Genomic DNA, 142,766 nt, shown 5'->3' with positions numbered 1-142,766 from the left:
ACAAAGGCTCTCGAGTCGAATCCATTGGTTGTTGGTTCTCCATCTCTTTAGCATCACAACTATAAAGAAGCTACAAACAAGGATTGAAAATAGAATGTTATCTTGCCTAGCTTATTTTTTTTATAAGGAAGTTTTTTATCTTGATTTTGATAGATGTCGTCGATGAAAACCCTCTACCGCCATTGCTGCATTTGCAAGATTTTTTACTGGCTCTCATATGCATTCATTAATATCATATCGATTATTGTATTGTGGTTTGGCTACTATATGAAAATAATATAATTATGTACTTAATATATAATTTACTAAGTAACATGGTGAGAGCCATATTAATAGATTTTAGTTGGTTGTAGAATATAATTTCATTATTACCTCAAAAAGGGGTTGTTTAAAAAGATTACTATAGAATTTATATAACTTTAATTTCTTTTGATAGTAGTTTTTAAGATCGGTTTTGATTGATAGTAACTTCTAAATATTTAGAGTCACCTTTATTAGACATTGGTGACCTTTAAAAACTTATTTTGATTCTCTTGTTTGGTATTTAGAAGATAAATTATATAAATCCTATAAAAAAAGGGTTGAAGAAGGGTTTTAATAGCAGAGAGAATTTAGGGCATCTATATGATGAATGGAGATGGATGATAAAAATATCCATTCCTATTGATCAAAATCATGACCAATAGGCTTTGAAGAGGCTGTCCGAGGCCATATTAGAGATTAGGATTGGTTTTTTGGATACATTTGAGTTTTGAAGACTAGGATCAGCAAGTTTAGATTTTTGGCTTTGGTTTTAGTACAAATTTTGTATGATTTGGAGTCTATATGAAGGAGATATAGGCGCTCAAAGTTAAAGTATTGATTTAGAAGCTACTATCACTATTTTTGATATAATGCACACGTACCAAGAGAAATTGAAAATTGATGATTGCGACTAGAGAGAGCACTTTTGCAGCTATACTTTTTGTATACTGCTTGTTGAATTTCAAGTAAAAATGAAGGAGTTATTGGATATTGAAGTTAGCACATGCAATCTAAGGGTCATAAGTGACCCGATTTACTAGCGGTTGTGTCTTGAGCTATATCTTGAGCAATTTGACAACGATTTGGCTCAAAATTTCAAAGAATGTGTAACTTCATGTTAATAAACTTTGTACATAAGTTTGATGACATTTGAATATTGTGTTCTTGAGATATTAAGAAAATAGTGTTTGTAAATTAGGGTTTAGAGAGACTGCTAGGATTTCTTAGATGCCAAAAGATCGGGAGTGAATTTGTATTTGGTTTTTTTTTGTGATAAAATTAGGGTGAATTCTACCTATCCTATAAATTTGAGATAAATTAAATAGTTAGATCAAGAGATTTGAATTTCTAAAGTTCAAGACAAGAAAACCTTTCCCGGGAAAAACATGTTTTGAAGGAATTTTGTTATATTTTGAATTTTATGCAAATTAAAGGAGTTTTGGAAGTTAAGATAAGATTCATATAAAGGTTTAAACTAAACTCTCTACAACTAGATATCCAATATATTCCCAAATAGCAAATTATGTGATACGACACTGTGCCATTGGACAAGATATTTCAATTTATTTTGACGCCACCTTGAATCTCAGACTACTTTTATTTCGAACTCTTCATTATTGTCTATTTTTATAGGAGGAGGTGGAGTTTGTCTTCTTCTTGGTATGTCTATTGTCTTGAATGGTTCAAGAAGAGACACATCGAATACTGGATGGATTTTCATTGACTTCAGTAGATGTAAACGATATGCAACTGGATTGATTTGTATAAAAATAGAAAATGGTCTAAGTTTGATAGTCCAACTTGTCACAAAGATGAGTGGTCTTGATATTGTGACAAAATAACCATAGCTTGTCATCCATGTGGAATGATGGTTGTTCCTTTGAATAGACATCCGCATTGAATTTTTGTTGTTCTTGAGCTTCTTTTAACTCTGCCTTCATCGTTGCATGTAGCTATTACAAATGAATTGTCAAATCTTTTGCAGCAGGATTATCAACTTTTAAAAAATCAAAAGTATCAAGTTATGGATGATAACCATAATTGGCAAAGAAAGATGTTTGTTTTGTAGAAGAATGTACTGTGTTATTCTAAGCAAACTCTGCCAATGGCAAAAGAGTTGTCCAATCATCTTGTTGGTAGTTAATGATACATCTTAAATAGTGCTCCAAAACTTAATTAACACGCTCCGTTTATCCACCAGTTTGAGGATAGAATGCCGAAGATAGTTTTATATCCACTTTTAGAATTTTGAAAAGAATCTGCCAAAATCTTGATACAAATTGAGTTTCTTTATCTGATATAATATCCTTGGATAATCCATGATAGCGATAGATATTGTCAAGAAAGAGCTTAGCTGTTTCTTCACTCGTGATGGATTTTGTACATAGTACAAAATATGCCATTTTGGTAAAATGATCTATTATCACGAATATAGAGTCATAAGAACCTCAAATTGAAAGATCGATGATGAAATCCATAGAAACAAAAGACCATGGTTGTTCTGGAATGGGTAACGACTAAAAAAATCCATAAGGTCAATGACGAGGAGTTTTTTATTTTGAACAAACATCACAAGATTGTATAAAATCTTTAATTGCTTTCTACATTTGTAGCCACCAAAAGTACTTGGATATTAGTTCCAAAGTTTTATTGTATCTAAAATGTCCTGCTACTGAAAAGTCATGACAAGCTTGAAGAACATATAATCAAGCTTCACCTTCTGGAACATATAGGCGTCCTTCAAAATATAGTAGATTCTTTATGAATTCAAACTTGGAAGTATCATGATATTTTGAAGGATTTCCCTTAATATCACAAATAAAAGGATCAGAAGACTTACTTGACTAAACTTGTTTAATGAAAGTTGAATCAATAATTAGTTTTGATTTCATTGCTCGAAGATGAAGATGCTTTAGCTTCAAGAGAATTATCTGTTGTTGATCGAAAGCATCATCTCCTTCCTTAGGTGCAAGGTAAGATTATCTAGAGAGTGCAAATGATAAACCTTGTTATTTTTTTGGTTGATAAGTGATCTTGAATTTGAATCTTGACAAAGACATACTCTAACGGGCTTGGCAATAATTCAAAATACGTGCTAACATAAAATATTCAAGTTTCTTGTGATCTGTATATATGGTGTCGTGTTGTAACACGACTATATGGTAAAAATATAAATAAAAAAGATTTTATTAATATTTAGTCATCTTGGTTGATAAGAACTTAAGATAATTTAAGAAGGCTTTATAAAAGCTTTTAGAGTATTTTCTTGTCTTGATAACTAGTAGATAAAAGCTTGTCATTAAATTTTCTTTCTAGATTGTACAAACTATTTTATCACTTTAGAAAGGCCATAAATTAGTAAAAAAAAGGTAGATGAAATAAAAAAAAATGATATGGTAGATAATAAGGTGAAGTTGAGGATAGAGAAGTACTGAAAAACCTCCAGGATAAGTAGGATTGATATCCGAGAGACAACCGTTTGTGGATCGGGGTCGAAACCAGACCTCTAGCCACTAATACGGCTGCTTAGGGCAAAATAGGGGGACATTTGGAGATCAAGATTTGGGATCGGAGAGCTAGCTTCAAGCTCCTTTCAAATGTATAGGACTAAGTTTGATAAGGTTTGGGAGGACTTTGCAATCATTGTTCAAAGTTAGTATTTTTATTGGTGATTTGGATTTTTTGCAATAAAGTTAGGGTTAGTATTCTTGACTGTTTTATAAAATTGAAGAAACATCTGCAATTGAAAATTTAGAAGTCTCTAGATAGTTGAGTATGCCAAGTGAATACAAAATTTTGTATTAATCTAATGATACAGATAGAGGATATTTGATCATTAGTATAAAGAGGTATCAGAAGTTGGTAGATTGAGGTTGTTTAGGATTTTTGCAATATCTAGAGATCTACTAGCTGAAATAAGGTGAATTTTAGTATGGTAAGTTGAGGACTTAAAGGCAAAGTTGCACACAAAGTTTGAATGAGAATTAATAGTTGGAAAAGAAGAAATTGCAATTCAAAGCTTGTCATCACCTTTCTAGGCTGTTGTCAAGGGACATTAGTGTGGATTTATGACGTTTTCTTGCAATTTGTAAGTTTAATTGGATTGAAACTTCTTAAGAATTTAGAAGACTTGTAAAGACACTAGCAGTAGAAGTTTTACAACAATCGGACAATCAGATTGAGAATTACAACTTGTCGAAGTTCGTTGTCTAAGATTAGGGTTTAAAAATTAAAAAATGAAAAATAAAAAATTAAAAATAAAAAATTAAAAAAATAATAATAATACTAATAAAAAATAAAATAAAAGTAACAAAGTAAGAAAAGAACTTATACTTATAATAGCTTAAAGTTATTAAAATTAGTGTTTCTAAGCACTTTGTATTGGAATTAAGCTTTTACATTGAAATCCAAAATAGCTTGTATTTAGATGGTTGAAACTACTAGACTACTTGGATACTTGCAAAACATTGTTTTATCTTCCACAGCCAGATGCTCGGTGCATTTTCAAGTAAGATAGCACGTAAGATGATAATGATGATTGGGCTAGAAGCACCTTCTAATTAATGGTACCATTCTTAAAATGATTCCACGATTGCAAGTAGTTCTTTGTCATGGATCTCGTAGTTGATCTTTTCACTGAAAATTTTCTAGAATGAAAAGCTATTAGGTGAATTTTATCATCTGTTTCCATTTGTGACAATACGACACCCAAAGCAAAGTCTGATGTGTCTGTTTCTATAAAAAATGGCTTAGAAAAATCAATACAATACAAGATTGGTGGAGAAACAAAGGCTGTCTTTAAAGCTTCAAATGCTACTTCCGCTTCTTAATTCCATTGAAGTTTGTCTTTACAAGTCAAACGTGTAAGTGGAGCTGTAATTTGAAAGAAGTCTTTGATGAAGATCAGATAGTAGTTGGCAAATCCCAAAAAGCATTAGACATCTCGTACCATTTTTGGGATCTTCCAATCCATAATAATTTGAACTTTCTTAGGATCCATCATAAATCCATTATTTGAAATGATATATCCTAAGAAGTCGACTTGAGTAGTGTGAAATATATACTTTTCTATCTTAGCATAGAGTCCCGCATCTCTTAGTTTTTTTAACACACGAGGAACATGAAGTTCATGTTCTTCTGAGTTCTTAAAATAGATTAAAATATTATTTAGGTAATAGACAACAAAATCATCTAAAAATTCCCGAAAGACATTATTCATTAGTTGTTGAAATGCTACTGGAGCATTTGTAAGTCCAAAAGGCATGACATTATATTTGAAATGCCCATACATTATTTGAAATGCAGTCTTCCATTCATCTCATTTTTTGATGCAAACCAAATTGTATGTTCTCCATAGATCTATTTTTGTATAGATCTTAGCTTGATTCAACTGATCAAGAAGTCTAAATATCAAAGATAGTGAATATCTGTTTTTGATAGTGATTTTTTTGAGTTCTCAATAATCAATACACATCCTCAATGATCCATCTTTTTTCTTCACAAATAAAATTGGAGCTCCTACTAGAGATTTAGAATGGCATATGAAGTTCTTGGCGAGATTTTCTTTAATATATTCCTTGAATTTAGCTAACTCATTTTGTCATAAATTGTAGATTGGTCCAAATCATAGTTGTGCTCATTCTTGGAAGTTAATTCAGTAGCCATAGGAACAATGTTCCAAAAAAGTATCCATATTTTTCTTCTCAAATATATCTTGAAAATCTTGATATTGGCTTTGAATGCCACTTGAAGTCTTTCCACTAGTAGAAACAAGTGTGGCATAAATGACACAAGGTGATCCTTCTTTTACAATATGCAAAAAAGCTCTTATACCTACAAATACAGGTTTAAATGTACTAGACTTATGACTTTCTACTTGATTAACTAAGTTCTTAGTTATACTTTCAAAAAAGTCAAGACTACGAGAAGTCCAATCTATTTTAGGCTTATATTTTTCTAACCATGATAAACTTAAAATGATTGAATTAGAGGGAGATCTAATGATATTAAATATTACAAAGCTACTATGATCATTAGTTGCTATTTTTATAGGAAGGATTTCATGAATAACATCTTTTGAAAACAACAGACAACCATCTATGACTTTTACATGAACAGGTTTAGTTTTCTTCACTAATAGTATGTTATGTCTTTTAGCAAATTCTTCATCTAAGAAACATGCTGAGGCTCCTCAATCTAACAAAGCAGAGGTTTTGTGATATTTAGGTCCTAGAATAACATTTAATGTAAAACATGGAGAAGGTTTTGACGAGAATACGACCTTCATTAGGCGTTGTACAAGGTTCCAGCAGCACGGTCCTTATTGTAGTTGGACAAATTCGTTTTCTGACATATTATCTCCTTTGATCGCCGTACTCCTCATTTTATAGTTGCATCGCTTCTTTGGACAATGTTGAACAATGTGCTTAGATTCTACACAATATAAGTACAATCCTTCTTGACAACAACGAATCTTTTCTTGCTCAGTAAGAAGTTTGAAACGTATGGCATCAATTTGCATATCCTCTACTTCCGAATGTATGTGTTGAAGAGGTGTTGGTGTTGCCATTGAATTATAGTAACGTTGAAGTCTACTTGTATGGTTCTCAAATCAAAATTCAAAAAGATGTTTATCGCATTTTACAACAAAGTCAATTGCTTGACTCAATGTTTGAGGATCAAGTAAGTTGATCATTAATTTTTTTACCTCATATTGTAATCCATAGAAAAATTAGCTAATAAGTACAGAATCATTCCACTTAATATTAGTTACAAGTTGTCAAAACTATGAAGCATACAACATTACTAATCGATTGCCTCATTACAAAATACGGATCTTATTGGTTGCAACACAAATTGCATCATGTTTTCCATACAAGGATTGAAACTCCACCAAAAAAGCCTTTAGATTATTTAATATTGAATCTCGTCATTCAAGAAAAGATGAAAATTATGATAATGCTAAACTTGAAAGAAGCATACCAATGAATATAACTTGCGATCCTGTACTTGGATAGCTTTGGAGTTGAAATTCAATCACAAGTTGTACTTGATTGATAAATCCTCTAAACTTTGATTTGATATCATCAAACTTCTCAAGTAGGACAATTCTAGGTTCTCTAATATTAGAAGGACATTCCATCATAGGAAAAAGAATATGATTTAGTGCAGATGTTGAAGTAGCTCCAATCATTTCTATATCTTTACTTTCTACTAATCATATTGCTCCTTGTCATGATAAATTGAGTTGATGCATCACAAGCATTAACTCCCTCAATTGCTCTTACATTTGTGCCATTGTACTCTTCATTTCAGCAAGTTCTGCCATGATAACACTTAGAAAAAAAAGATCTCTAATATTGCTTAAGACAAATAGAAGAGAAAACTTGAGAACAAAGAAAATACTAAGAACAATATTAGTTTAGAAGAGGGTAATCCACAACTTCTAATATACTTATGTCTTATCAAAAGAAAGGGGTAATCTATTCTTAATCAAGATTAGATAAAGCTCTGATATTGTAAGTGTACTCTTATCAATCTATCAAGGACAAGAACTTGATAAAGACAAATAAACAAGTGAGACTTCTCTCAAAGAAAGATGAAAAAATAGAAATAACTCAATATGTATATTAAGAAAGAAATTGAAATGGCTATTGCCAAAAGACAAGAAAAGTAGAGACCCTTGAAACTAGACTAGAAGCAAGAAAAGAGTTGAGAAGAGTGAAGAAGGCTTCACTCTTGTCTCTATATATATTATCTAACTAGGGGCTATGTGGCGATGTTCTATACGACCTCTAATATGTGTTGACTTTGTAAGTCACATGCCTTGACTTACAAGGCAAGTTTTTCTATGTATGGACCACATAGTTAACTTGGTCTTCAAGCTAACAACATGTGTGGCACATGGCCAACTTGTTGACCACGTTTCTAATCCAAAAAATCAATTAAAGACACCTATAAAGTCAAAGCTATGTCTATGAAGCTTCTAAGAAGCTATTATAACAAATATTATAGAATTAACTTACTTTTACTTACTTTTATTTATTTCTACCTATTTATACATATAAATACTGGCTTACATGTATATATCCGTGATACTAATATTTACTCTGATATCAATGAAATAAGACTAGTTTATCTCAAAAACTCAATATCCTTCAAATTTATAGCAATATAAAACCTCATCACAAAGTTGGACAAAACAGATTAGAACAAAATTGAACAGAATTAAACAGAACTAATCAAAATAGGATACAAAAGACAAAACTAACTAAAAAAAAATAAAACAAGAAAAAATTAAATAAAAGGATGCAAAACAAAATTTTACTAAGAAAAAGGGTCCAAAACCATACCTGACAAGATGAAATGGACATACATAAGTATTTTAATAAATATCTTTATGATTAGATAGATAAAAGAAGATAAAAATTGATTGATTTCATAAGACCTTTTAGAGAAGCTTTCTAGAAGCTTTGTAGATACTACTTGACTTCACTTGTATTTGAAGTTGATTGGTAGGTTAGAAACTTGGTTAACAAGTTAATCACTTGATTGTACTTTATAAAACAAGCTAATTATGTGGCATACATATAGTAAACTTACCTTACAAGTTAAGATATGTGTCTTATAAAGTCAACATGCTTTTTAGGTCCTATAGGACATTGCCACATAACTCCTAGTTAAGAATATATATGGAAGCAAGAATGAATCCTTCTTCATTTTTGTCAACACCTTTTTAATTCTTAGTCTTGTTTCAAGACTTTCTAGTATTTTTTTTTTTTTTTTGCAATATCCATTCTAGTTCGATATTATATCATCTTTGAATTACTTTTTAGTTTTTTTCAATGATACAAGGATGTATTGAAGATTTTTTTTCTTTGAGATTCATATCCTTGACAATTTGAAAAAAAAACTAAGATATTGTTTTTATCTTGTTTTAGAAGTGAGTGGATTACTCTACTCTTATTGTTATGTTTTGAAGGTTGCAGACTACTCACCTTTAAACTAAAAATCTTATATCTTAACTATGATCTTTTCCTTAAAGAAAGTAGATTATCTCTCTTTATAAAAAATTTTTATTAGAAGTTGTCAATTATTCTGCTCTAATTTTATTTTTTAAATTTGTTTGAATTATCTATGGAAGGAAAAATTAGTGATACTATTCTCAATAGAAGTTAGAATAGATTTGGAACTATTGAAGATCTCCATGAGTTTGTCAACATCCTAAGAGTAGAAATCTCACGTATTTTTAATGTGAATCATGGAAGTACTATGCCTTTGCTTATGGAAGAAGTTCAGAATCTGCAATATGAAGTTTTGCAATTGAAAGAAGCAAGTAAATCAACCTCACAACCAAATCCAAGGAGTTTTGCTTCTGTAAGTATGATAAGGACAAGGATTAGTATGCCTCAAAAGTTTAATGGAATAAGATCAAAATTTTAAAGATTTTTGCAATAAATCAAGCTCTATTTAAAATTGTATCTTTTCCAATATTCCAATAGATTAACTCAAGTGAGATTCATAGGTGCATTTCTATCAACAAGTACTCTTTCTTAGTTTGCATCTTTAATGGAAAAAGATTTATAATTCTTTTATGATTTGAATTCATTCATAAAAGTATTTATGACCGTATTTGGAAAAAGTGATCTAAAAAGAGTAGTAAAGATCAAACTCTTATTTTTACAATAAAGATCATGTTCAGCTACCATATATACTACAGAATTCCAAAACCTCAGTTGCGACGTGGACTAAAATGACAAAGCTCTTATCAATCAATTTTGATATGGATTGAAGAATAATTTCAAAGACTTGTAACTAACAATATCAAAGATAGAATTTTTGGAACAATTTATTACTAAAGTCATTGGATATGACAATCAATTATTTGAAAGACCTCAAGAACAAAGATATGGTTGGAGAGGAACAAATCAAATAATGATGGTAGCTCCTAAGCTTTCAAAAATTTATTTATCAAGGCTAGAACCAATGCAAATTGATATAATATGTTTTAAATCGTTCACAGAGTAGGAAAAGAGTCAACAACATCAAAATGGCTTATATTGTGGAGAAGCTAAATAAATTACTCAATATTATCTAAAAAAATAATAGAATTAAAAAATAAAAAAGCACGATTGCCAAAAAAGATAATGTTTTGGAAAATAAGTTGCTCCGGCTATAATAAAGACTGTGTAGCTAGAATCATGTACAATATCTAATAAAGGTCCTATTCATTTCTTTGATCTTTTATCTTATTTTATAATAGAAGTCTATTTAAGACCAAAAAATCACAAAATCTTAGCTTTATTGGATTCAAGAGCCTCAGCCTATTTTATAGATGAATATTTTATTAAAAAAATAAGATATATCATACTTAAGAAAATCAAACCTATGCATGTAGAAGTAATAGATGGACGTTTATTATCTTTTGAGGATATTACAAATAAAACTATTACTGTAGAAGTAGTAACTAGTGGTCACAATAGTTTAATAATATTTAATGTGATAAAATCTCCTTCTAATCAAATCATTTTAAGATCATTGTAATTATAAAGATATAATCCTCTGATAGAGTGGATTTCTTTCAATCTTGATTTTTTCCATAGTTTAGCCTAAGGTCTTGTTAGGCAAGTAGAAACCCATAAGTCTAGTACATCCAAACCCTTATTTGTAGGTGCAAGAATTTTTATGCATGCCGCAAATGAAGGGCCATCTTTCATTATATATGCCATGTCCATTGCTGGTAGTGAGAAGATATCAAGTGGTATTCCTAGCCAATAATAAGATTTATAGGACGTCTTTTAAAAAATATAGATATTCTTTTGGATCATCGTCCTTGTGATTCTTCCATTGATCTTCAAGAAGAAACTCAACTACCATTTGGACCAATCTATAATCTATTATAAAATAAATTGGTTGCATTCAAAGAATACATAGATGAAAACTTAGCTAAGAACTTTATATGCCATTTTAAATCTCTACTCAGTGCTCCTATCTTATTTGTCAAGAAAAAAAACAAATCTCTATAGATGTATGTGGATTATCAAAGACTTAATAAGATCACCATTAAGAATAGGTATCCTCTAACTTTGATTTTAGGACTTCTTGATCAATAAAATCAAGCAAAGATCTATACAAAAATAGATCTACAAAGACCATATAACCTAGTCCACAGCAAAGAAGGAGATGAATAGAAGACATTTTGAAGTACATTATTTCCAATGAAGGCCTTATGATAGATCCAAAGAAGATTCAAACTATCATAAATGGAAAGTTCTCAAGAACAATAAGAGATATGCAATGCTTTTTTGGCTTTTTCAATTATTATCAAATCTTTATAAAGAAATTTTCTCAAGTAATACCTCTACTTACACATTTGACTTGTAAAGTCAAACTTTTGTAGAAAAAAAAAAAGATGACGCATCATTTGTTGCTTTGAAGAAAGAATTTATTTTTGCACCAACTTTATATCATGTCGACTTTTCTAAGGCGTTCTTTCTGGAAATATATGCATCAAACTTTGTCTTAAGTATAATATTGTCATAAATGGGAACAAATGATAAATTTCATCTAGTAGCTTTTTATTCCAAGAAATTTTCAGTAATTGAAATTAACTATAATATCCACAACAAAGAACTTCTTGCAATTGTGGATTCATTTCAAGAATGGCAATATTATCTAAAAGGCGCTTCAAGTCGAGTCACAATATATAAAAATCACAAGAACCTTGAATATTTCATATTGACATATATTTTGAATCATTGCCAAATTGTCACGGACATACATATAATTACCTATATGAATAGATAAAAGTATATAAAAGTAGGTTAATTGTGTAATATCTTCTAGAGAAGCTTCTTAAAAGCTTCATAGATGCTGCTTTGACTTTATAGGAGTCTATAGTTGACTTTTAGGTTAGAAACTTGGTCAACAAGTTAGCCATGTGCCACGCATGTTGGAAGCTTAAAGAACAAGCTAACTACATGGTCCATCCATAGAAAACTTGCCTTGCAAGCAAAGGCATGTGGCCTAGAAAGTCAACATATATTGGAGGTCTTATAGAACATCGCCACGTGGCTTCTAGTTAGATAGTATATATAGAGGCAAGAGTGAAGCCCTCTTCACTCTTGTCAACTCCTTTCTTGCTTCTAGTCTAGTTTCAAGGGTCTCTAGTTTTCTTGTATTTTGGCAATAGCCATTCCAGTTTCTTTCTTAATATACATATTTCTATTTTGTCCTATTTCTTTTTGAGAAAAGTCTCACTTACTCTTTAGCTTTCATCGAGTTCTTGTCCCTGACAGATTGACAAGAGTACACTTACAATATCAGAGCTTTGTCTTTTCTTGATTAAGAGTGGATTACCCCTTTTTCTTGATAAGACATAAGCGCATTAGAAGTTGCGGATTACCCTCTTTTAAACTGATATTGTTCTTAGTATTTTCTTTGTTATCAATTCCTCTCTTCTATTTGTTTTGAGCGTTGTTAGACATCTTCTCTTTTCTAAGTGCTACTATGGCAGAGCTTGTTGAAATGAAGAGTGCAATGGCACAGATGCAAGAACAATTGAGGGAGTTAATGCTTGCGATGCATCAACTCAATTTACCACCACAAGGAGCAACAAGAATGGTAGGAAGTGAAGATATAGAGATGATTGGGGCTGCTTCAACATCTGCACCAAACCATGTCCCTTCTCCCAGAATGGAACACCCTTCGAGTGTTAGAGAACCGAGAGTTGCCTTGCCCGAGAAGTTTGATGGTACCAGATCCAAGTTTCGAGGATTCATCAATCAGGTCCAACTAGTGATTGAACTTCAACCCTAGAGCTATCCAACTCCAGGGTCACAAGTAAGATTCATTGGTACACTTCTTTCAGGTTCAGCATTGTCATGGTTTTCATCTTTTCTTGAACGACGAGATCCAATATTGGATAATTTGGAGGCTTTTTTGGCGGAGTTTCGATCCATGTTTGGAGAACATGATGCAATTCGTGTTGCAACCAACAAGATCCGTATTTTGCGACAAGGCAATCGATCAGTAATATTATATGCTTCGCAATTTCGACAACTTGCAACTGATATCAAGTGGGATGATGCCGCACTTGTGAGTCAATTTCTCTACGGATTACAATATGAGGTAAAGAAATTGATGCTTAATTTACCTGATCCTCAAACATTGAGTCAAGCAATTGACTTTGCTGTGAAGTGCGACAATCGACTTTTTGAATTTCGATCCGAGAGTCGCACAAGTGGGCCTCAACGTTACTACAATTCAATGGCAACACCGACGTCTCCTCAACACATACCTTCGGAAGTAGAGGATATGCAAATTGATGCTGTACGTTTCAAACCTCTTACTGAGCAAGAAAAGTCTCGTCGTCGACAAGAAGGATTGTGCTTATATTGTGGAGAACCTAAGCACACTGCTCAACATTATCCAAAGAAGCGACGTAACTACAAAATGAGGAGTACGACTGTCAAAGAAGACAGTATGTCGGAAAACGAGTACGTCCAGCTACAATAGGGACCGTGCGACTGGAATCTTGTACAACTTCTAATAAAGGTCCTATCTTCTCCTCAGAACCATCTCCTTGTTTTATAATAGATGTGCGTTTAGGACCTAATAATTACAAAGCCTCTGCCTTGGTAGATTCAGGAGCCTCATCTTGTTTTTTAGATGAAGAATTTGCTAGATGTCATAGAATATCATTAATACAAAAAACTAAACCTGTACACGTAGAAGTCATAGATGGTCGTCTGTTGTCTTCTGGAGATGTAACTCACGAAACACTTCTTGTAGATGTAGTAATAAATGGTCATAGTAGTTGCGTAATTTTTAATATAATTAGATCTCCCTCTAATCCAGTAATTTTAGGCTTATCATGGTTAGAAAAGTATAATCCTCGAATAGATTGGATTTCTCGTAAACTTGATTTTCCTCAGAGCATTAGTAACAGTTCTATTAACCAAGTAAAAAACCATGAGTCTAGTATAGTAAAACTCGCACCTATAGGTGCAAAAGCATTTATACACGCAGCAAAAGAAGGATCAACTTTTGCTATTTATGCTGCACCTATTTCTGAAAGCGTAAAGACTTCAAGTGGCATTCCAAGTCAATATCAGGATTATCAAGACGTTTTTGAGAAAAAGAATGCAGATATTCTTCCTGAGCATCGCCCATACGATTGTTCAATCGATCTCAAGGAAGGAACTCAGCCACCATTTGGACCAATTTACAGTTTATCGCAAGATGAGTTGGCTGAACTCAAGACATATATTGACGAGAATTTAGCGAAGAATTTCATACGCCATTCAAAATCTCCAGCAGGAGCTCCAATTTTATTCGTAAAGAAAAAAGATGGATCTTTACGAATGTGTGTTGACTATCGAGGACTCAACAAGATCACAATCAAGAACAGGTATCCATTACCTTTGATATCAGGACTCCTTGACCAGTTAAATCAAGCTAAGATCTATACAAAAATAGATCTAAGAGGAGCATATAATCTAGTACGGATCAAAGAAGGAGATGAATGGAAGACTGCGTTTCGAACCAGGTACGGGCATTTTGAATATAATGTCATGCCTTTTGGACTCACGAATGCACCAGCTGCTTTTCAACATCTCATGAATGATGTATTTCGTGAATTCTTAGACAATTTTGTCGTCTGCTACCTAGACGATATCCTGATTTATTCTAAGAATGTTGAAGAACATGAAATACATGTTCGTCAAGTATTACAAAAACTCAGAGATGCAGGATTGTATGCCAAGATGGAAAAGTGTGTATTTCACACTACTCAAGTTGACTTTTTAGGATACATCATTTCAAATGATGGTCTTATGATGGATTCTAAGAAAGTCCAAACAATCATGGATTGGAAGATTCCAAAGACTGTGAGAGATGTCCAATGTTTCTTGGGATTTGCCAATTACTATCGGATCTTCATCAAAGACTTCTCACGAGTTGCAGCTCCACTTACACGCTTGACTAGTAAAGATAAATTCCAATGGAATCAAGAAGCGGAAGCAGCATTTGAAGCCTTGAAGACATCGTTTGTCTCTGCACCAGTCTTATATCGTGTTGATTTTTCCAAGGCATTTTTTATGGAAACAGACGCATCGGATTTTGCCTTGGGTGCAGTTTTATCACAAATGGGAACAGATGATAAACTTCATCCGATAGCTTTTCATTCAAGAAAATTCTCAACAGCCGAGATCAATTATGAGATCCACGATAAAGAACTTCTTGCAATCGTGGATTCCTTTCAAGAATGGCGTCATTATCTAGAAGGTGCTTCTAGTCCAGTCACTGTGTATACACATCACAAGAACCTCGAGTATTTCATGTCAACACGCGTGTTGAATCGTCGTCAAGCTCGTTGGAGTATGTCTTTGTCAAGATTCGACTTCATTATCACTTATCGGCCAGGAAAACAACAAGGTTTGTCCGATGCCCTGTCTAGACGTTCTTATTTTGCACCAAAAGAAGGAGATGCAGCTTTTGAGCAACAAAGAACGGTCCTCTTGAAACCGGAGCAATTTCATCTCCGAGCAGTGAAATCAACATTGACTATTGATTCAACTTTTCTCAAGCAAATCCAGTCCAGTATGTCCTCAGACCCTCTTGTTCATGATATCGAGAATAATTCTTCCAAGTCTCATGATTCTTCTAAGTTCGAGTTCAAGAATAATCTATTACATTTTGAAGGACGCCTATATGTTCCAGAAGGAAAAGCACGTTTGCGTGTTCTTCAAGCACGTCATGACTTTCCAGCAGCAGGGCACTTTGGATATAATAAGACTCTGGAACTCATATCAAGAGATTTTTGGTGGCCACAAATGTGGAAGTCAGTCAAAGACTTTGTACAATCATGTGATATTTGTTCAAGATCAAAAACTCCTCGACATCGACCTTACGGACTTCTTCAGCCATTACCTATACCAGAACAACCATGGTCTTCTGTTTCTATGGATTTCATCACAGATCTTCCAAACTCAAGATCTTATGATTCTATATTTGTGATAGTAGATCGTTTCACCAAGATGGCACATTTTATGCCATGTACAAAATCTATCACAGGTGAAGAAACAGCTAAGCTTTTCATTGATAATATCTATCGCTATCATGGATTACCTAAAGATATCATATCGGATAGGGGAACTCAATTTGTGTCGAGATTCTGGAGGACTCTTTTCAAGATTTTAAAAGTGGACATAAAGCTATCTTCAGCTTTCCATCCTCAAACTGATGGACAAACAGAGCGCGTAAACCAAGTCTTGGAACAGTATTTAAGGTGTACCATCAACTACCAACAAGATGATTGGACAAACCTTCTGCCATTGGCAGAGTTTGCTTATAATAATATGGTACATTCCTCCACGCAACAAACACCTTTCTTTGCCAATTATGGCTATCATCCACGACTTGATACTTTTGATTTTTCAAAAGTTGATAATCCTGCAGCAGAAGATATGGCAAATCGGTTGTCAGAGTTACATGCAATAATGAAGGCGCAGTTGAAGAAAGCTCAAGAACGACAAAAGATAAATGCAGATGTATATCGTAAAGAGCAACCACAAATCAACGTGGGTGATAAGGTATGGCTACTTCGTCGCAATATCAAGACCACTCGACCTTGTGACAAATTGGACTATCGTAGGCTTGGCCCCTTTTCTGTTTCTGAACAGATCAACCTAGTTGCATATCGGTTACAGCTACCGGAGTCAATGAAGATCCATCCTGTATTCCACGTGTCTCTTCTTGAACCATATAAGACAGTGGATATACAAGGAAGAAGACAAATGCCACCGCCTCCTATAGAAATAGATAATAATGAAGAATTTGAGGTGGAAGAGATATTAGACTCAAGGCGGCGCCGAAATAAGCTGGAATATCTTGTTCATTGGTGCGGATATGATATTAGTGAGCGCACATGGGAGCCATCCAGGAATCTAGCAAATGCATCAGCTAAAGTCAAAGTTTTTCATCAACGACATCCATCAAAACCAAGATGAAAACCTCTCTTATAAAAGAGACAAGATTGAGGCAAGATAACATTCAATTTCCTATCCTTGTTTGTAACTTCTTTGCATTTTGTGACGCTAATTAGATGGAGAGCCAACAACCAGCGGATTCAACTCAAGAACCTTCGTTTGCTGACTTACCGGATGAGACATTGCGATTGTCACAACCTTCAAGACGACGCAACCGAAATGAAGACCCTCAAGAACGACATGTTCTTCCTCGAATAGATGGTGAGATACAACGCGTTTGATATCACGACCTTGGAAGAGATTCTCGATGTTTGGTGATATTATTGGAGATAGGAACGACTCCTGATGGTGTTTCAAATGTATTATTTGAAGGAAGTTATGAAGGCCTCAACAGTGATCAAATAACAGGGTGGTCTTCTCGCCCTGGAATGGGACACAATCGATGGCTAAGAGGACCCATCAACTATCTTCGAAGAGAACAAAGATCAGAGTATGTAGCAAATACAATTCGCCGCATATTAGATTTTCTCAATATATAATCACCGCTCCTCGTGGAACTCGTCCCTAGAAGGGGGGGTAATATCACAGACATACATATAATTACCTATATGAATAGATAAAAGTATGTAAAAGTAGGTTAATTGTGTAATATCTTCTAGAGAAGCTTCTTAAAAGCTTCATAGATGCTGCTTTGACTTTATAGGAGTCTATAGTTGACTTTTAGGTTAGAAACTTGGTCAACAAGTTAGCCATGTGCCACGCATGTTGGAAGCTTAAAGAACAAGCTAACTACGTGGTCCATCCATAGAAAACTTGCCTTGCAAGCAAAGGCATGTGGCCTAGAAAGTCAACATATATTGGAGGTCTTATAGAACATCGCCACGTGGCTTCTAGTTAGATAGTATATATAGAGGCAAGAGTGAAGCCCTCTTCACTCTTGTCAACTCCTTTCTTGCTTCTAGTCTAGTTTCAAGGGTCTCTAGTTTTCTTGTATTTTGGCAATAGCCATTCCAGTTTCTTTTTTAATATACATATTTCTATTTTGTCCTATTTCTTTTTGAGAAAAGTCTCACTTACTCTTTAGCTTTCATCGAGTTCTTGTCCCTGACACAAATCCATTAGAGCATGTCATTATTAAGATTTGATTTCAATATTATACATCAACCTAAAAAATAACAAAGTTTATCAAATATTCTTTCTAGATGCTTTTATCTTACATTAAAAGAAGAAGACAAATATTTTGAATAAGAAAGAACAAACATCTTGAAGTGAAAGCATTTTAATTTTTAAGCAATAAAATCAACATTGATTGTTGATTCAATCTTTTTCAAAAAAATTCAATCAAGTATATCTTTTGATCTTCTTATTTATGAAATTAAGAATCTTTCTTCTAAGTCTCATGATATTTGAAAGTTCAAATTCAAGAACAATCTATTTTACTTTGAAGGACACTTATATGTTCTAGAAGGAGAAGAACATTTACATGTTCTTCAAGCACATCACGACTTTTCAGCAGCACGACATTTTAAATACAACAAAACTTTAGAGCTTATATCCAAAAAAAATTAGTAGTCACAAATGTAGAAAGAAATAAAAGACTTTGTCCAGTTATATGATGTTTATTCAAAATCAAAAACTCTCTGTTATCGACCATATGGACTTTGCCAACTATTGCCTATACCTGAATAACCATCATCTTCTATTTCTATGGATTTTATTATAGATCTTCCAAATTCAAATTTATATGATTTTATATTTATAATTTTAGATTGCTTCACCAATATGCATATTTTGTACTATGTAAAAAATCCATTTTAGGTAAAGAAATAGCTAAGCTTTTTATTAATAATATCTATTGCTATCATAGATTGTCAAAGGATATTATATCACATAGGGGAACTCAATTCATATCAAGATTTTGGAAAATCCTATTCAAGATTCTAAAGATAGATATAAAGCTTTTTTTGGCTTTTTATCCTCAAATTGATGAACAAATAGAATAGGTGAATCAAGTTTTAGAATACTATTTGAGGTATACTATCAATTATTATCAAGATGATTAGACAACTCTTTTGCTACTAGTAGGATTTTCATATAATAATTTGATACATTCTTATACTCAAAAAATATCTTTCTTTGCCAATTATGATTATCATCCATGACTTGATACTTTTGACTTTTCAAAAGTTGTTAATCCTATAGCAAAAGATTTAGCAAATCATTTGTCAAAGCCACATGTAAGAATAAAGATACAATTAAAGGAAGCTTAAGAACCACAAAAAACCAATGCAAATGTCTATTACGAGGAACAAATACAATTCAATATAGGTGACAAGAAATAATTACTTTGTCACAATATCAAGACTACTTGTCCTTCTAATAAGTTGGACTATCGTAGGTTGGGACTTTTTCCTATTTGTGAATAAATCAATCTTGTTGCTTATTGATTAAATCTATTGGAGTCTATGAAGATCCATTGTATATTTTACGTGTCTCTTCTTGAGTTGTATAAGACAATGAATATTTCAAGAAGAAGACAAATACCACTTCCTCCTATAGAAGTAGATATTAATCAAGAGTTTGATGTGGAAGAAGTCTTAGATTGAAGATAGTACCGAAATAGGTTGAAATATCTTGTTCATTGATGTAGATATGATATTAGTAAATGTACATGGGAGTTAGCAAAGAATCTTGTAAATGCAATAAAGGGAATTAAAGCCTTTTGTCAATGACATCCATCAAAATTAAGATAAAGAATAGTAAATCTTTGATATAAAAGAAACAAGATCAAAAGAAGATAACATTCTACCTTCTATCTTTCTTAGTAGCTTCTGTATAATTAAGAAGATGGAAAATCAACAATCAGCAAATTCAACTCAAGAGCTTTCATTTACAGGTTTATCAAATGAGACATTGTAATTGTCACAATCTTCAAGGCAATAAAATCGAGATGAAGATCTTCAAGAACAACATGTCCTTCCTCAAATAGATGATGAGATACAACATTGTTATATAGCGTGATTTGTAATCTAATAATAAATTAGATATTTAGCTCTAGAGAATTTAGTTTTGGCTAATATATGATGTCTTATCTCCCAAAATCTCTTTATTTTGAACAAAAGCTCAAATTATAACAAAATCGTTCAAAACATTTTCTTCCCACAAAAGATATTTTTACTTTGAACTTTGGAAGTTTGTAATTTTTGATCCAACTGTTCAGTTTTTTTCAAATTTTTATATAACATAGATTCTATCTTTAAGTTTTATCACAAAAAAATAAACCATAAATCTATTACTAATCTTCTGGCATCTTAGAAATCCTAATAGGTGCTTCAAACCCTAATCTATAAGCATCCAAAAATTATTTTTCTTATATCTAAAAAATCCAAAATTTAAATGCTACAAAATTTGTGCATAAAGTTTAATAATATGATTACACACAATCTAGAAAATTTTAAGCCAAAATCCTGTCAAATTGCTCAAGATATAGCTCAAAACACAACCACTAGTAAATTGGATTACTTACTATTATTAGATTTAAAGTACTAACTTCAACTTCTAATATCTCCTTCATTTCAACTTAGAATCTATCAAATAATATGCTAAAAATGTAGTTGATAAAGTGGTCTCTCAAAATCTAGTCGTTGATTCTTTATTACTTTATGTATGCATGCGTTATGTCCAAAAGAGTGACAATAGGTAAAAAATCAACACCTTAACTTTAAGAGTTCATATCTCTTTTATATAAACTCCAAATCATACAAAATTTGCACCAAAATCATAGCCAAAAACTTAAACTTGTTGATCCTAATCTTCAAAGCTTGAATAGCTTTGAAAGAGTAACCCTAATTCCTAGTAAGGCCTCAAATAGCTTCCTTGAAGCCCATTGGGCATGATTTTTGGCTAATAGGAATTGAGATTTTTATCATCTATCTCTATTCATCCATATAGATGCATTATTTTATTTTTATTTATTTTTGCTACCAAGATCCTTCTCCAATCTTTTTTTTTTATAAGATTTACATAATATATGCTGTAAACATCAAATAATAGAACCAAAATAAAACTTCAAGGACCACCAATGTCTAAGAAGGGTGACTCTAAATGTTTAAAAGTTACTACTTATAAGATCAACTTCAAAAGTGATTATCAAAAGAAAATAAAGTTATATAAATTCTAATAGAAGCCTTTTTAAACAACCTCTTTTTGGAGTAGTAATCTATCCACATCCTATAACCAATAAAAATCTACTAACATGGCTTTCACCATGTTGCCTAGTATATTGCATATTAAATGTATAAACACATTATTTTCACATGGTGGCTAAACCACAATATGACAACATATTTAATATCATGACCTTGGAAGAGACTCTAAATGATTGGTGATTTTATTAAAGGTAGGAACAATTTTTGACAATATTCTAAATGTTTTATTTGAAGGAAGTTATGAAGGCTTCAAGCACAATTAAATAAAAAAGTGGTCTAATTGCCTTGGTATGAGATACTATCAATAGTTGAGAGGGCCTATCAACCATCTTCAAAAAGAATAAAGATTGGAGTATGTGGCAAACACAATTTGCCGCATCTTGGATTTCTTCAACATATGAAGATTGGTCTTTGTGGAACTTGTTCCTAAAAAGATGGAATAATGATACCGACATTCATAGATATTTTAGTAAATACCTATATGATTAGGTAGGAATAGGCAAAAGTAGATAAAAGTAGGTTAATTTCATAAGACCTTTTAGAAAAGCTTTCTAGAAGCTCTATAGATGTTGATTGACTTTACATGTATTTGAAATTGATTAGTAGGTTAGAAACTTGGTCAACAAATTAACCACGTGTTGGTAGCTTGCAAAACAAGCTAATTTTGTGGCATACATATAGAAAACTTGTCTTGCAAGTTAAGATATGTGTCTTGCAAAGTCAACATGCTTTATAGGTCCTATAGGACATTGCGATATAACTCTTAGTTAAGAGTATATAAGGAGGCAAGAATGAAGCCTTCTTCACTCTTCTAAACACCTTTTTAGTCCTTAGACTTGTTTTAAGACTTTTTAGTCTTCTCATTTTTGGCAATAGCCATTCTAATTCAATATTATCTCATCTTTGACTGACTTTCTAGTTCTTTTCAATGATACAAGAGTGTACTGAGGATTTTCTTTCTTTGAGATTCATGTCTTTAATACAAGATGCTCCAAAAGGCCCTAGCTAGTTGTAATTATGCTTTGTTCTACTACTATGGATTTTCTAGAATATTCCTAGATGGTGGATTCCACTTAGATAACTGCCTTAAATTCCTTTTAGAAGGTTTTATGGTAGGTCCTACCTACATAACCACTCTAAGTCTTTTTTAGAATATTCTTTGGTGGATCTTATCTAGTTCACTAACCTAACTTTAATCCTAAAAACTTCAATGGTTTTAACAATCTATCCCTATGTATCAATAATACAAATATCTTATTTATATCCTATTACAATACCAAGCAAAAGCACTTTCTGGATTGACATCAACCACCACCACCACCAGTTGTATTTGATGATCAACAAGAGTATGAAGTGGATAGCATTTTCGAGCATCGCTATTTTTGCCGTGACAATAGACGTCCATAACTTTACTACAAAGTTCTTTAGAAAAGTTATCCCATCCACGATGCAACGTGGGACCTTGTACAAAACCTCACCCATTGCCAAAAGACAATTTTGAGATACCATTGAAAACAAAACAATGACAGTCTGCATTAATGGATGGGAATTAACTGTAATATGATATAAATAAGATATTTGTATTATTGACACATAAGAATAGATAGTTAGAACCATGTTTAAGAAGTTATGGAAGTTTTTAGAATTGAGGTTAGGTTTGTAGATTAGGTAGGATCTATTGTGAAAAAATTTAGAAAGAATTAGATAATTGTCTTAGATGGACATTGAGAATTAAAATTGGATTTGAAAACAGGGAGGTACAATGATGGTGGGTTGATTTAGTAAAAATATAGGTTGATTTAACAGTCTCCTATATATATATATATATATACATATACACAAGTATATTAAAAATAAAATAAAAATAAATAAATAAACAACCAGTATTGTGTGTGTGTATATATATATATATATATATATATTTATAAATAAATAAAGATCTGTGTGTGAATATATATTTACACATATACACAAAGGAATAGAATACTGTGTTTTAGTGTGTGTTGCACACAGATCCCCAGTTTGCTAAGGTGTTGTCGTAGCAGTCACTAGGCCATACTGCCAAATCCATGACTGACGTTAACAGATTTCTGAATCTGAACAGGAACATGGCTCATGTTCATGAAAGGAAAGCTGGAATTGGAAACTGGCTTCACTAAAGGGGGGGGGGGGGGGGGGATGAGGAAGGACGCCGAAGTGGGTGTTCCGGGACATGATTGCATGGAGTCCGAGGGGAGCTTGGCGGAAAGAATAATGTGGGCAGTCGGGGACCACACTGCTGCTCCCGCTTTGTTGGCGCCTCCCTGAATGGAGCTGCTTCTCATGAGCAACGAGGGATCACCAAGTGGACGGCGGTTTTTTGTTCAGTGTGCATGGAAGCGAAGAAGATGGTCGGGATGGACCTCCAGCAGCCGTAAAGCTGCTTCAGATACGTCATGTGCATTATGACGTGGAGGAAAACAGTGGTTCGATTGTTGAGGGAGTGGTCCCAAAATTCAGACCTAATTTATATGTTGAGTTGAGGCATGTGTGTGAGTTCTGTAATTTCTGTATATTGTATGATCCAGCGTTCATAACGATGTGTATCGTCTTCATGACGGGGATGGTCTCTTCTGCTGCACAGTGTCCTCAGGTTTGGCAGAAAAGGAATAAATAATAAGAAAATAATACCTTGTCGCTGTTCTCACAGTTATAGTGAGAATCCTGCAGTTGTGTGTATTGAGTGTCAACTGCGAGAAGGGTTGCGAGGGGTTTGAAACCATGGCAGAAGTTGGTGGAAACGTGAAACTATGGAGCATCATAGCTATGGTGATGTGGTTGGGAGGATTCCACATCAATTTCATTGTGGGCATACTCTGCCTTGTTCATTTGCCTAGCCCTTGGGCGATCACGTAAGTCTAGAGCACGGCATCCCATATCTTGCCTGTACGAACCCTGTTCGTAAATAGAGATTCTATAAGAGTGATTGAATGTTCAGACGCTACGAACAAGAAGCCATGTTTGTGAGTTTTCTTTTTGTGTAATACGTGTTCGCAGAATACTGGCGATCTGGGTCACGCTCATGTTCCTTCCCGCTGAGTATGATACACCCATGGGATCCAAAGTGGCCAGGTACATACAAACAAACTCTGGTCGATTCTTAATTGGCCTTGTGGGATACCACTCTCACCACCGACGTAATATTATTTGGCAGTTGAGGTTGTCAGAAAGAAAGACTGGGTTGTTCATCGCCCTCACTGCAGCATGCTTGTTGACTTTGCCCAGCTTCGATTGCATGAGAAGGGGCAAATTGTCTTTTTTTTGCTTCCAATTGTTGTAATTAAGGTGGTTTTCGTGTTTGGTTCAGATTCATCGTCACGCATGCAAAAAACTATTTCCCAATCAAGGTGATTTTTGAGGATGAAAGTGCCTTTGATCCTAACCAGTCATATGGTGAGCTTGCTCGTTACACTAGCCAATTTTTACAGCACCTGGGTTGGGTAATTTTTGACAACGTATTGTTCCTTGCCAGCGTTGTAACAACTCTGGTGGTATGAACCCGTCGACGGTTGTGTGGGTTTCTTTACTTGTAATGTCATCGCTCGTGTGGTGTTAACCATAACGATATTTATCGAAAAAGCTTGTGGTTCTGCTGGTTTGGTAGCTCATCCAACCATACTGGCTCCGCATTATTTTTGATGACTTGTAAATCATACACAGTGATTGCGGCAGAGCCACATTCAGTGTTACCAATTGGAATTGTCGTCTTGACTCCTCAAAGCGGGATTCTCCCGGTCAACAACTTGCGCGCCCTGGCAAGTAGTGCAGTAAGTAACTTGCAGTCTGGAATTCTTCATTACTGGAATGGACCTGAATATCTTAAGCGCAACAATTAATTGTGTGAGGATACCAGCATGAATGAAGTTGCTGACCAGTGAAGTATCGATATAAAAATTATTTTCCAAATCCAGATTTTCTAGCCCTATTTGAAAGCCCTACTTGTGAGAAAAGTATGTCAAAACGCAACTGTGCGATGATAGGTTTTCTGGTCACCGGTGGTGCGCCACATCTGGACTTGGCTGGGGGTTGCACCAGTCTCAAGGAAGTCCTTCACTGCTTTTCTTCAGAAAGGAATAAGCTGCATCGTGGTACCAGGAGGTGTGCAGGAGTGTTTGTTCATGGAGGATCATCGTGAGGTGAGCGATTCGATTTACTGAACTTCGATCATTTCTCTTTCCTGCATTTTGGAACTACAGGTATGGATTCACAGGCCACTGTTGCCTTCATTGCTGTCACAAACTGATTGTCCAGCTCATCGTTCTTGTTGACTGATTCTATAGACTGGCACCTGTACAATGAGTTCGTGTAATTCGTACTCATCAAGGGAATGAGTATTTGCAGGTAGTATTCTTGAAACAGAGATATGGCTTTGTCAGGATTGCCATGGAAGCCGGGTCGCCTCTAGTTCCAACCTTCTGCTTTGGTCAGGTTTGTACCTGTTTTCTGAAGTTGTTTGTTTTTTTTAATTCATCAAAGCCTTTTCTTGCTGGTTAATTTTTGTCATTGGAATATGCTTCTTTCTTAATTTGCTCGCTAGAAGCTGGGGTGTTGCAATTTGCATTTTTTGTGTTCAGCATTAGAGGTAGGTGTCTTGTCTAATGTTTTCCAAACTTCAGAAGCCCATGTGTTTTTAGTTTACTGAACTTGGAGGGCTTTTCACGCTCATTTTGCTTCAGAGAAACGCTTACAAATGGTGGAAGCCCACTGGCAAATGGTACAATCAACTTTCTCGAGCTATTGGCTTTACGCCCCTTGTGTTTTGGGGTAGATATGGGTATGGCTTCACACCCCTCTTGTCGCATTATTATTATTATTATTATTATTTATATTGATTTTTTGTTGAATGTTTGGTTAATTTGGTTTTTTCTTTTTTTTATTCGTTTTGGGTGAAATTTATTTGCCACTCTGTTGTGTCCATGTAGCTCCTATGTTATACCTCATAATTTTCTGAAATTCCTGTAAACTTTGGACTTTGGTGTAGGGGACCAGTTCCATACCGAACACCCATGTATTATGTAGTAGGCAAGCCAATTCCAGTCCCAAAAACGACCAACCCTTCACAAGAAGAGGTAAAAGTCTGAACTTCAGTATTCAAGCATTGGCGGTGGGCTCGTGTTAAGCACGATTGTGTAATTTCTTACAAGTTTCAGGTGTATGTTCACTCCAACAAAGTGTTGCTAATTTAAATACGTGTGTATGTATATATATATATATATATATATATATATACCTATATATAAATAAATAGTTGAATGAATTCAAGCCTAATAATTTGTATTGATGCCCCAGGTGAGTGTGATTCTTGGACAATTCATTGAAGCTTTAGAGGCTCTATTCGAAAAGCACAAAGGCTCTCTAGAATTTGAGGACGACACCTTGCTGGTTTATTAACAGATTTGTAAGGAAGACAGCTTTGAAAGCCTAACGGCAAAAGCTTGGATGATTTTTTTAGAATCCGAAGGTGGCACAGACAAATGTATAGGTGGCGAATTTAGAAGTTCAGCGCGAGCTGGGCAATATTCGCTAGTCTGTTGTCAAAGATCAGTTTTCGTAGAGAAAATGGATATTATATGTGAGCACTGATACTATATACATAAGATCGTCATTGGCACTACATTTTGTGTCAAAGCAGATGTGCAAACCTTATGAAGCCTACTCACATGATGATCGAATTCTTGCCCCAGAAAGAGATCACGAACTTGGAGGAATCTACTTAATATTGAGGATGAGGTAGGTGGGTTGTGAAACATGTTCGGAATTCGAAGACAATTTCAAGTAAATGAACACCACACAGATCTCAATCACTGCAAACGGTTGTGTCTTCGTCTAATGAACAAAATACTTCATTCAGAATTTCATCGTACATCAAGTTTGGTGTATAGTGCGAAGGTCTTGATTGTGTTGTTGAGCATCAGCCCAAGGCCACTCTCTACGTCCTACTATTAAACAGTGAATAGTCAGGCGTGCAATTGAACCCCCTCGCGGGCGTGATAAGCTTACCGTCAAAGAAAGCTCTTGCAATGACCTTGTTGGCAATGTTGGAGAGATGGATACCATCGAAGCTCAAGTATTTCGCGGTGGTTGTATGGTTAGCTACGGTAAGGTTCACTACTTTGTCGTCAATGACGCCAGTTTCCCCACACCTCACTTCCGTGTTGAAGTTGTACTTACCGCCAAAGCCGCAGGCTGCCTACATCTGAAAACAAAATATTAAAACGTATGTCGGAGATCATGAGCACTTTGAGATTACGTTTGAAACTATAGTGTCTATGCACAATATCCCGGTTGCACTTTTTCAAATGGGATATCAAAGAGATGGATTTCACAATTCGTTGGCCTCACTATAGCTCGCAGGGTCCTTGAGAATGTCGATGTAGACATCATGCGAGCTGCCGAGGTACAATTTGATCTTGGGATATTTGGTTCGCAATTCAGTAACCTTGTTTGTGAGCAATTCATTGTATGTGACGGAGATCAGGTTGATTTGCTACAGACAGCCATAGGCGTCGTACTGATCTGAACTATTCCCTGGGAACAAGGTTAGTAGAGCAGGTATGCACCCCAGAGGCGGCAAGTTCACAACCAAGATGTCTTTGGCTTCAAGCTTAACCAGATCCTCAATCGTCGTAACCATGGCGTCCACGACGTCAGAGACCGCGTCCAATGCTTCCCCCGGCGATAGTTTCGTCGTATAAAGATCGAAGACGTAGTCATGGAAGCCCGCGAATACGGTGTACAGGGACTGGTTGATTGAATTCTCGGCAGGTAGCTTTGTTGCCACCACGAACACCAATAAATGACGAAAAATGTCAGCGACAAAAGACCTCGGTGCTGCCAAACTTTGTGATGCACATCGTGAAGATTCTTGAATGAATCGAAAACATACCGGCGACATCCCCAAAAGTGTTTTTGAAGTAGTAATAGGTGGAAAGGCGAACTGTGTACCGCTCAAACCACTGAACCTGCACATTGAGCGAGAAAGGTGTGGTAAAGCTTTCAAGTGGCTTCCATCCGGTGGAGTTGCGTGCGGAGCCTCCTGCCGATGCGAAGTTTGTTCCGAACTCGAAGTCAACAGCAATGCTACGCAACCAGGGGAAGTTTGGGCTACCTCCCACTCCAAACTCTGCAAAGTCGGGCAGAATCGATCAACACAAACCTCAATGACACGGATTACTTCTGATCCACAGCAGTTTCTGAGTCCAAGAGCACGACCATCACCTATAAAGTCAACCAAGAGTTTTCCGTCGCTTAGTCGATCATCGGCGTGCATGGGGTATTCCACTTCGAAGGGATCAAGCTCGGACAGTGCGAACTTATCCGGGAAAGTTGTGATACTATTGCCGACGTCCGAGAGCGAGTCACCGAAGGAATACACTGCAGGATACGAGCAGTTCGGGAGTGCCTTAGAACTGATTTCTACCAAGCTAATCCACGACACCACGTAGAGCGCAGTTAGCACGGTCCACGTAAGAGCGCTCCGCTGCCTCCTGATGCTCGCCATCGCTGCCTTCTTCTCATTGAATCCGAGTACTTCCTGAATCTCGAACAACTCAGAATCTCGAACAACCTGTTACTGACTCCACAACTGCGAGCTCTAAATGCTGCAAGCTCCAGCAGAAAGATGCAAGGGGGCCATCGCCCTCCCATCCTTCCATCCGTCCACAGTAAAGGGTGCCCATCATTTAATATCGCAACTGCGGCGGCTCCGAGAGTAACAGACACTAATGGGCAATCTCCAGCAAGCATGACTGCGAGGACGCTACAGAAACTCTCGTGATTTCTTCTTTTGCTCTGGTGGGCTCTACTACGGCCTCAGGGCTCCATGTCCTGGATGGATAGATGGATGACTTTAGTGTTGAACGGCTGTCCTTTGAGTGATCCATCCAAGGGGGAGATAACGGGCAGTGAGGCTGCTGCCCGCTTTCCTTTTTGGCGCTTTCTCCAAAAAGAATAATGGATAGGTTTAGTGATTACAAATTTTATTTAAATTTTTTTTAATTTTACTTATTTATTTATTTATTTATTAGCTTAAATAAAAATAATTTAAAATATCAATAAATTAAATATTTTTTTGGCATTGAAAGAAATCATGTTCAATTTTATAAAATCTTATAAGGTGAATTTTGTAAATCATCTCCAATATGATTTTTATCTTTGTTTTTTTTCTTTCACTTCAATGTACTACTTGTCTTATTATGCTCTTTTAATTTAGTTATCTCCTTTATTATATTATGCTTCATATTTTAGTTATCTATTCTTCTCTTGTTTGTTGTACTTTACATTATGTACTTCTATTACAATTTCTTAAGTATTACAATACTCTTCCTCTTTTAGATGAAGATAGACTAGTTCAATTATTAGCTAAAAGTGACAACTTTTACTATGATTCCAATCTTGTATTGTGTTGATTTTTTTGAATCATTTTTTATAAAAATAGATACATCAAAGTTTATTTTGAATGCACTATTGTTACAAATAGAATTAAATGACAAAATTTAACTATTAGCTTTTTATTCAATAAGAATTTTATCAGCTATAATTAATTACAAGATCTTCAATAAAGAGCTTCTTACAATAACATATTCAATTTTAAAATGGCACCACTATTTGGATGGTGCTTCTAACCTAATGACTATTTATATAGATCACAAGAACCTAAAATATTTAATGTCATCTCATGTTTTAAATTATTGCCAAGTTTCTTAAAAAATATTCTTATTAAGATTTATATTTATCTTTACTTATTAATAAAAAAAAATAATAAGATTTATCAAATGTCTTTTTTAAAAGTTCTTATCTTACATCAAAGAAAGAAGATGTAACTTTTAATCAAGAATAAATGTTTTTTTTTGAAACTAGAGCAATTTCATCTTTGAGCAATAAAATCAAAATTGATTATTGATTCAACATTTTTTGATTAAGTTCAATTAAATATGTCCTAAGATCTTATATATAATATGAAGAATAATTCTTTTAAAACTCATATTACTTTAAAGTTTGAATTCAAATATATATATTTATTTTTTTTATTTTTTTTATTTCAAGAAATACTTATATGTTTCAAAACACAAAGCATAATTATATGTTCTTCAAGTTCAACATGATTTTTTAACTACATGTCATTTTGGATACAATAAGACCTTAAAATTAATATTAAGAGATTTTGGTGGCTTCAAATGTAAAAAATAGTTTAAAACTTTGTACAATTATGTGATATTTTTTCAAGATCAAAACTCCTTGTCATTGGCCTTATAGACTTATTCAACCATTATTTATATTAAAAAAATCATGGTCATTAATTTCTATAGATTTTATCATCAACCTTTTAATCTCAAGCTCTTATAATTTTATATTTGTGATAGTAGATTGCTTCACTAAAATAATATATTTTTACAATATACAAAAACTATCAAAAGTAAAGAAACAACTAAAAGCTTTTTTGATAATATTTATTGCTATTATAGATTGCTAAGAAATATTATATTAAATAAAATATTTTATCTATATTTAGGATTTTTTTAAAATTAAAATATTAAAGATAGTTATTAAACTATCTTTGGTCTTTTATTCTTAAATTGATAAACAACTAAAATGGATAAATCAAGTTTTGTAGCAATATTTGAGATATATCACCAACTATCATTAAGATGGTTAGAGAATTTTTTTTCCATTGTTAAAGTTTTTTTATAATAACATAATATATTATTTTATTCAAAAGTCCTTTTCTTAAGCTAATTATGATTATCATCCAAAATTTGATACAAGTAAATTATATGGCATATATATAAAAAACTTGCCTTGTAAGTTAAAATATGTGTCTTGTAAAGTCAACACATTTTGGAGGTCTTATAGGATATTACTAGGCATGACATGTAATTATGCTTTGTGTTTTGAACTGTAATTATACGTAACTCCTTATTAAGAGTATATATAGAAACAAAAGTGAAGCCTTCTTTATTCTTATCAATGCGTTTCTAATCTTTAATCTTATTTCAAGACTTTCTAGTCTTCTTATTTTTAGTAATAGCTATTCTAGTTTAATATTATTTCATCTTAAAGTCTCTTTTTAGTTCTCTTCAATGATACAAGACTGTATTAAAGATTTCTTTCTTCAAAATTTATCTCCTTGACACTATGTTAGCAAAATGGTATGATTACTTTATTATTATATGAAGAATATTCAACCTTGTAACAAGTTAGATTATTATAGATTTAGTGTCAAGGATACAAATTGAAAGAAGATACATAAACTTCTAGAATTTGTATCAAAAAAAAAGTAATAAAATAGAAGAAAGTATGTATATTTAAGGAAAAACTGGAATGGCTATTGCCAAAGATTAGAAAACATAAGACTCTTAAAATTAGACTAAAATCAAGAAAGGAGTTGATAAAAGTGAGGAAGGCTTCACTCTTGCCTCTATATATACTACTTAATTAAGAACTATGTGGCAACATGCTATAGGACCTCTAATATACATCCAACTTGTAATATACATGTCTAATTTGTAAAACAAGTTTCTTAGGTGTGTATCATATGTCCAACTTGTATTATAAGTGGTCAATATGTCAACACGTGGCCTCCTTATTGGCCAAGTTTTTAACCTATCAATCACCTATAGATATGTATAAAGGCAAAGCAACTTCTATGAAGCTTTTAGAAAGCTTTTCACAAGATATTATCATATTTATTTACTTTGATTTATTTCTATCTATTCTTATTATTAAGATAATTATTAAAATAAATATATATGTCTGTAACATTATCCCCCTTTCTAGGGACGAGTTCCACAAGGAGTAGTGATTACATGTCGATGAAGTCTAAGATGTATGGAACTGTATTTGTCATGTACTCTGATCTTTGTTCCCTTCAAAGGTAGTTGATAGGTCCTTTCAACCATCGATAATGTCTCATATCAGGATAAAAAGACCACCCTAATATTTGATCATTATTGAGGCCTTCATAACTTCCTTCAAACAAAACATTAGTAATACCATCAAGGGTGGTTCCTACCTCCAAAAGTATTACTAAACACTGGGAGTGCGTTCCAATGTTGTGGTACCAAATGCATTATATCTCGCTATCTATTTAAAGAAGAACATGTCATTCTTAAAGATCTTCATCTCAATTTTTTTATCTCGAAGGTTGTAATAGTTGCAATGTCTTATTTGGTAGCTCAGCAAATGATAGCTCTTGAGTTGAATTTTCTAGTTGTTGATTCTCCATCTCTTAAGCACTAAAAAATCCAAAGAAATAATAATACAAGATAGAATGAAATCTCCATTGGACTTACTTTGCTTTATAGCAAAGAATTTCTTGACTCTTCATCTTAATTTTAATAGATGTTGTTGATGAAAAGTTTTAACTTTAGTTGATGCATTTGCTAGATTCTTGAATGGCTCCCATGTGTATTCATTAATGTCATATCCATGCCAATGTATCAAATATTTTAACCTATTTTGGTACCGCCTTAAATCTAAGACTTCTTCTACTTCAAATTCTTCATTATTGTCTACTTTTATAGAATGTAGTCGCATTTGTCTCCTTCCTTGTATATCCATTTTCTTGTATGGCTTAAGTAAAGATATATGGATCACATGATGGATTTTCATAGACTTTGATAGGTGTAATCAATAAGCAACTAGATTGATTTGTTTACATATAAAAAATGGTCTAAACTTACGATAATCCAGCTTATCACAAGCACAAATAGTTTTAATATTATGATGAAGTAATCATATCTTATCTCCTGCATAGAATTGAGCTTATTCCTTGGGACGGACATGTGCATTGGCTTTTTTTTATTCTTGAGCTTCTTTTAATTGGGCCTTCATTGTTGCATGTAGCTGTGGCAATAGATTTGCCACATCTTTTGCTACAAGATTATCAACTTTTAAAAAGTCAAAAGTACCAAATTATGGATGCTAATCACAATTGGTAAAGAAAGGTATTTGTTGAATAGTAGAATGTACCAAATTATTATAAGCAAACTTTACCAATGGCAAAAGAGTTGTCCAATCATTGTGTTGATAGTTGATGGTACATCTCAAATATTGTTCTAAAACTTGATTTACCTATTCTGTTTGTCCATCACTTTAAAGGTGGAAAGCTAAAGATAGTTTTATATCCACCTTGAATATCTTGAAAATAATTCTCCAAAATCTCAATAAAAATTGTGTTCTTCTATTTGATATAATATCCCTTGGTAATCCATGATAGTTATAGATATTGTCAAAGAAGAGTTTAGCTATTCTTTCACATATAATAGATTTTGTACATAATAAAAAATATAACATCTTAGTGAAATGATCTATAATCACAAATATAGAATCATATGAACTTGAAATTGGAAGATCCGTGATAAAATCCATAGAGACAAAAAAACCATGGTTGTTTTGGTATAAGTAATGGTTGGAAGAGTCCATAAGGTCAATGACAAGGAATTTTTGATCTTGAATAAACATCACATGTCTATACAAATTCTTTAACAACTTTTCACATTTGAGGCAACCAAAAGTCTTTGGATATAAGCTCCAAAGTCTTATTATATCCAAAATATTTTATTGCAAAGAAATTACGACAAGCTTTAAGAGCACATAATTGTATTTTTCTTTCTGGAATATATAAGCATTCTTTAAAATTGAGTAGATTCTCTTTAAATTTAAACTTAGAAATATCTTAAGATTTAGAGGAATTATTTTTAATATCATGAACAAGAAGGTTTAAGGACATACTTGCTTGGATCTGCTTAAGAAAAATCAAATCAATAGTCAATGTTGATTTCATTGCTTAGAGATGAAATTATTATGGCTTCAATAAAATTATCTTTTGTTAGTCAAAAGTTGCTTCTCCTTCTTTTGGTGTAAGATAAGAATGTCTAGAAAGAGCATCAGACAAATCTTATTATTTTTCTAGTCGATAAGTGATATTGAACTCGAATCTTAATAAAGACATATTCCAACAAGCATGGTGATGATTCAAAACACGTGCTAACATGAAATACTTAAGATTCTTGTGATCCATATATATAGTGACTAGACTTGAGGTGCTTTCTAAATAATGATGTTGTCCTTGAAAAGAATCCATGATTGCAAGAAGTTCCTTGTCGTAGATTTCATAATTAATTTTGGCTGCTAAAAATTTTTTTGAATGAAAAGCTATTGGATGAAGTTTATCATTTGCTCCTATTTTTGACAAGATTGCACTCAAAGTAAAGTTACATGCATCCATTTCTATAAAAAATGCTTTGAAAAAGTCAACGCGATGCAAGATGGGTGCAAAAATAAAAGCTTTCTTCAAACCTTTAAATGATACTTCTGCTTCTTTATCCTACTCAAGCTTGTTTCTACAAGTTAAGTATGTAAGAGGTGCTGAAACTTAAGAAAATTTCTTGATAAAGATCTAATATTAATTGACAAATACTAAAAAATATTGTACATCTTTTATTATTTTTTAAATCTTTTAGTTCATGATTGTGTGAATTTTTTTAGAATCCATCATTAGACCATTGTTTGAAAAGATGTATCCTAAAAAGTCAACTGAAGTAGTGTGGAATATAGACTTTTTTTTTATCTTGTCGTTGTCGTAATATGTAAAGTCTTGCTTGAGAATTCTCCGAGCACTTGGCTGTGGAAGGTAGAATAAAAATTGCAACAACAAAATCCTAACTATAATATAATACTAACTAAAATCTAATTAGATCATAATAATGTTAAGCAAGCTTTAATCAAATTCAAAGAAACTTCAAAGAAATTTCAAAGAAACAATAAGAAATCTTAAAGAAATATTAGAATGATCACAAATATCTCTCAAATACATCTCAATTCAATATTAATTTAATTCTAGTTAAAATCCTATTGGACTTCATTCAAATTTTAGGCCAAAACTAATTAAATTTTAAATCCTAAATAAATCCTAATAAAATCCTAAATCCTAAATCAAATCCTAACTAAACCCTAAACTAAATCTTAAATCCTAAATAAAATCCTAACTAAATTCTAAATCCTAAACCAAATCCTAACCAAATCCTAAATTGTGTTGTGAATTTGAACTAAGATCTATACAATATAGAGCTATGATGAGTGTATACAACTATAACCATTAACCTACAAAATTTCACCTATAGATCTATTACAAAACTCTTGAAATCACCCAAAACGTAAACCCTATTTTATTTCACAAAACCCAAGTCATCCAAAACAAACCTTGACTTTGTGAAGCTCTTACAAAGTCAATACAGATTTCAATCATCCAAAACCAATGCTCATAGAAACCTAATCCAATCTGCTATCAAACCCCACTCTTCAATCTACCAAAGAGTCCTCGAGTTGCCATAGGTACTCGGTTTTGTGCCTTAGGATCTGATTTCGACCCAGGTTGATAACCGGCCCTCCTCAGGTATCAATATCTAGTTTTTTTAAGTAATTTTTGCTATAATTTATTCTTAACTTCTTTTTAAAGATGTCTATATTATTTATTTTTCCAATCTACCTTATTTTTCCTTATTTTTGATCCTACAAAGTAAGTAGAAGCTATTTTTTTAAAAGGGCAGCATTACTACTAAAAGTTTTAGTACCTTCCTATCTTTTATCTATATTTTCTACTTTTTCTTTTAAGCTGGCTCTTCTATAATAAGATCCATATTATTATCTTTCACCATATGGTCGTTTGACAACACGACAACGTACAATCTGGCATCTCTAAATTTTTGTAATACATCACAAACATAAACTTCATATTCTTCTACATTCTTAGAGTAGATTAAAATGTTGTCTAAGTAACAAACAACAAAATCATCTAAAAATTCATGAAAAAAATCATTCATAAGATGTTGAAAAGTAGTTGGTACATTTGTAAGTCCAAAAGGCATGACATTCTATTCAAAGTGTAAATACCTTGTTTGAAATGCAGTCTTCTATTCATCTCTTTCTTTAATGTAGACCACATTATATGCTCTTCATAGCTCTATATTGTATAGATATTAGCTTGATTTAATTGACCAAGAAGTCTAGATATCAAAGGCAGAGGATATCTATTCTTGATGATAATTTTGTTGAGTCCTTGATAATCCATACACATTTGTAATGATCCATCTTTTTTTCTTCACAAATAAAGTAAGAGCTTTTGCAGGAGACTTTGAATGACATATAAAATTCTTGGCCAAGGTCTCATCAATATACTTCTTGAGTTCAGCCAACTCATTTTGTGATAAACTATAGATTGGACCAAATGGTAAGTGAGTTTCTTCTTTAACATCAATTAAGCAATCATATGGATGATGCTTTGGGAGAATATCTATATTCTTCTTCTCAGAAACATCTTAAAAATCTTGATATTGACTTAAAATTTTACTTCAAATCTTTCCATCATTTAATATAGATGTGGCATAAATAACAAAAGATGATCTCTTTTTTACAACATGCAAAAAAGATTTTGCACCTATAAGAATAAGTTTGGCTACATTAGATTCATGGCTTTCTACTAGATTAAAAAAACTCTTAATAATATTTAAAGAAAAGTTAAGTTTATGAGAAATCCAATCTATCTTAGAATTATATTTTTTTAGCCATAATAAATCTAAAATAACTAGATTGAAGGGAGATCTAATTATATTAAAAATTACGTAACTATCATGACCATTTATTATTATATTTATAAGAAGTATTTCATGAATAATATCTCCAAAAGATAACAGATGACTGTCTATGATTTCTACGTGTACGGGTTTAATTTTTTGTATTAATTATATGTTATGACTTTTAACAAATTCTTCATCTAAAAAATAAGCTAAGGCTTCTGAATCTATTAAGACAGAGGCTTTGTGATTATTAGATCCTAAATGTATATCTATTGTAAAACAAGAAGAAGGTTTTGAGGAGAAAATAGAACCTTTATTAGGAATTATATAAGATTCTAGCTACATGGTCCTTATTGTAGCTGGACAATTTTTTTTTTTGACATGTTTTCATCTTTGACAACAATACTCCTCATTTTATAGTTGCATCATTTTCTTGGAAAACATTGAATAGTTTTCTTAACTTCTCCACAATATAAACATAGTCCTTCTTGACGACGAGTTGTTTTCTTGTTTGATAAGAGGTTTAAAATATATTGCATCAATTTATATGTCTTTTACTTCTAAATGTTTAGATTGAGAAGTCATTAATATTGTCATTGAATTGTAATAAAATTGAGGTTTCCTTATGTGATTCTCAGATCTTTACTTCATATTGTAATCTGCAGAGAAATTGGCTAATGAGTGCTACATCATCCTACTTAATATTTATTGTTAATTGTCAAAATTGTAAAGCGTATAATGTCATTGATCAATTACTTTACTGCAAGTTACAAATCTTCATGGTTACAACATGGATTGCATCATATTCTCTATACATAGATTAAAATTCTACTAAAAATACTTCCAAATTATCTAATTTTAGATTACATCATTCAAGAAATGATGAAAACTATGATAAAAGAGAACTTCAAAGTAGTGTTCCAATAAACCTAACTTGTGATCCTTGAATTGGATAACTTTGAGGTTGTAGTTCAATCACTAGTTGTATGTGATTGATGAAACTTCAAAATTTAGATCTTGTGCCACCAAACTTCTTAGACTATCCAATTTTTGGTTTCTTGAAACTTGAATGATGTTGTGTTGTAGGAATAGTAGTATGACTTGGTGTAGATGTTGATGAAACTCCAATCATCTTTATATCTTCATTGCATGATAATCTTGTTGCTACTTGTGGTTGTAGACTGAATTGATGCATTACAAACATTAATTCTCTCATTTGCTCTTGCATTTGATCCATTGCACTCTTCATTTTAATAAGCTCCATCATGCAAGCACAATAAAAAGAAAGATATCTATTTTCAAAGAATGCAATATTCAAGAATCGAGAAAAAAAATTCTAGAAATAATTTCAGTTTAGAAGAGGGTAATTTAAAACTTCTAATATGCTTATATCTTATCAAGAGAAAGAGATAATATATTCTTAATTAAGAAAAGCCAAAGCTCTGATATTATATGTATACTCTTGTCAATCTATCAAGGATACAAATTGAAAGAAGATACATGAACTTGTGAAATTTGTGCCAAAAGAAAAATAAAAAAATAGAAAAAAAGTATGTATATTCAAGGAAGAACTAGAATGGCTATTGCCAAAGACTAGAAAACGTAAGACTCTTGAAACTAGACTAAAAGCAAAAAAAGAGTTGACAAGAGTGAGGAAGGCCTCATTCTTGCCTCTATATATACTACTTAATTAAGAACTATGTGGGGACATGCTATAGGACCTCTAATATGCATCCAACTTGCAGAACATATGTCTAATTTGTAACGCAAGTTTCCTAGGTGTATGCCATATGTCCAATTTGTACTACAAGTGGTCAACATGTCGACACGTGGCATCTTTGTTGGCCAAGTTTTCAATCTATCAATCACTTATAGACATGTATAAAGATAAAGCAACGTCTATGAAGCTTTTAGGAAGCTTTTCACAAGATATTATTATATTTACCTACTTTGACTTACCTCTCCCTATTCTTATTATTTAGATAATTATCAAGATAAATATGTATATGTGTAACACTTAGCCTATTTCTTATTTGTGAACAAATCAATTTATTTAAATATTGATTGTACATATCAAATTTTATAAAGATCTATCTTGTATTTTACATATCTCTTTTTAGATGATTTAAGATATCAAATATTCTAAAAAAAGATTGATGCCATTTTTTATTACAAAAAATAAAAACAATAAAAAATTTAAAATAATAAAAATTTTAGAATCAAGATTGTACCAAAATATATTAGAATATTTTATACATTGAAGAAAACATAATATTAATAAATACAAACGGAAGCCATCTAAGAATCTTGCAAATGTAGAAAAAAAATTGATACTTTTTATTAACATCCATCAAAATGAAAATAATAAGTGAAGAATTTTTTTGATATAAAGCAAATCAAGTTTTAATAAAGATTGCATTCATTATTTGTACTTTTTATGTATTTGTGGTATTAAAAAGATAAAAAAATCTACATCCAATTGATTTAATTTTTTAAAAAAAAATTCTAAGTTATTAAATTAGTCATTAAGATTATTATACTGATCTAATAACTCAACAAAAGATAATTCTTGAATTGAATCTATTGAATGTATATTCTTTATCTCTTTATTATTAATCTTTAATATAATATAATAGAAATAAAGATCTTTAAGAAATATATATATATATATATATATGATAAGATATAAGACATTTGATGTAAGAACCATAGATGAGTTTTTCAATATTTGATAATACTATTGAAGGTAGAAACCGCTTGTGATGGTATTTTAAATATTTTATTTATAGAAATTAATATAATTTTTAACAATGGTCTTCTTACCTTACTATGAGACACTTTCAATACTTGAGAAGACTTATTAATTGTCTTAAAAAAAGACAAAGATCAAAATATTTGCTAAATACAAAATACTACACCTTAGATTTTTGCAATGTATAATCAATGCTCTTTATGGGACTTTTTCCTAAAAGAAGGAATAATGTTATGGACATACCAATACTAATAAAGATAATAAGAGTTAAATAGAAATAAATAGAAATAAATAAATTTTATACTATCTTATGAAGGAGCTTTTTAGAAACTTTATAGATACGGATTTGACTTTCTAAGTATTTATAGGTGATTGATTGGTTTAAAATTTAGTCAATGAATTGGCTAAGTATTGCACATATTGGTAACTTATTGTATAAGTTAGTCATTTAGTGTACTTTTTGGAAACTTGCTTTGTAATTTAAACATGTGTCTTGCAAGTTGAATACATATTAAATGACGTATAAAAGGTTGATATATAGCTCTTTAATTAAATAGTATACATAGAGACAAGAGTAAGGCCTACTTTACTCTTATTAAAGCTTTTCTTGTATTTTTGTCTTGGCTCAAGAGTCTCTAATCTCTTTATATGTGACAATAGCCATTGTAATTTCTACCTTATATTTGTCTTTGATTTGTTTTTATTTTCGTGTCACAAGTTTGTATTGTAATTTTAAAGTTTTATTATAATTCATATCTTTAACATTAAACAACTTATAATGAAAATAAATAAATAAATAAAAATAAAAATTACACATGGACCTTAAAAGCCAATTAATAATTAAAATTACCACCACCTCTTTTTAAAATAAATAACAACTAAAAAGTTGAAGTGGAAGAAGTCTTACATTTAAGATGCCACCAAAAAATTAGAATATTTTGTAAATTGGCATAGATATGATATTAGTAATTGCATATTGGAGACATGTGGAAATCTACCAAATGTATCAAAATTTGTCTCTTATTTTTATCAATAATATCCATTAAAATCAAAGATTAATTATTGACAATTAGATGGCATAAATCAAGGAAAAAAAATTAAAGAATCAACTTCTAAAATCTTTTTTCAAACATAAAAAATATTAGAATTTAGATATTTTATAATATAAACAAAAAAATGACTATTTAAAGTCACACCTATATAGATTAGGTAGATTGTGTCAATACACAACAATCTATAAGAAGATATTTTTTCTTAATGAGAAATTCAATAGTCAAATTGTAAAATAAAAAGTTATCAGTTGTTTCCAAAAGCTCTACCAAATTTGAATACACTACTGTCTCAAATAGTACCACAAAAGCCATGTGATTAAAGAAATTAATTATAAAAATTGATATTATTAGCCTTCAAAAGATGGCCTTTCTATCAATTATACAAGCCATGAAATTAAAGATAATATGATAATAATAAAAAATAATTAATTCACTACAAAAATTAAATTACAATCAAATTAACAAAAAATCTAATATTCTGTATAAGAATACAACATATAGAAGTTTGTTGTTATATTATAATATGGCTATTGGATAAAAAAAGAAAAATGATGATATATATATATATATATATATATATGAAAGAAGAGCTTAATTAGAAATATATTAAAAAAATATTTTAGAAATATAAATAAAAATTAGAGAGGTAACAAAATACTTTAATAATAATAATTTTGTTCATAAAAAAATCTTCTATTTATTTTGTAAAACTATAAAAAAAAGGCAAAACAAAGTAAGTTAATAAGAATAATATTGTAAACATCTTTAAATAAAAGGAAAGAGTAGCCTTCAGCAAAAATAACCTAAAAATACCTTAGATTAATATCCAAAGAAGACTCGTTATAAACTAGGATCTAAATCAAATCCTAAGGCACAAAATTGTACACCTATAATAAGTATAAGATATTTTTGCTGAGCTAAGAGAAAAATTAGAGAAAAATTAGAGAAAAAACTTGATAAAATATTTGAAGCCTTAGTTTAAAAGAATTTTAATAGATGATGACTTAATAAAAACATTTCAAAATCAAGGTTATTTTTAATGACTTTGTTTTTTGTACACTAAAAAGGAGGTTTTATTTTGGTGAATTGCATAAGTTTTGTAATATATATAAATAAGTGAAAAAAATTAGTTTGTAAATTTAATTTGATTTAATTTTTTATATAAAATAAAAGACTGATTGAATAATGAGATATAAGTTTATTGAAATTTAAAAGAGAGAGTCTTGAAAATTGGATTTAAAAGGTTAATAAGGATTTATATGATTTTTAGCAATCAGATGGGTAGAATAAAATGATTTTTTTTAGATAATAGTTGATTTAGTTTCTATAATTTATGCAAATATTGAGAGGAAGTGAATAGTGCAAAAAAAAACTGTTGATGCTGGAAGAATGGCAATAAGATTGGAGAAAGAGGATATTCCATATCCAAGAAAATTAGGAGCATTTTCTTTCAATCTAAAAATTTGGTTTTTTTCAAATTTTGTATGCCTATTTTAAATTAGTAGATGAATAAGTGTACAAATTTTAAATCAAGATCAATTACTAAAATAATAATAATTAAGATTTTAAATTTTCTATAGAATATATTTAAGATTTTATTTAAATTTGATTATGATTTTTTAGGATTTATATAAATTTTGATCAAGATTTTATTAATATTTTCTTCAATTTGGCTAAATTATGATTAGGATTTTTTAAAAGTTTCTTTATGATTTCTTTAAAACAAATTAGAATTAATTAAGATTATTTTAGATCTAATTAAGATTATTAAAGTTTATTTGGAGTTGATTGGAGTGTATTAAGATTTTTTTAGGATTTTTCTAAGATTAATAAAAAAGCATTTAGTATAGTTAGAAGGTTACTTAGGTTATACAAGATTTCCAAAAATATATTTTTAAACACCTTATTTAGGTTTTTTGGATTATAAATCAAACTTTAAAATCACACTCTTTAATATCAAAATATCCAATGTATTTCAAAGCTCATTTTAACATAATATAATACCATCATCATTTTATATATGAAAGAATATTAAATGGATATATAACAATAAATTATATCTCAAAAAATCTTCAACTTGCTAACATCTTTATAAAGCCTCAATCTTAAGTTACATAGAAAAATATTAGAAATAATGAACCTTTATTCTACTTAAAATCCTTACATTGCTAAGATACTTGATAACATCTTCTCACTTACAGCATTTTCTTCTATTAAACTTCTCTAGCATGAGTCAAAAAAATTAAATTAAACGATTGAAAATTTCTTCACTATTACAGGAAGAATTCAAGCAAGAGACTAAAAGAACTTAATTCAAGATTGTATGTGATGTCCAATGGATTTTAGGACTTTCAAATTATTTTTAGATATTTATCAAGAATTTTTCTTAAATTTTTGTTCAACTCACTTAATTAATTTCCAAATAAAAATTGAAATAAAGTAAAGATACAAAAGTATCATCCAAGGTTTAAAAACGATTTTTATTTGAGCTCATATTATATTTAATCCAAAATTTTAAAACCATTTTTTGTAGAAATAGATGCATTAAATTTTGCATTAAATACATTTCTATCACAAATAGATATAGATAATAGACTTCATCTTATTGCATTTTATTTAAGAAAAAATATTCAATAATTGAGTTTGATTATAAGATTCATAATTTCTTGCAATTGTGGATTCATTCTAAGAATGGTGTCACTACCTAGAATGCACTTGTCATTCAATTAAAATCTATACTAATGACAAAAATCTTAAATATTTCACATTAATACATATATTAAATTGTGACAAAGCCATTAGAGTATATTTTTATCATGACATATATTTAATATTACTTAAAAATCTAAAAGAATAAGATTTGTTTATTATTTTCTTTGGTTATTCTTATCTTATACCAAAAAAAAGAAATACTACATCTAATTAACAAACTATTTTTTTGAATCTAGGACAATTACATTTTTTAGCCATTATGTCAATATTTCTAATTGATGTTATTTTTTTGATGGATTTTTTTTAAATAAATTAATAAAATTTCTTGGTATTAATTTTAAAATAATATTTATGATGACTTTATCAAATTTAATATCAAATTTTTATCATGAAAGATATTCAAATATTCCAAAAAATTAAATATAATTATATATACTATAAGCATGACATAACTTTCCAATAGCATGATACTTTGGATATAATAAAACTCTTGAGTTTATTTTTAGAAATTTTAGATAGTTTTAAATGTAAAAAGAGGTTAAAATCTTTGTTTAATATTTTGACACTTATTCTAAAGCAACAACTCTACATCATCAATTCTATGGACTTCTTCAATCTTAATATATTTTGAAACAATCTTAGTCATTTGTTTTAATGAATCTAATTACAAATCTTCTAATATAAATTTCTTATGATTATATTTTTATTAGAATAGATCAAATCAACAATCAAATAAAATATGTAAATCAAGTATTAGAGTAATATTTATAATATACCATATACTATCATTTAGACAATTAGACAACTCTCTTGCTTCCAACAAAATTTTTATATAATATTATGATATATACCTCTCTTTAATAAAATATAATTTTACTAATTATGATTATTATACATAATTTAATAATTTTTAATGTTTAAAAGTTAAAAATCTACTAATAAAGATTTGGCACCAAGAACAACAAAGCTTCATTAAAAAATAAAGACTAAATTAAAAGAGGCTCAAGTAGGAAAAAAATCAAATATTAATATTTTTAGAAAATAATAACTTACATTTATAGTTGGTGGAAAGATATAATTACTTTGTTGCAATATAAAGACTAATTGAGCTTTAAAAAGGTTGAATTATTAAAGACTTTATTTGTTTATCATCCAAAAATAAATTTATTCAATTGTGTTATAATTATAATCACTACAATAATTAAAGATATATCTTATTTTCTACATATCTCTTATTAAGCCTTATATTACAATTAGTATATCAAGAAAAAAAATTACAATTATGCCATCTAATTAAAATAGATTACAATATAGAACTTGAAGTAGAAGAGGTTTTGAATTTAAGGCAAAACCAAAAATAAATTGGAATATCTTATTCATTACTTAGATATGATATTAATAAACCCATATGGATACTATACTTAATAGAATCTTACTATACTTATGAAATCCTCAACAATGATTGAATAGCAAGATGGTCTTCTTGCCTTGGTATAAGACATTATTAATGGTTGAAAGGACTTATCAACCACTTTTGGACATAATACACATTAGAATTTGTTGCTAATACTTTTTAATAGATCTTGAATTTTACCAACTTATGAAGCAATTTGATTGCTCCTGGTGGAAATTTTTGCTTAAAAAGAAAGGACAGTGTATTATATTACTTGAGTAAATGTAAGTGAATAGAAATATTAAAAAATGAAATAAGACGATGTAGAAATATGTTCAGAAGATAATATTTTCTTTCAAAAGCTTTAAGAAAGTTTCGTAGATGCAAATTGTAGATTTACACTTTTATAGATATTCTGCATGGTTAATAAAACTTGTTCCACAAAAAAAAATACTTTTAAGAAGTTCTATTAGAAGCAACTTATAGCTTGGCTCTGAAGAATCCACACATACACACACATACAGTCGCTGAGAGAGCTAAAACAGCGTGGAAATGCAGAATTTGTGACGAGGAAATGGATCCGGATGGGCATGTGCGCTCTGGAAACGAGTGACGCCAGCGAATGGTGAGCTTCAGTGGTGGATCGGACCACCATTACATGACCCCACCTGGAGTTACTTGCAATGTAAGTGGTAGAGTCCATAACTGAAGAGAATTTGACGTATTCGGAGAGAGTCACAGTGGTTTCGTGTCGACTTCGTTCAAATTGGTAGGGATCACCTCGTAAGGAACGAGGACGCGAATTATGGTGGCTGCCGTTGGGAAATCGGATTCTGATGTGAAGATGGTCTGTATCTCAGGCTGTGCAGCATTATGCTATCAGTTTCGATATCTTTCGTTTCAGTTTTCGAAAACAATTCCGATGGGTACAATCGATTTTGCTGCATTAAGGCTTCACTGTCGCGATCTTTATTAGCAACTTGAATCCGGTAAGAGGACCTGTAGGAGGTTCGTTTCAACGAGAGGAAATTGACCCGGTGCTGGGGTGAATCCATTGTACACCGACTCCTTAAAAACCGAAGGCAACACACCACCTCTGTATTCTCTTTTGCATTTAGTCTATGGATGAGCGGGGTCCATCGTGACCAGGTGGGACTTTAAACATCTCAACCCTCTCGTTTTAAGACGTGGTGATTTTCCTTATGGTTAGGGACCATGGAGCAGTCAGGGGAAGGAGTCATTATTGATTTGGACACATTTACTACAAACCGGGATTATTAACAACTGTATTAACGAAAACACTGTGATGACGCACCAAGATTGGGGCTGAGCAATCAACGACCGTCAGATAGATCGAGCCTGCTTTAAGTGCAGCGATTTCACAATGGCTCACCTAGGCCTGCGTTGTAGTAAAGTTATTCACGTCATGGATACAGAGTACAAATTGCGCATCCGAACAAATTGCAGACGTTAAGTTACGAGCCCTTTAATGGGACTCATGTGAAAGGCTACACTCTACCTCTAAAGCGGGCAACCAGGTGAGTCAGAATACGAAATTGTCTGTAATCCAGTTGATGACAAAAAGGGAAAAAGAAATATATAAAAAAATATACGAGAATCCTGTCGAGACACGGCCTATCTCTCTGCTCAAATCTCCAAGATCAGGTCCACAAGACGTGAATTTTTTTCTCCACACGGCTCCTATACAATGTAGAATCAGATTCTACACGCGAGACTCTTACCACCTATCAATCAGGCGTTGCACTTAACATCCAAGTCATTCGCTGAAAAGGCTCTGTACTTCCAGGTTGTCATTCCACTGTTTCGAGTTTCTTCGCTCTCGCACTTCCTTCCGTACCCCATATCAGTGAGCGCTTTAAACTCTGGGTGGAGAGATAGACTACTCTCCCTTTAATTTTGAATAAAAATCACGAAATCGAAATTAACACAGACATCATCAAATCCACTTGCAGAAAAAGTTATCACCACAAACAGATAGAGCTTCACTTCAGTGTTTCATGACATGCCACTAAACAACTTGTGCCTTGAAATCAAACTTCTTTTTTTATTAAATTTAATTTTTTTTTCCTATACCTCTATCACACAGTCATTATCTTGAGTTTAAAATCAGCTACAGGCTAAAGCTCACTTGATGTGGAGAAGCCCTCGTGTTATTATTGGCAAACGGGGCCAGAATAGCCCAACAAAAAGTCCAAAATATTTGATTGCACTGAACAGATAATGTTGTGCCAAACCGTAGTAAGGTGACTGGAATTGCATTATACATAGAATTGTTGTGGTGGAATTCTGCTTCAGAAAGAGAAAATTCCGGCTTTAGAAGCTCGCGTCCCAGAACGTGAAATCGGGGGAGCAGTTGAGCCCACCGTCAGGAGTGATATGCTTGCCGCTAAGGAAATCCGTCGCCACGGCCTTGTTCAATGCGTTAGAAGTATGGATTCCGTCCCAGCTCAAGTATCCCGCTGGATTTGCGCAGTAAGTTTCAGTCAGATTCACAAATTCGTTGCCAATTACTCCCGTGTTCCCGCAGGTGACTTTCTTGTCGAAGTTGTAGTACCCGCCGACTCCGCAGCACGCCTTCAAGGGCTGCGTAATATCTGTGTGGAGTAGAGTGTTCAGGCCACTTAATTAGTCCCCTCGAAGCTGCCAATTCACTGCCTTTATCGATGTTTGAGGGATGATGATTCATGCACACATGCGAAGATTATAATTAGGTCTCGTTTCCATGGGTCTGTCTGTGCTTACTGTAACTCTTGGGGCTAGAGAGGATGTCGGTGTAGACGCCGTGGAGGTCGCCGTAGTAGAGGTTGGCGGTGGGGTACTTGGCTCGCAAGGTAATCATCGCGTCTCCCAGCTGTGCATTGTGAGCTGTTGTGATTTTGTTGAGTTCTTTTAAACATCCGCGAGAGTCGTAGCTGTCGGGTGTGGATTCAAGGAACAAGGTGAGCATGGCCGGGATGCATCCCAGAGGAGGCAAATTGATCACCAGAAGGTCAATCCCGCCGAATTCTATGACATTCTGCGAGACGATTGAACAGGGAAGTTTCTCACATTGAGGACACAGTCATCAGCATGAACTTGACATGATCAATTTCGTGGATCTAACTCTGAAGCAACAAACTGAACATTGTCGGTGTGCTGAAAATGAAGATAGCGGCGTGGAGATCGAGTATGTGGCGCTCACCTCAACAAGCTCAACCACGGCGTCTACAACGGATCCCACGATCGACAGCGTCTCCCGGGGACTGAGCACCGAGTCGTAGAGGCTGAAGAAGTAGTCTTGATAGCCAGCATAAACCACGTATAAGGACGAATTCAGTGTGGCCAGTGTGGGTAAGCTCTGCACTACAACTGCGCCGCGATCATAACAAAAAAATAGGTCAGTTGGATTCATAAGTCGTGCGATGAATTTAGAGGGAAGATTAAGTAAAATAATGCGATTGATTTTGTAAAAAGATCAAAATATATAAATTGATCGACGATACTTACTGACAGGATCTTGTCTTTCGTAGTATGAGTATCGAACTTTGGTGCGCTCCAGCCACTCGAACTGCACGTCCAGAGAGAAAGGCGAATTGAAACCAGCATATCTCTTCCAGGTGGAGCTCGCCCTGGCCGTCCCTCCAGAAGCCGCAAAGCTCACTCCATACGTGAAGTCTGGGCTGATTCCTCGCAGAACAGGGTAGATCGGCCTCCTCCTCACACCAAATGCCAGGAAGTCGATGAGCAATTTGCCGTCGCAGAAACGATCTGCAGCGTGAGTAGGAAACAGGATACCATTCGGAGGGAGCTCAGCGTTCGCAAATTGGACCGGAAATGCAGCAATGCTGTTTCCCACGTCAGACAGAGAGTCGCCGAAGGAGTAGACTGCAGGATAGCTGCAATTTTTCACCGTCACAGCCATCGAACCTTGGATCACAGGGAATAAGACAATCCAAAAAACCATCGACATAGCGGCTCGAAACCTCATCAAGTTTTGTTCCATGTCTCCAGAATCTCTCCTCATAAGCTCAGACACCATAGACAAATGCCCTTGATTGCTGCAGGCTTTCTGAATGTCAGGAAGCTGCTGCAAAATGGATGGGTCAATGTGTAGGATAAGCGCTTAGGTTTCATGCACATTGTTGAGTTGAGTTGAGTAGCTGCACATGGTGCATCCCTAGTTATATTGTGGACTAGGTTGCTACGTCAACTTCATTGAGACACAAGTCTTGCTTCGAAGGTGATGTCTCACCAGAACTTCTTTAGAGTTCTTAAAAGCGGCTGTTAAACAAAAACTTCCAGCCTATCGTGTTGTTGACTTGCTGCATACCTTCACCATGTCAACTGGTCCCATGTCGGAGCCTTGTCTGCAATCTACGTCTGAGTTTCTTCCTCAAGCTCAGAGCCATGGTGATCTGCTCATCAGCCATCTCCATCGCATCCTTTAGTTAGTCTAGCTTTAAGGCTAACTTTGACTTCGCTTAGTTGACATTTCGCGTCGCATTATTATCGTTTCGCAGGTGCTGGACCCGCATAAGAATGTTGGCAGCATATGATTTTACGAATTTTGGTCGAAATCTCATGTCTTCCTTTGGAACATATATCGAGCAAAGGCACGGCGGCCCCTCGCCCTTCAGCTCAAGTGATAACTTCTTTTCCAAAGAAAGCTTTGAATCTAAGTTTGGTCTTCCTTAGAAGTGATCGAAAAGCAGCTCTTAATTTGCCATCGAACCCAGAAACCATCGAAATTACTTGCACTTCAGGTCGTCACCTTTCCCCCCCCCCCCCCCCCCCTTTTAGAAAATTAAGCCAGTTGAGAGAATTACGAGTGGGGTTCATATACACGACTAGTACCCGATCGATTTGCGCATACCCAACAAAGACTGAAACTGCAATTGAAAGTTGCGAAAGGTGACTGCCCACTTGTGAGTCGTGTGAACGAGAATTCTACTATGCTTTGTGTTAATCGAGGATTCGCGGTGATGCAATGAAAAGTCTTGACAAGTGACTCAATGTCCCTCGTTGTCAAGAACTGTTTTTAGGTGAGCAACTTTGCAATCATTGTCTCTCGACCGTGAAATAAACCTTATTTAAAATAAAGAAACATTGTTTAGACCCATTGAAACGCAACCATGTAGAATTGGTGAAGTGTGCAGGAAATGTTGTGCTTTTTTCTTCAATCCCTCTGCCAATGCTGTACATTTCAATTCTCTCATGTAACTTTCGGCATGAAAGAATTGTTCTCTGGAAAGGGGAGTTGATGGATCACGGAGACCTACTGTAAGTTGTATGACTTTCTATGTGCATGGTCAGCAGTCACGAAAGTCAGATTTGGTAAAAGAAAAGAGACCGACCAGGTTGTGAAGTGTTTCCCAGCTCACTCCCTTACAATCTCTCGATTCTAAGTATGTGTTTTAGATCATCAAGGCGAACAACCCATCTCGACTGCAGAGATGATCTCACAGCCCATTTCCTTGCATACCCATCAACACAAACAACTGGCTCCTTTGTTCCCGTAACTCAACTCAACAGCTAAAACCCCCAAAGTCGATCTCCTTTGCAATCCGGACGTGGAGATCAACTAACATCTATTTTACAAATACGATGTGTAATCTGTCGAGTAAGACTGCGATCGACCACACACAAAACGAGTGCACGGAATGTCTGGAGGATGAACCAAAGCATGCATCCTGTGTTGGGTTAAGTTAAAGATTCATCACCAGAATATCCAACAAACTTGATGAGGCGGACCCTTGGACTCATGATCTTAGATTCGCCACAAAAAGGCCATAAATGTGCAAAATTTAGCGCCATCGTCTTTGACCCTCATTAGATACGCATAACCGTGGGTCTTGAGCCTTTCAAGTCGACCTTCATCATCTCCAGCCGATTTAACGCAATCCCTCCCAAGATAGACTTTTAGGCAATTCACAGGTATTTTACTTACTTCGAGTCGCAGTGGGAATAGTAGTACACTTTGGCCAGGTAAAGTAAGTTCATTCAATCCAACATGTAACCACTGTCATGGCCTATCTCTCTCTCTCTCTCTCTCTCTCTCTTTCCACTCGAAATTACTCACAATCACGCACCACAGGATTGAAACGCATTGCAGCGAGGTCTGGAGGAATGAGTTTCTGGTCCAGCAACGCTACCACGAAGGCGTAATATTCATCTGAAACTCAGTATACTACAGTGCACCTCGTAAATTGTCGACTGCAACAGTAAATCTGAGATACTTGGATACATCAACGCATGGCAACAGTCGGCTACATCAGCAACACGATCACTGCTGGGGATGGAAGGAGTAATTGTCTAAATCCTCCTCTTGTAGAAACTGGAGAAGGAAGATACCACTCCCAAGGGGTAAATGTGCTAGCCCAGCAGGAAGGCGGTCACGGCGATTGTGTTGAATTGGTTGGGAGTGGATGCTGTCCCATCCGAGGTGACCCTTGTCGTTGAGGCATGGCTTCGTTCCCCTCGTAGTTACGCTTTTCGTTGCCGACCATCCGGGCGAAACCTCTTGTGACGTCCTTGTTGAAGCTACAGGACCCTCCCGCAGCAAGTCTTGAACGGAGCTGCAATATATGCACAGTAAAATTAACCGTCTATCAAGTGGGAGTTCCACAGAATTCGACTGCAAATATTGGAAAGCGACCTCAACGAAGTAGGGCAACATTCAAGGATCTGGCAACGAGAAGGTCTGAAGAAAAAAGATGAATTCAACACTTACTTCTGGGGTTCATATTTTCGTATAGCTTCGCAGCTCTCAAACCACCGCAGCTGTATATCCTGGGAGAAGGGAGCATGGTAATGCTCAAGATCCTTCCTCCAGGCTGTCACATATCTTGCCGAACTGCTAACAGACGCAAAGTTGGTGCCATCTGCGGATGCTTCTCTCAGCACTGGATTGATTGCACCGCATAGAACCTCAAGTGCTTCCACAGCTCACATCAAATTCAGATATCCTGGGTTACAACACATCGACAACTCTTTGTGGAGAACGTAATCAATCGGCATAAATACGAGTGGTTCATATTTGGGTGGGATTCAACTCGGTGGGCTCCAATTTGAAGCATGCATAGTGATCAAGATGAGCAGGATTTACAATTGGACGGCTTAGTAATCACATACCAAGAAAGACGATGAGAATTAATGTGTCGTCGCAGAAGGTTCATCGGCTGGATGTGTGGGGAATTCGATGTCGTTGAGATATATCACCGCATGGGCAATCCTTTCTGGAAATACGACGAAGGCGTTCTCGACATCTGTGAGCTTACCTCAGAAAGCGTAGGTTGTAGAAGTGGAGCAGTTTAGCAAAAGCTGTGAAGCGAAATTGAACCGCACGGAATGAACGATGCCGGTGAGGAGGAATATGTCCAAGATTACTGGTCTAGATGTTTTCCAGTTGGAGGAGCCAAATTTTCTGTTCAGAAACCACGAAGCAAACATTATTCAAGATCGGATTGTTCGTGCAGTTGAAAATAGACTCCCGAGATGGTCCACCACGTCATCGCTCTGGTTGGATCGCTTATATTCAATTTAGTCGGAAATTTTCACACCCAATGTCTGCGACATCGCTTTCAGTCAAATTTTGACCGAACAAAGCTAACTTTTACTCCGATTGTAAGTACACATTGACTTCGGATTCTACCTAGCTGCACTAAATTTCTGCGTTGACACTGCGTCAACTGTGTCATCAAAGTAAATGCGTTCACTGGGAGCAGCATTCTTTCGCAAATTTGAACGTTCGGCCGTATTCACAGGGAAACCCATCCACACAAACCCGTTCAGAGGTTGCTTGCGAATGCACGCTCACTACGCATCGAAAATAGCTCATCTTCAAGTCACTCACCAGAGTACCATTCATTTTCTTGTCAATAGGCCAGGGTTTAATGACGGAGCGAGGCTGTTTGGTTCGAATCATGAACACCGACAGAGCTGAGTCGGCTCCACCAAAAATACTGGCACCCACACCACGAGTTAGGAAGCGACTTCGTGACTCTTGTACGATTCACAACATAACTATCGCGAATATGAACATATCCCCTTCAGCTTATTGATATTCTGGATGAGCTATCTCTAATATTTGACGCATAGGCATGTGGATTATATTTCCTTGGACACTTGTAAGACTCAACACTGAAACTTGTAGTTGGAAAAGGTCTTCGCTAGCATTGCCGTGCGATTCCGGGTCATAGATAGATGTCGATGCAGAGCCAACTTGCGATTGGGGGGACGGATTGCATGTCCTTGCAGGTGTGACAAATGCTCGAAACTCCAAAGCGAAGTGGAGGAGCAGCGGATGGGACCCTCCCGACGACTCTGGTGTCAAAAGCTACGTAATAATATGCAAATAAATTGGTATGATGATGATCACGACTGCTTTCGCCTGCGCTGTAGGTGACAAAGTTGCCGCAGATTCTCTACGGGAGATGGAATATCTCGTATGCCTTGGGCCGCTCGCTCCCTGTGAGATGTGTGGGTTTCATTAAGACAATTCCATCGTTCCTAATCTAATTTCGATGCTATTGGTTGATGGCTCCCGGATCGTGTCCTTTCACAGCCTAAACTGCAACAACGATGATAACGAAAGGCAAGGTGTGGTGAGAGAGTGAGAGAGAGAGAAGCGAATCAGTATTCAAGTTGGCCAAAAATCGGCTGTGCAATTACACAGAGAACAATTACACAGCCAATTCCAGAGAAAGAAGTTCTATGTTTCAAAAATTGAATGGTCACAAGATCCACACAATGATCACAAAACAGATTGAAGAGCTTGTAATTATCTTTTGAGCGCAAAGCAAGCCATGCACATGGTTCAGCTTACGAGTTCCAACCTGGCAGCAAATCGGAGTTCTGCCTTTCAGGAAGCTGGTGTCGTGTCGGAGTATCGCAAACATAACAAGAACCAAAATTGCCCTGGATCATAACCAGAATTTCTGTTGCTTTTATCAGTCAGAACACGCTACCCTAATAAGTAGATTACTGTATCGTTGCTCAAACAATAATGAAGTCTGAGCTGAGGTATCCAAAACTGTCTTCACAACGGTGGTGGAAGGAGGAGGTGACAAGTAGAGCGATCGCATTGGTTTCCTTAGATTTGGTGGCCAACTATGGTAAAAGTTAGCCTTCAAAGGAAGACCAACTCTTGTGAGCCTGGACCCAACTGCATTTGAAGTTGAGTTCATTATGGCTTACTCGAGAAAGAGTTGGTACTACTCGCCACACCAAAGTGCAAATCATGCAGCCGATCAACACATATTGTCAACGTTGACAACAAAAATGGCAAAGTCGATGCATTTCTTTTCAAAATTAGCAAAAAGGGACTAAAGTAATGATATCCAGTTCATACACTCCCTCGCCTCATGTCCTGCACTCGCCCCACACTACCATTTACTCTTCAGTGTGATTTAAATTATAACAAGCTCTAGATCAAAGAAAACCTTTGACTTGTGGTATTCTTTGAAGTTCGCTTTGGACGTGCATGTCTAAAGATAAAGGCAAAAGACCCCCACTTTGTTCACACTCTCCTGTGAAGTCTCCGCTCAGTAAAGAAGTGCCGAAACCTGCGCCACTTCAAACATATCGGTTTAAATGGCACCCAAATCGACTGTCACATCACACTCACTCACTGCACTTTCATCTCTCACTGTCCCATCACATGTTTACTTGATTCGCAGTTGAGGCGATTCAGCTTCTCAATATCCAATCCTTACACTTGTCTGCAGTTGGCTACTGAATTGGATCGAAGCCATGGCGACGAAGTTAAGGAACTCGATTCTGTACTGGGGAGCTCTCTTCTGCATCTTGCATTGCGTCCATTTGAGTTCAGCTCAGGACACTCTGCCAAACTGCACGTTTCCTGCAGTCTATGCCTTCGGAGATGGGCTCACTGATGTAGGAAATGCGATCGCTGCATTTCCGGAAATATTCGCAAACGCGGAGTTGGATCCCAACGGCGTTGAGTTCCCTACGCATCCAGCTGATCGATTCTGCGATGGAAAATTGCTCGTCGACTTCCTTGGTACGTCATTCACAAAGACTCGAGATTATGTCTGTTGTGCCTTGTCCTCCTTCGACACATGAATTGAATGCCAATCAGTGTTCTTTCATCGGAATCGAATCATGCACAATGCTTGTGATAAACCATCTCCACTTCGTCTGTTTCCTGAACTTCTGATTGTCGAAGACTTATAAGTTTTGGTTGAGTGTCGCAGCATTTGGAGTTAGGAGGCGGCCCATATACCCAGTACTGAGAGGAACATCTCCAGACTTCAGATACGGTACCAACTTTGCAGCTGTTGGCGGTTCGGCAAGAAATGTTACTTTCTGGAGCAAGGCCACCGGACTCCACTTTACGCCCTTCAGCTTGGATGTGCAGTTGCAGTGGTTTGATCGCTACAAAGTTCGACTCTGGTTTTACGAATTCATGAACCCCGGGAGTGAGTGCCCAATTCCATGACATGTCGTGACATGAGAGCGATTTGCATAAATGATCACTATCACGATGCTTTCAGAAAGCTGGAAGTTCGATTGTGCAGATCCAATGAGCTGCAGTCAATAAGTGTAGGTGTGAAAATTTTAAGATTGTGCGTTGCTTCTGCAGTCGTCGTGCAGCCCCTGCCCACGTTGAACTCCGTCAACCAGTCGTTGTTCTTGGTGTACGCCGGCTACCAGGACTATTTCTACAGCCTCTATGACGAGACTCTCACTCCTCGCCAGACCTTAAACATTGTGGAGGAAGTAGTGGAGTCCATCGGTACTCACATTGAGGTAATTTATATATCCTCTTGAAAGAATTCATCTGGATTCGACAGGCTTTAATGTTGGAAGAAACTTAACACAAACACGCACACCAGTTCCATTGAATTTCTTCAAATCTTCTGAAAATGTAATAGGAAATTGCTTTGAATGTAGACTTGATGGCATTTTGGATATGGTCGCAGGGCATGCTGAAGGTTACAATCTACCAGCCTCCTGCTTCACCGAGTTATGTCATGCCCGCAGCTAAACACATTCTCGTGCTGGGACTGCCTCCTCTGGGCTGTATTCCTGCCATGCTCACCTTGTACCAATCCTCGAAAGCCAAATACGACCGTTACGGCTGTTTGAGTGACCTCAACAAGATTACCGCCAAGCACAACAAGTTGCTAGGAGAGAAGGTGGATGCCCTGCGTGAGAAGTACCCTGATACATTGAATGTGTTTTACGGTGACATTCACGGTGTCTACACCGACATCCTGAAGAACCCCGAGGCTTACAGTAAGTCAACATGAGAATTATTCTGCAGTCTCTGATACTTCGCAGCGATATTCGCAAGGAAAGGTACTGACAGGGTGGTTTGTGTGACTCCACAGATGTAACAGAGCCTTTAAAGGCTTGCTGCGGAGTGGGAGGATCCTACAGCTTCAACAAGGACGTGACATGTGGCCATATCGGCATGGTTGGAAAGGAAATGGTGAACTTGACGGGCACCCCGCCATGCGAGGATCACAAATCTCACCTCAGCTGGGACGGCATCCACACGTCCAACACCTTTAACAAGGCTGCTGTGACTGCCTTCCTGACGGGGAAGCACATTTACCCCGAGGGCGGGCTCAAGTGCTCCCCTGACTTCACTAACTGGGATGCCAGGATGTAGACATCCATGCCAAAGATCAAAACAGTTTGACAACGACAACCACGGGCACACATCGACCGTCACCTCAACAAACTTTTGGATACAGTGTTTGCTCTTCTTGCAATTTGACTACAATTCGCGGAGTAGCTTCTCTTTCGTGTTTTGATGGGCGACGTAGAAATCGGCCTGTGTTGGCGTGATCCCTTAAAATAACCGAGTTCGAAGAGCTCCATTGATGCGGATCCACAAAATAGTAAAATAAACATTAGTATTGTCTGGAGATTTTGATGCAAGTTACAAGAGATCCCTGTGTGTGGATTGGGATATCAGCTCCAAACGTACCGCTAAGCGTTTTGTGAAGAGACTCATAATGCAATTGCATTAATCAATAAAGATTTTGTAGTGTTTGTAAATGGTGGTTTTACTCTGTGATGGTGTTGAAATGCTCAGATCAATAGATTCATCTCAGATTTCGGGGATAAGATGTCGTTAAGGCATCGTTAGAAAGATATATCTATTTCAGAAATATTAGCATCCAGTTCAATACAGCCTGCATTTTGAATAGTTTTCCATCACAAGAAAAGATTAGTGCAGTAAAACAACTACTTCGACGTGCTTTACTCGACAAGACTATTGTTGTAGCACAATCCAGCCCATGAAAGTTACTGCTGTTTCGAAGCTCTTAGATTAGAACACTATGAGATCCAGGAGACGTTCACTTCTCTCCAGCCTGCACCTCAAATAATGAAAAAGATTTCGCCGTGGTGTTTCAAAACCCAGCCCTCCGGATACTCTACCGAGTGGAATGTAGCATACGGGATCTCGACTTCGGTAGCACTAGAGCAAATTTACATCAGCAGATAAGCACAGTTCACAGGAATCTTGGGCTCCAGCTTGAATCTCCGTGGCGACCCTGCAAATTATGGGTTTGCGTGAATCTGTTCGCAATGGCAGTGCCATTCTTGCTCTGCTTCCGTTTCAGGACAGGCTCTGATGTAGATGTCGTCAAATGTATTATTGCAATTCGCTTTCTCGTCACGAAATCGGATGGTCGCGTTGGAAGTCGATCGACTTGATCACTTTGTCTAGTAGGAATTGTAGAGTTTAAGAGCAGTTGATGGGTTGGAAAGATTTTGCTAGTGTGCGGGGGTACTGAGGCGGCATTAATGCCGAGGAGGCTCTAGTTTTTGGTATTCACCAAAGGATTTGTCTGGCGCATTAGGATGATATTGTCACCGAATTTTTATTCAGGCAAGTAATTTGGTTTCCATATGGTTCATGATGTTAAGTGCTGCAACGAGATTTTCCTACGAAGATATGACGGTCAGGAAGGTATAGACAACATCGTCTTTTCTTTGTGATCGGGCGAAATCTTTTTTTCTCTCATAAATGTTCAGGATTTTACAAGATTACAGATCAGATTGCTCATGAACTTCACAATGTTACTTTAAATCACCGCTAGAAATCTAAGTCAATGTAAAGACTGCCAGAGCCCATTCGAATTTCAGCAAAAACACTGATCACCTGTACCTCCCATCTCATTTTACTCAGTGTGTAAGATGGAGTTTGATCCTTCTGCACCGGACCCTTCCAAACAACTTGCACGTGCTGGCTTAGCTCCCAAGCATGACACCCATGAAGCGCAACGGTAGTGCATGCAGATTACCATCCACAGTTGCATAATTTGCATATAAATACTATTGGGAGAATTATTCCTTATAGTACACTAGTTTCCTATACAAAATACTATCTATTAAATATTGACCTTACACCAAGAGTGACAATATATACACAATATATAAACACAATATATTGTGTAACATTGATCATATTAATAGATAATAATATTTCCAACATGGTATCAAAGCTATAGAAATATTTGATTCCTATAAAACTATAAGAGTAGATGAATGTTTCAAGTAAGTAAAGAATTTTTGAGATTACAAATAAGATTGTAATAATAACAATAAAACAATCTATTATAATAGAAAAGATTAATGAAGAGCTTAAAGAGCTTTAAACCATGAGAAGCAATTCTAAACTTGAAAATGGCGACAAACAAACAATAATTAAAGATAAAATTGAATTAATTAAGAATAAATTTATAAATAATTTTAATTCAACTTCAAATTAAGAACATTGAAGATGACACAAAAAGTGAACATCAATCATGTTCTCAAATTCAATGATTCATATTTTAATATATAGAAACATAGATTAATACTAGTTTTCAAGGCTGAAAAGTTTTAGTCTATAGTAAGTGGTGAAGAATCCTTACTAGTGGAACCAACGATAGTTAAAATTACTATTAGAATCCCAGCTTTACCTGCTATAGGAATAGGAAGTATAAGCACATGGATAGACAAGGATATCTTGACTTTAATCATAATCAACAATTACCTAGAAAACAACATTATTTTACATATACAATCTTACACATCAACAAATTTAGTATGGCAAGAACTAATAAAAATATTTGAATCACATGATGTAGTAACTATGATGTATTTAAAAGACAAATTATACACCTTAAAAATGAGGAAGGTAATAGAGTTATTAAATACATACATACTTTTAGAATATATATAAAACAATTGTTGGTAGTAGGATCAACTGTTCTAAATAATGAAGTAATTTTTACGTTAATGAGAAGTTTGCCTCCAAGTTATAGATCCTTCATTACCTCCGTAAGAATGCAGCCTAAGATCACATTAACATCCTTAATAACAAATTTGATCTAAGAAAAAATATTCATGAAAAATATGACTTTAACACTTGATAATAATTCACTCCTATATATGGCAAGAAATTTCAAAATAACAACAAGAAATCTTATTTTAATAAAAAATTCAGAAAGAGTTTACAAAAAGAAAGTAGTACCTTTAAGCCAAATAAAAAGAATAATTTTACTATTGATAAGAAGTATTTTTTTGTAAGAAACCTAATCACTTAATCAAAGATTACAAAACAAGAATAGCAACTAAAAATTGTAATAACAAAAAAGAAACAAATGTTGTTACAAAATCAAATAAATTATATGTGGACTCAAAAGCAATTCAACATATGTATGATGAGTTAGTAGGATTTGTCAAATACATCAAAAGTGAAGACAAACAAGTTGACTACTTAGGAGACGATACTACATCATACATAATAGAAGGATATGGTGATGTAAATATCAAACTTATAAATGGCAATGAAAAGATCATACTTGATGTATTACACATACAAAGACTTGCAAAGAATTTATTTTCTACCAAATTATTGAATAAAACAAGAAGAAAAATTCTCATAAGAGCTAAAGCAACTACATTTATAAATAAATTTGGTCAAACTATTGCAATATGCAAATTAAATCCTAATTTATATGAATTAGGTACAACAATCTTTTAAAAAAAGCCTCAAATTGCTATTCCAAAAACAATACAATTAAACAAAGCTGATTTGTGGCATCTAAGACTATCGCACATAACTTTGCAAAGATTCAAACAAATACAAACAATGGCAAAGGAGATTGATTTCTTTAATGAAAAGGAAATTACCTTACGTCAACCTTGCATAGAAGATAAACAACATAAAGAGAGGTTTCTTATATAAGGTGTACAAAGAATTGTCTAATTGTTAGAACTTATACATTCTAACATTTGTAGTCTTATGTAAGTAGGCACATATTGTCAAGGATAAGAACTCGATGAAAGCTAAAGAGTAAGTGAGGCTTTTCTCAAAAAGAAATAGGACAAAATAGAAATATGTATATTAAGAAAGAAACTGGAATGGCTATTGCCAAAATACAAGAAAACTAGAGACCCTTGAAACTAGACTAGAAGCAAGAAAGGAGTTGACAAGAGTGAAGAAGCCTTCACTCTTGTCTCTATATATACTATCTAATTAGGGGCTACGTGGCGACGTTCTATAGGACCTCCAATATGTGTTGACTTTGTAGGACACATGCCTTGACATACAAGGCAAGTTTTTCTACGTGTGGGCCACATAATTAGCTTGATCTTCAAGCTAACAACATGTGTGGCACATGGCCAACTTGTTGACCACGTTTCTAATCCAAAAAGTCAATTAAAGACACCTATGAAGTCAAAGCAGCGTCTAGGAAGTTTCTAGGAAGCTTCTATATTAAATATTATACAATTAACTTACTTTTATCTACTTTTACTTACTTCTACCTATTTCTATATGTAATTATTAGCTTACATGATTATGGCCGTGACATTACCCCCCCTTCTAGAGACGAGTTCCACGAGGAGCGGTCATCATATGTTGAGGAAATCTATGATGCGACGAATTATATTCGCCACATACTCTGATCTCTGTTCTCTTCGAAGATGATTGATAGGGCCTCTCAACCATCGGTAGTGTCCCATACCAGGGCGGGAAGACCACCCAGTTATTTGATCATTATTGAGGCCTTCATAACTTCTTTCGAATAGAATATTTGGAACACCATCAGGAGTTGTTCCTACCTCTAGCAAAATCACCAAACATCGGGAGTCCCTTCCCAAATCGTGATACCAAACGCGTTGTATCTCACCATCTGTTCGAGGAAGAACATGTCGTTCTTGAAGATCTTCATCTCGATTGCGTCGTCTTGAAGGTTGTGACAATCGTAATGTCTCGTCCGACAGGTCAGCAAACGAAGGTTCTTGAGTTGAATCCGCTGGTTGTTGGCTCTCCATCTAATTAGCGTCACAAATGTAAAGAAGTTACAAACAAGGATAGGAAATTGAATGTTATCTTGCCTCAATCTTGTCTCTTTTATAAGAGAGATTTTCATCTTGGTTTTGATGGATGTCGTTGATGAAAAACTTTGACTTTAGCTGATGCATATGCTAGATTCCTGGATGGCTCCCATGTGCATTCACTAATATCATATCCGCGCCAATGAACAAGATATTCCAGCTTATTTCGGCGCCGCCTTGAGTCTAATATCTCTTCCACCTCAAATTCTTCATTATTATCTACTTCTATAGGAGGCGGTGGCATTTGTCTTCTTCCTTGTATATCCACTGTCTTATATGGTTCAAGAAGAGACACGTGGAATACAGGATGGATCTTCATTGACTCCGGTAGATGTAACCGATATGCAACTAGGTTGATCTGTTCAGAAACAGAAAAGGGGCCAAGCCTACGATAGTCCAACTTGTCACAAGGTCGAGTAGTCTTGATATTGCGACGAAGTAGCCATACCTTATCACCCACGTTGATTTGTGGTTGCTCCTTACGATATAGATCTGCGTTTATCTTTTGTCGTTCTTGAGCTTCCTTCAATTGTGTCTTCATTATTGCATGTAACTCTGACAACCGATTTGCCATATCTTCTGCTGCAGGATTATCAACTTTTGAAAAATCAAAAGTATCAAGTCGTGGATGATAGCCATAATTGGCAAAGAAAGGTGTTTGTTGCGTGGAGGAATGTACCATATTATTATAAGCAAACTCTGCCAATGGCAGAAGGTTTGTCCAATCATCTTGTTGGTAGTTGATGGTACACCTTAAATACTGTTCCAAGACTTGGTTTACGCGCTCTGTTTGTCCATCAGTTTGAGGATGGAAAGCTGAAGATAGCTTTATGTCCACTTTTAAAATCTTGAAAAGAGTCCTTCAGAATCTCGACACAAATTGAGTTCCCCTATCCGATATGATATCTTTAGGTAATCCATGATAGCGATAGATATTATCAATGAAAAGCTTAGCTGTTTCTTCACCTGTGATAGATTTTGTACATGGCATAAAATGTGCCATCTTGGTGAAACGATCTACTATCACAAATATAGAATCATAAGATCTTGAGTTTGGAAGATCTGTGATGAAATCCATAGAAACAGAAGACCATGGTTGTTCTGGTATAGGTAATGGCTGAAGAAGTCCGTAAGGTCAATGTCGAGGAATTTTTGATCTTGAACAAATATCACATGATTGTACAAAGTCTTTGACTGACTTCCACATTTGTGGCCACCAAAAATCTCTTGATATGAGTTCCAGAGTCTTATTATATCCAAAGTGCCCTGCTGCTGGAAAGTCATGACGTGCTTGAAGAACACGCAAACGTGCTTTTCCTTCTGGAACATATAGGCGTCCTTCAAAATATAATAGATTATTCTTGAACTCGAACTTAGAAGAATCATGAGACTTGGAAGAATTATTCTCGATATCATGAACAAGAGGGTCTGAGGACATACTGGACTGGATTTGCTTGAGAAAAGTTGAATCAATAGTCAATGTTGATTTCACTGCTCGGAGATGAAATTGCTCCGGTTTCAAGAGGACCGTTCTTTGTTGCTCAAAAGCTGCATCTCCTTCTTTTGGTGCAAAATAAGAACGTCTAGACAGGGCATCGGACAAACCTTGTTGTTTTCCTGGCCGATAAGTGATAATGAAGTCGAATCTTGACAAAGACATACTCCAACGAGCTTGACGACGATTCAACACGCGTGCTGACATGAAATACTCGAGGTTCTTGTGATCTGTATACACAGTGACTGTGTCATGGACATACATTGGAAGATTCTTCGAATATTCCTCTAGAATATTCTCTAAAGATTCTCTAAAGATTCCTTTAGAAGGTTCTAGAAGATTCTTAAGAATATTTCCTAAAGATTCTCTTAGAAAGTTCTAGAATATTCTTAGAAGGTTCTAGAATATTTTGATAGATTCTAGGAAGTTGCTCGAGAAGTTTCCTAATTAGTAGAAGTTGTCGGAGAAGTGTCCTAGTTAGTGGAAGTAGCTCGAGAAGCTTCCTATTCAGTAGCATATATAGGAGTCGAGGCTGAAGGGTTCTTCAGTCTCGACAACACATCTCTTGGAGTTCTAGCTCACCTTTCTGGTGTTGTTCTTGTACTCATCTGATTAATCCAGTTCTTCTTGAACTTCTTGTCTAGTTTTCTTGTCTGTATTTTGTATCCGTGACAGTTTATCGAGACTACATTTTCACTGGTATCAGAGCTAGTTCCTTCTTGTTAGAGAGTGGATTACCCCTCTTCTTGAAGGTGTGCTAGTGTTTTAGAGGTTGCGGATTACCCTCCTCTAAACTGATATCTCTTCTTTCTCAATATTGGAGCCTTATTCTTCTTGGAGAGAGTGGATTACCCCTCATCTTGGAGTCTTAAGGCGTTTTAGAGGTTGCGGAGTACTCTCCTCTGAACCAATATTGTCCTCTTGTCAAAACTCTTTTTTCTTCTTTCTGAAGGTTAGCCGAAGGTTAAGACGTTAAAATGGCTGAAAGTTTGGAATCCAAACTAGACGCCATCATAAATGCTCTTGCCTCGTTGTCACATAGGACAACAGAGATCGAAGGAGTCATGGTAGGACTCCATAACAATGGAGCATCTGAGATAGCGCCATCTAAAGCATATCAGCCTCAAACTTCTGCGCCAGAAGAAGCAGTTCTACCTCCATTTCAACAAGATCGAGTAGTCCTACAACGAAAGGAGCCTCGAGTTAGTCTTCCGGATAAGTTTGATGGAACTCGTTCCAAGTTTCGAGGTTTTGTCAACCAAATCAGGTTGATAACAATTTTACAGCCCGAACGTTATCCGACGGAGGAAGCGCGTGTTGGGCTTGTTGGAACCTTGCTTACAGCACAAGCTCTGTCTTGGTTTACTCCCTTGTTTGAGAAGCGATCGCCAATCCTGAGCAACTTTGAAACGTTCTTGGAGGCGTTTGCAGAAGCATTTGGTGAGCATGATAAAGTTCGATGGGCTACAACAAAGATCTGATCGCTACGACAAGGAACACGCTCTGCATCAGTCTATGCCTCGGATTTCAGACAATTGGCAAGTGACATTAATTGGGGTGAAGAGGCGTTGGTGAGTCAGTTTTATTGGGGCTTGAAGGATGATGTGAAGGACTTGCTGTTATCTCTTCCTGATCCTCAAACGCTCAACGAAGCTATTAGCCAAGCTGTAAAGTGTGACAACCGCCTATTCCAACGTCGCCAAGACCAACGTCCAAGACACCAAATGACTCGTTACGACGTGACTATGTCTGCAAATAGCTTAAACTCACATTCGGAGGCAACAGACATGCAAATCGACACGACGCGTGTCCGATCTCTTACTCCAACAGAGAAGAAACGGCATATGGAGGAAGGGTTATGTTTGTACTGTGGAGAAGAAGGTCACAAGGTTGGAAATTGCCCAAAGAAGCAAAATTGGCACCCTGTCAAGACTAGAAGTGCGATGATTCCGGAAAACGACGACGCCCAGCCACAGTAGGAACCGTGCGGCTGGACAATCTAATATCACGACAACAATCAGGTTCCTCCTTCTCTGTCCAACCTGCCCGTTGTTTTACAATTCCTTTGTTTTTAGGCCCTGAAAAACAAAAAAACTTTAGCTTTATTGGATTCGGGGGCATCTACTTGTTTTTTAGATGAAGAGTTTGCTAAACGCCACAAGATCCGTTTAGTACAGAAGTCCAAACCTGTTCACGTAGAGGTGATAGATGGACGACCCTTATTGTCAGGCAACGTTACCCACGAATCAGAACCTATAGAAGTGGTGTTTAAGGACCATAGTAGTCACGTTATTTTTAATATTATTAGAACCCCATCAAGCCCTGTTATCCTTGGTCTTTCTTGGTTAAAAGATCATAATCCGTCCATTGATTGGAGGCTACGAAGGATAACATTTCCTACAAAAAATAATAATAAACCTGTTGGTAGAACCTACATGAAGAAATCCATGTTTATTGGAGCGAGAGCGTTCCTAAGATCGTCCAAGGAAGGCGCACCATTTGTCATTTATGCAGCTCCAACTAGCGGCGAGAATATCTCAACATCGAATATACCAGAGCAATATAGGGATTTTGAAGACGTGTTTCAGAAGAAGAACGCCGATATACTGCCGGAACATCGACCATATGATTGCGCCATAGACTTAGAGGAAGGAGCGCAACCACCTTTTGGTCCAATATACAACCTATCGCAGACAGAGTTGGCAGAATTGCGAAAGTACATCGATGAGAATCTAGCCAAGAATTTTATTCGACATTCAAAGTCGCCAACTGGAGCACCAATCCTATTCGTGAAGAAAAAGGATGGCTCACTGCGGATGTGCGTGGACTACCGAGGACTCAACAAGGTGACCAAGAAAAATCGCTATCCCTTACCTTTGATCTCCGGCCTCTTAGATCAACTTGGACGTGCAAGAATTTTTACAAAGATTGATTTAAGAGGAGCCTACAACCTTGTGCGAATCAAAGAAGGAGATGAATGGAAGACAGCCTTTCGTACAAGGTATGGCCATTTTGAGTACAATGTCATGCCTTTTGGTCTTACCAATGCTCCAGCGAGCTTTCAGCATATGATGAACGACATCTTTTGGGAGTACCTCGATGACTTTGTTGTCATCTATCTGGATGATATTTTGATATTTTCCAAGAATGAAGAAGAACATGAGAAGCACGTTTGTTTGGTTCTTGAAAAACTACGCGAACGAGGACTCTACGCCAAGTTGGAGAAGTGTCAATTTCACCAGAATGAGATGGAATTTTTGGGCTTCATTGCGACTACAGAGGGCTTGAAGATGGATCCAAAAAAGGTAGAAGCAATTATATCTTGGGAAGTTCCGAAGACGGTTAGAGATGTTCAGTGTTTTCTTGGATTTGCTAACTTCTATCGGATCTTCATCAAGAATTATTCTCAAGTTGCTGCACCACTCACGCGTCTAACAAGCAAAGACAAGCTCGAATGGGGATCACAAGCAGCAAAAGCATTTCAAGATCTCAAGACGGCATTCACTACGGCTCCAATCTTGGTACACCCTGACTTTGCAAAGGCTTTCTATTTAGAGACCGATGCTTCAGATTTTGCTTTGGGAGCTGTGCTTTCACAGATGGGCATAGACAAGAAGCTTCACCCAGTTGCGTTCTATTCACGAAAGTTCTCTGCTGCTGAGATCAACTACGAGATCCACGACAAAGAGTTGCTTCCTATAGTGGATGCCTTCCAAGAGTGGCGTCACTTCCTCGAAGGAGCTGCACATCCAGTGACTGTTTATACAGACCACAAGAATTTGGAGTACTTCATGACAGCTCGAATTTTGAATCGTCGTCAAGCTCGATGGAATATGTCTCTATCACGATTTGACTTTATTATCACCTACCGCCTTGGAAAACAGCAAGGATTATCTGACGCATTATCAAGGAGATCGTATCTTGCGCCAAAGGCTGGAGAAGCAGCGTTTGATCAACAATGTACAACATTGTTGAAACCAGAAAAATTCAGGATTTTTGCTACTGTTGCAACTATCGATGACGGCTTCCTCAACGAGGTACGTACTGCGACCATTAAGGATTCTATAGCTCTTGACATCAAACAACGTGTCGATAATGACAAGTTTAAGGTGGAGGGAGATCTTCTGTATTTTGAGGAGCGGTTGTATATCCCAAAAGGACCAACTCGACTCCGAGTACTTCAATCTCGCCACGACTTTCCAGCTGCGGGACATTTTGGATTCAACAAGACTTTGGAGCTCATTTCACGAGATTTTTGGTGGCCCCAAATGTGGAAGGATGTGAAGGAATTTGTCCTTTCTTGTGATGTTTGTTCAAGATCCAAGATCCCTCGACATCGTCCATATGGACTTCTCCAGCCATTGCCTATTCCGCACCGACCATGGTCTTCAATTTCTATGGACTTCATTACGGACCTACCGCCATCGAATTCATTTGACAGCATCTTTGTTGTGGTGGATCGATTTACAAAGATGGCGCATTTCGTGCCTTGCAAGAAAACATCGTCAAGTGAAGACACCGCAAGACTCTTTCTTGATAACATATATCATTATCATGGCCTACCAGATGATATCGTGTCGGATCGAGGTACTCAGTTTGTATCCAAGTTTTGGAGGTCCCTCTTTGAGATATTGAAGGTGGATATTAAGCTCTCTTCGGCTTTTCATCCTCAAACTGACGGTCAAACGGAGCGAGTGAATCAAGTTTTGGAGCAATATTTACGATGCACCATCAACTATCAACAAGATGATTGGACTGCATATCTACCGCTTGCTGAGTTCGCATACAACAACACTCTTCATGCGTCAACTCAACAAACACCATTCTTCTCCAACTACGGATACCACCCCAAGCTCGATTTATTGAGTTCTTCAGCAAATAACAACCCAGCAGCTGAAGGATTTGTGAAGCAACTATCGGAGCTTCAAGCGACGTTGAAGCTTCAATTGCAATCTGCCCAAGAGAGTTACAAGGCATCTGCAGATAAATATCGAAATGAGGCGCCTACTTTTAAAGTTGGAAGTAAAGTATGGCTTCTTCGACGGAATATCAAGACCAAGCGGCCATGTGAAAAATTGGACTATCGGAGATTAGGGCCATTTGTTATCGGGAAGCAGATCAATCCGGTGGCATATCGTCTGGAGTTACCAGCTACTATGAAGGTACATCCAGTCTTTCACGTGTCTTTGTTGGAACCTTATCGAGAGTCAGCTTTTCCCCAAAGAGTACAAAGTCCGCCACCAAGTATCGAAATTGAAAACCATGAGGAATACGAGGTAGAAAAGGTACTAGATTCACGGCGTAATAGAAGAAAATTGGAGTATTTAGTGCATTGGAGTGGATACGACATCAATGAGCGAACGTGGGAGCGTGCCGAAAATCTTGCCAATGCGCCAACAAAGGTACAAGAATTTCATCAACGATATCCTCATAAACCTAAGCCGATTCAACGATAGCTTCTTGCTGAAGCTTGCTCATCAAGTAGCATAAAAAGGGAGGAGGGCACCTCCAAAACCCATAGTTCGATAGTGTAGAACTTTGTTAGCAACTATAGTTTGCTCTCATCATTTTAGCCTTTAGACATGGATAGTCAAGATACTACACTTGTTATGTCATCTCAAGCGACTAGCTCACGAAGACGACCGCGAGATGAAGAACCGCCTGCACCACGACGACGTCGGAGGATAGCGAGCAACAAATCGCTAGTAATTGTATTTGAGGTCGAGCCTGCCTACGACGGTCAGCCAGAAGGTGTGTTTGGAGGACAGTTCCACAATGAAGACACAGAAGTCCACGCTTGGTCAGAGGTTGAAGATGTTGGTCACTACCGTTGGCTCCAAGGGCCGATGAATCATTTTCCTCGCGAACAACAATTGGAATTCATAGCGGATGTGATGCGACAGATTTTCATTTTCTTGCGTTGGTATTGACTGATAACAACATTGCTTCTCGGAGACCTCGAAGCTAGAAGAGGAGGTGATGTCATGGACATACATTGGAAGATTCTCTAAAGATTCCTTTAGAAGGTTCTAGAAGATTCTTAAGAATATTCCCTAAAGATTTTCTTAGAAGGTTCTAGAATATTCTTAGAAGGTTCTAGAATATTCTGATAGATTCTAGGAAGTTGCTCGAGAAGTTTCCTAATTAGTAGAAGTTGTTGGAGAAGTGTCCTAGTTAGTGGAAGTAGCTCGAGAAGCTTCCTATTCAGTAGTATATATAGGAGTCGAGGCTGAAGGGTTCTTCAGTCTCGACAACACATCTCTTGGAGTTCTAGCTCACCTTTCTGGTGTTGTTCTTGTACTCATCTGATTAATCCAGTTCTTCTTGAACTTCTTGTCTAGTTTTCTTGTCTGTATTTTGTATCCGTGACAGACTGGACTAGAAGCGCCTTCTAGATAATGACGCCATTCTTGAAAGGAATCCACGATCGCAAGAAGTTCTTTATCGTGGATCTCATAATTGATCTCGGCTGCTGAGAATTTTCTTGAATGAAAAGCTATCGGATGGAGTTTGTCATCTGTTCCCATTTGTGATAAAACTGCACCCAAGGCAAAATCTGATGCATCTGTTTCCATAAAAAATGCCTTGGAAAAGTCAACACGATATAAGACTGGTGCAGAGACAAACGATGTCTTCAAGGCTTCAAATGCTGCTTCCGCTTCTTGATTCCATTGAAATTTATCTTTACTAGTCAAGCGTGTAAGTGGAGCTGCAACTCGTGAGAAATCTTTGATGAAGATCCGATAGTAATTGGTAAATCCCAAGAAACATTGGACATCTCTTATCGTCCTTGGAATCTTTCAATCCACGATTGTTTGGACTTTCTTAGAATCCATCATGAGACCATCATTTGAAATGATGTATCCTAAAAAGTCAACTTGAGTAGTGTGAAATACACACTTTTCCATCTTGGCGTACAATCCTGCGTCTCTAAGTTTTTGTAATACTTGACGAACATGTATTTCATGTTCTTCGACGTTCTTGGAATAGATCAGGATATCGTCTAGATAGCACACGACAAAATTGTCTAAGAATTCACGAAATACATCATTCATGAAATGTTGAAAAGCAGCTGGTGCATTCGTAAGTCCAAAGGGCATGACATTATATTCGAAATGTCCATACCTGGTTCGAAACGCAGTCTTCCATTCATCTCCTTCTTTGATCCGTACTAGATTATATGCTCCTCTTAGATCTATTTTTGTATAGATCTTAGCTTGATTCAACTGGTCAAGGAGTCCTGATATCTATCAGGGACAAGAACTCGATGAAAGCTAAAGAGTAAGTGAGACTTTTCTCAAAAAGAAATAGGACAAAATAGAAATATGTATATTAAGAAAGAAACTGGAATGGCTATTGCCAAAATACAAGAAAACTAGAGACCCTTGAAACTAGACTAGAAGCAAGAAAGGAGTTGACAAGAGTGAAGAGGGCTTCACTCTTGCCTCTATATATACTATCTAACTAGAAGCCACGTGGCGATGTTCTATAAGACCTCCAATATATGTTGACTTTCTAGGCCACATGCCTTTGCTTGCAAGGCAAGTTTTCTATGGATGGACCACGTAGTTAGCTTGTTCTTTAAGCTTCCAACATGCGTGGCACATGGCTAACTTGTTGACCAAGTTTCTAACCTAAAAGTCAACTATAGACTCCTATAAAGTCAAAGCAGCGTCTATGAAGCTTCTAAGAAGCTTCTCTAGAAGATATTACACAATTAACCTACTTTTACATACTTTTATCTATTCATATAGGTAATTATATGTATGTCCGTGACATTACCCCCCCTTCTAGGGACGAGTTCCACGAGGAGCGGTGATTATATATTGAGAAAATCTAATATGCGACGAATTGTATTTGCTACATACTCTGATCTTTGTTCTCTTCGAAGATAGTTGATGGGTCCTCTTAGCCATCGATTGTGTCCCATTCCAGGGCGAGAAGACCACCCTGTTATTTGATCACTGTTGAGGCCTTCATAACTTCCTTCAAATAATACATTTGAAACACCATCAGGAGTCGTTCCTATCTCCAATAATATCACCAAACATCGAGAATCTCTTCCAAGGTCGTGATACCAAACGCGTTGTATCTCACCATCTATTCGAGGAAGAACATGTCGTTCTTGAGGGTCTTCATTTCGGTTGCGTCGTCTTGAAGGTTGTGACAATCGTAATGTCTCATCCGGTAAGTCAGCAAACGAAGGTTCTTGAGTTGAATCCGCTGGTTGTTGGCTCTCCATCTAATTAGCGTCACAAAATGCAAAGAAGTTACAAACAAGGATAGGAAATTGAATGTTATCTTGCCTCAATCTTGTCTCTTTTATAAGAGAGGTTTTCATCTTGGTTTTGATGGATGTCGTTGATGAAAAACTTTGACTTTAGCTGATGCATTTGCTAGATTCCTGGATGGCTCCCATGTGCGCTCACTAATATCATATCCGCACCAATGAACAAGATATTCCAGCTTATTTCGGCGCCGCCTTGAGTCTAATATCTCTTCCACCTCAAATTCTTCATTATTATCTATTTCTATAGGAGGCGGTGGCATTTGTCTTCTTCCTTGTATATCCACTGTCTTATATGGTTCAAGAAGAGACACGTGGAATACAGGATGGATCTTCATTGACTCCGGTAGCTGTAACCGATATGCAACTAGGTTGATCTGTTCAGAAACAGAAAAGGGGCCAAGCCTACGATAGTCCAATTTGTCACAAGGTCGAGTGGTCTTGATATTGCGACGAAGTAGCCATACCTTATCACCCACGTTGATTTGTGGTTGCTCTTTACGATATACATCTGCATTTATCTTTTGTCGTTCTTGAGCTTTCTTCAACTGCGCCTTCATTATTGCATGTAACTCTGACAACCGATTTGCCATATCTTCTGCTGCAGGATTATCAACTTTTGAAAAATCAAAAGTATCAAGTCGTGGATGATAGCCATAATTGGCAAAGAAAGGTGTTTGTTGCGTGGAGGAATGTACCATATTATTATAAGCAAACTCTGCCAATGGCAGAAGGTTTGTCCAATCATCTTGTTGGTAGTTGATGGTACACCTTAAATACTGTTCCAAGACTTGGTTTACGCGCTCTGTTTGTCCATCAGTTTGAGGATGGAAAGCTGAAGATAGCTTTATGTCCACTTTTAAAATCTTGAAAAGAGTCCTCCAGAATCTCGACACAAATTGAGTTCCCCTATCCGATATGATATCTTTAGGTAATCCATGATAGCGATAGATATTATCAATGAAAAGCTTAGCTGTTTCTTCACCTGTGATAGATTTTGTACATGGCATAAAATGTGCCATCTTGGTGAAACGATCTACTATCACAAATATAGAATCATAAGATCTTGAGTTTGGAAGATCTGTGATGAAATCCATAGAAACAGAAGACCATGGTTGTTCTGGTATAGGTAATGGCTGAAGAAGTCCGTAAGGTCAATGTCGAGGAATTTTTGATCTTGAACAAATATCACATGATTGTACAAAGTCTTTGACTGACTTCCACATTTGTGGCCACCAAAAATCTCTTGATATGAGTTCCAGAGTCTTATTATATCCAAAGTGCCCTGCTGCTGGAAAGTCATGACGTGCTTGAAGAACACGCAAACGTGCTTTTCCTTCTGGAACATATAGGCGTCCTTCAAAATATAATAGATTATTCTTGAACTCGAACTTAGAAGAATCATGAGACTTGGAAGAATTATTCTCGATATCATGAACAAGAGGGTCTGAGGACATACTGGACTGGATTTGCTTGAGAAAAGTTGAATCAATAGTCAATGTTGATTTCACTGCTCGGAGATGAAATTGCTCCGGTTTCAAGAGGACCGTTCTTTGTTGCTCAAAAGCTGCATCTCCTTCTTTTGGTGCAAAATAAGAACGTCTAGACAGGGCATCGGACAAACCTTGTTGTTTTCCTGGCCGATAAGTGATAATGAAGTCGAATCTTGACAAAGACATACTCCAACGAGCTTGACGACGATTCAACACGCGTGCTGACATGAAATACTCGAGGTTCTTGTGATCTGTATACACAGTGACTGGACTAGAAGCACCTTCTAGATAATGACGCCATTCTTGAAAGGAATCCACGATTGCAAGAAGTTCTTTATCGTGGATCTCATAATTGATCTCGGCTGCTGAGAATTTTCTTGAATGAAAAGCTATCGGATGAAGTTTATCATCTGTTCCCATTTGTGATAAAACTGCACCCAAGGCAAAATCCGATGCGTCTGTTTCCATAAAAAATGCCTTGGAAAAATCAACACGATATAAGACTGGTGCAGAGACAAACGATGTCTTCAAGGCTTCAAATGCTGCTTCCGCTTCTTGATTCCATTGGAATTTATCTTTACTAGTCAAGCGTGTAAGTGGAGCTGCAACTCGTGAGAAATCTTTGATGAAGATCCGATAGTAATTGGCAAATCCCAAGAAACATTGGACATCTCTTATCGTCCTTGGAATCTTTCAATCCACGATTGTTTGGACTTTCTTAGAATCCATCATGAGACCATCATTTGAAATGATGTATCCTAAAAAGTCAACTTGAGTAGTGTGAAATACACACTTTTCCATCTTGGCGTACAATCCTGCGTCTCTAAGTTTTTGTAATACTTGACGAACATGTATTTCATGTTCTTCGACGTTCTTGGAATAGATCAGGATATCGTCTAGATAGCACACGATAAAATTGTCTAAGAATTCACGAAATACATCATTCATGAAATGTTGAAAAGCAGCTGGTGCATTCGTAAGTCCAAAGGGCATGACATTATATTCGAAATGTCCATACCTGGTTCGAAACGCAGTCTTCCATTCATCTCCTTCTTTGATCCGTACTAGATTATATGCTCCTCTTAGATCTATTTTTGTATAGATCTTAGCTTGATTCAACTGGTCAAGGAGTCCTGATATCAAAGGTAATGGATACCTGTTCTTGATTGTGATCTTGTTGAGTCCTCGATAGTCAACACACATTCGTAAAGATCCATCTTTTTTCTTTACGAATAAAATTGGAGCTCCTGCTGGAGATTTTGAATGGCGTATGAAATTCTTCGCTAAATTCTCGTCAATATATGTCTTGAGTTCAGCCAACTCATCTTGCGATAAACTGTAAATTGGTCCAAATGGTGGCTGAGTTCCTTCCTTGAGATCGATTGAACAATCGTATGGGCGATGCTCAGGAAGAATATCTGCATTCTTTTTCTCAAATACGTCTTGATAATCCTGATATTGACTTGGAATGCCACTTGAAGTCTTTACGCTTTCAGAAATAGGTGCAGCATAAATAGAAAAAGTTGATCCTTCTTTTGCTGCGTGTATAAATGCTTTTGCACCTATAGGTGTGAGTTTTACTATACTAGACTCATGGTTTTTTACTTGGTTAATAGAGCTGTTACTAATGCTCTGAGGAAAATCAAGTTTACGAGAAATCCAATCTATTCAAGGATTATACTTTTCTAACCATGATAAGCCTAAAATTACTGGATTAGAGGGAGATCTAATTATATTAAAAATTACGCAACTACTATGACCATTTATTACTACATCTACAGGAAGTGTTTCGTGAGTTACATCTCCAGAAGACAACGGACGACCATCTATGACTTCTACGTGTACAGGTTTAGTTTTTTGTATTAATGATATTCTATGACATCTAGCAAATTCTTCATCTAAAAAACAAGATGAGGCTCCTGAATCTACCAAGGCAGAGGCTTTGTAATTATTAGGTCCTAAACGCACATCTATTATAAAACAAGGAGATGGTTTTGAGGAGAGGATAGGACCTTTATTAGAAGTTGTACAAGATTCCAGCCGCACGGTCCCTATTGTAGCTGGACGTACTCGTTTTCCGACATACTGTCTTCTTTGACAGCCGTACTCCTCATTTTGTAGTTACGTCGCTTCTTTGGACAATGTTGAGCAGTGTGCTTGGGTTCTCCACAATATAAGCACAATCCTTCTTGTCGACGACGAGACTTTTCTTGCTCAGTAAGAGGTTTGAAACGTACCGCATCAATTTGCATATCCTCTACTTCCGAAGGTATGTGTTGAGGAGACGTCGGTGTTGCCATTGAATTGTAGTAACGTTGAGGCCCACTTGTGCGACTCTCGGATCGAAATTCAAAAAGTCGATTGTCGCACTTCACAGCAAAGTCAATTGCTTGACTCAATGTTTGAGGATCAGGTAAATTAAGCATCAATTTCTTTACCTCATATTGCAATCCGTAGAGAAATTGACTCACAAGTGCGGCATCATCCCACTTGATATCAGTTGCAAGTTGTCGAAATTGCGAAGCATATAATGTTACTGATCGATTGCCTTGTCGCAAAATACGGATCTTGTTGGTTGCAACACGAATTGCATCATGTTCTCCAAACATGGATCGAAACTCCGCCAAAAAAGCCTCCAGATTATCCAATATTGGATCTCGTCGTTCAAGAAAAGATGAAAACCATGACAATGCTGAACCTGAAAGAAGTGTACTAATGAATCTTACTTGTGACCCTGGAGTTGGATAGCTCTGGGGTTGAAGTTCAATCACTGGTTGGACCTGATTGATGAATCCTCGAAACTTGGATTTGGTACCATCAAACTTCTCGGGCAAGGCAACTCTCGGTTCTCTAACACTCGAAGGGTGTTCCATTCTGGGAGAAGGGACATGGTTTGGTGCAGATGTTGAAGCAGCCCCAATCATCTCTATATCTTCACTTCCTACCATTCTTGTTGCTCTTTGTGGTGGTAAATTGAGTTGATGCATCGCAAGCATTAACTCCCTCAATTGTTCTTGCATCTGTGCCATTGCACTCTTCATTTCAACAAGCTCTGCCATAGTAGCACTTAGAAAAGAGAAGATGTCTAACAACGCTCAAAACAAATAGAAGAGAGGAATTGATAACAAAGAAAATACTAAGAACAATATCAGTTTAAAAGAGGGTAATCCGCAACTTCTAATGCGCTTATGTCTTATCAAGAAAAAGGGGTAATCCACTCTTAATCAAGAAAAGACAAAGCTCTGATATTGTAAGTGTACTCTTGTCAATCTGTCAGGGACAAGAACTCGATGAAAGCTAAAGAGTAAGTGAGACTTTTCTCAAAAAGAAATAGGACAAAATAGAAATATGTATATTAAGAAAGAAACTGGAATGGCTATTGCCAAAATACAAGAAAACTAGAGACCCTTGAAACTAGACTAGAAGCAAGAAAGGAGTTGACAAGAGTGAAGAGGGCTTCACTCTTGCCTCTATATATACTATCTAACTAGAAGCCACGTGGCGATGTTCTATAAGACCTCCAATATATGTTGACTTTCTAGGCCACATGCCTTTGCTTGCAAGGCAAGTTTTCTATGGATGGACCACGTAGTTAGCTTGTTCTTTAAGCTTCCAACATGCGTGGCACATGGCTAACTTGTTGACCAAGTTTCTAACCTAAAAGTCAACTATAGACTCCTATAAAGTCAAAGCAGCATCTATGAAGCTTTTAAGAAGCTTCTCTAGAAGATATTACACAATTAACCTACTTTTACATACTTTTATCTATTCATATAGGTAATTATATGTATGTCCGTGACACGTTCTATAGGACCTTAGTCATGTGTCTAACTTATAAGACACATGTCTAACTTGCAAGTCAAGTTTCTTACATGTACGCCACATTACCAACTTTTACCACAAGTTAGCAATATGTGCAATATGTGGCCAATTTGTTGATCAAGTTTTTAATCTACCAATCACCTACAAATACGTAAAAAGTCTAATCTACATTTATAAAGCTTCTAAGATATTGTTAAGTCTACTTATCTTACTTACTTCTATCTATATCTATATCTTCAATACAAATGTGTATGTTTGTAATACAAAGTTACTTGCTAAAAAAAATTAAATAGCATTTAAGGATTATAAATCATTATTAATAACAATAGAATTTTCAACATATAATATCAATATGTCAAACTTCTAATACACACGTTTTTTTTCATATATATATTAGAATCTACTTCACCACTAAAAAGATTATTTTTAATGAGATAATGGTTAAGTCATTCATACCATATATGCAAAGTTTTTTTAATCCATATATTTATTTTAATAACTTACAAAATTTATGTAGAAAATAAGGGTCAATAAATATTATCCTCTTGTTGAGCCATACAAATTTTTTTTATTTAAGTGACCATAAAGAAATGTAATTTTAACGCCCATTTAGATGAATATATAGATCATATATTGCTACTAGGGATAATAAAATATGTAATGAGCTTATTTTTACCACATGAAAAAATATCTTTGCATAGTCAATATCCTTTACTTGTGGAAAATCTCATGCAACCAATCTAACTTTATAATTAGTGATTATGCCATTATCATTATATTTTTTAAAATATATCCATTTGCAACTTATTATAGAACATCCTAGAAGAAGGTATTTTAAAATCCATATATTATTTTTAATTAAAGATCCATACTTAGCATCTAATTCATCTTTTTACCTGATAGTATATTTTTCATTTAAAGCTTTTGTAATTATAGCAAATTTATCAAGTTTAAGTAAAATTAATTAATGATTTGTAAAGAAGACATGACTACAATTTTTATTTGATAATTTTTCTTTTGTTGATCTTGTGGACCTTCTTAGTTAAATGGATGATAAAGATCTTGAATTACTTGAATTGGTTTCATTGATTATATTATTATTATGAAGTAAAGGAGTTTTGGAGGCAATCGATAACTCAACAAATATCTGTTTATGTTATAATTTATTTAAACAATTAGTATTATTAAAAAGCATAAAATCATTAGATAATATTGATTGTGAGTGGATATTATAATTGTAAAGGAACATGATTTTATATCATTGGTACTTCAAATTGTGTTTCAACTAAAACATCAAAAAAACTTTTTTATTAATATTGTTAAAAAAAACATTTATTCCTTTCTTTGAATAAATAAATTTTTCAATAAGATAATTTTATGAAAGATAATATTTTGACTAAAAAAATATTTTTCTTTATTTCTATTATAATGATGGATAATCCTTTCTGCCTTATACATCACCATAGCCAAAAAAATTACATTCATTACTTTTTGTATCAAGCTTTTGCTGGTGTTCATCTAAAACATGTACATATATTGTACATCCAATGATCTTTAAATAATTTAAATGAGGTGTTTTACCACACCATACTGTCAAAGAAATAATTGAAGTTTAAAATCGCTTTAAAAATGTTCTATTTTGTATATAATAGGCTATGGCTATAACATCCATCTAAAATAAATTGAAAAATCCAAATGTATGCAATATACATCTAGTAGAGTCTATTAAAATTTTTGTTCTTTATTTCACTAACACCATTTTATTTTGGTATATAAGAGACAATAAATTAATGTAGTATTTCTTGTTAAATACAAAAATCAAGTTTTTCTTATGTGTTTTCTCCTTCTCCCCTCCTTTCTTGTTGTTTGGGCACAGATTCTGAATTTTATGATTTTTTTGTTTCTTAGCATAAGCTTTATAAGCTTGAAATGTTTGAAATACCTTTGATCTATGCTATTAGAAATATATTTTTGTGAATCTTGAATAATCATTAATATAGATGAAAAAATAAATAAAGTTTTTAATAAATTTAATTTGCATGGAACTACATACATTAATATGGACCAACTCTAGTGGTTTTGAAGCACATAGAGTTTTATCTATAAAATATACATGGAAGCTTGTGGTGTAACAAAAGTCTTCGAAGAAAAAGTAAGATCTTCTAATAATTATATATATTGTTGGTCTTTAAGAATAACAAGTCTTAATTCTAAAACTTCATCAAGAAGTCTTTAAACTCTTTCAATAAATTCTACTATGGATATTCCTTCACTCATAGCTAATTGAGATAATTTCTTTTGTATTGTAATGTGTATTACAAGATCACTTTCTATATATGTAGATTCTAACTTATTTCATACTTCATTAGAAGTTTTAAGAGACTTACCAAGCCAACTTGTTTATCACCAAAATATAATATAATATGTGCTCTTGGTTTATCATCTTTGAATTTCCACGCATTTTGTAATGCAACATTTGCATAACTAAGATCAAGTTGCATTCACAATAGAGAAAAGAATATTTAAAACAAAAATCATTTCTATTTTAACACTCTATAAATTATAATTTGTAGATGATAATTTTTCTACCAAATATATTGTATGAATTAAATTCGAAAAATCCATAATTGATTAATTTGTCATTGGACAAATAATCAATATATAATATGGATGTTTGTCCTTGCTTCTAATTATTGAATTAGTTATAACATAGAATCATATTTGAGGCACTGATACCATGAAGAAAGAAGGAAAAAAAATGTACTACGCAATTGTAAAAATGATTTTTTATTAATTCTTGTAGAGTGTGTGTTACACTGGTTGATATCAACGTGAAATTTGAAGAGACATAAATATGAAGGGACTTGATGTCACTATCTAAATATAATGGTTACTTACTAACATTTAGATATTTTTTCAGTGAATTCTTCCTATTTCAGATGAACAATCCCACAATTTAAACGGTGTACACGTAACACAAGAAGTTAAATAAAGGTAAATAGAACTCAAATAAGAGGCTGTAGGAAGGCCCCATATCTGTGCTCGGTGGTAGGGCATATCCTCCAAACCCGTGGCAAAGAAGAGCTATCCGCCGCGTCTTCAAGCACTCTTGGCGCTCTGAGTTCTCCGCCTGTGTTATGCCCATTTGCGAACCCAAATTGAGTTCTAGGGCATGTTTTTCGCATCGAAGTGGCTGCATGGATTGGAGTTTCGCAGGTTGGGAATTGGCGTATGGGTGTGATTTAGTCGAGGGTTTTGAAGAATCATAGCAGCGATGGATCTCTGCCGCTGCCACACCCTTCACTTCTGTGACCTGCAGCTGCACTCAGATGGTGGAAGCCCTGGTGCCAAGATGGCCTCCTTTGCAGGGTTGAGGAGAGTGGCGTTCTCGCTAAAGCTTGAGAAGAGCTTGAGGAATGCCTTGGTAGCTGTGTCGTCCCGAAGGCGTGGCGGTGCCATGACTGCCAGCATGGTAGCAACGTCGACTGTGTGAGATGCTGATGCTGATGCTGTGTTCCAGTCTGAGATCTTCTAAAAGCAGGAGAATACCCCTGCCAGGCACGATGAGGTAGGTGGGCATAAAGACAGAAATTGAATGGAGTGGTGGTGAAGTGGACGTCTTGATTTTGAAGTCGGAGTGGTTTTGTTGTTCCACCCAGTTGAATCTCATGGAAATGATGTTATGGTTATTGTACTCTTTCTGTTGTTATCACATTACAATGTCAATACGAGAAGGACTTAAGCAAAGTTCCTGGATTGAAACGTTTGAGGGTTTTGAGTGTTGATGCCCAATAATTCGTGATTGCCGAAGTACTGCAGAGAATTCAGTCTTGAATGTTTAGTTAGTATGTTGTGGGTTTGGGTCAAGTTCGCCATTCAAATGCAAATGGGTCGGCATACGACTTCATGCATTCACCTGTTCGCATGTGATTTCTCCACTTGACGATGCTTCATTGCCTGTCCATTCTGTCTCCCAGTACGTAGTGCGGGAATGGGAGTGACCTGTTCCATTCGTTGCCTGAGGCTTTCAAGAAGATTGGTTTCATTGAATGGGAATCTCAAGTATGTATCAACTTTTATGTAGTGATCAATTACTGCCGTTCATTTCTAGGTCTGTGAATCTTCTCACCATGGAACTTGCATCGACACATGTTTATTTTCATACGTTTGATTGACTTACAACTATGTTGGATAGATTTGGAACTTCGAGGATGCTAGTAATGTGTTCTCATGGTGGTCTTGGGTGAAGTGCAGGCAGACAATTACCAAGTAATCTTCATAGCCATGTGCATTTTGGCTGTGCACAAGTCTTGGATGAGGAAGGCAAGAATGAATTTGAGGCAGCTTATAGCTCATCTTTCTACTCCTCTATGGATATACTGATCGAATGTTACGAGGATGTTGCTTCTGGCAACTATATCCGTAACTTTGTGTTGTCTGATCGCTAATTTTCTGTGAGTTTTCATCTATCTCAACAAATTTTTATAAGTTTTGTGTAGATATATATATATATATATATATATATATATATTCTATCCACATCCAAAAAAATTCAGTTCAAGTTTGTGATTCTGAAACCATGCGTCTCATTAACAATGATTGGAGGTTATTGTTTTGGGTTGTGTTTAGTCAAATCTTCTCTATTAACCAATTTTAATTGAATGTAGGAAAAGGAGGGTCTACCAGCTTTCCCCATGGATAAGATTGATGGGACCCGCATGTGGCAAGTTGGTGAGAAAGTGCGCTCTACATGACCAAAGGGTGACATGGGCCCACTTCATCCCTTCATTGCTGGTGTTTACTGCGCTCTTATGATGGCTCAGGTTTGTCAATACTAATCAATATTCAAGTTTTATATGTTTATCTGATTACGGTCTTTGGATAGAATTTAGTTTGCCATATCTCTCCTCTAATTTAACTTTGTAATGGACAGATTGTAGTATTGGGGAAGAAGGGTCACTTGTACTCAGAAGTGGTCAACGTGAGTTTGATGGGGGCTGTTGACTCTCATCACCCCTTCATGCACGCCTGGGGGAGTTGCCTTCATGGTGGATAACTGCTCAATTGCTCGTCTTGGTTCTCACAAATGGACGCCACGATTTGACTACATGTTCACCCAGCAGGTACATAGTTCTAGAGTGTTGCTTCCTTTCTTTTTACGATCGTGGGATTGGGATACTTCACCTTCGTCTCCCCATTATCACATCTCAGATTCGATTCTGTTATTCAGCGATTATTACATTATTTATCTTTGTATTCCTCACCGTGGCCATGGTTTGGCCAATCGTTCTTTGGAAAGTTGTACTTGTGCTCATCTCTGTTTGGATAATTTGTGTTTGGTAATGATGTTCCATGAATTTTCTCAGGCTTTACACTGCAGTAGACAATGGAGCTCCGGTCAATATGGACGTTTAGAGTGATACAGTGCAGACCCAGTTCATCACGCCATTGCAATCTGTGCAGAATTGAGGCCCAGTGTCAATCTCGGTGTTACCGAGGATGCTAATTACGTTAGGGCTGAGTTGCGACTACAGAGGGGCAACATCTGGCTTTAATGTAGATATTCAACTTGCCTACCTAAGTTTTAGATAATTTAAAGAGTGATGCTTCGCGGGGATTCTCAATGACGGGATTTTTTGAGGTTTATCGGTTGTGTATTGCGGTGGGTGAGGAATCTATATAGCTCCTTATAGATGTACCTTCACAATTGAATGAGTACTTAAACGATCAAGGCTCTGCAGGAGGTCGGCCTTCCAGGCACAAGGTGTGGACAATCTGGTTAATACTTTGTATTGTCCTCGAGCTGGGCAGTGGGAGTTTGATTCCAGGCTCTGCTCGATTAAAACGATACCAATTGCAACATCGGAGTTTTAGTGTCAGCAATCCTCATTTTTTGTGGAAGTCGAATCTGCTAATACTCGCGTACTCACTTCCATTTTAAACCTCGGTCTATGAATCGCTCTAAATATAAAGTATTTGAATTCTAACGATCCGATCTTACGAGTGGGAAGCCCCAATGATCTGAAAGGTGATATCCTGATCTTGGGGCATGAGAATGTTCAATTGAGTTCTATATCCATTGCCAGCTCAGCGGAGTGGATGGTAAAGGTGGATGTACTCTGTGTTGCTTCAAAGCATAAATCTACATCGGACAACCACGTGGACCACCGATACTCTTATAAACTTTTCAATGTGTAAAGTGTATTTCAGAATTGAAGGATGTGAACACAGAAGTGGGTGTCACCTCTAGATCACAGACAATGATCAACAGTGCAGGTCTGAATTGCAAACCATCCAAACGATCGATTGAGTATATTCTATACAATTCAGGATATCCTCAGTCGATCTAGGATATTGGTTAGTTTCAGACACTGAAACTAATGAATTTTCACCTTAAGTAACAATACGTTCTTACCTGCGTTAGATACGGGATATAAGAGACTATATTTAGTCGTGAAAAAAAAATCACAGGAAATTACACTTGAATACTTATTTAATCGAAATTGAGGAGTTTCACCTAATAAATAATTACATAGGCTAGGAATCGAAGAAGAATAATCTCATACGTCATTACAAGCCTCCGGTTCAGAATGGCATTGCATACGAGCTCACAAACGTTGGATTAATAATCTAATTTGCGTCAGAGGAAGGAGGATGATTACGAAAACAGAATACAAAGGGTGAGAGGCGAAATACAATTGGCACCATGCAAGACAAGTCTGAGCACAACCCAGTTCCGAGAACCCACAGCAAGGGCACAGCGATGGACTGAACTAAGGAATATGCGGAAGCTCATCCATCCAAGAAGCCGCAAATCTCCCTAACGCTGCAACCTGATCTCCGATTATAAAGCAGCGCCAGAAAATCTCGAAAAGAAGTTTCGTCTGGTGGATAACAAACAACAAGAATTCCCCCTCGCGCTAAGAATAGTGAGTGGGGCGTTGTGGGAGTGGGGAGGGGGGAAAATAAAATCTCGTCGAGGACTCATTTTTCTCTGACGTATGCAGCTCCAGCGAGTGTGCCAAAGCAGGTGGAAGGTTGAGAGTTCTTGTGGCAAGGGAGAGCCACCACATGTCGGAGGCAAAGCCAGCATGGCGGCCGCGGATAGGCCCCGCGGATACGATAGGGGAGTCGGAGTGAACCCGTTGCAGTCTGCTTAACAAGCTTCAGTGCGACCATCTCATCGTCTCGGGTGGGTTGGGAACCTCGAGTGGCCACATTCATTGCCGAGGTTGGATTCTTTAGGAGAAACTGGGAAGTGGGGGGGAGGAGGGGAGGTGGGAAAGTTGGATTTCATGACGCCGGGGCTAAGCTTGGCAGCGGCTCCGTCGTCCATGCGTCTGGCGGAGAAGCTGGGACTAGGGGTGTCGAACTCTGCGTTGGAGTGTTACAGCGGAGGTTGCACGTCTTCCATGGCGACGGTGTTTCATGTGAATTATGGAGCAGCTGGTAGGGCTGTGTGGACAGGAGTGGCAGGCAAGGATAGGGAGGCTTGGGGTGGAAGGCGCTATGGCCACGGGAAGGGGAAGGGTAGGAGTGTGGTGGAGTGTGTGGGGGTAAGTGGAAGTGGAAGTGGGGCGGGGGAAAGGAGGGAGCAGCAACAGCAACAGTCGGGCGTGGTGAAGTTTTTTAACGTCGAGGACCCGCGTGGAGCCGGAGTGTCGCTGAAGAAAGGCGCGTTCGATGTGAATACTGCGTGGGAGCTCCTGCGTCAGGACGTGCTGTATCTGGATTGGAAGGCCCGGCGTGACGTGCTTGCAATTGTCAATGCCCACGATAAGGTCAGATTGCAGGAGAAACCCCTCAACGCTGCTGGTTCTTCCGTTTTTGTGGTTTTTGAGGAATAGTCCTAAATTAGGCCTCACTGGCCGTGTTTGGGCAATCGAACCTATGGCTACGCTTGTAAAAGAATAGATTGTTTAGGGGAGCAGTGAGTTTAAACAATGGCTTCAAACAGGTCGTGGAAGTGCTGAACCCTCTCGTGAGAGATGTCAAATCCGTCGAAAGTCTGCGCTCGGAGCTCGCTGGATTGCAGGAAGAGCTTTCCAAAGCCCATGCCCAGGTGCGATTAACAGACCCAAATCTATCGCGTTGTGTTGGTTACTTTGTACCTCTCGTCTCTTCACTCCTCATTCATAGGGCATTGATTTGTCACTTGAAGCGAATTGCACGAGCTATGGGGAAAAAGGGATATGGCATTGGCATGTAAGGTTCTGTCGGGGATACATCCTAGTATTTGCCGATTGGTAGTCACATTTTCCAGTCGTCCTTGATTCACCCATTCGGGGTTCTATGATGCCACAACTGATGCAATGCCTTACAAGCCATCGTAAACATTATCCTGGAGAGTGACAAAGACGGTGTATCTGTGAGGCAGGTCCACCTGTCGGAGGCCAGAGTTGAACATACCCTTCGGAAGCTCGGTGAGATGGAATCTCTGGTCAATGATAAGTTGCTTCAAAATATAAACCCGAAACGAGGGAAAACTGTACCTAAAGCTGCCTCGACCATGGAACCGGTGGTAATGGGAGAGGCGGAAGCTGACATCAGTGTGCGATCCAGAGGTAGCACGTCGAGAGGAAAACCCCTCGACGTCTCTGGTCCTATGGGTCCTTATCCTGCACAGCTAAAGAATCACTGGTACCCAGCTGCCTTTTCCGCCGACATTGACGACAAAACCATGGTGATCCCCTATTCCTGCACATTATGTTTTGAATCTTTTACCAGAGGACGAACATCTTGGCAATTTGTTTAGGCGTCACGGTGGGCTGATCTTGGTATTTCTGCTTTTACAGGTACCGTTTGACAGTTTTGAAGAAGCATGGGTTATCTTTCGTGGTAAAGACGGCCGTCCAGGGTGTGTACGAGATTCTTGTGCGCACAGAGCATGTCCACTCTCGCTTGGGAAAGTTGAGGACGGGCGGATACAATGCCCTTATCATGGTGAGCTTGTTACGGTGATGCTTTTTGTGTGGTTCTTCCAAACCAGAAGTCTGCATCTAGTGTCCGAACATTGCCATGGCACTCTTGGATGAAAATACCAGCAGCAAGCAATTGTTCATGAACCCTAGCTGCAACAGTATCATTCTTATGCGGCGCCCCCATAATCTACGAGACCCCTGTATGTTAATTGTAAGAATAATTTGATGCGATAAGCATAAACAGTCACAATCAAGTGTCGTCTTGAAGAAAGGCAAGATCTCACGTGTGGGAGTTCGAGTGAACAGGATGGGAATATAACACGTCTGGTAAATGCGAGAAGATGCCGTCGACAAGACTTGTGAATGCAGAGCTAGATTCACTCCCTTGCATTGAGCAAGATGGCATGGTATGGATATGGCCTGGAAACGAAACGCCTTCAACAAATCTCCCTTGTTTGAATCCTCCATCACATTACACCATCCATGCTCAGGTGCGCTCATACCTTGCAAATGTGTTTTCTCTCTGCCCTTAGCTGTTTTCTTGATAGTGTTCAAATGTCAATCTTGAAATAAAGTCTCATCTGATGGAAGAAATCAGAAGAACGAAGTCTGATCAACACTAGGAAACGATGTCCAGATCACGATGGAGCTACCAGTGGAGCACGGTTTGTTAGTGGAAAATTTACTGGATTTGGCCCATGCACCTTTCACGCACACTACTACGTTTGCCAAGGGTTGGGAAGTGCCCAGGTAATGTGTAATCATACATGTTTCTAAACTTTCTGAAGTGCTTGGGCTCTTCCACTTTCCCCCGTTCCATTGTCCGCTGCGCATAGATGGATCATAACCATTTGGATGCATATTCTCCTTGCAGCTTTGTGAAATTCAGGACGCCAATAGCAGCTCTCTCAGGAACTTGGGACCCCTACCCTATAGCCATGGAATTCAAGCCCCCATGTATGGTGCTATCCACCATTGGGTTGGAGAAGCCTGGCAAGCTAAACGGTACTGACGTGGATGCTTGTCCCACACATCTCCACCAGCTCCACGTCTGCATGCCATCCTCCAAGGGCAAGACTCGTCTGTTGTATCGCATGGCCTTGGATTTCGCACCATACCTCAAGCATGTGCCTTTCATCAAGTATCTATGGCAGCATCTTGCCAATAAGGTATATATATTGCGAGACACACTTTGTGCATGAAAGTAAGCTGAATTGTCTAATCAACTCCTGGTTCGAATGTTGGAGACTGGTTCTAACTTTGTAATCTCTTTATTCTCCTTCTTCCTATTCCGAATGTGAAAACTTGTGGCTCCATGACCTACTTCGTGTATTCACGACAGGTACTGGGTGAAGACTTGAGACTCGTGGAAGGCCAGCAGGACCGCATGGAAAGAGGAGCGAATGTGTGGAATCTCCCTGTGGCTTACGACAAGCTTGGAGTGAGATACCGACGGTGGAGAGTAGATCTAGAGTCGGGGGACGAGAAAACTCCCTTCATGTCCGATTAGGTGTAGAGTTTTGTGGATGGTTTTGGCTTTCGCAGCCAGAATTGAATACGACTGCACGCTGGAAGTTTTGTTTGCAGGTTGAAAGGCTGGCTGCCTTTATTCTCTCGAAGGTGACGGTTGTCGCAGTCTCTCAATCATCATTCAAGTGCACCCTAGGTTGTCACATTATTGCATGGATTCCCGATACACACTGATTCGGAGACGGGTCCTCTGGCCACTGAGCAAGCAAGTAAGCGGCGACAAGCCAGCAGCAGTGTGCCTGTACAATTGTACCATGTTCTAACAAGACATAGGCCCCTCGTTCTTTTCTTCTTTTCTCACTCTCCTCTCATTCGGGATCGTAGCAGCTTTTCTAGCTTTACCAGTTTGGTGACTGAAGCAAACAGTTAGAATGATAGTGGCGGCATCTCTCTGTTTGTTGGCTGCCGCGAGTTTAGTGCGTAGAGATCCTCCTTGCCTCTACTGTTCTATTGGCATCTGTACTTGTTTCCAGGTGGAATGTCTCGGTTTCCATGTCAGATGCTTCTGTGATTAATAACTCTGGTGCTCTGCTGTTGTATAGTATTTGATCTAATCGCGTCATTTGACTTTTACGAACATGATTCGAGCGTCAGACCGGCCTGGCCACTTCCTTTCATTACTTAAAAATGTCAAATTGTGGAAATGTTATCGTACCTTTACCAGATGTGAACAATTGCAGATTGCATTTTGCAGTACAGGGGTGAGACTGGTATATTTCTGTAAACCATCTCACTCTTCTGTGTTTCACCTGAACGACGGATGTCAAAACGGAATTGGCTGGTTTTTGAGCTCTGCTGACGCTTTTAGTAGACTCTTAAACAAACTGTAAATGAGAAGTTTGTAGGGTGGAGGTGTTTCCCTCAACTATTGAATAGCTTTTCAAACCCTCATGTTTTCACTTACGTTCACAGAGAGACCATCAAATAGAATGCGTGGTGACAATTATATTGTTACTCATCATGTCACTTCGTACACCTTAGTATAATTTACGTTTTCGGTTAATTGTGGCCACAGAACTACAGCAAACCGGGGATCGTAGGATGCGTGGAAGAACAAATATTGTACAGGACAGATCAGAGAATCTGTCAAGCCTATGACAAGAAGTGAATGAGTAAGCATTTCGTTGGTTGGGAGAAGGTGTGCTACACAACGGCAATATCCAGATGTCCTTGTCGTATGGTCATGTGTTGACTGTGTAACCGGTGCGCCTGTCTATTAGTCTGATCAGTTGTAGTGAAATAAACAATCATGTTTGAACGCGCACAGTTCTTTCACAAATGACTATCTTATTTGGGTCTGGAACAGATGAGATGAACGTTACCCCGCATTCTGTGCGCGGGAAAAATCCAGAAAGTTGATGAAAATTTCCAAAAAAAGCGATTCAGTTGACACATGTTTAACCGTCCTCATATCCGAAATTTTTTAGTCCAGGGGGACAAGTACGTTGAGAACTGACATTTAAACTATACAGTGAACAAAATAGTTCGTAGTGCCAATATGATAGTTGATCACAAATAAAGTACAAAGCTGCTGCATCTTTTGTAGATCAACTCCACTTTCTCCATATTGGTAGGGAGTCCTCTTGAAGAAGGGAGAGGGACATTGAAGAACACACGGCAGCCAATTCCGGTATAAAAAATTTCGATCCAGGAACCTAACATTGATTCGACGCTATGTTATGTGTGCGCTCAAGGCCTCAAAACTGTGAAAACTTCTTGGGCATAGGTTCATCTATATGTAAAGGTACCTGCACACACACGAAAGAAAATCAGTCGTCATGAATTTATGTTAGGATACGAATTCGAAAATATGTTAGGAAGAAAACCGGACAAAACCAAAAATCAAATATCAAAAACTCGGAAAGGCTCTTCCAGCAGTTAGGTAGAGGCTGAAAACCTCGTTAAGCGGCACAAATTGCAGCTTCACAGCCGTGAATTTAGCTCCGTGAAAGCCACCGCTGTGCTTAATGCTCATCCCTGCTGCTTTCACAACGACTGATCGCAACCCCTGCAGAAACAGGAAATTTAGTAAGAAGAGAGAAGGTTAAAAGGCAAATCTCAGATTTCTGATGAAACAACCTCTAATAAATTTATCTCAGCTTAATGAATCAGTTTAATGGATCGACTTACAGGTGGATACTTCTGAATGATATGCTTCACTTGTTTCCAGGTATTATCAGCAGTCTCAAGCTCTCCTGATTCCCTATAATATCGCAGAAAGCTAATTTAGCTCGTGCAGACTTTAGAATCCAATACGACAGGCAATCTTGTTGTATCCAGTGATACTGTAAAAATAAAATTGGAAGAAAGGGCACCGCGGCGATCTACAAAACAAATATGAAGAACGTAGTGTCCAACAACGGGGAAGCGGAAGGCCAGAATTACCAGCGGAAACGTACCAGCAGAAGATGATGTTTTTCAGCTCATCTCGGAGAATCACTTGTGCTTTGAAAACACTTGGGGCGCTTGTCTTGCCCGCATACCAGATTGAAAACATCATGGGGGGACTAAGATCTAAAAATTTGTTAGAGAATGTTTGAAGACCAATGTACTGCTGCACTTTGCCCCAGTCCCACGAAGTAGCCATAACAGGTTTATCCGCAGCAGCAGGACAAGGACAACAGTCGACAGGGGGGAGCTCCCGCAACACACCGTCGCCACCACCGCGCTGGAAAACAGAGCCACCCTCGGTAGCCCAGTAGCCATAAGAGTGAGGTTCTTCGTCGCTCTCATCAACGCTACAAATGCGATCAATGATGAGCCGGTGCTTCGGCTCCCACGGCCGCAATGATTGGTGCTTGAGACGGTCGGCCTCGAGGTAGTGAATCCGCTCAAAATGTGGAGTAGCGACCAAATTAATGCCATACACAGAACCGAACAAACCCTTCCATCCGCCAAGGCATCGCATTGCATCAATTCCACGCAATCCAGAGCCCTCGCACAATTCACTCCACAAAGTCGCGTCATAGGTACAGTCCCGCCATGCTTTGCACACAAGGGCACAAGAGCTCGCAATCTGCGACGACGGCAATAGCGCAAAAATCTTTGCCAACACAACATCGGGAATACTTTCACACGTCACTCCCCCTCTCCCTCCTCCCATTGCAGGAGGATTCCAGAACCCAAGCCTACAAACCCACCTTCGCAACCAAAGTTTCCGACCTCTACTCGCTCGAAAATATGTTGAATGTATATGAATATATGAAGAGGACGATAGTCAAAAAAATCCACCAGTTCCGCCCAAACCTGAAATGCGCAGCTTGCGCGTGACGCTAGGAGGTAGCGACCGGTCTACTTAAGTCCAAGTAATCCCCGTTCACTCCGATTCCAAATCCCTTCAAAAACAATCCTACTTCCAACGACTCTGAAACGATATACGACACTCTTCAACGTAATCAGGCGATGTTGTACAAGCAAGTAGACGTCAACCGCCGAACAGAACCTCCACAGGTCAGGCCTCACTAGCTCTCTAGTATTCCCATCGACGGAAAATCCTCTACTCCGGAGCACAAACTCGGACTCGTCCGAAAAACGTCAACTAAACCACTCCTCGAGTAGAATACACAAGGCCACTTCAACAACAACAACAACAACAAAAAAAAAAAAAAAAAAAAAAAAAAAAGGTCAGAAAAAAACGTCTGAATACAGGCTAAAACTAAGACAACATCTGCGGGCCGCAACAAAACGACGACGAGGGCGCAAGAACGGTAACAAAGACGAAGGTTCAGAAGATGTATGCAAGAAGTTGAAGCAATGGCGAGGGAATCCGTAGCTCGTGTGAAGGCCAAGCTTGGCGGGAACAAGGCGGGAAACATCTTTGAACAGCACGCCACCTGGAGAGCCAACGGTGGCGGGAACTAAAGTTTGGCGCCCTCCGGAACTTCAGTCCACTCATCGTCTGACTCATCTGTACGTTGCACTGAACTGACGCTCGATACCCGGGGTGAGTAGTACCCGGATGAGCTGGGCTAGTAGGTGCAATGGTGCCTTTTGGTTCGAAGCAACTTTTCTGTTAGTATGAACGAACGTTTACGTGCATCCATCCACTTATGCAATAGAGACGTTGGGATCCCGACGCTGTGCAAGGATAGAATCCAATCCGAATCCTTCCTCGAAGCATCGGAGCTCTAGAACATTCTATAATCCCACATCAATAAGAGCACCACGATCACTCAGGTTTTAATGGAACATGAGGGTATGAAATATTACAATCAACTCACAAGGTTGTCTCAAAGGCTCTTTATATACCACAAGTCCATTTTGAAAATTTCTTCTATGGAAGCCTTGGTATTTGGATATAATATATAATGAGAAGAAGGTATAAAATGGATCTAATTGTTCTTTTATCATAAGTCTAAACATGTCTAGTTTTCATTAAATATGTCTAGTTTTATTTTTGTTTTAATCATTGTGATATATATATATATATATATATATATATAAATACATATTCAATGGTTTTTTTTTTTTTACATAATTTCACATAACTTCTCAATTTTTTCTAAAAACCACCTCTTGAAAAGAGCTCAACAAAAACTTCAAGAGATAGCATTATTTACATCATGTAGAAAAGAAAAAAACAAATCATTTCACCTTGCATTTTTTTCTTTAGGTATTTAGGTTAATTTTTTCTTAGTATGAAGCTAATTCACTAAGGCTTGTTGATTACAACTAATGAAAAGAATTAAAAGTTGTGGTCTATCACCTTGTTCTTTAATTGTAAAGATTTTCTTACTAAGTTGGAAGCAAGATAGATTGGATTCTTTATTACTTTATGATTAATCTTCTTAAAGAAGGTTGATGTCCTTACTTAAGTTGTATCAAATTCACTTCCAAATTACTTTTTCTTCCTAAAAAGTCTTGGTTATATCTTTTTAAGCCTTTGGTATGTATAATTTTTTATAATATGCACTACCTTCTTTAAGAATTGATTGGTAATTTAGGAAACCATATTGTTTGTTATAAATCAATTGTATCTAAATAAACAAGATATTGAAGAGTGTGCTAAGTCATTTCATTGTCCACAATTTCAATACAATATTCTCTTTGAAGATATATTTTTTTTTTGTAGCCAAGTACTTGATGTGGTCCATTTAATATTTTGTTTGTGCAAAATAATAAATGATTAAAACCTTACAATATATCCATCTTTTAACAATTAAGATAATATTAAGAGTATTATAAGATTAATTTTTAAGATGAAGTGAACATAAATAAGAATTATGTCAATAGGAGAGATAATTTACATTGTATTACTCTTACATTGTAATATATTTATATCAAAGAAGAAAATTAGTATTAATTCCTTAAATCGACTTATTTTTTAATTAAATTTGTAGTTAAAACAATAAAACCAAACAAAAGAAAAGACAAACAAATAAATTATGATTTACTAAATTAATTTTTAAAGTAAGAAAATTATAATAAAATTATAGAATATAATATTTAAAATTTTAACCTTTATTCAATGATATATTAGCAATATTCTATATGTTATATAAGAGGTGAGAATAAATAAAATATCTATAAATATTATATATATATATATATATATGCACACATAATTCAAAGTATTAATCTTATTATGTAATTGGATATTTTTAATAATTTTTTATGTCTATTATATAGTTTAAAAAATTAAATCTATAATCATAACTTTATAGCAATCTACAAAAGAATTTTTACTGGAACACAACTCTTCTAAATTATTATAACTATTCCAACTTATGCCACTACTAAAGAAAATATTTTTGTTATGATAATATAACTAGTAACCATTGTTGTTACATGCAATAACATTCTAAAAACACAATAATTTTACAAATTGGCATTAATACAACATTATTAATTGAATTGATATAACCACATTAATAAATAAAATTTCCAATAGCTTTGTTAAACCCTATTACAAAACCATTGCTATAGCTTCTCACTGGTCAAAAGTAGTGTTATACTTGTCCATTTACATACCTGAATTTTATCTCTGCTATTCAATTAATAGATTAAATTCTAAAGAATATATATTCATTATTATTTTTATTATTTTAAAGTAGCAATTCGATAAGGTCAATAAATCTAATATCAATTTTAAACAAGTATCTCTCTCTCTCTCTCTCTCTCTCTATATATATATATATATATATACATATATATATAATTTTTTATTTATTATGTGAAACCATTTTATCAAAGATCTGTCTTAAAAAAAATAAATATAATTTATTTGGAATTTTTAATCCAAGAAATAAAATTCGAAATAATATTTTCTATTATTAAATAGAAGTTATTTAATAAGATTATTAATCTATCTTCATAATTTTTTTATAATCTTTAACTTTGTATATTTCAATTATTATCTTATAAATAATTGATGTTAAGAAAATATTATATTATTAATTATATTAAGTCAAAATAATATAGATATTATAATTAGAGATTATTTTTTTTAAGAGAAATAAATACCAATATTAAAAATTTGATTTGATTGAAGAATAAAAAGAAATCATTACTTGAATTGCCTTAAAATTTGTATGGACAAGACATATGCATTTTTTGCCTTGTCTCCTAACTATACTATAGTAACTATATTTTAATGAAGCTCCTAGGGGAGGTTTAAAGATCTATGAAACATTTAAAAGAAACTAAAAGAGTCTTTTATGGAAATCTTTAAAAGACTATTAAAGATCCTAAAAAATTATAAAAGACTATAGAAGCTTTAAAAATCCAAAAAGTATTTTTGAAAAATCTTTACAATAATTAAATCTTTAATAAGATGTGAGAAGTTTTTAAAGAAAAATGAATATAAGAAATTGCTAGATAGACATCTCTCTTTTATTGCATAGACACCCCTCTCCCCATGTGCCAAATATCCCTTCATATTCACAATAAAATGCTTTTTACATTAAAACCTTTTGGGATAAATTTACAAGAAAAGATTTGTGTATTCTAATTTTTTAAATATATATATATATATATATATATATATGTATATAAGGTAATTGCATATCATGTATTTTGTCCAAGAATTATACTTTTGTACAAATAATGAAATGTTTAGGATTTTGATTATATAATAAATTTTATATTTTATTTCTTTAATCCATATTATAGAATTACAAAGTAATCATTGCAACTACAAACATAAATTTTGTTTATTTATTTTAATATTTATAATTTACATTCACATGTGGATCTCTATTAGTTTGCTTTAAAAGAAATTAAATGAATGAATTCTTTTATATATATATATATATATATATATCCACACTAGTCTAGATGCCACTAAATACAAGCATCATGCAAAGTATATTCTTTATTCAAAGATTTTTATAAATTTACTGAAAATTGATGGATTTTAGTTTTTTATTTATAAAACTACTCAATTTATAAGCTATTTAGTATTTGATTAAAGAATTATTTAGAACATGGAAACCTCTCCTTTACATAGTTCACAATAAATCTGATGCTGAAGTACGTGGTGGGACGTTACATGTCTCAAGATGAATGTTTAATATTGCTGCAGTTTGATTTTGCTAAAACTGTACATTCATCTTAACCTATTGGAAGATGAGTTCAACCGAGTGCTTGTGTTCGCTTGGATTCCATTAGAAACTCAACACCCACTTCAATACATTTGCAAGAAAATGAAAGCTAACTTTGGATCCCAAATTTTCTTTCGAATGCTCAAGTATTGTCAACACTAATTTATTCCACACTCACCGACATCGTTTTTACTTATCAAATTAAATTTGTAACGTTCTGTTAATGAGTACACAAATTGTGAACACATTGCGAGTTCTGAAATTATGATGCTTATGCTTGATATTCATTTCATCGACTATTGAATGCAATGCATTAATTTAGGAGGTTGCAAAGAAGCATATATTTTACCTTAGATAATCCTCAATAAATTTTCATTTAGTATTTCAATGACACACCAAAATAAATAGGATTGTTGGGCTATGGTAAGGCGTTGATTTATGTCAATGCTCCACCCAAGCCTAAAGGATTCCATGGCTGGGCTTATGCAGCGATGAACCCGGGTTCAAAATTCACAGGATTGATAACAAGTTGACATCTTGTACTCCATCCCACAGCACCGAGTGGCGTGCTAAGCCTTCTCCTGTGTAAAAAGCCTCTCTCTCTCTCTCCTCTCTCTCTGCCATTAGTTCTCCAAGATCTGATAGCACTAGTACAGCTTTCGTTGGAACTGGCGCTTATAGTTACTTGCACAGGATCTTGACTTTGTCTCGTCCTCCAAACACACGACTGGCTACAGAATGCTAGCAAGTCTTTTAAATCTCACTGCATGATGCATGTTATACTACCTTGGCTACCTTGCGAAACTCTTTCTGAAAAGTTACAGGGCATTGCATCTCCTGCCAGCTGATTGGCACCATCTGTGCACCTGAACACAGACATGTGTTTGAATCAGTCTTCTTTTATAGTTTGTATACCTACATCACCACCCGTACTCGAGCACTGCCAGATGGGAATATTACCACTTGAAATTTGATTAATTAGTTAATTAATTTTCAACAATAAATGAATAAGACTACGTAAGGTCACCATGCTGACTCAAAAATAAACCAGAAAGCTTACCAGCGTCGCTGGTTGCAGATACGACGCCCAACTCGTTCTTGGCAGTGGAAAGGAAGTAGGCTCGAGCATCTCCAAGCGAAAGCTGCAGAGTTTCATGGTTAAGGACACCTTATCATGCCCAATCACATCATTTTACACTACTCTGGCCCCAGAAAAGTATAGCAGAAGACATACAACAAACAAGGCATGAAGCACAAGCTCACGCTTGCGTGAGCTTCAACGACGTGGACAGTAGTATATGAGTCTAAGAAAAGGAAAGACAACAGTATTAATAAAGGATACAACTTCCGCCCTTATGATATCACCAGGTCGAAATGATAGGTGCATGTCCACCTTATCTATCTCAGTTGCTCGCACATCTTGTTGCCTACATCCAGAATCAGTACATTGTTCCATAGAAGTATTCCGCACACTTGACCTCATAAGTTCAAAGCTTGTCTTGAACAATCCTAGCAAAAAAAAAAAAAAAAAAAAAAAAAAAAAACAGATATAAGGATACCTGACAAGGCCTCTGAATTTCTCCTTAACTGCCCTCGTCCCCACACATAGAATGTCCGCGATTGCTTGTCTTGGTTGTACCTTCCTAATCTGCAGCGTACATGTATCATTGTCAAGGTAATAAACTCACCTCTCCACCTCGAGTCTCTGAAAAAGATTCTGGGAGAATGTGATGGTCTTCTCTTCAGTGGTTTGATTACCGCAACCATTACGAAGACGTCTAGAATCCCAAGATGACACTGTTTCCAGAGATGATCACCCAGCGACAAGGGCTCCACATGTATATCAGATACCAAAATTGAGAGGACTGAAATCACAAACCTTGGCAGTGACCTGTGCACCAGGTCCTGGTACTGCTCCTTGTTCTTTCTCCCTGCTAACCTCTATGATTGGCCTCTGCACATGTTACGAAAGCGTGATGAGCGATAGAACGCATTCCAATCGGTGTTGAACCCATTAAATGTGCTCTCATTAAAGAGAGATTCGCAACATCAACTGCATATTGGATGGATACATGTCATCCAATAGGGCAAAACAAATTCGCGATCCTCGGTTACAGCTGACGATAATCCAAACCTAGCTTTATCAATTGAACACAGAGTTCTACACTTGAGACCATTACTTTGGAATTAGGAGGAAACAACTCTGTTTACGACCTAAAACCTGATATCCGTTCCCCTGCACTCTAATCCCTCTCATCTCCAGTCGGGCGAAATCTTTCTTGCAAATTTCTCTTCTGTCTCCTAACCATGTCCTGTACCAAAAAAAAAAAAAAAAAAAAAAAAAAAAACTCCCTAGAATCCTTGACAAGCAATGCAACGATCTCCTACCTCTGCCACCATCCTTAAACCCCTAAAACCCCAGACGAAATGTCGCTTTTCACATATTTAACACCAAAAGGATGCAATGAATGGGATTTTATAAGGTTTGAAACAAATTATTCAGAAGATGAAGACACCACAGATTGCGTAATCCGGTACCTGATCGGGAGCGTCAGGGGAGGGTGGAACGACCCTTTGGAGGCCGACAACAGATGACACCACATTGCCGCCCCATGCATAGGTTCCAGGCCCAGGTGCGTAAACAGCAAGGGAGCCCAGAACCTCGCCGGGCGTGGAAAACACCTCGATGGAGCTCATAGAAACGGCAGCGAATGCAAACGAGCTCCCACGTTCTGCAAAAATTGTGAAGAAGACGAAGAAGACGAAGAAGCAGCAGCAGTGGCCGCGGTTCCGGAGCAAGGTTTGGGGAGGAAGACCATCGGCACGGTCCCGCGTGCCGATTCCTTTCACCGTGAAACGCTCCCATGACCGTCTCCTGGGACCACGCTGTTCCCTTGACCGCGGCGGCTTCGTCATAGAGACGAGAGTTTTCATTCGTTCCACATTCATCCTCAACTCTGTTCATTAGGTGTTGTTCATATCCTGTCTATAACATCAAACTATAGTCATTCTATATGAAAAACCCAGTAAGGGATTTTAAGACGTATTAAATATAAATGGAAAAACCCTGCAGAAGGTATTTCTGTTTTAAAAAAAAAAATTAAGAAGGAAAAGTTACTGCTGCATGGAAAACAAGTAAAAGTGAAATTATTTTTGAAAATCTACAATACCTTGTTTTGGTTGAGATCAGGTGCAACAAAACATGTAAAAAATCCATAAAAATCATAAATCTTAAATTGTGATTACTACTTCGAAACACACCATGGTGAAAACTGAAGGGGCAAGGAGGATAATAATAACAACAAATGCTATTTATTACACTGCGAATAATAAAATCAAGTCACTGACAACTGCATACCATGAAGGACTCTCATGTTTTGATTTGATGTCATTATCCTTCAAGCTTTGCTGAAATGTAGAAACACAAACATACTCTCTAATTTTCACTTCCATTCAGCACCAACTGAATTCGTGATGGTTTGTTCAGTTGGAGTGGATACTATTTATTGCACATAGATTCAATGCACTCTCTTTTCTCAAACCTTGCAAATCTACATAAAGCTACAACCAAAGGTTAGTATATGTAAGCCACAATACAATTGCGAATGGCATGTTCAGTAACGAAACTTGAAAAGACAATGCCACCGGTAATGGTAATTTAACTACCCAACATTACAAGCTGTGTTCACAGCTTGTTTCTTGACTGCTAAACCAATACACAGTAGAAAATTCGTTGTTTTTATCAGTGGTGATTAAATTCTCCGGACAGTAATAATACATTGTAATTATACTAGGCGTCCGTGTTAAACGAATACCACAAAAAAATGGTAAAAATGTGCCTACTTGCAATCCTCTGCACCGTTGAGCTATTACAGATTGTAAAATGGGAAGAATCTTTACAATGACACAAACTAGTCAATGGATGCTACTACATGAGCTACTTGTATTTCGTTTAAGGTACCATGTACATACATTCTATGAGAATACACTTGTTCAGGTTGATGTTCTTCCAAGTCTGCTAATGTCTCTTCCAAATTACTCGGATAGAATAGAATCACCTCTCGAAAAGCAGGTTCGTGCCCATTAAGCAGATGACCCATTGATGAACTGGGTTGCCAGCTAGCATCAGAGTTCAATATAGTAAATAAGCTTGCAACTACCTTCCTTTCATCTGAAGAATCGGTGTCCTGCCAACAATAGACGTCATTTTAAGCTGTCAAATACTGCAGAAATGCATCAAAGTTGTGAATTTACAGCACCGTGATAAGTGAACTTCTGCAACGAGTTGAAACAGGGTTTTGAAGTTGCTACAAATACAGCAAATCACAAACCTTCCACCGATTTGAAGTCATCGCCTTCTCTACAAAAACTCTTGCAACAGGGACTTTGTGTGGCTCGATATGGTGGTTGATCAGAGCCGCAAGCAATCTTGGAGCACTACCCAATTTCTTTCCCAGAGATGTTGCAAGAATCACATTCTCTTCTACTCTTTGAAATACTGCACACAATTGCAGAATTTTATTTTGCCAATCAGCTGCTTCCTCAGGCGTCCTATAACCTGTTCAGAAAATCCAACATCAGTGCTCAATTATGACTTCGTTAAAAATACCCTGCTGGATGTATTTCATTCGGAGTGATCGAGATGCATAACTAAAAAATGTTGTCCTAAACAGGTGATATTTTTAGAAGATAATTTTAGAGCTGTTTCTTGACAGCACTTACCAAACTTAACAGAGTCTTCTAGAGATGGTAATACAGATTCCATAGAAGCAGACAGTTCTTCCAGCTCCCAGGTAAGGGTTGCTACCCTCAAGTTGTTTACACTGCGGTCCAATGTATGGGCTGCTACAGCAAAAGAACAGGCTAGCATCTGTGCCAGTAACAGATGTGGCCGGATTGTCTCCAAATAATGCAGAACCTGCAAATCATGCGATTCCTAATAACGTTACTACCAACACTAAACGTTCACTTCTGTACTGCAGACTTATTTGGGTTTCCCACAAAATCTTCATCATTACAAATGTGTTAAAATTTGGGGAAGAGCTTCTGGGTTGCAGCAACTTGCCTTTTCAGCTTCACGTGTGTAGTCGAAAAGAGGTTTCTGGTCAAATGCAGCACAAGCATCGACACTATCCCAGATATCAACATTATCTGGATGAGACAAAGTTTTGAGTGGCTTCCCATTCTCAGCAGCTTCATCTTGTTCTGTGAAACCAGGAAGGTATCCTTCTCCGAAATCTACAGGATGAAGCTCCTTTTCATAAGAATACCACTGCATGAAGTCTTCCAATACGGCTCCTGGGTTCGCTGCTTTGAATGCAGCCATGTCTGGAAATTTTTCCGTATTAACGATTAGAAGAATCTTATGCAGGATGGCATAGTTCAAATATATCAAATTTGACACGAAGTTGTTTCATTAATCGCATGATTTTTCACTAGCTCACAAGTTTGACACGCAAATCGATTGCAAAGAGAGGAAACAAAAGCACTATTTGCTGAATCTCGAAACAGCATACACAGTATTGATAGAACGCACACCAATCGTATGATACTAACCTGAAGCCAGTACATTACGCTGATGACGAATCCTTGTAAAATTATCCTGTAGTCAAGCACAATTGTATTAGATACGATATAACTCAAGCATGTACCAATCGTATTTTCGATTCCAAACACAACAAATGAAGCAGCACTCGAGTAAACCTACGAACTTTGAAAGGCCAGGTTTGCAGGAGAAAAAAGTGCGATTTCTTAAGAGTCTCAACCAATCAAATATACCCAATTCCGTAATGTGGATAAGGTTTGCTCACGTTCCTCCAGCATATCCTCGGTGAAGACGGGAAGTTTCTGAAACAAACAAATACCATTTCAGTCACATATCTTCAGATTGTCAGCTAAAATTTTCAATAATTTGGTATTACCATGCTTCGAACATTTTCAAACAACATAACAATCAGTTTTTTGTTGAATAACGTTTGTCCACACTTTCAAAGCTTAGAGATTTGTGCTTTGTATCACTTACTATCAGACACTCCATTGAAGACATAAAATCCTTTATTTCGATTATGAAAAAGAATCTAGAATAGCATTATACATCAGTTTGGAAATTAGGAGTAGTAGGAGCTTGGACCTGTGTGAGAGGCGCATGCAAACTCCGATTGGCTTTAAGGAGCATCAGTTTGCCCACGGGTCCAGCTGAACCCTTCCTTCCTGAATCAGGATCTTCAGAAAACAATTCTATCTTCGTACCTGTCTCTTTTGTTCCGTTCACTGTCAAATCCTGTAACATCAGCCAACATTGTAGGTTCGTGAAGCGATTCTACACCACTGATGGAAAGTGTACAGAGTTTGATGCATCAAAGAAAATATTCACCTGAACAGCATGACTGTTGTCAACCTTCTCACTAACACCTTGTAATGCTTTCTCCTCGATGCAGAGCGCAAGCTGGTGACGGAAACACTTATCTCATTAGCACACAGACGAATCCAGCATTAAGAACATCCACCTCTGCAGGTAACTATTTGTGAAGCATGCAAGGAACTTGTTGATAACTTCGTTAACAACACTTTACACAAGCAATAAGAATGTTTCAAGCAATGCATAGCAAGAATGTGTACGAAGGCATCAGTGCAATAAAGATTTGTTGTCTGCAAAGCATCACCATTTGCAGCTTTTGGTGCAATATACAAGATTCCAGATCGGGAGATCTATGCACGACAGAAACTCTGGGCAGCCGGTACCCCTCGTCCCAGCACCAGCGCACTTCTCGGACAAAGTCAATCCATAACACAGCTATAGCTGCATGACGACGCACTCATTAAAATCTTACAGACGGACTTGAAAGAAAAACTGTAGAAGACAAATTAGAACCGCTTTCACTAAACTGGCATTAGATAGAGTATAAACAGCAGAGCCGTGTCCGAAATATCTCAAAGATTATAAAAATAAAAATGACAAATGACAAATGACAACTGAAAAAAAAGTACCTCGAATATTGCAAGTGCCAAATCGGAGAGCATGAAGACAGAACCGAGAAAATAGAGAATCTGTAGGTGCTGCTTTAACACCAAGAACGCTTCTATGATTGGATTGTTCATGTTGATCTTCAAAGGATTCTGTAATAAAACCAAAATATCACGGTTTCAGCTACTAATTCTACTGGAATAGTAGGTGGATGCGAAAACAAGCTATCAAACAATGTTTGCTGAATGGTGCTTTTGACCAAGGTACATTTATTCAAGATCAAAAAGGTATGCAAAATAGGTTTCACAGAAATATACTGAATGCTAACCGCATCTGTCATTTAATGACGCCAACAAATACTCACTGCGCAGACAATCCATGGTTCTTACACAAGGAAGCCATTACCGTCCTCAAATAGATCCTTAATGACACGCTCCAAAACAGTTGGTGGTGGAACCATGTGATGATGTGTTACATGTTTGACCGATGGTGCATCTACAGCAATAGCCAGAACGATCTGTTAGTGCCAATACCTAGATTGACTTTCACATATCAATAAAATAAAATAAAATAAAATAAAATAAAAGAATTCTGAATTCCAAAGTCTGCTTATTGCAAGGTTCGCACGTCGATATCCAAAAGTGTACTGGAACCTATGCTGGTCAAATTAGAGAGGTCACATTTGGAGTGGAAGGATGAGCGCTTGAAGACTTCCAGCTGAACAGAAAGTAAATACTTCTATGAAAATGTTAATAGCACTTTGATTTTAATGAAATTTTCAATACTGTTATAACTTCAAGTAGGGCTTGAATTGCAGAAAATGAGGACTGCAGCGAGATGACTGACAAAAGGATAGTATTTGCACCAGCTGCAAACTCTTCGACAAAATGCGCTTGAGAGGACACATGAAAGGCATTGACTAAAGCTCGCAGACGTCCTGTAAAGCCAGCGGAATCATTTTCTTGTGTGGCTGTCCTGCACAGAAACGAAATAAATAAAGTGAACTGCATTAAATGACGTGCCATCATGTTGATGACAACCACAGAACAGAGGCTTGAATATGAATTAAAAGATGCGAAGATACCGCTTCTTCAATATCGATGATTAGAATGCCCTAGTTAGACGAAAGACAAAGTTTAAAAAATTCATGGCATCTCAAGTTTCGACTTACTCCCAAAAACAAATTGGAAATTCAAATCATTAAATTAGAATGCAAAGCACATGTTGGGCTAATACAATTCCATCGCAATATTGTCCATTGTCTATCAACAAAACCATAAAAATGCGTTCGTCAGAACCCGAATCTCATATTCTTTGCCACTAAATACTAACATAAAAATGTTTTACTTACTGATGCTTGACAATAGTAAGTGCCCACTTGTCAGCTTGTGTAGCTGATAGCTTTTCAAATTCTGCTGCCTCCGAGGCATCCTTTAGACTTCGTTTATTCCAGGTGCAAATCAGTTCATATCCTATTCACTCCATGCATAGCAATTCCAAATCCGAATGTCAACATAGAGATTATGTCTCGTGGTCATATTAAAAAAAGTTGACAGTGGAAAGTGTGCGTAACGAGAAACCCTTTTCTGGTGCTTAATGGAATGTAAGAATTAGAAACGGAACTATAGTTGAAAGCTATACCTTTAACAGGATCTTCCACTGAATGCCATTCAGCCCAAGCACAATCCTCATCCCAAGCCAACTCTTCCAGCATATCTCCATCATAATTTAAAATGGGCTCGGCATTTGCTTCAAAAAATTTGAAGCCTGGCATGGGTGTCCTATATGTTAACTTCATAGTAATTTCTACATCAAATTGAGAAAAGTCTGCAGGTCGTGCTCCGAACGCCTTCACACCCACATGATGCCAATATTAGGTGAAGACATTTCAACAAGTCAAGGCGACAGAGTAAACATGGATTTAACGAGTAAAAGAATCGTTCACTCGGATGGTTCGCATACACATCCCAGGATCCTTACAAAAGCAGAAATTTCAACGGACGAGTTTGTGTCTAAGTCAATGAAGTTTGAAGCTTGACAGGGACTTGGCGCACGCACGAAGCATTCGGTAATATCTTACCACTTTTGTGTTGAATATATTATATAAACCCTCTAGATGCATATATTCGACTGGGATTCGGCTCCCCAGACGGTCTGTCTCATATCGCATACTGAAGGTTTTGGTTCCCCTGATACCATAATACGCTTTGCGTGTCGGGTCATGTACAGGGACAAAAGCTGGCAAGTCACTACCAAGACAAAACACTCTGTTACTATTGTTAACCCTCTGACAGTGTCAAAACGATGCACCGGATTCTTGAGCAATCACTAGTCACTAATTTTGCAGTTAATAAAGCCACAGGGAGACCAAAATATCGTCACATGCAGCAATCAAAAAAAAGACTACTAGAATGATTAAGAGCTGCAGTGATGAAATTTCATCAGTATCTGTAAATTATAAGGTGGAACCCTAATTGTTTCCTCTGCGGTGCCCAAATTTAAAGATGAAAAATTCAAAAAGGAATATAAATAAGCAGTTTTATATCCAGATATTCTGTAAAAGGGATTATGGGTCGAGAAGTACCTGCCACAGTTTGATAGAGCGATAGCTAAACTACTCAAGAGAAAGGTCGCTTCTGGAGCATCCAGCACCATCCCACTCATGCTCATGGGTGAGATGACCTGCATCCAGCAACATAGTCAGATGCTCATCTTCTTGTGCTCCAGAAAAAATCTCTGCTAGGTTCTACCCACAGTCCCACTTCAGCAGTAGGGTATGTTTGAGATGCATGGTGGCAAGCAGATACTCAATGACGATGACTTGATTAGTAGCTAAAGCACTTGACAGCCCTCACTACACGTACAAGGTGACCAGCCACTTCAGCATGGAGTTGGTGAGTAAGAAATAAGAGACAAACCAAAAAATCCACAACTCCGAAAGAAAGTTGCAAGGGATGTAAACCGTCGGTCCATTCTTCCCTGTTACCTGCAAATACCAGGCCAAATCACATTATCGTCTGCCTACCTGAGTTTTAAGAGGAGGAAATCTGTGTTCGCAGTCAGATGTGATATGTGGTGAACAGGAGTATGATAAATGTTCATGCGACCCGCTTGATTCGTTTCAAATAATTGAATATGATATTTCTGCATCTGTGACCCATTATCACACAAGCTCACGAATTGAACACTCACGCTTCTGATCGTCAGGCTCGAAATAGAAATCAATGCCATAGTTTTTGGAGCCATAAGGCAGCTCTTCGTGAACTTTATGGAGCCCAAGTGCGCCTTCGACCTCTGTACCTGAATGCTATTCCACCAAAGATATGTCTAGGTCTGAAGTCAAAATATTGAAGTGTCCTAGTAAAGGAAAATCTAGACACGATTTTGTGGCAGTACCAGACTTGACAAGTAGCCCTACATGTTCAGATCTTTGATTGCATATGCACACAATGTCGACATGGTAAATTTCTCAAGTCAATCCATCAGTTTCTAGAACCACAGGCTGTCCCAAATGACTGCATCTAAATAGTCTGAGTCGCCATTTACATTACAAAGTCTACTTATAATCATTACTGTAACTCACCATAAGCTCGGACACCGAAGCGGCTTGCCATTCCCGTAGAATTTCCTCTGTTCTCGCAATAAACCTAAAAAACGAAGAAATAGCCTCAATAGTGGAACTTGCAGAATTGTATAGAGAACCCCTCGTGAACAGCCACCTTGAACGTGGACCCTACTGGCAGTAAAAATTTCAAAATCCAAATCCGTCACATCAAGTCAGTGTTTAAAATTCATAATCGTGAGATTAGACTTACCTTTCCCACGGCGACGCTATCGTAAAGTCGTCAAAACCCTCCATCTGTTGCCGAAACGACAACATTGTCATGATTCACATCATAGCATAGCATAATTCACAAACACTTTGTGACCCTTGAGTACCAGGCAAGCTACCAAGCCAAACTCCAAATCCACAACATACGTCACGCTAAATATTTTACGAAAACCATCTAAAAATCCTACCCCCAAACTCCATCCAATGCTCAGCAGCAGAATTCATCAAAGACCTCCACTCCATGGTTGATGACTGCAGTGGTGCAATCAATCACACACACCGTTCGAAATCTTCAAGAACAAATACAATTGCAGTAAAAAAAATTAAAATATGTAACAAACGTTACTAGCAATGGGGGGGGGAGGGGGACGAGAGAGTCACTCAAATACTCAACCAAAAGCTTTCTTCACAAGACATTTGCATCCAATCGACATCACAAAGCAACACGCCACGAAGTTCGAGCTCGCTCACATCATCCTGCAGGTCCGAATCTTTCCGTTGCAGATCCATCCAGGCGGGCAAGACTGGCAATTGACACTCCTCTCCAACGACGGATCAGCACCTCTCTTGACACCCAGATTGGCAACCACGCTGGTACATGGCATCATCTAAGGCCTCAAGGAACGCCGCGTCTCTGCAACTCTCGGCTCATATAGCTTGTGGGTGTGGCAGGACTCAGCGTGGAGCGCACATTGCGAGGCTCTGGCGCACATTTGAGACGTTTCGGAACGAGACCCACGACGAGGAATCTGTTGTTGTGCAGAGGCTTCCTTGCTTGCAAGAAACTCCCCCCGCAACGCCTCTCGCTCTCTCTCTATCTCTCTCTCTCTCTCTCTCGCTTCTTTCCCTTTCCCTTTTCTCTTTTACTTTCTTAGGCCTGATTTCTTTCCACAGCCGATCGTTCTTTCCACGGCCCAGTTTTCTTTCCACAACCCGGTTTCTTTCCCCTTTGCCCGCCTTCCCATGAACCATTGTCCCGCATGGTGCCCGGAAAGAAAACTTTCGTGAGAGGGAATATTTTGTACACAGAGAAGAATCGACAGCAAGGGGATTTTATATTAACAATTAGCGTAGGTAATAAAATGATTAGAGTGGGAGATGGGTTTGTGAGGGAAAACATTTTAAAAATTAAATAAGGAGCACACTGTACTAATGTTGCTTCATCGTAAATGTTTCTATGAAGGATTAAATTAACAACATTTTTTTTACTAAAAGCAAGGTGTATTGCTACAACTTTTTTCCTGTGCATTTGGATCCAAATATAGAATATCTACAAACTTCATTACAAATCTTCTAAAGTTGCAAGGATATGATGCAATTTTGACGATGGTTGACCACTTAAGTAAAGTCCTCTCCATGATACCAACTAATAGAATAATTTAAACTATAAAATTACAGAAACATTTTCACCGTTTCATTGAAATTTTATAGACCAACTTAATAATTGTGTCAAATTAAGAATTTAAATTAATATATTAACTTCGGTATTACTTTTTCATAAAGTTAAAAGTCATTCTTTATTTGGAATATAATTTATTGTTGAATAGATAGAAAATTAATCAAGTAAATGAAATTGTAAATTTATAATTAGAGGAAAGTACATATGTTTTGTTTTTGGAACCTATGTCGACAACTTCAAATGGGAAACTAAATGATTGATTTTCTTCAAGTGAGTGTAAAGACCAATTCTAAATGGTCCGAGTTCACTGATTTTTATGATATGTCATAAAACACATTATCCATCTGGAACTTGAAATAGCCCTTGATCTTCTTTAAATACCTCAATTAATATATTATGCAACTTCAGAAATTATCCCTGTAAAAATCTTACATTTCCTTGTCCTTTTTGTTTTTTTGTTTTTTGCAAAGTCATTTGTTGGAATTCCAATATCGACACGATTAGCTAAACATGAACATGCTGACTGTAATTAAATGTAGAAGAGACTGAAATAGTTTGTATACTAATAACAACACAAACGGATGAAAACTACAGCAACGTGGATGAATTCGAGGTCAGGTAATGGTTATAATGGCAATTTCGTGGAATCAACCCTCCGATCCGACGTGGTCATGGGGACCGAAAAATTGGACGACGTGGCGGACAGCGTGGAATATCGGGATCCATGCGCAAGCATTCGTTCTCGCTTCTAGCGGAAGCTGCTGGTTTGCCCTCGAAGCCCTTCCTTCGGCAACGCAGACCACAGCTTTTGAAACCTCAACAAGCTGCGGGCGCCACATCCCCGCCCCGCGTTTCTACTTCCCCTGTGTCGCGCTGTGGCCTGACTCGCCATCGCCTCTGCCCGACGCATTTTCCGCAAATCCGAACGATGCAGCATCACGAAAGTCTCCCTTAGAAATAATATTAGGTAGTGTTGTTGATTGGACTTGGTTGAGTTGAGTCGAGTCGCGGCCATTGTGCGAGGTGCGTCTTGCAAGGACCGGGGCTAGATGAAATCTGGGACCATTGTCGCTACCAAGTCCGACATTAATTGTTACGCCATGGTCTTCAACGCTGGTCTACACCACTTTGGCGGGAGCAACTTGGATGTGGATTTGAACTTTGCTTGCGGAAACTAGTCCTTGCTTGTTTGTACCTTTCGAGTCCATTGGTTTTGGCGACTCCAACATCATCTACTTTAATCTCACTGGCAACTGGTGAGTTCTCTGGCTTTCAGCAAGGGTTTCTTGGTCACTGTTATTTCATGACGTCGCTTGTGTTTAGGTTGCTAAAATGAATATTTTTTGGCGGTAGTGATGGAATTGCAGCTTGGCTCAGCTTGTGTTACAATGCTTTCCTGCACTAATGCTCGCAACGTTCCAAGAATTTGATTGATATGTCTCTTTACGCTCTGAGGAGTGTCTTTTACTTCGCGGTATACGGTATTTTTTTTTTTTTGGGCGGATGGATTGATCGATTTCATTTCTTGAAATCAAGTGCATTTTGAGATTTTTTTGACGAAAATATTCATGTGGCGGTTTTTAATTTCAGTTTATGTCAGATCATTTGTATATATAGCGTACATGGACGTGCGTTTTCTTTTACGGTAGCAGCCTTAACACAGATATTCGTTCGTGTGTTTCCAAAACTTTAGGTTTGAGGTAGGTGGTTGGACGACGCCATAAGTTGGGGGAACAGACTTTAGTTCGAGGTTTCGAAGCAATGGCATCGGGTGACATACGGAAATGGTTCATGAAGCAGCCTGCCAAGTCTACCCCAGCTGCAACGCCTGCAAGCAATGTGAGTACATCTCTCAATTTCTGTCTTGGTAATGTGCAGTCTCCAACAATACTGTGAGCTCTCACCTCGCCCGTGGTGGATTTGATCGCTTTTCTGCACATTTGATTTGAGCTAGGTTTCTAACTATGAATTTCTGCTGGTCAATTTTTTCAGGACACTAGCAAAGGTGGGGAGAAGAATGGGACTACGGGTAGATATAACTCCACCAGCAAGTTCTTTCCAAGCTCCTCTCCAGCAAGTCAGGATAAAGACCGTAAAGAAGAAAGCAAGCCACTGTCGGTAAAGGCCAGTGCTGGGTCCAGTAAAAGGTTTAAGGGTGTTGATTCGGGCTCCGAAGATGATGAATTCGACAAGCCTCCCACCAAAAAGATACGAAATGTGGAGGTAAGCGATGAGAAATTGTCGTCAGCGGGGAGGGGAAGGGGAAGAGGAAGAGGGAGGGGGAGAGGAGAATCAAATGTCAAGGTAACTGACGACATGGATATTGATGCTCCTCCTGCTAAAACATCCACAGGAGGGCGAGGTAGGGGTAGAGGAAGAGGTAATAGTGATACACCTGGTGCTAGTACATCTGTAGATGAGGATCTCGAATCTTCTCCAAAGAAGCCTTCCGGTCGAGGAGGAAGGGGTGGAGGGGGACCTTCTGCATCACAAGCTGATTCCAAACCAGCGCCTGCTGGAAGAGGTCGTGGAGGAGGAGGCGGAAGGGGTGGTTTCAATTTTGGCGCCAGAGAGGCTCCTCCTCACAAAGGGGAAAAGGTGTTTTAAATTTTCTCACATCTGCCACTTCAACATATTTTTTATGAGGCGTCTGATTTCAACCCTTCTGAGAGGATTTTTCTTTTAATTTGAAATTTTGTAGCCTCCTGAATATATAAACTGACTGTCAGGTAAGGGTGTAGGGGAACTTGATAATGTGATGTTTTAGTATTATGCTTCTTCTGATGCTCAAAATGTGGTGAGCAGGAGGTTCCCCAAGGCGCAGACGATGCTTTGGCGAACTTAACCTTTGTTATCAGTGGGACTCTGGATAGGTATGTAAGGTTTTTTCATTGAATCCTGAGCTCTGGATGTGATGTCGTTTGCTACTTTATTTGTTATTACCCATACATGTCTGTTCGGCATTTGGGTGGTTGATTGTTTTCTCTTTTTGATGTTACTCGCCAGTTTAGAGAGAGAGGAAGCCGAGCACCTGATAAAATCTCATGGTGGGCGCGTCACAGGCTCTGTCAGCAAGAAAACAGTGCGTATTTTTACATTTCTATTTTTTTAATGAGCCTTATTTCCACTAGATTTTGTCTTGTGAAGACACAGTTTTCTGTGTTCTTTCACTAAGTGTTCATTCTGCCACCAGACATCACGTTTGTATTTGACTGTAATGGAAGAATCTGTAATGTCAGTATTTTGATGGTGTCAGGACTATTTGTTAGCGGATGAAGATATCGGGGGTCGCAAATCACAGAAGGCGAAGGAGCTCGGGTCAGCTCTCTGTGATAGCCGACTTCCTCAATGTATGTCGTGCCTCTTTTGAAACCTCGGTGCCTGGCTAAGTGGAGAATTATTGATTTTGAGTACCTGTTGAATGCGCAGGGTGAAGTTTATTACTGAAGACGGCTTGTTCGAGATGATTCGCAAAACTAAGCCAAAGGCTGCAGCAACCTCATCTCAGGCACCTCGTCCATCAGAGCCAGCTCAACCTCAGAAAGGTCTGTAGTAGCTGATGTACATAGTGTAGCTAGTTCTATTTGACATAATTTCCATCCAATCGCTAATATATTGGTGGCTTTGAATTATGCCATTGTCGCTTTTCTTTTTCTTGGTTCCTTGGTCTGACGTGAATACGGAACGATAAAAGTTGTATTCTACTGCACCCTGAGGCCTTATTGTTTCGTTGTCTTAGCTGCTGAAGTGATAAAACCAATAATACCAAAGACAGACGATGTTAGGAACGTGAAGGGCAAGATTGCAAATGGAACTTCATCATCAGTGGGCAATGAAAAGTCAATAGCATCTGGCACAGAGTCATGGCCTTACAAACATCGACCACAATCTATCAATGACATCATCGGCAACCAGTCAATTGTAACTTATCTCAACTCCATCTTTCGATCCGGAAAACCCGGTCCATCTTGCTCTTCTAGGTCTGTTTTGAAGGTGGCCAGATGACTGCTTTAGTTAGCAGGTTTTGAAAGAAAAGAATTTGGTTGCAGTCCATGTCACCCTTCACTGTCAACGGTATCTCACCTTTATCCCATTGGGCCAGTTTCACTTGTATGAGTTGTCTAGAGTTGTCAAGTATCTTTGGGCGTTCCCTCTGTCTCTGGTAATCAGTAAGCATCCTGATTGTTTACTGACCGAATACTGATTGTTTTTATAAGGTCCCCCCCCCCTCCCCCCCTCTTGTGTGTGCTGGTCTTTGTCAAAATCACGCCATATTTTGTTCATAGTTATTTGATGATAGGTGAAACAAGTTCAAGACTGGCTCGTACAATGGGAGAAGCATCATGGAAATGCAGTGAAGGGAAAGAAAGGAAGCAGCAGTACTTCTCAAAAGAAGGCTGTGCTACTTAGTGGGCCGCCGGGGATTGGGAAGACAACAACCGCGCGTCTTGTTTGTGATCTACTAGGTTACGAAGCTCTGGAGGTATTTATGATTTATGCTGCATGTTTGGACTTTCCTAGTAGCTTCTTGTTACAAACTAGGTGAAACATGTTGCTTTTACTGCTCTCGCTTGATGAACAATATCATTCAGAAATGCACTTCTGTATGTAATTATGTCAGATAAAATTAGTAATTGCTTTGTCATGTTTGTCTATGCAACAGGTAAATGCTAGTGACACTCGTGGAAAGTCCGATTCCAATGTAAAGAACGGTATAGGGGGTAAAACCAGTAATACCATAAAAGAAATGATAAGCAATAGGTCATTGGGTTTTGGCAGCAAAAGCGAGAGGTAAACAACATTCATTCTGTGGGGTTTCTTGGTGAAAGGAATGGTTGGGTTTCTTCTAAAGCTTATAAGTGTGGTCTTCTTCTTCTATTAAACATTTTTTTTTTTGTTGGTTTTCCCTTTATTCTTACTGTTCCTCTGTACTTTATGTGCTGAATTTTTGGAACAACTATTCTGTTGTCCTAGAGTTTGTGACTGGTGCTGTGCTGTGCGCAGAAAGGCTGTGTTGATTATGGATGAAGTGGATGGTATGTCGGGTGGTGATCGCGGTGGAGTAGCAGATCTTATTTTAAGCATTAAATCCAGCCACATTCCTATTATCTGCATTTGCAATGACAAGTACAGTCAAAAGTTAAAGAGCCTTATAAACTATTGCCTGCCTTTACCGTTCAGAAAGCCAACGAAACAACAGGTACTGCCAATTCTCAGAAGTTGTGTTGCAAGATTTCATTTCTAGATGCTGAACATTGAAGAATTCATTGTCACACGTAATTTCTATCGAAGAATGAAAATCAATTTCAGTAATTCACAAAAAAATTGACAGTTAATCTATTTGTATTTCTATTTCAGATGGCCAAGAGGTTGCAACAAATTGCCAAATCTGAAGGACTTGAAGTTGACGATGTAAGTTTTGTGAGGTCCTAGAATTACATCAATCGATTCTAAAGTTCACCCACGTGCATTCCTTCAGCTCCACTGCAGCATTTTGTACTTTCTCGCATCATGAATGAGGATGATAAGTATCTTATTTCTCTAGGTTAAAACTTGGTCTGACATAATATTGCATCTGATGATAACAAATGTCGTTGTCAAGATTAATCTGAAGCATATGTACCTTCGCTTACACTTAGAATGCTGATAGGCCTAGTTCTGGAGATGCCCTCTTTTCAATCTTGTTGCTAGCGGACAGGAATTCTTTTGGCAAACTACAAGCGTTTTAAATTTTAGTATGTGCAATGGGTTGTATGGAAAAAATGGTTCATATTGATGAACATGTTAGGAGGACTGAAAAAGAAATGATGTGCAGTTAGCTTTGGAGGAGCTTTCAGAGAGGGTGAATGGAGACATGAGAATGGCTCTGAATCAGTTACAGTATATGAGCCTAAGGTCAAGGAGTCTCAAGTATTCAGATGTGCGGACAAGGCTCATGGCTAGTGCAAAAGATGAGGATGTTACTCCTTTCTCAGCTGTTGACAAGTCAGTATCTCCTGCTTGTCAGTCCTTCCTTTGTTTAGATGATGCAATAGTAATGCTGGTATCAAGACACTACACATATAATTATCTTATAATCTTTTCTGTATACCATTCAGCTCTATTGATAAAATTGATTCTATATTCGATTCTCTTAATGTTTCTTGGACTTGAATGGAAAGTTGAATGTGTGCAAGAAGAGGTAGTTTGCAATACAAGAAAGATGAGTTGAATATGAATTTATGAAGAAGTATTTCATATTGTGTATGGAGCACTCATAGGACGAGACATGAGACTTATAATCAATTTTTGCTTTAGGTTATTAGGATTTGAGGGAGGACGTTTACGAATGGATGAGCGTATCGATGCAGCAATGTCAGATATGGACCTTGTGCCTCTCCTCGTGCAGGTGTCCTATCTTATTCCCAGCGGTATCATTTACCTAATTTGGAATCTCTTCTATTACTTAGCTGCCGTACTCACTCCTAAATCGAAGACTCTAAATAGTATAAATGCTGTACGCTTAAAATAGATGTTCCATTGTTGCTTATTATGCAGAGTGAAGTTTTTTTGATTTGTTTTATTTTGTTTTGTTCTTTTCTTTTTCTGATTGAGGTTTACATCGTACTGGATTCTGTCCAGTTTGTTGCAATTAATATCCTTGGATTGGAACTAAAGCAGCTTCTACGGAATGGTGGTTTGGTATCCAGGAATAGTTGGATTACCCTTTCGTTGTTTGCGTATTTACTTTCTGAATTCAAACGTGCATTGATTTTCCGTGTGAATTTCAGGAGAATTACTTGAATTATTGTGGGCCCGGTGGCCGGGATGATAGCGGGACTGCTCGTATGGATGCCATAGCGCGGACTGCCTTGAGCATAGCAGAAGGTGACATAGTAAATGTTCAAATTCATAGATTTCGACAGTGGCAGCATGCTCAGATGGGTGCATTTATGTCTTCCGTTATCCCGTATGTACACCTCAACCTCCTATTCCGCACTTCTTTTCTGTACGTACAGATTTTGGGTTTGGCATCCATGTTTGTTATTCAAGGCTCAAGTGCAAGGGGATTCAATAATTTGATTCAAAATTGAAGTGAACCATGTGAGATAGGACTTCCATGCTATCTGTGTCAGTAATTTGCCAGCTTATATTTCACTTTCTTGTGCTACTTAGTGGGTAATTCTCGCGATTTATGTGGAAGCATTCGGCCTCGTCGATGTGCAGGTAGACAAGCTTAGATTTCATGTAATGTATTGAAAATATTTTCGGTTCGCCGAGTTAAATTCCTGAATGTGTGGGTGTGGTAACGGGGGCTGTTAGGGCTGCATATATACATGGCCGGCGAGAGGTGCTGGTGCAGGTATGGCGAAGCAAATATTTACTTGTAATTTAATGGTCATGCGTATTCAGTTGTTTATATTCCACGCATCATATGGAAAAGGATGCTGACGTCAGAATTCCTGACATCCCACTTACACTCAAATACCGGTGGTTGCTTCTCTTTGTTAGTGAACACATGTATGACCGAATTGAAACTAAATGCAGGGTGAACGTAACTTCAATAGATTTGGAGGATGGCTTGGAAAGAACTCAACGTTTGGCAAAAAAACTCGTCTCCTTGAGGATGTTCATGTCCATATGCTGGCTTCTCGAATATGCGAACCCACCAGGTACACTTACAAACTTATCCCTTCTTTATCATCAATTCAAGCAAACTTTCTAATGGTTGTGTATCACTATTCTTACTTTATTCTTACTGTATTTGCGCGATAATATTAATTTTCATTAACATGACACCGTACGGTTATGGGGTAAGAAAGTACAATTCTACTGTATGTAGAACGGTTAATTTTACTCTGCTTATTGATAATGTGGATCTCTAAGCTCCATCCTGTAACTGTTTGATGCAGAGAGGCTGTTCGATTAGACTACTTGCCTCTCCTCTCGATGCATCTGACTCAGCCTCTGCACACCTTGCCGAAGGTAAATATGGTTTCTCTGTTCAATAATTATCTTCGCAGCACCTTTTCTTTTTCAAGAGTTTACCTGGCTAATAATCATGTATTGGATTTCAACAAGGAGATGTTTCTTAGGCTTGGTATTTGTGTCTAGTGTGGCTTCTATGCCTGATCACCAACTAATTCATCCAGCTTTGTGGGAGTTATTCTTGAATCTTCAACATATATTGTTCTTCATTTTGTTGAGCTGTGGTGCCGTTTCGCGCTATAATCACAGACATAGATTGTCTAGTTCTGCTTTCCAACTCTTTAAATGACATTTTTTTTTTTCTCCGTCTCATAACGAATCATTTGCAGTGGTTATAATATGTTGGCTGTGAGAATATGTATGGCAGGATGAGGCAGTGCAGCAAGTGGTAGATCTGTTGGAAGAGTATTCACTGGACCAAGAAGATATGGATACTATTGTTAGTATGTCTACATTGAAGGTATGGATTTGTAGCTTAAGTCTTGTCTTCTCAGATGTAGAACACGACGTCAAAGTGGGTTTTATCTTTTGTCTTTTAATTGATAAAAGAGACCATTGCGCCTGCAGTCGTATCCTGGACGCATCGTTTTCTTTCAAGCCATTTGGGATTTGGTGGAGGGGATTGCTAAGAACTATGCTCAAGTATGAATTTCTTCTATTTCATGGAATATTACTTTCTTCAGAGTAACTTTATCATGGATATTACGTGCAGGGTGGAGAGGGACTACTTGAAGGTGTGCCAGGTGCCACCAAAACTGCTCTCACGAAAACCTACAAACAGCGATTGAGTGATCGTCGCGTACGATCTGCAGACTTGCTACCAGTTATGTCTTTACCTGGTACCAAAAAGGCTGCCAAAAAGCCTGCACGCATGAACTTTATGGCAGCTGAGGATGAAGAAAGCTTGGAAGCTCTTGAAGATGCCATTGACGATGGTTTGCCAATTAAAACTTCCTTGTCACCAGTAGTATATGCATGTACATGCATGCCGTGCTTTCAAATTTTGGTGTGAAAAGTACTCGTGTTTTTTTTTAGGAATTCGCAACGATCTTCTATTTCTAGATTTTTGGTTTCTAACCTATGTTAAATCTGTGACATGTGACAGTAAATGAAGACAATGATGGTGAGGACGAGGATGAGGAGGGAGCGGACGAAAAGTCATTAGGTTTATTTCTCCGACGTACCTTCTCCTTTTGAATGTTTTGGAACTCGTTCTACCCTTTGGGTTTGTGGGTTGCTGGCTTAATGATTCAGTTTTGCGGTACATTGTGGTGATTCGCATTGACAGTGGTGATTCAATTTTAAGCCAGTGCTCTCACGTGATAGAACTGAGTGAATTAGTAATTCCGATACCATCCTGTTGATGTTTTGTACAGCCTTGCTGACTCAATCAAGACCAGGAATGACTGTGACACTAGATCCAAAATCAAAACCAGGTGTGTATTATCTTCTTTACATTTTATTTGGCCATGCGTCCATGTGTGCTCTGTAATGGTATGTCCTTCATATTTGCATGGCACGTCAAAATGTTCTAAAATTATAACTTTAATTGGCCACGGCACTAGATCGTCTTGGCGCCTCATTTTTTAAGCACACTTACCTTGATTTTCATCTCTGGATGCATTAGGAGCAGGAAGAGGTCGTGGGAGGGGTACAACAAAAGCTAGCCAAGCTAAGACACCTACATCATCCAAGAAATCACAAGAGCAAAAAGCAACATCGGCAGCAAAGCGCAAGAAATAGGGGCACAACTTGGCATCAGTGTAATTAAGGATTTGTTGGGGACTACGGTATTCTCGTCAACCCCGTATGTTGTGATTAGTATTTTTGGCAGTAAATTGTTGGCCATCAAGATAGTAATGGTTATTGCAAAAATATTTAGGAGGATGATCTCTATCGGTGAGAATTGATCATAACATATGTTTTCTTACGGCGACTTTTTCTAACGACGCTTGCATACGAAGTATGGGTTATTTTTGTGTAAACGACCATTATTCTGATGGTTGTAGATCACTGAAGACATTGAAGTTTGTATGGAAGGGATGATATCTATGTTTTCTGCAGACTACGATTCCGCTAGATTAATGTATATACAGTGCTCATTTTGAGTAATCGTGAGTGATTGCTTGATTATAATCTTGCCTCACCGTCCATCAGCTCATGCTCACATGTATGTTTTCATCTGTTAAAAAATATTGAATGCATCTGCAATCATATATTCAATAAGTCAATGTCCACCCTAGTCTTGAAGGCATTGACAGGTTATCTCATGCACCAACTTGCTGTCTCAGCATAAAATGATGCTTTTTCAAATACCATGTTCATTAATCATTCTATTTAATCCTATTGAGTACCAAGTGTTAATATATAGATGCTTGAGGCGCTCAAGGATTTGTACTAGCCATTTGGAGTAGCTAGCAATTCTTGGCTAGAGCTTCAACTTAATATTTCAATGTTATTGAAATTGAATAATAAATAATGGATCTTCTAAAAAAGTTGTATTGAAGCCAAACAATTATTTGGTTTCATTAGTTTTAAGATATATGATTTTTAGGTAAATTGATAAGTGATTTGAAAGAACGCTAAATCTTTTGAAGATGTGTGCTTTTCCTTGTTATGACCAAGGCTAATTTTTAATGTAATATTGATATGTATGTGAATTAAAACAAGTACATGAACAAAAACTTGGATGGATTTTATGTGGTAGACTCTCACTAAAGAGACATCTTGATGATATTTTTGAGGTATCAAGATATCTTATAGGAAGGAAGAGAAACACAAAGAGGGAGTTGTTATAATTATTGTATTTTTTGTTTGTCTTGTTTAATAAAAAAAGACAAAATTTAGGTCTTGATTTTTAATCTACTATGATTGATTGGAGTCTTTGATAAAGGCGAGCTTTTAGGAAATTATTTAAAAAAAGTGTATCCACTTGTGTGCAAAGTTTGAAAGCATTAACTTATCAAGTCAAGGAAAAGCAAAGTACTAAAGCAAAAGGAATTTAGCAAGTTTCTAAGTCAAAGATAATAACTTTGAGGGGTCATAACTTGGTGTTTATGAGAGTTATTATTATGAGACTTAGAGAGTAGTTATTTTTTGAAGTCAAAAATCTGATCACCAATTTTTAAGATATTATGACATTTTATTTAAGATATATGCATATAAAAATAATTAAATGTAGAATTGTGAGGAATAAGTAGTGACCTAAAAATTAGCTTAGGATATTTTTTTGCTATAAATAATTTAAATAATTAATCAAGTTAAAAATTAGAATATAATTTTTTAAAAAAATCTATAGAAAAAGTTTTTAAATCATTCTATTGATTTTACATTGAATTATAAGAGTTCAAAGTGAGATAGGTCAAATTAGGTGCAAGTGAGGATTTGGTTGATAACTAAAACATACATAAGCAATAAAGATTCCTATAATAAGAAGTTTGTATTTTCTTAGATCAACAACAAAATTTTCAATAATAGTATTAATTATCTTTTTATTTATTTGACCATGAGCATGGTAGTAAGTTGTGATGATTAAAATCATCTAAATGCTAGGTGCATTTGAGTCCTAGCTTAAAGATAAGATTATCCCAAGTAGTTTGTTTTTCTAAGCTTAAGTTTTTTGAAGGATTTATAATATAATCTTTCTTATTTTTGACTATATTTAGATTACTATCAATGATCTTGAACTTTGTTAGAGGTTATTTGAGGCTAATAGTGTTAAAAAAAGAAGCACAATCATTGCTTTAATTGAAGGCATAAATATTAAAGTGGCCAATTTTTTGTGAATTGATATTGCAAAGTATCCATTATGTATAGCTTCATATCAAAATATTAGAGGCCTTTATAATATATTTTGATGCAGCTGATAGAAGGATTATAGTTCTATATCTAAATTGATTAGATGTTGGATTGAAAACAAGACCATTTTATAGTGAATGTCTTCTACAATGTCCATAGAAGTCCATATTTTTGCAAAGATCTTACAACATCTTGTGTTCTTATAAAAATACCTCACCAAGATAAAATTATACTATTTTTGAATATAAACAAAGTTATTTTTGTTTTATTTTTCTTATCTTAAAGTTGAAGAAGACTTTCATATTTTAAAATATTATATTAAATTTGAAAATAGATATTTAAATATAACAACTTAAGTGGCATCTCTTAGTTGATCCAATCTTAAGTAGAGCTAAGTGACGTGCTATGAATTAGAAATTATGGTGTAATAAAATAGAGGCCATTATTCCAACACATTGTTTGGTTGAAAAATATTAAAAAATTAAAATCTTTACTATGTAGTAATCTTCAATTACCAATTTTTTTATCAATTAGAAAATATGCAATTTTTAGTAGGAAAAAGTAGATAGCATCTCAATTGAAGAACTAAATTATAAGTTCGTCAAAGAATGTGATTTTGAAAAGATTGAATATTGTTGAGGTTTTTTTTGAAACTTGCATTATTAGCTAAAGAAATTTATCATTGTCTTGCTTCAAAAAAAGGTATTTTTTGCTAAAGTATGGTATAGCATATATGATCATTGTTACCTATATTATAATTAAGGATGGTAGAAAAGATAGTGATGGAGATGGAAGGCAAGAAAGAAGCCTTGAAGTGATTGAAAATAGTCTTTGTTTGATTAGTAGAAATTATTAATGTAGAAGTGGTAGCTTGCCTCATGTGATCCATTATTATTAGCATTAGTTTTGATGTTGTGGTTCTTGAGGACTTTGCTTGCTTTAGATTCCTATCTTTGGTGTGTTATTTCTTTGTAAGTAGCCAAATAGATAAGTATTTACTTATGTAGATGAAGGATTTAGTTTGAGAATTAATCTTAATAAATATGATGTATAAGGCATTTGCTTATACAAATGGCATAATATCCATTCTTCAATGTATTGTAAGTATTGTAAGTGGATTTATATCTTTCAAAGATATATCCCAGTTAGGATGTATTTACACTTTAAGCTGTTCTATATTAGTATATTGAAATTGAGATTTGCTGAAGTAGCACATATTGTCTCTTGGAAAAATTTACAATTGCACTATGATGTGACATATTATGCTCTTATTTACAAGAATTTACTATTAATAGATCTATTATATTATATTCCATTCATATGATGAAATAGACTTATATTTTGAATTATATGTATAGAATAAATCCTAAGAAATTGGTCCCAACAATTCTTTTATACGTTGTCAATTATTTGTGCAATATTGGTGGAGAAGGTAATCTAAATTTTCACAACTTCTCCTAACATTACACTAAGGTACCATTTTTGGATGTTAAAATTGAACATGTAGATTGTTGGCAAAATTTGAAGTTGCTTCTCTACATCTTTCAGGATAAAAAAAAAATTTAGAAGCTTCTACATTTAAATTTTAAAGAGACTTAATTAAATAGAATATTTCTTATTCAAAGATAATATCATGATATACTTAATTTAAATGCATTAAAGTTATTTTAAAGATAATTAACTTTATTCATAAGAGAGGAAGAATATAATGCTAATATATTTATAGATTTGAATGAAATTTAGAATAAGAGATTATTGGCTTAAATGGATCATTTAAGATTTGAGAGTACTATCTTTTAGGGTAGATATCCAACTCTATAGTAGTTCAAGGTAGATATTAGAAAAAGATTAGAATAAGAATTTTTCTCTTTTTGCTTAGATAGGAGTGTATTGGAGGGAAGTTACTAGAATTTTGAGGTGGCAAGTTTCAAGACTAATTTAGGATTTTTAATGCTACTTACTAAATTTTTATCTTTTTGTATTGAGATTTAGAAAAAAGAATGATCTTTTTGTTAGCTTTACAATGAGCTTTAGCACACAAGAAGAAAAACTATGATAAGAGAGATTTATGAAATTTTGTAGGAGGGAGGTCATTGGAGTTTTTAGGCGGCAAAATTCAAAATTGGTTTGGAATTTTCTATGCCATTTCCTATATTTTTTTCTTTTTGATTTGAAATTTTAAAAGAAGTTGGATCTTGTTGTTAGATTTTCAATAAGATTTATCACACAAGAAGAAGAGCTATAACGAGGGAGATCCAAGCTAATTTGTAGATGGAGATTTTAAAGACAACAACAATAGTAAATAATATTTTATTTTATTTTATTTTATTTTATTTTTTGATTTAGCTTTTATTATTATTTTTTTTTTATTGACTTAAATAATTTGAAGTTTATAACTTGAGTTAAGCTCAATGAGCTAAACTTTGCTTAAATTAGATTAATAATAAGTAAATTATAGGTATTTTAATAAAGAGAGGTTTGAATTTGAAATCAGATCCAAGATTTGGATGCATCTTTATACAAGAAAGAAATTAATCTAAAATTTTTACTTAGCCTTTGAGCTACTTATATATATATATATATATATATATATATATGAGTTTACTTGGACAACATTATATTTTTTACAATCCACTTGCAATCAAGGACTCCATGTTCTTGTAAAGAGGCTTGCTTTCTTGATAACAATGCTAATTGATTGTTTCTTCATAAATAGGGAGATTTCATTACCTTGTCTTTTTTTTTCAATTACTCTTCACTTCAATTTTTGAAATAAAGAAGGATAAGTAGGAGATTTGAGGATTAAAGTTTGAAATTTGGAATGTAAATTTAAATTATCAAAAAATACTATAATAAAATATTCCATCTCTTGTATTGTAGTGAATACCACATCCTTCTTATAAGTTAGTACTAGTTGGATGATAAGAACTATTGGAATAAAAAATAGATAAGATAAATCTTATGGATTTTTACTAATTTTTTGTATGATCATATTGAAGGATTTTAGAGGCATTATGCAACTTTATGTTCAAGTTCTAAACCATCGCTATACTAGCATAGGATTCTTTTGTATTTGATTTTAATTTATACTTCATCAATTAAAAATGGGATTAATAAGATGATTATTGAAGAAATCATCTTGATTTTTGTAACAAATATACACAATCTAGAAATCAAAGATCTTTTTAGATATTCACCTTGTGTTCCAATCCATACAACTTCTCTAATTTGGATACAAATTGAAAATAATGTTCTATAAAAGATGTCTTTTAGTTTTAGAAATTAGATCTATAAGAAAAATTTAATTTTAATTAGTAGAAATGGATCAAATTAGAGACTCCAAGTTTATAGGTAAATGAGGAAGAAACCAAAGTAGAGAGGGCTCTAAGTAAGAGTTTCTTTTGCTTTGGTTTTTGACACAAACGTCAACAAAAAATAGCCTTGTTGATGCATTCTAATGTGTGATACTACCATTAAGGATTTGATGAAGTTAATGCTAAACTAGTTCTATAGTTTAAATTATAATGTTTTTTTTGTTGAGGCAAAAATAATGAAAGCTAGTTGTGATAAATTCTAGGCATCTTCATTAATAATAGCAAAGATTTTTGGTGAAAGTGAAAGGAATTATAAGGTAATAAACATGCATGTGTAGTGCTTTGCCCATGGAGGAGTATCTATGTGCCTAACCTTTTATTACTTCTACTCTCAATAATTATTCATAATTCTATATTTAAAAAAAAAATCATAATTCAAATATGTATATCAAATTTTTAGAGTTATAAAATAATTTATAATATTACTTAAATTAGATAAAACTTATCTTTTTGAATGTGCATACATTATCCAATGCATGTTCCATCAATCCAAGTATCTTTTGTGCAATAAAATAACAACAAAAATATCTTTAGAGGTCTTATGTAAGACTCTAGTAGTGGGCTCTTAGCCATCTAAATAATTTCTTTAATAGATCAAAGTTTTTATTTGATGCTTAATGCTCTTAGCCATGCTCTTTAAAAGATTAGAGTTTTTATTAGATACATTAATGCTCTTAGCCATGCTTATATTATTTGAAGCCTCCTCCTATAGCGATCCAAATAATTTCTTTAATAGATTAGAGTTTTTATTAGATATATTAATGCTCTTAGCCATGCTTATATTATTTGAAGCCTCTTCCTATAGCGATCCAAATAATTTCTTTAATAGATTAGAGTTTTTATTAGATATATTAATGCTCTTAGCCATGCTTATATTATTTGAAGCCTCTTCCTATAGCGATCCAAATAATTTCTTTAATAGATTAGAGTTTTTATTTGACAAATTTTATGTATGCTTCTATTTTTGCTTATTCATGTAATTTTGATTATTGTTACAGACATATTTGCTAATTGAAAAAAATGGAAAAGATCTTCATTATGTTTAAAAAATATGCAAAGATGTGATTAAGTAAGAGTTGGAAATTACTATTATTGTAGTGTAAGGATTGGATGGACGGTCAAAGAAGCATAAGATATGAATTTTTTTGAATCAATGAGACCATAATCATAAATGTAATTTGGATCTGCTGCAAGAACTATTATTTAAGTGTTTTTATATGATAATGATAATTTTTTTGTCAAATATACTATCTTTCAGAAAAGGTTGTGAAAGGAAAATCTTTATGTTGTCTCATGACTTCTTTTTCATCCAAAACAACCTTGTCATGTATAATTATTTATTTATCAGTAAATAATATTGGTCATTTATTTTGAAAGAAATTTAATTCTTAGTTTAAATGCTTCATACTAGGCTGTTACAACCACTAGAAGTTAGTTTTATTTATTTATTAATTTTTCCAATCAATTATTATTTTTATTTAAGGATTGTATAAGTAATACATTTGAATGCAAAATTTCTTTCTTGATCAATATAAATTAGAAAATCATTGTTTGAAAATATCCTTAATGACTTCAATACATCAATCATAAATTAATATCTGTACTATATATTTTGTAATTAAAACAACTTACTTTCTCATTCTCACAAAGAAATTGAAACTTCCATAGCTGTTTTTCATAGGATTTTGATATTGAGTTATTTGAATTGAAAAAATAAAATGTATCAAAGATTAGGTTTTCGACAATGAACATAATTAAAATAAGATATCTTTCTATGGTGGGAATTCATTAATAATTTTATTTTTAAATTTATAAATTAAATTAAATTTTATTATAATATCTAGATTAATTTAAAATTATTATATTATTAATAGAAAGTAAAGCGATTTCTGAAAATGAATATTTATTTGAATAGTTATAAATAATAACTTTTAAGAATTGAATATGAATTGAATTCTATAACCTAAAGTAGTATAATTTTTTATATCATGATAATAAAAATTACCATATATGTATATATATATATATATATATATATATAAATACTTGTATCATCTTTCAAAAACTATACTTGATATTGAAACTAATAGAGAAATAGAATAGATGAATTAAATTCTAGAAGAGCATTTAGGATGTACCATTAACTATCATCAAGATGATTGAATAATTTTTTTGCTATTGGTAGAGTTTGCATTATTGTATTATATGTATTCTTGTTAGAAATGCATTAGGTATTTAGTTGTAGAAGATAAGTAGAAATATAACAATAATCCTTCTAAGTCTAATAGAGTCTTAAATAAAATTTAAGTCTTATTCATAATTTTAATTTAATAAATTTAAAATTTTATTTTAAAAATTTAATTTAATCAATTTAAAATAAATTTAAAAGAAGTTAAAAAAAAAATAAAACAAAAAATTTATAAATTAATCTCAAAAAAAGAAAAAATCTTAAAGAAATATAAAATTGAAACCTTAAAAGAATAAAAATAACCTTGAATAATATTAAAAATAAAATTTTAAGAAAATAATAATAAATCTTTTAAAATACTAAAGATAAAAAATTTAAAATAAATTTTAAAAAAATTCTAGTTCAATCCTTATCAAAATCCTAATGAACTTTAATCAAATCTTAAATCAAATATTAATTAAATCTTAATAAAATTATTAATTAAAATATTAATAAATCTTGATTAAATCCTAAATTAAATCCTAATTAAAATTCTAATGAATCTTAATCAAATCTTAGATCAAATTCTTGTAAAATCCTAATAAAACCCTAAATTCCAACCAAATCCTAATCAAATCTTTAATCCTAGACCAACTCTAATTAGACCTTAGCAAATCCTAAATCCTAACCAAATTCTAAATCTAGAAGCAATTCTAAGAAAAATCCAAGTAAATCCTAATTAATTACTATAGTTATTTGAAATCTCAATAAATATTAATTAATCTACAGATCTTGACTATAATTTTACTAAGAACTCAATTAAAAATTAATTTATAAGCACATAAGATTTGAAAAGAATTGGACTTAGAAATTGTAAGAAAAGCTCTCCAAACCTCTCAGTTATTAGCTACCGTCCTTCTCTGACTTAAATGTTGAGCTTTCAACAAAGATTTTTCCTTGTTGAATCATTTAATTTCTCTAAAAATTAGATTATGTTTAGATATTTAAGTCTAAATTTATTTTACTAAATTTTACTTCAATTGAATTGGCAAATAATGCCAAATTTTAAAATCTTTTATTGATCCTAAATTTTAATTATCAAAGACCATAACCTACAAAAATTCATTTATTCTTCAATCTAACTGCTCAATTGACCTCAAATTTTTTACATATATTTACAACAAGCACAACAACAAATTATCAAATTTTTACTTATAAATATGTGACTAAATTCACAAAAACCTCAAATTTATAAGCTTATTTTTATTTTTCAAAATTTAAACCTACCTAATACATTATTAACTTTGAAAATCCTTTAAAATCTCAATATTAATCCAAATAACATGAAAATAACTTTTAAAAATTTCTTCACTAGTTTACTTCTTAGTTTAGTTCTTTGATTGATAAAAGAATCTCAAAAACAATATAGGTATTTGTTTTTGTGCCTTGAGGTTTGATTTCAATTTTTGTTGGCAAGTTGTCCTCTTTAGATATTAGTTCTTATTTTTTGAGGTAAATTTTGCTAAAATCACCTCATAATTTCTTTCTACATATACTTGTATTTTTTATTTTTTTAATTTATCTTATTTTATCTTATTTATGGCTATACAAAGTAATTAGAATCTATTTTCATAAAATATAATTTTAATTCTATAAGATTTTTCTACTTGCCTATTTTTTATCTATATTTTTTATTAAATTTTTTAATTATATAATTATATAATTTTTTTTCTTTCATCTAATAGCCATGTTATAACACAACAATGTATAATAATTTGGTATATTTTTCTTTTTAATAAATACTTTTTTTTACCAATTATAATTACCATCCACAATTAGATACTTATGAATTTTCAAAAGTTGATAATCCTATAGTAGAAGATTTCAAAAATTATCTGTTGAACTTATATACAATAATGAAGATATAATTAAATGAAGTTGAAGAATGACAAAAGATCATCACACATTCATATTGCAAGGAATAACCACAATTTGATGTAGATGATAAGATATTATTATTTTGTTGCAATATCAAGACTATTTGTCTTTGTAACAAGTTGGATTTTTTATTTATAAATAAATCAATCCAATTTCTTATTGATCATACTTATTAGAGTCAATAAAGATCGATCTTGTGTTTCACATGTCTTAAGCCATATAAGATAGTAAATATTTTTAAAAAAAGATAAATGACATTGCCTTCTATAGAAGTGAATAATTATTAAAAGTTTGACTAGAAGAAATCTTAGATTCAAGGTGGCACCAAAATAGATTGAAATATCTTAATCATTGGTGTAGGTATGATATTAGTGAATAAACATGAGAGCTAGCAAAGAATCTTTGAAATATAATAAAGAATGTTAAAACTTTTCATCATCAACATTTATCAAATCCAAGATTAAAAGTCAAGAAATTTTATGCTATAAAAGAAAAAAATGCTCAATGAAGATTACATCCTATCTTTTATCCTTCATTAAAAATTCTTTATATTTTAGTAATTGCAATAAGACAAAGAATCTACAACGAATAAATTCAACTCAAGAGCCATTGTTTGTTGACTTACAAAATAAGACATTGCAATTGTTACAACCTTTAAGACAATGTAATTGAAATGAAGATCCTAAAAAATAACATATTCTTCCTTAAATACATGGTGAAATCCAACATGTTTGATATTACAACCTTAGAGGAGACTTCCAATATTTGGTGATTTTATTGGAGGTAGAAAAAACTCCTGATAGTATAACCAATATTTTGTGTGAAAGAAGTGATAAAAGCCTCAACAATGATCAAATAGGATGGTCTTTTTATCTTAGAATAGAATATTATTGATGGTTGAAAAGATCCATCAACTATCTTTGAAGGAAACAACAATCAAAGTGTATCACAAATACAATTTGTCACATCCTAGACTTCATTAATATGTGAGCACCGCTCTTCATGGAAATCATTTTTAGAAGGGAGGATAATGCCATAGATATATTTACTCTAATAATTATCTAAATAATATGAATAGATAGAAATAGATAAAAATAGATTAATTTAATAATATCTTATAAAAAAACTTCTTAGAAGCTTCATAGATATATTTTTACCTTTAAACATGTCTATAGGTGATTGCTAAGTTAAAAATTTGTCCAAAAAATTAGCAATGTATCGCACATATTAATTGCTTGTAGAACAAGTTAAGTACATAGTGCGCATATATGAAACTTGTCTTGTAAATTAGACATGTCTCTTGCAAATTAGACATATGTTGAAAATCCTATAGAATGTCACCATATAGCTCTTAAATAGATAGTATATATAGAAGCAAGAGTGAAGCCTTCTTTAGTCTTATCAACTCCTTTCTTATTTTTAATCTAATTTTAGAAATCTCTAGCTTTCTAGTTTTTGATAATAGTAATTTTAGTTTCTTATTAAATATATTTATCTTCTTATTTCTATTTTTTGATTCATTTTATACTTATTCATGTATCTTCTTTGAATTCTTGTCCTTGACTACAATACTTTCAACTAAGAAATGGTACCAAAAATCAAATCTAAAAATCCACATTAGATTTTTATTTCCAATAATATAAAAATAAAAATCAAAAGAAAATGAGAGAAATCAATATTGGCCTACAATTGATGGTCATAAATTATAAATCTTGTGATGATAAAAGACAATTATAATAAAATAAAATGTAAAGAAGTCAGAAAATCAAAAACTAACTTAGAAAATAATTAAGATTTAATAAATTCTACTTCAATGCTCTAAATAATCTCTACTTTAAAAATTAAGAATACAGATGGATTCTTTGAGTTTCTTCCATATAAAATTGACTAAAAAATGGTCAAATTTGGATTCCATATACTCTTAAAGTGAACTTACAAACTTAATATTTGAAATTTTTGGACACACACACACATATATATATATATATATATATATATTAAAATAGAGCCTTATAATAATATAATGGACATATGAGCATGGATCCTATAATTGTGCTTAGATCTATCACCATGATAGTCTTTAACTAGGTTAGCTCCTTCAACTATATAGAACCTATCATCATGCTCATCCATCCATATAATGCAGACTATTGAAAGTTTTTTTTTTTTTTTTTTTTTTTTTTTTTCTTTCTTTCTTTCTTTTCTTTGTATGTAATTTTTTATGTAACAAAAATTAGTTGTGTAAAACCTTAGTCTATAATATAAATTTATACACCAATTTGAAAATAAGAATTAAATATAGATCAAAAGCAATACTACTCTTGCCTTCATACTTTACTATGTCACACATTGAAATAACTTTTAATACCACTTTGTTTAGTTTACCACTACATCGACTTGAATATTTTATTGTTGCTAGCTTTATCTCTGTGTCTTGCTATTTTACAATTAGTTTGCATAGCTACTATACATCAAAACCCTAAGCCACAATCTATAATCAATTTATGTCCCAACCCTCTTTATGATCTAGCATTGCCACTCGTCACGATCTCGTGACTTTGTATTCTTTGGCTGCAACCTACAATTGTCCAACACCATGACCCCATGCTCTACTTCCTCTACACTGCACTTTATACAATAATATCCAATATTGTAGCAATACCTAAAATAAAATATATTACAAAATCTAGCATGAAGAACAATCAAATAAGAATTTATTTGTATGTATGTATGTATATATATATATATATATATATAATTAAATCTACTCCATCTCAATCTACTAGACTATAATTTAAAGAAGAAAGCACATTCTTGTCAAGTAAAAGATTATAAATCTAGACACAAATAAGTCAAGCTATCTTTCACACCACAAAGGAGGAATCTATGAGTGCAAGTGTAAAGAAAAGAAAAAACCCTAAAGCTTTATTAAAATGGCTAAATCACCATAGCCATGCAAATCCTTACAACAAGTTTTCTTTCTCTCTCAAAATCACTCACAAGACTTGACTTGACAAGAATGTCTAGTTAAGAGATTTTTTTGCTTAATTATTCAAAACCTAGTTGATATTAACAAAGTCAACTAATAAAAAAAAAGTTAATAGTTGGAAAAACCACTAAATCAAACTAAATTAGATACATCCAATGAGATTTGGCATCCAATGCCACATCATGTGACAAAGAGTTAATAAAAAAGATTGAAGTAATTAAAGATTAAAACAAATATTTCTTTGAATATGTTCTTTAAAAATTAATGAAAATTTAAAATCTACACGGATTAAATGAAATCTGAATAAAAAATCGGAAATATGAGAAAAACAGAAAGGTAAAGGCATATTCTTTGGTGAGGTTCAAAAAGAAAAAGAAAAAGGAAACAAAACAGAAAGGAAAATTTTAAAATGTGAATTATAAAATATAGAGATAAAAGAGGTAAATATTTATAATTTTACTTATATAAATAAGTTTGAATATATTGGAATGAATGGAGGCTATAATCATTTACACTTGGCAAGAGTTACCGTTAAACTCACTTAAGATTTAAACATAAGTAATATTTTTGGCATTAACTAATCATGGAATAAAAAAAGTAATACTATATGCCAAGAATTTGGATTTTGTAGATAAAAGATGTGTAAAAAATCATAAAAAATTTATAAAAAAGAATAGATGTAATCATAAACGGTAAATTTGTCTTAGATGCAATTGAAGAAAAAAAGGTCCGGAGAGGAATTGATGTAAGTTTAAGCCATTTAATCAAGTATGTAGATAGAAAGGTGTTTAAGAAAATCAATGTTATTATGGAACCTCATTTCGAAGAATTTAAAAAGTTTTGGAGTGAGGTCAAAAGAAAAATAAAAATAAAAATAAAAATCAATTGGATATAAGTTTGCTGAGTATTCATGAGTCATATTGAAAATTAAAAGGGTCGATTTCTTTATAAAGTCAAAGATGAAAAAGTCCAAAAAAAACATATCAAATATAGTAAGACTTTGACCTTTGATCTGAAAAAAATGGAATGTGTAGATCCTATTGTAGTAGCATCCACATTAATATTTAGGATGCTGCATGTCTGAGTATATTTTATGTGTCTGCACGCTTAAAATGGGGTCTATCTAGCTAGTAATGCAACCTACATACTTTGTAGTATTGTGTCCAATTTTAAATTTTATATTATACCTTTGTTAGTATTAAATATTGTAATTGAATGTACTAGTGTGAGATGATTTATGCTCAACACTATCACAAAAGTTTTTAACGTTAGATTGATCTTGTTGTGCAGCTTATTCCTTTTTCAAATATGAATTGATCTCAATAATAGAAAAAAAATAAAAATAAAATTCCATATCACAAACAGGCAAAAAAAAATTACAACCACAAAAAGCTGACAGTGCATTTGTACATCTTATTGTTATTTGATAGTCAGAAAAACTATAATGTTTATCCTTGATTCCTTGATATAAAATTTAGTAACATTTTGTTATATGAAGAGTTATTTGCCAACCTATGAGTGATTTTTTATTTTTATTTTTTATATTGGAACAAGTCAATAATCATTTCCTAAATTGGTGTTTTATATATACAAAATCACAACCTTTTTCACTTGTATACTAGAGTGTAAAAACAGAACTATGGTTTTGTATTTCAAAGCTTGCATAATCATTATAAATAAACACATTCTTTGCAACATTGATACATTTTTTAAAAATTCAAATATCCAAGTATTTTACATGCGTGTTAAACAAAAATATGATGCGAATTTCTTAGAAATCAACATAAGGATCAATTTTCAATACATTTTCAAAATAAATATAGTTACAGATACTTAAACAAAAAGAATCAAAAGTATTTGAAAAGTCCCAAATCCCGAAATGTGTTTGATTTTGGACTTCTGGACTTTTGAATTTTCCAAACACATTTTGAAAGTTTTATTTTTATTTTTATTTTTTTAGTATTATTTGCTTAATCAATTGCTGCCAACATGAGCACATTGTGAACACATCCAATGGTAAGCATACTTTTTCTCAATATTTAACATCATCATCTTAATGAATAGCAGTTACATCCTTCCTGTCTTGTAATGTTAAAAAAAAAAGGATTGTTTACAACAGCCAAGCTGGATACTCTATCTTTACAAACAGGTTGATGGCAGTGTTAAATTTTTAGAGTGTCATGTGCAGACAGTTTTAAGTAATTTAGTATATTTACAGCAGTATTTTGTTGAATGAGAAAGCTTTAATCCTTTAAATATCACATACATGAAAAAAAAAAGCAAAAAAGAAATCGTCTGTCCTCGATGAAAAATAAACCCTAAACTGCACACTAATACATGATATGAAAAAAAAAAAAAAAAGAATTGATTGAATTTATTTGAAAAGATTTAGTTGTCGTGTCAACAAGCAATTTTACATTTGTATTTAATTCTACTGGTTTAGAAGTTTTCATCAACCATCTAAGGTTGAGAACATGTAAAAGCAGGAATATTTTATTCATGTAAGAGAAAGTAGAATATAAAAACCTGCTAAGAAAGTTGAAAAATTGAAAAAAATTATATGAAAGATTAAATCATCATTTGAAAATTATAGTTTCAATAAACCAATCAGTTTATTAAAAATAGATTTACAATATAATTATAGGTATTCATAATCAGTACATAATAAAATATATTAGTAATTTTTTTAATTCAATGATTTTTAAGAATAAATATTATGGTGCATTTATAAATCTATTACTCAAAAGAACTTTCCTGATGATCTATTTGCAAAACAAACAAGTATGATTAAATATACATATATAAATATATATATATATATATATATATGTATGTTATCAATATATCTATCCAGTAGTATCTAATGTTTCAATAACATGCAATAATTATACAATAAATTTTAAAATCTTTTATAGGTATTTATATAAATTATATGTCATGAATAATTTGCAATTTAGCACTACATATATGTAATACAAATTAAAAAACACCAGAAACCAAAACCATAAGATTTATGTAGGTGCATTTAATGTTCTTTTCTTGTTTCTTTTCTAAACTTCCAATTTCTCTTAAATATATCTCACCAGAATTGCATGGCCTTAATACCACCAAAAGTAAGCTTTGTTGGAAAATTTACAAATTAGTTCCAATTTCTGAATTCTCTAACGAGCACTGTTATTCTATATGACTATTACATCACAAGTTATTACTGCTGACCTTATCCTTATCAATGTTGACCTACTAATCCATGCCAGAAAGCATCCTTCCAACATGGACTTCTCAAAATTAATAATAATTATAAGTTTTAAAGCTCCAGAATAAATTTGAATGATAGCTCAGCTACTTGCTAAATTCAGAGAACACTTTTGTTCGAATAGTTTACGGGCGCATTTGCGCACTTCACATAAAATGTTGCACCTTGTTCAGACAGTCTGGGGGCCTCTTGACAGCCTCTCCGCGCGAAGCCACTGCAGTGCGGTTACATTGACGTGAATTTTCCTGTGTGCGCTGTGTGCCAGGCTTTTGATGATTGCGTGTTCAAAGTTGGTGCAGTTCGCTGTCACTGCTTCTCAGGAAAGAGCGCTTCGTTGCTGTTGTTTTAGGTGGAGAATTCAGCAGTGCTGCTGTTGGAGTTGAGAGCATTCTGATACTGCATTCTAGCTCAAACGGAGGACGCCACGAGAATCAGCATGCTCTGGAATCCGAAGATGCGAGACCCCTCGCTACCATCCACGCAACCAGCCCCACCGCCGGCTCCGCCGCGTCCTGCACTTGCACAGACGGCTTGAGAGCTGTTGTACCTGCAGAGAGATGTTTTTACCTGCAGCTGAAGAACGTGCTTTAGCAACACACTGGAATAGAATGATCAGAAGGCGAACGAGTGGACACAATCACTGCCACCATCTCGTGGCACCTGGAATTAGCACTTATAGTAGCTCCGCAATTCCAGTTCTCTAGGGGATGCACATGTTCACGCTGATTTTACACATCGCCGCTGGGTTTGCACCACATGGATTTACTGCAAGAGTGTTCATGATGCTGGTCTCTCCACTGAAATCCCGGCATTATTTACGTATCTATGTCTTCATCGGTGATGGCACATGCTTCAGATTGGACGAGACGTGCAATGCAAGCCACTGTAACGAAATGATTTCGTTGAGAAAGCTCAAACTTGTTGACCAGAGAAGTAACGTTCAGCGTCGTCGTCTATCAGCAGTTGTGTTGTTTGGATTAACACAAGGAAGAGTCCCCGGAGTCATCCTTTGCCGTCTTGTGTTGTGGGTTGCTTGAGCCCAGTCGTGACGGCGCTACTATTCCAGCTTCCACGCGATCCAGGGGCCACACTGGAATGAGTTCCAGTGAGAGACCAGAAAGCAAGGTGATTGTCTGCAACCCAAAGTAAAAATGTTAATCCAAAGTGTATATATATATATATATATATATTTAGGAGAATGTTAAATAGACCCAGGTTTTTACTAAATTGACCCACCTATCTTAACCATCATGAATAAATAAATAAATAAATTCTACATTCATTTTTCTACAATTGGATCCAAAACCAACAAAAACCAACCACATTCATCATGATTTCTATATTCGTCATCATGGGTAGGTCAGTTTTGTAAAAATTTGGGTCTATTTAAGATTTTTCTATAATATATATATATATATATATATATATATTTATTTGAATGTCTACAATGGATGTTTATCCACAAAAAAAAAGAAAAGAAAAAAGTAATTGTATGTGGAGAGATGTTTGTGTAAATCACAAATTTGTGCAAGTTTCAAATGTTTTAGATTGTTTGTTTGATTTGTAGCCCAAGAGTGACAAGAGAGAAGCCAAAAAGTGAGGAAGGAGAATCAAATTTGTCCAAAGGTTGTTTAAATAAAGATACAATATCTCAAGATAGTATTGTGAACATGTGTAGAGAGTAGAATGAGTCTTCATGCAATCAACCAAGTTTGATCCCAAAATCCAATACCAATTAAGAACCATTCTTATTATGTCTATTTTGAATTTTTGACATATTTTCTTCTTAAAATCTTAGACTATATATTAAAAAATAGACAAATTTTCCTACTTTTTGCTTGTCCATTGCTTTCCAAGTCTAAAAAATAAGTTGGAATAGAATCTTATTTTGTATATTCAACTTAAAATTTGAGATGACAAGTTATATAATAAAAATTATTATGAATGTGATACTAAATAGCCTGATTATAAACATGGTTGTAGATTTTGTACTTGGCTACTAGCATAGACTACAATACTCTTCACTTTTACATTCTATGCTACATTTTCTACTTTTTTTTTGCATGAATTATCTTCACTTCTTTGCTTCTGCACTTGAATTCATTGCATTTAGACTACAAAGTTAATAAGACACAATAAATGTTTTTTTAGACCTACTTGTAGTCTTGACATACATTAATAGAGGTTATATATTTATTGTTCTTGGATGCTAAATTGATTCAAACTATGTCCAAATTAATTTTTGATATTCAATTAAAATAATGGATTGTTTATTCGATCATTTTAAGCCATCAAGAAAATTTATTATTGAATTAAATAAAAAATACAAAAATACATTTTAAAAACTTTGTATACATAAAATTTTAGTTTTTGAATTTTTCTATATTTTTGAATTTTTAAAAAATAGTTAAAAAAATAAAATTATACAAATAAATTCTAGATTCTAAAAATAAATAATTTAATTGAATATATTATTTAATGATAATAAAAATAATATAGTATAAATAATAATTTTATCTCAATTAGATAAATATAACAAAAATAAAAATAAAAAAGTTACAAAAGATTTGCAAAATTTAGCAAGCTCATAATTCTATAGTAAAAGCATAAATTATACACTAGAATTATATCTATAGTATAAATTATATATAAAAATTATAGTAAAAAAAATAAATTATATGTTAAAAGAAATATTTGCAATTAATTCTATATTTGTTATTATTATATGAATAATTTGTTTTTAGATGTGATAATTATGTTTATTTTAGGATTAAAAATACTCATTCAAATAATTTACTGCATTTAAAAATGTTTCTTATATTCTACCAATAGTGAAGTTTCTTAAAGACTTATTTTATTTTTTAAATATCAATAAAAAATAAAAACAAATATGTAAAAATAAAATTATTAAATATAATTTTTAATAATTTTATACATGGTTTTTATAAAGTTTAGAAGATAATATACGTTACAACAGAATATTTGCATGATTATCATATTTTCATATTAGAATCTTTAATTCTTCTAATGTTGTAATGAATTTATTTGTGTGATCTTTTAAAATAAGTAAAAATATACAAAATATTTATAAAAGTAAAATTTCTTCCAATTTTTTTAATATATAAAATAATTTAGTAAATATTTTATAGAATAAATAATATAATGAAATAAAATTTAAATTAAAAATATCAAAATTTAAGGAACTATAATGAGATTATAAAACTATAAAATTTATATGTAGTAAGTAGTTCACATGTAAACTAAAGGATATCCTTTTAAAGATTTTCTCTTATTTTTATCTTGTATAAAGTAATTAAATTTGGAGCAAGTTTAAATTAGAAATCTTTCATGACTTATAATCTAAAATTAGGAGAGTACTTGAAATTCATATTACATGTAGTAAATGCAGATGACTATTGTTACCCACAAACACGATTGTGATTGGTAATAGACGAAGGAACGTAACTGCGATGACCCCTGGGTTAGATCCATTAACACCACAGAGAATGGATATAAAAGCATGTCAGTCTGAATTCAGACAGAACACCAAAGCAAACCTCGAAGGGAAATATGTAAGGCCCTTCAGAAAACCAAGAGTCAAGAAAATCAACCGGTATTGATAAAATGACTCACTTGTCAATCAAAGATATGCTTCACAACCACAAACTTTGAGCACTCTTGCATACCCTGCTTTATATCCATGTCGAAGGCAGAATCGGACTGCACAACAAATCCGCGTTTATTTTTTCAGGATAGTTTAATGGTCTTTCAGTCCCTACACTCCATTTGCACAATTAAAGCACTTACACAACCACCAAGTTGGAGCTCTCATATCTAAGCACGAGCAGGTATCAGCTCTTGGAGCAGATAAAAACAGCATCACCAGAGAATGAGTCATTTTCACAATAAGAAAAATATCGATGTCGCATACGAGACTGTATGTTCAACTCTCAGTCACAGAACTGAAGCATAACAGGACTGAATGCACAGTTCAAATCAAACATGTTATTGACCAGCAGATATTCACTTGCCTGACTCATTGCATCAGCTGCAGCAGCTGAGAAGGGCACTACAAGGGCAGGTGAACTGAGAGCAGCAGCAGCAGCCCCTAATCCAGGGGACGCATCAGCTAAGACCGAAGGATTCTGAAAGAAGAAAAAAGGCTTCGGTAGAGGAGTTACAGCAGGAGGTACAGTTGTTCCAAGAGGACCAAGTACCGGCGCTAGCGCGGCAGGCAAGGTAGAAGCAACACTGCCGATGTGCACAAAAAATTCGCTGTATGAAATAGGTAGGATCGCAAGTATGCATAGATAGCAATTAACAAAACTATTCATATGGAACCAACTGCGAAAACGAAAAGGCAACCACTATTGGAACTTAACGTACTTCTAGGGTTAGGGTATAAGTTCAGTATTTGCAAGTAATTATTTGTCTTATTATTATTTTCTGTTTTTCATTTTGCTTTGTACTGTCGAGGAGAGCACAACTTCAAGTATTGCACCTCCTCAACGGGGTGTGACGTTTGGACACCTCATACTCAATTAGTTGTAACACTTGTTTTCTAATACGCCATGTTAATTGGTGTGTGGTGTTTGATGCATGTCAGGTTCTCTTCCAAGGACGCCTATCAACGGAAGGTGAGGAGCAAGCTTCGGACCTGTGAGGGGTTTCGTGAAAATGTCAGCCCGTATTGCGGAGGTAGGGCAGTTCTGAAATCTGATTTGTTGTTGAGTAGCTAATTGGCGAATGAAATGGTATCTCATGATGATGTGTTTAGTTCTCAAATGGAACTTGTTTGTGTCGACTCAGGCAAGGGCTTACTAATTGTCGCAGTGAAGAAGAGTGGTGTTGGGGAGGTTGGCGGGTTGATGAAGGTTACGGAGAAGTTGCAGCAGCCACACAGCTTTGAAGGCGACTGTGGCCATCGCCATGTACTCTGCCTCCGTGCTGGACAGGATGGTGGAGCATTGGCGCGTCAAATCCCAACTCGTGGCCCCTGAGACATCAAGAAAACGGAGCTCAAGATGGTGTGCCGTTTGCCTACCTTACAAATATAGGTGAGTTGATATATCATGGATTTGGTCTAAATTAGGTCTAAATTAAATTTGTAGTTATAGTAGTAGCTAATTAATATAAGACCTAATATATCCCTAAAAGCTAGAAACTTATTTCTAAGGAGGGGTTTTGTGAAGATATCTATTGCCATCTGCTTCGTGGGACAATATTCCAAACTAATTTGTCCTTTCTACACACATTACCTAATAAAATGATGTTTTATATCTCAATGCTTTGAACAAATGTGGTATGCTAGATTTTTGGCAATAGCAATAGCATTCTAATTATTCCCATAAATAAAAATCTTTTTGGTTTGGGAATGTCATAATCCCTAAGTACTTTGTGAAGCCACAAAGTCTTCCTTACTACAGCAGCCAAGGTTGCATACTCTGCTTTTGTTGACAAAACAAAAATTAAAGATTGCTTCTTGCTTGACCAAGCAATAATTGACTTGCCAATATAAATACATAATCTCCTATTGAACAACATATCTTCACAAAATCTTTTCCATTTGCATTACATTAGCCTACAAGTTGCAAATTTGCTTCCTTTCCTCCATATTGCAATACCAAATATTTTATTTTTTTGTAAGTAACAAAATATTTGTTTGATTCCTTGCCAATGTGAAACATGTGGATATATCATGTATTGAGTAAAGTATTGACAAGCAAATGCAATGACATACCTTGTACCATTTGTAAGGTAAAATAACGAACTTGAAGCTTTTTGATAAAGCTTTATACCTTTTGCATCCAAAAGATCATCATTTTCATGCTTAGCGACATGACTTCGTACCATTGGTGTAGCAACTGCCTTTACATCTTTCATTTCAAATTCGTCTAACTTTTGACAAATGTATTTAATTTGACTCAAACTAATTATACTATTTTTCTTATCTTGCAAAAAATCAATGCAAAGAAAATCACTGGGTTTATCAAGGTCTTTCATCTTATAGTATTCTTACAATTCATACTTGCATTTTATAAGGATCTTATTCTTGCCACCAATAAGTACATCATCAACATAGATAATTAGTGCAAGAATTAGTCCTTCTATGTACATTATATATAAATAAAGGTCTAATTTTGAATGCTCCCAATCAAGTTTCAATAAAGATTTATCCAAACTCTCATTCCATCTACATCTACATTGTTTCAAACCATATGAAGTCTTTAGCAATTGCAACACCTTACTTTTGTATTTTGATGGAACTTCCAAACCTTTTGGAATTTTCATATAAATATCTTCTTTAAGTTCAACGTTTAAATAAGCTGAAACAATATTAAGTTGTAACATGTTCCAATTAAGCATAGCAGCAATTGCAACAAATATACAAATTGTTGTAAGACAAGCAACTAGTGAAAAATTTTCTTAGTAATTAAGACCCTTCACTTGTGTAAAATTCTTTGCAACCAATCATGCTTTAAAACATTCAATAGAGCTATTGATAGCAAGTTTTTTTTTTCTTAAAAATCCATTTTAAATCCACAATCTTTCTACCATTGGATAAAAATAAAAATTTCCATATACCATGACCTTCCAAAGAATCAAGTTCTTCTTTTATGGCATGAGTCTGCTCTTTGCAAAAAAATAAATTCAAGGCTTGCTTAATAGTCTTTGGTTTTGCATATTCATCAATATAAACCACATCCACTATTTCAATTGATAAATCATAATTTGCTTGGATAAAATTATTATTTTTTTTTTCAAGGCATGCAATGCATCTTACTACCATTTATAATATTCTCCGGCTCAATACCACTTACATAACAATGTCTTGGTGGTAGAGTTTGAATGGTTGTTTCTACTTTTGATTGATAGAATTCCACTACTTTTGTTGGTATAGGATTTGCTTCCTCTTCAACCATTTTTTTATCTAATCTATCATGCATATGTAATCTTGAGGCTTAACGTTGGAATATTTCTAATTCATTTGGATGTTGAAAATCTAATATATCAAGATTATTTCTATCATCCATATCTTCTCAAATTATCTTTCTTCTAGTTCTTTTTTGTACCTCCACTTTCGAAGTCTTATAAGCAACATGTATTTGGTCCTTGGTTTGAAGAAATATAAGGCTACTATAGCAAGAATCTTTATCAATCCATACAACTAATCATTTGGCACTACCAAAGCTAATTGTATCAAAATAACCAAGATCAAATACTATTACATCTAAAATATTATTGGCATGTTTATGCTTATGTGAGAAAGATTGCCTATGGACCTTGCCAATAATGCATGACTCATATTTAGATATTTTATCCTTCTTCCTTTTGATCTTTAATTCTTTAACATAATTCATCTCCTCTGTCTTTGCTATTGCATACATTGAAACATGCATTATTGCTTGATGTCATTTAATAAGTGTATGATTTGAAATAGATGAGCTAAAAATTATAGCAACCTCTTTAATTTCACAAGACATGAGATAAGCTTTACCTACTAGCGTGCTTTGTGTGAGTAAGTTACTTGAAAGTAGAATCCAATGAATTCCATTAATGTTCAAGTTAAGTTTGCAACCTTTCTTGCATAAAGTTGCACTTGATAATAAAATATCATATGCTCTAGGAATTTAATGGACATCCATCACAACCACAAGAATATGTTTTTCTGTAGAATCTAAAACTATGAGATGTATCTCACCTGAGTCTCATAATTTGCTAATGCCACCATCATAGCCTTAGAGTTGAATAGTCACATTTTCATCAAAATTCAGAAGCTTACTCCTGTCTCTTTAGATGTGTACATTTGCTACACTATCGACACATATATAATGTCGTAATTGAGACGACAATGCAATCTTTGTTTTTGAATTAAATGTTGTCTCTTGATCTAAAAGAAAAACAACAATGCCAACATTTCCTATACCATTGCTATTTGTTTTAGGACATTGTGCATCACCTTGCTAATGCCCTTTCTATCTACAAGTTCGAAAAGTAATTTTAGATTTATCAATTTTAGGCTTCTATTTTTGTTGTGGATGGTGTTTCTATAAGACTTGCTTTCCTCTGGCATGCACTGCTAAAGCAAAAAATGAAAAACTAGTCTTTTCCTTCCTTTGCATCTTTTCTTCAAGGAAAATAGATTATACTACCTCTTCCATGATTTCTTCTCTTTTTTTCAATGCAATCGACTAAATAAGTGGATTCCAAGATTTTGGTAATGAGATAAGTATAAGAAATGCCATACTTTGTTTTCTCATTTTGCCATTGACTACAATATATTGATCCCTAAAATCAAAAATCTCTCCAAGAAAAAATCTCCATAAATTCTCCATCTACATATCAAGTATTATATAATTTCTTCATTAAAAATATCTCAGTAATAATTCTTGAAGATTTGGAGATCTTAGCCAATATGTCCCACATCTCCTTTGCAATATTATATTCGCATATATGACTTAATTATGAAGGTTTGATATTAAGGGCAATCAATACTTGTGCTTCTGCTTTGCTTAATTTTCATTTTTATTTTTCATCAATATCTGTAGGCCATTTTAATATCCCAGCTACATGCATATAAAGCTTGCAAACGCACATTAAGTGTTTCATAATAAATGTCCATTTGCAAAAAATTAATAAATAATCTACAAAATGTAATATTTGGAAAGTAGAAGTATCAAGCTATATTGGAACAAAAAGACTCGTCTTCACCACCAACAAAAAATGGGATTTAATTAAGAAAAAAATAATATCAATAGAGTTTAAATTCCAATTTTAGTAGCTCTAATAGCTCCTTGGCTTTGGTAGCAGTCCAAGAGCAATAAAATTCCGGCAAGCAAATCATCCATAAATAAATAAATAAATAAATAAATAATCCATAGAAAACATCTAATTTCATCCAAATTGACATTCATCCATAGTATTATTCATTTAAACTAATGTTCATCTAAGGCACTATTCATTTAGGCTGATGTTCATCCATGGCACTATTTATCTAGACTATATTCATCCAACTTCGTTACCATGTTATGAAAACATGATGAAAGCATGAAAATAGGATGGACAATATTCATTGCTAACAGAAGGTATTGGAAGCCAAGGAAAGAGCACTTCTGGAGTCTTAGTTAAGAGTTGGATAAGTCATAGCTTTCTGTTCATACAATATGGAATATTCAATGGTGACATTAGGACACCTCACACTCAATCAGTTGTAATTGCTGTTTTCTAATAACCACTACCGGATAAAAAGATATTCTACAAACTGAAACTTTCAAAGAATATTAAAATATTTAAAAATATTAATAAATGATGAAAAACAAGACCTTCTACTCCCAGTAAGATTTTGAGTGGAGAGAGATCTTGAACTAGCAATTAGGAACGGTGACGAGCGTTGCATAGATCCAGAAAATATTAGACAGCCCTCAGGAGCTCATTAATGGACAGTTATACAATGGAATTTTAGTGACAACAGATTTCAACATCACTACGAGTCATAAACTCACTAGATCACTTCATTCATCGTCGTCAAATTCTCCTCGATGCACCCCCATATCCACCATGCCAATCTGGTCTGATAAAGCTGACACCTGAGCAAGAATCACAAAATTAGTTATCAGGATTTTAAACTTGTAAAGAATGAAGGAATGGGCGTAACCAACATGAGCCCCTTTAGCCCAGCACAAACAACCGTCGGATTTTATCACTTTTGAAAAAAGAAAATGTAACCTGAACTGAGCGTTCAGCAAGCTCCAAACCGTTAGGATTCTGTTGCGCTGCACAAGAACCCTCTGGCCTTGCAAACAAACATGAGTCGTAGATATCAAACAATTAGTGAATAATAAAGTTCTTAGTAACTGCTTTACAAAAAGTGCACAACTAGTTACATTCTACATTAGCATGAATAACTAAAAGCTAGTTTGCTCACTTAGGAACACAAAAGTACGTAGTGGTCAAAAACCAAGGGTTGCAACATGTGGCTACATTGAACTGCGAGTTGAACCATGGCTGACTCACGGCGTTGAACGATGTGACGAAACAAACTTACTTGTACGAACCCATACCCTTAGCTTTGTCCCATTTCAACATCACAAGGCTCGAAAATCAGGTTTATAGGTTCCTGATGTGAAGGTTAGTTGCGATGGTATTGCCAAGCGGTCCTTGAAGCCTCTTCCCAACGTGCTAGCTTTGTTGAAGGATCCATGGCCTGATGACCGACACTTCTGTAATTGCTCCGACCCCCCTGACTAGATCTTGTGTATTAAGCATGAAGTCCTCGCTGTTCTTCAATGGGAAGTGAGGTTGCTTGCCATCGTAGCGAGGTTGCTTAACAATCATTGCCTCAAAAAGTTGTGCCATGGTGGATAGCCTTCTTGGCTTTGTTGGGTCCTGCAAACACTACTTTTTGTTGAATCTCGACGCTGTACATGTAGACCATATATAGTTATCCATGGTGAGGGTTTGATAGAACCTTCTGTACCACATTCAACATCAAGATTCTAACAAATTATCATTGTCAAATCCTACCCTTAATACTTATTCAATATTGGCTGCAACCTATTGAAAAACTTCAAAGAATTCTGTTGGTAGACTGTGTAAAGTTATTCATGTTAAAATTTTCATGGAACCTTTGTGGACATTCTGCATCGGGATCCCAAATTTTTTAGACATCAAGATTAGATATTTGGAGTGGAAACGTGCACATATCTATTGAAGTTTGATATAGAAGAAACAAAAAAAAATTAAATTAAATTAAATTAAGATGCTCTTCATTGCTTCTTCAAAGTTACCTTATAAAATACAAATAACCTTTCCACTTGGTCATCAGCATGTTTCGTGTGGTGTCAACAAGTAAATATGTATGTCATGATTTTGGTATTTCGAGGT

The 142,766-nt window shown here is 35.4% G+C and overlaps 11 protein-coding genes, 1 long non-coding RNA gene and 1 pseudogene across 23 annotated transcripts; 6 read left to right on the top strand and 7 right to left on the bottom strand.

The window, feature by feature from the left end:
- Positions 1–23,542: 23,542 nt before the first annotated feature.
- Positions 23,543–26,903, top strand: LOC112274860 (diacylglycerol O-acyltransferase 2). Its single transcript, XM_024504682.2, has 9 exons — positions 23,543–24,111; positions 24,257–24,331; positions 24,567–24,652; positions 24,920–25,026; positions 25,240–25,395; positions 25,601–25,687; positions 25,936–26,033; positions 26,241–26,328; positions 26,549–26,903. The coding sequence occupies exons 1-9, from the start codon at positions 23,981–23,983 to the stop codon at positions 26,648–26,650; spliced, it is 930 nt and encodes a 309-aa protein (XP_024360450.1). The 5' UTR covers positions 23,543–23,980; the 3' UTR covers positions 26,651–26,903.
- Positions 26,904–27,073: 170 nt separating this feature from the next.
- LOC112274859 (acetylajmalan esterase 2) lies at positions 27,074–28,951 on the bottom strand. 2 transcript variants are annotated; one of them, XM_024504680.3, is made up of 2 exons: positions 28,478–28,916; positions 27,923–28,382 (listed from the first exon to the last, which is right to left on the bottom strand). In XM_024504680.3, exons 1-2 carry the CDS (start codon positions 28,758–28,760, stop codon positions 28,069–28,071), a joined length of 597 nt encoding a protein of 198 aa, XP_024360448.1. In that variant the 5' UTR covers positions 28,761–28,916; the 3' UTR covers positions 27,923–28,068. The 2 variants fall into 2 exon arrangements, with proteins under 2 accessions (XP_024360447.1, XP_024360448.1); XM_024504679.3 differs by having other exon boundaries at positions 27,074–28,951.
- Positions 28,952–46,781: 17,830 nt separating this feature from the next.
- Positions 46,782–48,782, bottom strand: LOC112274890 (GDSL esterase/lipase At4g01130). Its single transcript, XM_024504735.3, has 4 exons — positions 48,251–48,782; positions 47,946–48,112; positions 47,507–47,780; positions 46,782–47,358 (listed from the first exon to the last, which is right to left on the bottom strand). Exons 1-4 carry the CDS (start codon positions 48,780–48,782, stop codon positions 47,078–47,080), a joined length of 1,254 nt encoding a protein of 417 aa, XP_024360503.1. The 3' UTR covers positions 46,782–47,077.
- Positions 48,783–50,660: 1,878 nt separating this feature from the next.
- LOC149986660 (uncharacterized) lies at positions 50,661–53,705 on the bottom strand. 4 transcript variants are annotated; one of them, XR_016499958.1, is made up of 5 exons: positions 53,578–53,705; positions 52,596–53,307; positions 51,875–52,166; positions 51,474–51,678; positions 50,875–51,318 (listed from the first exon to the last, which is right to left on the bottom strand). It is a non-coding gene; the product is annotated as an uncharacterized LOC149986660 (long non-coding RNA). The 4 variants fall into 4 exon arrangements; XR_016499959.1 differs by lacking the exon at positions 53,578–53,705 and having other exon boundaries at positions 50,661–51,318; positions 51,474–51,624; positions 52,596–52,830; XR_016499956.1 differs by lacking the exons at positions 52,596–53,307; positions 53,578–53,705 and adding an exon at positions 52,395–52,589 and having other exon boundaries at positions 50,661–51,318.
- Positions 53,706–54,372: 667 nt separating this feature from the next.
- LOC112274819 (GDSL esterase/lipase At4g01130) lies at positions 54,373–56,773 on the top strand. Its single transcript, XM_024504593.3, has 5 exons — positions 54,373–54,764; positions 54,958–55,182; positions 55,347–55,513; positions 55,687–56,002; positions 56,098–56,773. The coding sequence occupies exons 1-5, from the start codon at positions 54,494–54,496 to the stop codon at positions 56,379–56,381; spliced, it is 1,263 nt and encodes a 420-aa protein (XP_024360361.1). The 5' UTR covers positions 54,373–54,493; the 3' UTR covers positions 56,382–56,773.
- Positions 56,774–79,634: 22,861 nt separating this feature from the next.
- LOC112274912 (ketol-acid reductoisomerase, chloroplastic-like) lies at positions 79,635–81,763 on the top strand (annotated as a pseudogene). The gene is made up of 6 exons (XR_016500034.1): positions 79,635–79,776; positions 80,186–80,270; positions 80,463–80,662; positions 80,876–81,031; positions 81,142–81,587; positions 81,672–81,763. The product of XR_016500034.1 is annotated as a ketol-acid reductoisomerase, chloroplastic-like (transcript).
- A 1,450-nt stretch (positions 81,764–83,213) lies between these two features.
- LOC112274910 (chlorophyllide a oxygenase, chloroplastic) lies at positions 83,214–87,157 on the top strand. Its single transcript, XM_024504763.3, has 8 exons — positions 83,214–83,989; positions 84,166–84,270; positions 84,586–84,891; positions 85,004–85,151; positions 85,436–85,620; positions 85,767–85,879; positions 86,004–86,298; positions 86,472–87,157. The coding sequence occupies exons 1-8, from the start codon at positions 83,504–83,506 to the stop codon at positions 86,637–86,639; spliced, it is 1,806 nt and encodes a 601-aa protein (XP_024360531.1). The 5' UTR covers positions 83,214–83,503; the 3' UTR covers positions 86,640–87,157.
- Positions 87,158–88,024: 867 nt separating this feature from the next.
- On the bottom strand, positions 88,025–90,428 carry LOC112274911 (uncharacterized). The gene is made up of 4 exons (XM_024504765.3): positions 89,059–90,428; positions 88,790–88,862; positions 88,557–88,667; positions 88,025–88,407 (listed from the first exon to the last, which is right to left on the bottom strand). Exons 1-4 carry the CDS (start codon positions 89,760–89,762, stop codon positions 88,357–88,359), a joined length of 939 nt encoding a protein of 312 aa, XP_024360533.1. The 5' UTR covers positions 89,763–90,428; the 3' UTR covers positions 88,025–88,356.
- Positions 90,429–94,543: 4,115 nt separating this feature from the next.
- Positions 94,544–97,698, bottom strand: LOC112275177 (uncharacterized). Of its 2 annotated transcripts, XR_016499945.1 has the most exons (7): positions 97,559–97,698; positions 96,739–97,186; positions 96,080–96,154; positions 95,760–95,848; positions 95,543–95,619; positions 95,261–95,342; positions 94,544–95,066 (listed from the first exon to the last, which is right to left on the bottom strand). XR_016499945.1 is itself a non-coding variant. In XM_024505293.3 (6 exons), exons 1-6 carry the CDS (start codon positions 96,895–96,897, stop codon positions 94,978–94,980), a joined length of 579 nt encoding a protein of 192 aa, XP_024361061.2. In that variant the 5' UTR covers positions 96,898–96,956; the 3' UTR covers positions 94,544–94,977. The 2 variants fall into 2 exon arrangements, 1 of the variants encoding a protein (XP_024361061.2); XM_024505293.3 differs by lacking the exon at positions 97,559–97,698 and having other exon boundaries at positions 95,543–95,627; positions 96,739–96,956.
- A 219-nt stretch (positions 97,699–97,917) lies between these two features.
- LOC112275175 (uncharacterized) lies at positions 97,918–105,772 on the bottom strand. 3 transcript variants are annotated; one of them, XM_024505290.3, is made up of 21 exons: positions 105,468–105,772; positions 104,980–105,023; positions 104,748–104,811; positions 104,357–104,471; positions 104,083–104,150; positions 103,749–103,846; positions 103,245–103,413; positions 102,806–103,013; positions 102,516–102,636; positions 102,030–102,139; positions 101,570–101,659; positions 101,188–101,316; positions 100,863–100,999; positions 100,574–100,645; positions 100,331–100,480; positions 99,979–100,047; positions 99,757–99,802; positions 99,266–99,528; positions 98,923–99,118; positions 98,532–98,758; positions 97,918–98,387 (listed from the first exon to the last, which is right to left on the bottom strand). In XM_024505290.3, exons 1-21 carry the CDS (start codon positions 105,504–105,506, stop codon positions 98,112–98,114), a joined length of 2,691 nt encoding a protein of 896 aa, XP_024361058.1. In that variant the 5' UTR covers positions 105,507–105,772; the 3' UTR covers positions 97,918–98,111. The 3 variants fall into 3 exon arrangements, with proteins under 3 accessions (XP_024361058.1, XP_090102166.1, XP_024361059.1); XM_090246040.1 differs by having other exon boundaries at positions 104,357–104,497; positions 105,468–105,741; XM_024505291.3 differs by having other exon boundaries at positions 104,357–104,464; positions 105,468–105,728.
- A 1,432-nt stretch (positions 105,773–107,204) lies between these two features.
- On the top strand, positions 107,205–116,499 carry LOC112275181 (replication factor C subunit 1). Its single transcript, XM_024505298.3, has 23 exons — positions 107,205–107,651; positions 108,089–108,234; positions 108,388–108,993; positions 109,201–109,268; positions 109,402–109,477; positions 109,652–109,713; positions 109,825–109,940; positions 110,135–110,316; positions 110,696–110,878; positions 111,059–111,186; positions 111,400–111,595; positions 111,754–111,807; positions 112,211–112,380; positions 112,693–112,783; positions 113,166–113,344; positions 113,698–113,737; positions 113,923–114,047; positions 114,288–114,360; positions 114,731–114,823; positions 115,076–115,298; positions 115,469–115,528; positions 115,740–115,799; positions 115,991–116,499. Exons 2-23 carry the CDS (start codon positions 108,157–108,159, stop codon positions 116,104–116,106), a joined length of 2,979 nt encoding a protein of 992 aa, XP_024361066.1. The 5' UTR covers positions 107,205–107,651; positions 108,089–108,156; the 3' UTR covers positions 116,107–116,499.
- Positions 116,500–135,076: 18,577 nt separating this feature from the next.
- LOC141044740 (uncharacterized) lies at positions 135,077–136,356 on the bottom strand. 3 transcript variants are annotated; one of them, XR_012216413.2, is made up of 3 exons: positions 136,269–136,356; positions 135,914–136,133; positions 135,077–135,602 (listed from the first exon to the last, which is right to left on the bottom strand). XR_012216413.2 is itself a non-coding variant. In XM_090246268.1 (2 exons), exons 1-2 carry the CDS (start codon positions 136,214–136,216, stop codon positions 135,640–135,642), a joined length of 321 nt encoding a protein of 106 aa, XP_090102394.1. In that variant the 5' UTR covers positions 136,217–136,346; the 3' UTR covers positions 135,077–135,639. The 3 variants fall into 3 exon arrangements, 2 of the variants coding, with proteins under 2 accessions (XP_090102394.1, XP_073386215.1); XM_090246268.1 differs by having other exon boundaries at positions 135,077–135,657; positions 135,914–136,346; XM_073530114.2 differs by having other exon boundaries at positions 135,914–136,346.
- Positions 136,357–136,449: 93 nt separating this feature from the next.
- On the top strand, positions 136,450–137,089 carry LOC112274953 (uncharacterized). Of its 2 annotated transcripts, none has more exons than XM_024504836.2 (2): positions 136,450–136,580; positions 136,692–137,089. In XM_024504836.2, exons 1-2 carry the CDS (start codon positions 136,454–136,456, stop codon positions 136,880–136,882), a joined length of 318 nt encoding a protein of 105 aa, XP_024360604.1. In that variant the 5' UTR covers positions 136,450–136,453; the 3' UTR covers positions 136,883–137,089. The 2 variants fall into 2 exon arrangements, with proteins under 2 accessions (XP_024360604.1, XP_073386216.1); XM_073530115.1 differs by having other exon boundaries at positions 136,454–136,580; positions 136,716–137,089.
- The last annotated feature ends 5,677 nt before the right edge of the window (positions 137,090–142,766 follow it).

This window comes from Physcomitrium patens, chromosome 22, assembly GCF_059467195.1.
Source record: "Physcomitrium patens ecotype Gransden chromosome 22, ASM5946719v1, whole genome shotgun sequence".
Taxonomy (NCBI): Eukaryota; Viridiplantae; Streptophyta; class Bryopsida; order Funariales; family Funariaceae; genus Physcomitrium; species Physcomitrium patens.
This window is presented reverse-complemented; position numbering and strand designations above follow the sequence as displayed.

Excerpts from the sequence above, each read along its gene's own strand:
- LOC112275177 (XM_024505293.3), bottom strand. The coding sequence starts at position 96,897 with ATGAGCTCCATCGAGGTGTTTTCCACGCCCGGCGAGGTTCTGGGCTCC. Across the intron at positions 95,343-95,542 it reads ATATCATAAGGGCGGAAGTT|CTTTCGCTTGGAGATGCTCG; the intron begins GTATCCTTTATT and ends GAAACTCTGCAG. Across the intron at positions 95,067-95,260 it reads ATCTGCAACCAGCGACGCTG|GTGCACAGATGGTGCCAATC; the intron begins GTAAGCTTTCTG and ends GTCTGTGTTCAG.
- LOC112274953 (XM_024504836.2), top strand. The coding sequence starts at position 136,454 with ATGTTAATTGGTGTGTGGTGTTTGATGCATGTCAGGTTCTCTTCCAAG. Across the intron at positions 136,581-136,691 it reads TGTCAGCCCGTATTGCGGAG|GCAAGGGCTTACTAATTGTC; the intron begins GTAGGGCAGTTC and ends GTGTCGACTCAG.
- LOC112274911 (XM_024504765.3), bottom strand. The coding sequence starts at position 89,762 with ATGGGAGGAGGGAGAGGGGGAGTGACGTGTGAAAGTATTCCCGATGTT. Across the intron at positions 88,863-89,058 it reads AAAAACATCATCTTCTGCTG|GGAATCAGGAGAGCTTGAGA; the intron begins GTACGTTTCCGC and ends GCGATATTATAG. Across the intron at positions 88,408-88,556 it reads AATTTGTGCCGCTTAACGAG|GTACCTTTACATATAGATGA; the intron begins GTTTTCAGCCTC and ends GTGTGTGTGCAG.
- LOC112275181 (XM_024505298.3), top strand. The coding sequence starts at position 108,157 with ATGGCATCGGGTGACATACGGAAATGGTTCATGAAGCAGCCTGCCAAG. Across the intron at positions 111,808-112,210 it reads AAGGACTTGAAGTTGACGAT|TTAGCTTTGGAGGAGCTTTC; the intron begins GTAAGTTTTGTG and ends AATGATGTGCAG. Across the intron at positions 115,529-115,739 it reads AGCGGACGAAAAGTCATTAG|CCTTGCTGACTCAATCAAGA; the intron begins GTTTATTTCTCC and ends TGTTTTGTACAG.
- LOC112274890 (XM_024504735.3), bottom strand. The coding sequence starts at position 48,782 with ATGGTGTCTGAGCTTATGAGGAGAGATTCTGGAGACATGGAACAAAAC. Across the intron at positions 47,781-47,945 it reads CCGTGGTTGAGCTTGTTGAG|AATGTCATAGAATTCGGCGG; the intron begins GTGAGCGCCACA and ends ATCGTCTCGCAG. Across the intron at positions 47,359-47,506 it reads CTCTAGCCCCAAGAGTTACA|ATATTACGCAGCCCTTGAAG; the intron begins GTAAGCACAGAC and ends TACTCCACACAG.
- LOC112274860 (XM_024504682.2), top strand. The coding sequence starts at position 23,981 with ATGGCAGAAGTTGGTGGAAACGTGAAACTATGGAGCATCATAGCTATG. Across the intron at positions 24,332-24,566 it reads ATGGGATCCAAAGTGGCCAG|ATTCATCGTCACGCATGCAA; the intron begins GTACATACAAAC and ends TGTTTGGTTCAG. Across the intron at positions 26,329-26,548 it reads CCAACCCTTCACAAGAAGAG|GTGAGTGTGATTCTTGGACA; the intron begins GTAAAAGTCTGA and ends TTGATGCCCCAG.
- LOC141044740 (XM_073530114.2), bottom strand. The coding sequence starts at position 136,216 with ATGAATAGTTTTGTTAATTGCTATCTATGCATACTTGCGATCCTACCT. Across the intron at positions 135,603-135,913 it reads CAGCTGATGCAATGAGTCAG|TCCGATTCTGCCTTCGACAT; the intron begins GCAAGTGAATAT and ends TTTGTTGTGCAG.
- LOC112275175 (XM_024505290.3), bottom strand. The coding sequence starts at position 105,506 with ATGGATCTGCAACGGAAAGATTCGGACCTGCAGGATGAT. Across the intron at positions 103,014-103,244 it reads ATATATTCAACACAAAAGTG|GCGTTCGGAGCACGACCTGC; the intron begins GTAAGATATTAC and ends GTGGGTGTGAAG. Across the intron at positions 100,048-100,330 it reads TGCATGCGCCTCTCACACAG|AAACTTCCCGTCTTCACCGA; the intron begins GTCCAAGCTCCT and ends TGTTTGTTTCAG.
- LOC112274910 (XM_024504763.3), top strand. The coding sequence starts at position 83,504 with ATGACGCCGGGGCTAAGCTTGGCAGCGGCTCCGTCGTCCATGCGTCTG. Across the intron at positions 84,271-84,585 it reads TTTCCAAAGCCCATGCCCAG|GTCCACCTGTCGGAGGCCAG; the intron begins GTGCGATTAACA and ends TCTGTGAGGCAG. Across the intron at positions 86,299-86,471 it reads GGCAGCATCTTGCCAATAAG|GTACTGGGTGAAGACTTGAG; the intron begins GTATATATATTG and ends TATTCACGACAG.
- LOC112274819 (XM_024504593.3), top strand. The coding sequence starts at position 54,494 with ATGGCGACGAAGTTAAGGAACTCGATTCTGTACTGGGGAGCTCTCTTC. Across the intron at positions 55,183-55,346 it reads CGAATTCATGAACCCCGGGA|TCGTCGTGCAGCCCCTGCCC; the intron begins GTGAGTGCCCAA and ends TTGCTTCTGCAG. Across the intron at positions 55,514-55,686 it reads CCATCGGTACTCACATTGAG|GGCATGCTGAAGGTTACAAT; the intron begins GTAATTTATATA and ends ATATGGTCGCAG.
- LOC112274859 (XM_024504679.3), bottom strand. The coding sequence starts at position 28,760 with ATGGCGAGCATCAGGAGGCAGCGGAGCGCTCTTACGTGGACCGTGCTA.